Genomic DNA, 144,179 nt, shown 5'->3' with positions numbered 1-144,179 from the left:
CGTGGAGTCTCCACAATTCATACATGACCTCATGTTCTATCTACATTATTATTATGTTCTACAAGTCAGTTTTTAGTAAAAAATGGAAAAGTGCTGTGGTCATTAAGGGGTTAATATCCCATCCACCACTAAATCCTGAATCAGGCTTTAGTTTAACACACAGTTTACATACGTTTGTATTACATATTACCAGTTTGCATAAAACTTTGCAGATCATGAACAAAATAGGATTTTTTAATATATTAGTAAGACGTGCACCCTGAAATTGCCACAGATGGCACATTAGCTGTATGGGTGAATAAATGGGCGGCATTCATTAAAATGATATTCATCCCTATTGTATGTCCCTCATTTTTGGACGGGGCACAAATTTACATATGTATAGGTATTTACAATGTGACATCTCATATAGCTAATGAGATCTGTTCAAATGTTGCAGTACTGTTACTTTGTAGGGAACTAATATTTATTATTCCAGCCTTGGGGTATCGGCATAATTTGCAGTCACCTGTGGCTTTATTATTAGGGTAAGAGATATCCTCTGCTATGACAGAGATAGCAAAATGAATGAGATTCAAGTGATTTAAAATATTCCTATAAATAGAAACTGCATTATTAGTATTGTAAATATCCAACAGCAATGTATTTTAGATTTTATTACTTTTTCTTGTAAAACTGAATTAAGCATCTTCTGATTGTTCTAGCACACAGTATAAAGCTACAAGCCGTATATCATTCATCTATGTGATCAGTTTAGATGCTGTATTGGAAAACTGACAGAGCATACAATTTTGAAAAAGTTTCTACTTTACTTCTATTATCAAATTTGCTTTGTTGAGGAGATACCTAGGTAGGCATCTGAAGCACTACATGTGCTGCCATCTAGTGCTCTTGCACATGGATAACATTATTATAAAAATGCTGCCATACAGTGCTTCAGAAATGGGCAGGCTCCTAAGCATACATCCCTGTTTTTCAACAAAAGACACCAAGAGAACGAAGAAAATAAATAATAGTAGTAAATAAGAAAGTTGTTTCTCTATCTGAATCATGAAAAACTATTTTAGGTTTCATATCTCTTGAAGTTGCTTGACATTGGGGTGTGGGTAAAAGCCGGATCCTCCTGGATCTTGCCGTATCCTACCGGATCCATGTCAAATTTAGACAGATATACACAAATGTAAGTGTTTTCCACACAAACACATCCAGACACTTCTAGATGCACCAATTTTTTACACAAAAACATCTGGGTCCTTTCAGAACCAACACTTTTTTTACAGAAAAAGTCGGAAATTGCCGGATCCATGTCTAATTTAGACAGATACACACAAATGTAAGTGTTTTCTGCACAAACATACTTCGGAATCCAACAATATTTTAAACAAAACCATCTGGGTCCTTCCAGAACCAATTCTTATTAATAGAAAAACAGCTGGATCCTGCCGTATCCTTGTCTAATTTGGACAGATACTACCATTTACCGTAAAGAAACATCTACTAATATACTATTACATAATTCCAGTGCACAACCACCATGTACCTTGAAGGCCATTCCATATGGGGAATTTTTACGCTTACGACGCAACTGTTCCAGCAGAGAAATATATCTGACAGAAAGTAATTCCCTAATGCAGAGACTAATAACTAGAGGGTACAGTAGGAAATCTGTCAAAAGAGCGAAATATAAAGCCCTCCACATCAAAAGAGACCAATTACTAGTTGCCAAAGATAAAACCTTGAATGAATTATACCCGAAATTAAGAACATACAATCCAACAATGTCACAAGTGATCAAAATCCTCAATGATCACTGGAGAATATTGCAGAATGATCCAAATTTGAATTCTGCAATAGGCAATATAATCTCTATAGGGTATAGGAGACCTACCAGTCTAAATGATAGACTAGTAACTAGTCATTTTGTAAGATCTGTCAAGAAAAAGGACCCTGACCCAGGGATGTATCCTTGTAGCACTTGTTCAGCATGCAAGTATGTTTTGAAAACCAAAACCATTACTGACAGAACAGGCAAGAATTATACTCTGACATCCCACTTTTTATGTAAGACTATAGGAGTTGTATATGCACTTTTCTGTTCATGTAAAAGGATTTACGTTGGGATGACCACACGTGAAGTAAGGGTACGTATCCTTGAACATGCCGACAACATAAAAAATGCCACGAGAGATGAAGCTAGAGGCAAAACACTAAATTCTGTTGCGAAACATTTTCAGCAACATCACAATAGTATGACAACAGGTTTACAATATACAGTTATCCAGAAAGTCTCCTTGGGGATGAGAGGTGGAAATTTAGAAAAGGCAATGCTCAAAATGGAGTGTAAATGGATTTATTTATTAAACGGTATGAATGATTTTAATAATTTCTTTGTATACTTATAACTCACTTACACAGTGTAGAATATGCTATCTTTTTTATTCATATTATTATGATTTCATCACTTTTTTTTTTCTTTTTTTTTTTTTAATCAGGCAGTCTTCTGATTATGGAAATATATTAATCTCACTGTTCACTTGTAATTTCTCACATTTAGTATATTTCATCATGTGTATTTTGCACCATAATCATTTTTATATTTACTTATTTTTGTTGTATTTAAAAAATTAATTCCACTTCTTATACTTTCTTGTTTGCTTCACACACATCACTCTTTCACTTGCATATACGATCCATACTGTTATCTGATACCCCGGATATTATTAACAGACATTCCATTGGGCCTACAGTCAGCCACTTCCTATTGTTATATCCTCTGACCGTTTTCATTATATATGCAAATCATGATATGCGGCTCAATCTCTTATTTTCAATAGCTGCATTTGACTATGCTGGAATAATAATTCTTGGATATGCACTTTTTCTTAAAATAAATCTGTTACCTCGGTGCAATATTTTTACTTATTGTAACATATAATAACGCCTCTTTAAATATATACATGCATTTAAGATTGTCTAACAAATGTTATGATAACGGCTCTACTGTAATTATCAGCATGCAGATTGTGTGCCTTTAATTTAATTTGAACGTGGAGTCTCCACAATTCATACATGACCTCATGTTCTATCTACATTATTATTATGTTCTACAAGTCAGTTTTTAGTAATGATTCTGCCATTGATCTTAACTTGGAGTACCACTATCATTCACTCTATGATTAGGTATGGTACAGATGAATGGTACTTATATATTTGCAATAACTTTGGATGTATCTTTGAGCCCCTATGGACTCAATAACCATTAGGATTAAATCCAGTGTGTTAATTTATATGCGACATACAAACTATTCTGTACGATCTTCATGTACATCGATTACCAAGTATACTTATGTTTCTTCCATTTTGACATACTTACTATATGGGGTTGACATATATCTATTACCATGTATACTTACATTTCATTATACAATCATAATATCCTTTATGTCTGCGAATAGTCAAAGTCTAAATTTATCGTTGCAACATAGTATATAATTGTTACCAAGTTACAGATTTATAAACAGAAGGTAAACCTGGTCATCCTATCATACACTGATACGCTCTTCAACGATACTGATGCTAACATATGCATCACGATCTATCAAATCTATCAAACTGAGTATGATAGATTGGAGACAATAATACAGGAACAAAACAAAACTTTAAAATTTTTTGAAAACAGTGCAAATTTTGAAAATATATATAAAACTTACCAGAAAGAATTAGATAAATACGAAGAAGAACTGAAAAATACTAAAATAGGAAAATTAAATCAAGACATACAAGATTTCTCTAATAAAAAAGTATACAGATGGAGACAGAGAGGCTTTTATAAAAATCCGAATAAAAACCCTAAGGTCAACATAGTCCAAAGTGACATTTCTGACACTGATGGAGATGAGATAGAATCAGCCAATGAAGAAACTCCAAGTACTTCTACCGCTATCCCCAGCACAAGAATGAACACTAGGAACAAAAGGAAACAGAATTTTTTAGAACAAGGAGAAGGGGGAGACCAATCAGAAGGGGAGGGAGGGATAAACGAAAGACAGGCACGATATCACAGCCACAAACCTTCAGGACACAAGAACTGGAGAGAACCCAGGAGACCCCCGAGAGCACAGAGCCCCTTCTCGAACATGGGGCCGAAACAATGAGAGTAATAAATCTATCTGAACTATCATTAAACAAAGAACATGTTCCCATCTTATCAAAAGGTCTATCTTTCTGTCCATCACAAGACATCAACAAATTTGAAATAATCAAAGACATACAGTTATACTTAAGAAAAATAGCATTGAAGAAACACTTCAATAATGCATCCCCCACTGGAAGGATGGAGTGCAGAAGAACTCAATAGTCTAAAAGATCTGGAAGACTTACTGGATGACAACATTATTCCAACACAGCAAAAATGGAGAGACAAAGTAAAGAATAAATCTACTTATGTACCTAAAAGTATTTATTCGTCTCAAATACAAGTATTCAACAACTTGGTATGTCAAGAAATCACAGATCTAAAACTCCATCCCAAAATGCAAAATCTATCATGTAAAGAAAGAAGGGCACTCAGAGAAATCCAAACCTGGGAAAACGTGGTAATTCGCAACTCCGACAAAGGAGGTAACATCGTACTCTGGCCATTGGACATGTATTTAGGAGAAGTCAATAAACAACTAAACGACAAAAAATGTTATTCCAAATTGCTATTCAATCCTATCAATGGATACCATCAAATTTACAATCATATGATCAGCAGAGCACATAAAGATGCAATCATATCTGAAAAAGAGAAAATATTTCTGAGTGTACCCAAACCTAAAGTGGCTACACTATATTTGATTCCAAAAGTGCATAAAAACCTGGTGAACCCTCCAGGAAGACCGATACTGTCTGGAATAGATTGTCTCACAGAAAAGGCCAGCCAATATGTCGACTATAGACTGAGAGCTTTTGTATACGAACTGCCTTCATATGTACAGGATACTATGGAGGTTTTACAAAAATTGGACAACATATATATTGAAAAAGATACATGGCTGGTGACAACGGATATGGAGGCGCTCTATACCTCCATAGATCATGACAAGGGAGTACAGGCAGTAAAGTACTTCCTGGAGCAAAAGTCTGAAGAAGATGAAAACCATAATCAATTTATCATCAACTTATTAAAATTTGTCTTGCAATACAACTTCTTTACATTTAATAATGAATTTTACTTACAAACTCGAGGAACGGCAATGGGGACGGCATGCGCCCCCACCTACGCCAATTTATTCATGGGGTGGTGGGAGGCAGAGCATGTATTCACTGAAAACAATTTGAAATATACAGACAATATACCCCTTTGGCTAAGATTTATTGATAACATCCTGTTCATATGGGAAGGATCTCATGAGATATTACAGGAATTCTTAAACATACTAAACAAAAATTACTTAAACATAGACTTAAACAAGAAAACAATGACTTCTTTTACTCCAGGTTCATTCAAATGTGGTACCTGCTCCATGTGTCAATACATTAAAAAAACAAATACAATCACAGATATATTTCGGATATACTCACCATATTAACAAATATATCAGTTGTAACACACCAGGGGTGATTTATGTATTGCAATGTACGTGTCAGCTTTATTATGTGGGTATGACGACCCACAAGATAAGAGTCACATTAATAGAACACTTAAGAAATATAAAAAACGCCAGGAAAGATACAGCTGACGGCAAGACGATAACAAGCATAGCTTCCCACTTTTTACAAAAGCACAATTCTAACCCCAAAGGTCTACAATGTTGGGGGATAGAGATAATAAAAATGGGTATCAGAGGGGGAGACTTGGAAAAATCTCTCCTAAAAGCTGAAAGCAAGTGGATATATTTGCTGAATACAGTATATCCCAAGGTATTAATGAAAATAACAACTTTTTTGTGTTCCTATAAAAGACCGGAAACCACTATATAGTGGAAGTACAAATAATTGTAGAATTTAATTATGAACCTATAATATTGAATCATACAATACAGAAGGAATTTACATTGTTATAAATTACAGCATGTAAATACATACTAACAATAGCATAATGAGAATAAATCAAAACAGGAATAAAAAAGTCACCCAAATTAATATAAGATATTAAATGACAGATCAGGTTATATATAGGTACAGTAACAATCCAGAAAACAAAAAAGAACGAAGCAGTGAGGTAAACTGGTATGTAACAACAAAAGTCACCAATAAGATGTTAAAAATAACTAGATGCTAGCAAAGTACATCCATCACATCCATACATAAAATTCCACACGTCACATCACTTTAATTTGACCCATAACATAACACTTGTACACAATTTGAATAAAGGAGGAACACTTAAAATTTGTGAAGTTGAATATTTAGATATAAGAATCACACACAATCATAGAGAATACTTAGTCACTACCTGATGAAGTAATATCTATACACAGTTAAATAAGAGGAAACACTAATAAAAACTGTGAAGTTAAATATTATGAAATATACACAATCACAGAGACTGCCCTGTCACTGTATAATGTAAGTACACACTTTAGGCACCAGAAAGAGCACACAGTCAAATTAATACAATCTAGTACTAATCTCACAAGGGCAGCATATTGCACAAAGTACAAATTTATGTATGTTAATTCACTACACATAACCACGAGGACACAATTTGAGGTAATAGGCACCATATCACAAGTAACACAAAGACATAATTTGGAGTAAAAGGCACTACATCACAAGTAACAATCAATACTTAAGTTTGGAAGAGTCAACACACCAATATAACAAATCCATTTGCACAAAAATATGTATGATTTGTTTTATAAGATGTTTGCAGTATAACATTTATATTTCATCTATAAAGAACAAGCATAACTATAATAAATACAGTTAAATCATCACATCATTGATACAAATTCATTTAGACCAAGAGTTATAATCTCATATTAAGTCAAATAACATTAGGGTTTTTTTCATATATAAAAAAGAAATGCAAAACAAACTCAATAATACTCCAAAAATTACCATCTGGCAAATAAAAAGTAACAACAATGTGCAAGAACACAGTGTGATCATAAACAACATATGTTATGTAGCAATATTATTGCAACACACAGAAATGCACAAATATGAACCAAAGTCACTAGAGAGCTAATCATCAAGTAATGAGAGATTTTTTAAGATGCAATAATGTGGTACATATACAATTGAATTTTATAATAATTAGAATATAACTTATAAACTCAAGCATAATTTCATATACAATAAATTAACAACTAAAAGTTCATTAGGCAAATACATATGGAGTCATAGTACACTCTATTCAAGAAACGATGAAAACTCAAAAATTTATTTTACAAAATTATTTTAAAAAATACAATTGGCAAACATAAATCTATACAATTAATAACCATAAAATAACACAATCAATATCAAGACAACTTGACACACAAATGTTCGATAGAAGGTAATATGGTAATAGTGTAACATATAAAATTGATATACAAAATAATTGTCAATCAAAAAATTCTTTATAATAATATCAGAGGCTTATAAGTCCATTTTACTTTTTGACCAATAAACAATTAATTGGTGACACAGACATTATGCTAGTATGTTAATCGATGTAAAACATTAAAATAAATATGTCAATCTGCAATTGTCATAATAGGATACACGTCCACCTTTACATGGCACAAATAAGTGCAGAAATCCATCTTCACGTTTAACACAATGTATGTGTATTTGATCCCAATAGGCCGTTTGAGAAATAGCAGATGGCTATGTAAACCAAGCACAAAGTGGTAGAGACGGGATATCCGGATCACAAAGAGAATAAATATTTTGAACCACGGCGGCCCACCGCCTTTGATAAAGCCTAAACAGGCGAAACGCGTCAGGGGGTTTGTGTGCGACGATGGGGTCCCATTAATTGTTATTTTACCAATCATCTATCATAGCTGTAATGACCAATACTTAAACTTTAATACATATAGATAACCAGTCTTTAGGACAGGGGGTGGTGTTTTCAACTCAGAGAAGCGGCAACATTGTTTCACTTTAACACAGCAGGCGTTGATCGCCAAACAAACACACTGTATACAGGGGTGATTACATTGAGAAACTGTTACGCAGTAGTCATATGTGTGATGGCACAGTAGTTAAACTCAGAGTGTATGAATTTATAAGTAATGTGTGAATGCAAACAAACGTAGTGATCTAGTATGAATGAATAATACGCAGCTAATGCTTTATAACGGGATATGTATATTTCAGTGACGATCAAACAGACTAGAGACCGGCTGCCTGTCAAATCTCTTCACAAAGAGATTTAAAGCATACAATAAATCCATTATCTATAAAGGTTAATATATCTTATAGTTACTATAATAACACACACATGTTTCAACAGTGATTTAATTCACTAGAAATTCATAGCACTTAACGTTTACTATAAAGCGACTTGAAGCCCAGTATTTAAAACTTAATATTTATCAAACTACGACTTGGAGCATATGACATAATACGTTATTTTGCAAATAGTTTCTGTAACTCTATGCAATCACCTTTTGGGAATTTATCTGATATAAAGGAAGATCAGTTATCTGTAATACCTAAGCATTTAGCAATCACTTATCTAGTTTAACTATACTTAACACTTTTAGTTTGCGGCAAAATTATTTATAATTTAGAAGTACACTCTCAGTGTATTGAGTAATACACCGTGCAAATTCATACAATTGAAATAGTATCTTAATTATATTAACAAACGCTATTTAGATGCAGTATTAACCAGCATTTACTATCAGTGGATATCTATACAATATAAAATTGTTGAATGATAGCAATGCTAATACCTGAATAAAGTGCATATTATATAAACATCGATACAAATAATTCACGCCAGTACACAAGAGATTGAACTAAGAAGCATCAGCTTCAAAAAGGAAAAAACCATACACCAAAATAAATATTAAGATACAGAAAATATTTATACCCTAGTGTAAGCATAATATTTCATTACTGTGTTGATACACCAAATACTAGAATACGTAAAATATCCATAACATAGTGATGGTATAATATTCACACTACAGATACTTTTATATTATCACATGCACAATTATGATGCATTTATAATGACAAGTGATAGTTAACAATTGTAGTATTATCCATTTCAGTGTAATACATATTATTCAGCATGTTACAATTCAGTAACATATGGCCCAGTATACTAAACTACTCATACATTTATCTAACGTTCAAAACCAATGAATTCACACTGACACTGATATGCCAGCACAAATTGATAACCAATAATAAGTGTCATTTCACAGCATAATAGCAGCCTATGTAGGCACACAATATAGAATATCATACAATTATTGAACCAGACCTCGCTGAATACGGCGAGCAATACGCTTGCCGTATTCAGCATTGCACCAGCAGCTCACAAGAGCTGCTGGTGCAACGCCGCCCCCTGCAGACTTGCGGCCAAAGGGCTGCCAACAAGGGGTGTCAATCAACCCGATTGTACTCGATCGGGTTGATTTCCGGCGATGTCTGTCTGCCTGCTCAGAGCAGGCGGACAGGTTATGAAGCAGCGGTCTTTGTGACTGCTGCTTCATAACTGCTGTTTCTGGCGAGCCTGCCATTCGGAGCTTGATACATATGCCCCAGTGTATTTATACCCACAATTTATCTGAGAATCACCACCCCTTATAAACAAACTATTGAATATTAAACAGGGAGATCTGACAATAAGTTCACGCTATAAAGGCCAGATTAATAATCAAGAGATCCCACAGTTTATTCATTTCAGCTACGAATGATAGAGTAACTTTAAGTGTTTGTGTTGACCCATCTTTTAAAAAGTTCAATAAAAGCTATATTTTAACCTAAATTCATTTTGCCTCTACTATCAGTCTGGGCAAAGAGTGCTACAACTAGAAATGTGGGATTCATTTCGGATTGATTCGGAAATTCGACCGAATTCGTAAAATTCGGGATTCGGATCGATTAGAATTTCTGAATTAAAATATTGCCGAATCTACCGAATAAATCCGGTAGATTTTGTAGATTCGGATGTCCATGGATTACACTAGTATTGTACAGTATATTAGGTTATATCACTCTGCTATGGGTTACACCTAATATACAGTACATAATACTAGTCTAATACACAGCACATCCCACCTAACACTTACCGAAATTCCGAATTTCCGAATCGAACCAAATCGAACCGAATCGAGACGAATTTATTTGAATCCAAATGAATCCGAAACGAATCCGAAACGAATTGATTCTAATTTTTTCAAATTCAAATGGATCCAAACCGAAATTCGAAAAAATCCGAATTGATCCGAACAGAAGCACATTTTTTCGACATGCACATGTCTAGCTACAACAGCATTTCTTTTCTGGGAACTTTATCCCAACTGTCCATATAGCATCACGAATAGTGTACATCCTAGATTGGCCATTTGTTTTGAATGACTTAGATAAACATATCACTCTTATATAGGTGATACATTTTACTAAATGAGATGAAATGTATAAACTTTAAACAGTAACAGCGAGATCAATTCTCATTTAATTAAAGCATGACATACTGATTATTTTAGACGAATGACACATATATCGATCAGCAAGTATACTTTTGTCACTTCTATTTTGACATATTAATTATACGGAACGGATATACAGTATATATCTATTGTTATGCACACTTACATTTCATTATGTAATTATAATATCTCCTATGTCTGCTTATAATCTATGCCTAAATTTACCGTTGCAACAAAGTATATAATTGTTACCAAAGTTACAGACTCATAGACAAAAGGTAAACATGATCATCCAATAGTATGAGTCCTAAATACTTCACTTAGCACTGATATGTTCTCCAACTACACTGATGCTGATGTAAGTTTCACGAATTGCACACATTCTAATTTGGCTGTTTACTTTGACTGGCATAGATAAGTGGCCAATGATGACTCAATAACCATAGGGCTGTTCCAACCGCAATGTGAGGAGGTAGTAGCGGACACATAAATATTTTGCAACGGCGATCTAGCTTACCAAATGTTGTAAATCCAATTCCTCATTACTCTAATTTTTTCAGCCAAGCAGATAATTATAAAGATAATTATAACAGCCCTCGGATTGTAAGGGCTTAGTTTACATTGCCTATTATCTGCTTGCTGTTGTAATCTAGTTTAATTTACTTACATTACATAATTGTGGGATTTGAATAATTTCTCTCATATTGGTTCAAGTGTTATTAATCCAAACTTAAAGTGAAGGTAAAGTCAAACGTCTTATTACAAATAATTAGAGATATGATGGCAAATAAATGTTTCATTCATCAATTTTTTTAAAAACATAAATTACCTGTGATATCTAATGTTTTTCTCATCTAATCGGCTTTCCCAGGGCCACCACTAGAAATTTTGGGGCCCCTGACTCAACCATTGATCAGGAACCCCCCCCCCCCCCTCCTTTGACATTTGCAATTTTTGACCAAGTGACTAAAACGTATATGCACTTTATTCTTAATTGTCTATTTAAACTTGGAAATGTTGTAAAGGTAGTAACATACACACACACACAGACACACTCATACACTGAAACACACAAACACACTCACACATAAGGATTCACATATAGACACTAGCAGACTCACAAAGAAACACACTCAGACACAGACACCCAGACACTTAGCACTTGTTTACATTGACCTGACAAATAATGAGGTAAACTACAGTTTCTTCTGTTATGTGTGATCAGTCCACGGGTCATCATTACTTCTGGGATATAACTCCTCCCCAACAGGAAATGCAAGAGGATTCACCCAGCAGAGCTGCATATAGCTCCTCCCCTCTACGTCAGTCCCAGTCATTCTCTTGCACCCAACGACTAGATAGGATGTGTGAGAGGACTATGGTGATTATACTTAGTTTTTATGACTTCAATCAAAAGTTTGTTATTTTAAAATAGCACCGGAGCGTGTTATTACTTCTCTGGCAGAGTTTGAGGAAGAATCTGACAGAGATTTTTTACTATGATTTTAACCGGAGTCGTTAAGATCATATTGCTGTTCTCGACCATCTGAGGGAGGTAAAGGCTTCAGATCAGGGGACAGCGGGCAGATGAATCTGCATTGAGGTATGTGGCAGTTTTTATTTTCTGAATGGAATTGATGAGAAAAGCCTGCCATACCATTAAAATGACATGTATGTATACACTTCAGTATTCTGGGGATGGTATTTCACCGGAACTACTGTGTTAAAGGTCACTAATCCTTTTAATAACTATTCTCATGTTAAACGTTTTTGCTGGAATGTAGAATCGTTTACATTGCTGAGGTACTGTGTGAATAAATATTTGGGCATTATTTTCCACTTGGCAGTTTTCTGCTTTAATTGTGACAGTTTCGTTTCTCTTCACTGCTGTGTGGGAGAGGGAGGGGCCGTTTTTGGCGCTCTTTGCTACGCATCAAAAAATTCCAGTCAGCTACTTTTATATTTCCTGCATGATCCGGTTCATCTCTGACAGATCTCAGGGGTCTTCAAACTTCTTTGAAGGGAGGTAAATTCTCTCAGCAGAGCTGTGAGAATTCTTATAGTGACTGTGTATAAAAAACGTTGTTTTGTTTTCTTATGTACAAATTTAATTAGTGTTGTTTTTTTTTACTAATGGGAACAAACCTTTGCTAAAAGTTGTGTTGTTTTAAAGTTTGATGCAATAACTGTTTTTCAGTTCATTATTTCAACTGTCATTTAATCGTTAGTACCTCTTTGAGGCACAGTGCGTTTTTTTGCTAAAAAAAGATTATAACCAAGTTGTAAGTTTTTTTTTGCTAGTGTGTTAAACATGTCTGACTCAGAGGAAGATATCTGTGTCATTTGTTCCAATGCCAAGGTGGAGCCCAATAGAAATTTATGTACTAACTGTATTGATGCTACTTTAAATAAAAGTCAATCTGTACAATGTGAACAAATTTCACCAAACAGCGAGGGGAGAGTTATGCCGACTAACTCGCCTCACGCGACAGTACCTGCATCTCCCGCCCGGGAGGTGCGTGATATTTTGGCGCCTAGTACATCTGGGCGGCCATTACAGATAACATTACAAGATATGGCTACTGTTATGACTGAAGTTTTGTCTAAATTACCTGAACTAAGAGGCAAGCGTGATCACTCTGGGGTGAGAACAGAGTGCGCTGACAATGCTAGGGCCATGTCTGATACTGCGTCACAGCTCGCAGAGCATGAGGACGGAGAGCTTCATTCTGTGGGTGACGGTTCTGATCCAAACAGATTGGACTCAGATATTTCAAATTTTAAATTTAAATTGGAGAACCTCCGTGTACTACTAGGGGAGGTCTTAGCAGCTCTCAACGATTGTAACACTGTTGCAATACCAGAGAAACTGTGTAGGTTGGATAAATACTTTGCGGTACCGGCGAGTACTGACGTTTTTCCTATACCTAAGAGACTAACTGAAATTGTTACTAAGGAGTGGGATAGACCCGGTGTGCCGTTCTCACCCCCTCCAATATTTAGAAAGATGTTTCCAATAGACGCCACAACTCGGGACTTATGGCAAACGGTCCCCAAGGTGGAGGGAGCAGTTTCTACTTTAGCTAAGCGTACCACTATCCCGGTGGAGGATAGCTGTGCTTTCTCAGATCCAATGGATAAAAAATTAGAGGGTTACCTTAAGAAAATGTTTGTTCAACAAGGTTTTATATTACAACCCCTTGCATGTATCGCGCCGATTACGGCTGCGGCAGCATTTTGGATTGAGTCGCTTGAAGAGAACCTTAGTTCCTCTACGCTAGACGACATTACGGACAGGCTTAGAGTCCTTAAACTAGCTAATTCTTTCATTTCGGAGGCCGTAGTACATTTAACCAAACTTACGGCTAAGAACTCAGGATTCGCCATACAGGCACGCAGGGCACTGTGGCTAAAATCCTGGTCAGCTGATGTTACTTCTAAGTCCAAATTACTTAATATACCTTTCAAGGGGCAGTCCTTATTCGGGCCCGGTTTGAAAGAAATTATCGCTGACATTACGGGAGGTAAGGGCCACGCCCTACCTCAAGACAAGGCCAAAGCTAAGGCTAGACAGTCTAATTTTCGTCCCTTTCGGAATTTCAAAACAGGAGCAGCATCAACCTCCACTGCACCAAAACAGGAAGGAGCTGTTGCTCGTTACAGGCAAGGCTGGAAGCCTAACCAGTCCTGGAACAAAAGCAAGCAGGCCAGGAAACCTGCTGCTGCCCCAAAGACAGCATGAACCGAGAGCCCCCGATCCGGGACCGGATCTAGTAGGGGGCAGACTCTCTCTCTTCGCCCAGGCCTGGGCAAGAGATGTTCAGGATCCCTGGGCACTAGAGATCATATCTCAGGGATACCTTCTAGACTTCAAATTATCTCCCCCAAGAGGGAGATTTCATCTGTCAAGGTTGTCAACAAACCAGATAAAGAAAGAAGCGTTTCTACGCTGCGTACAAGATCTGTTAACAATGGGAGTGATCCATCCGGTTCCGTGGTCGGAACAAGGACAAGGGTTATACTCAAACCTGTTTGTGGTTCCCAAAAAAGAGGGAACTTTCAGGCCAATCTTAGATTTAAAGACTCTAAACAAATTCCTAAGAGTTCCATCGTTCAAAATGGAAACTATTCGGACAATCTTACCCATGATCCAAGAGGGTCAGTACATGACCACAGTGGATTTAAAGGATGCTTACCTTCACATACCGATCCACAAAGATCATCACCGGTATCTAAGGTTTGCCTTCTTAGACAGGCACTACCAGTTTGTAGCTCTTCCATTCGGATTGGCTACGGCTCCAAGAATCTTCACAAAGGTTTTGGGTGCCCTTCTAGCGGTACTAAGACCGCGAGGGATTTCGGTAGCTCCGTACCTAGACGACATTCTAATACAAGCTTCAAGCTTTCAAACTGCCAAGTCTCATACAGAGTTAGTTCTGGCATTTCTAAGGTCGCATGGATGGAAAGTGAACGAAAAGAAGAGTTCTCTCTTTCCTCTCACAAGAGTTCCATTCTTGGGGACTCTTATAGATTCTGTAGAAATGAAGATTTACCTGACAGAAGACAGGTTAACAAAACTTCAAAATGCATGCCGCGTCCTTCATTCCATTCAACACCCGTCAGTAGCTCAATGCATGGAGGTGATCGGCTTAATGGTAGCGGCAATGGACATAGTACCTTTTGCACGCCTACACCTCAGACCGCTGCAATTATGCATGCTAAGTCAGTGGAATGGGGATTACTCAGATTTGTCCCCTACTCTGAATCTGAATCAAGAGACCAGAAATTCTCTTCTATGGTGGCTTCATCGGCCACACCTGTCCAGGGGGATGCCATTCAGCAGGCCAGACTGGACAATTGTAACAACAGACGCCAGCCTACTAGGTTGGGGCGCTGTCTGGAATTCTCTGAAGGCTCAGGGACTATGGAATCAGGAGGAGAGTCTCCTTCCAATAAACATTCTGGAATTGAGAGCAGTTCTCAATGCCCTTCTGGCTTGGCCCCAGTTAATAACTCGGGGGTTCATCAGGTTTCAGTCGGACAACATCACGACTGTAGCTTACATCAACCATCAGGAAGGGACAAGAAGCTCCCTAGCAATGATGGAAGTATCAAAGATAATTCGCTGGGCAGAGTCTCACTCTTGCCACCTGTCAGCAATCCACATCCCGGGAGTGGAGAACTGGGAGGCGGATTTCTTGAGTCGCCAGACTCTTCATCCGGGGGAGTGGGAACTTCATCCGGAGGTCTTTGCCCAAATACTTCGACGTTGGGGCAAACCAGAGATAGATCTCATGGCGTCTCGCCAGAACGCCAAACTTCCTCGCTACGGGTCCAGATCCAGGGATCCGGGAGCAGTTCTGATAGATGCTTTGACAGCACCTTGGAACTTCAGGATGGCTTATGTGTTTCCACCCTTCCCGCTGCTTCCTCGATTGATTGCCAAAATCAAACAGGAGAGAGCATCAGTAATTCTAATAGCACCTGCTTGGCCACGCAGGACTTGGTATGCAGATCTAGTGGACATGTCATCCTGTCCGCCTTGGTCTCTACCTCTAAGACAGGACCTTCTGATACAGGGTCCATTCAAACATCAAAATCTAACTTCTCTGAAGCTGACTGCTTGGAAATTGAACGCTTGATTTTATCAAAACGTGGTTTTTCTGAGTCGGTTATTGATACCCTGATTCAGGCTAGGAAGCCTGTTACCAGAAGGATTTACCATAAAATATGGCGGAAATACCTATACTGGTGCGAATCCAAAGGTTACTCCTGGAGTAAGGTTAGGATCGCTAGGATATTGTCTTTTCTACAAGAAGGTTTAGAAAAGGGTTTATCAGCTAGTTCATTAAAGGGACAGATTTCAGCTCTGTCCATCTTGTTACACAGACGTCTGTCAGAAAATCCAGACGTCCAGTCCTTTTGTCAGGCTTTAGCTAGGATCAAGCCTGTGTTTAAAGCTGTTGCTCCACCATGGAGTTTAAACTTAGTTCTTAACGTTTTACAGGGTGTTCCGTTTGAACCCCTTCATTCCATTGATATAAAAATGTTATCTTGGAAAGTTCTGTTTTTAATGGCTATTTCCTCGGCTCGAAGAGTCTCTGAGTTATCAGCCTTACATTGTGATTCCCCTTATCTGATTTTTCACTCAGACAAGGTAGTTCTGCGTACTAAACCTGGGTTCTTACCTAAGGTAGTCACTAACAGGAACATCAATCAAGAGATTGTTGTCCCATCCTTGTGTCCAAATCCTTCTTCAAAGAAGGAACGTCTTTTACACAATCTGGATGTAGTTCGTGCCCTCAAGTTCTACTTGCAGGCAACTAAAGATTTTCGCCAAACTTCTTCCTTGTTTGTCGTTTACTCTGGACAGAGGAGAGGTCAAAAAGCTTCTGCTACCTCTCTCTCTTTTTGGCTTCGTAGCATAATACGTTTAGCCTATGAGACTGCTGGACAGCAGCCTCCTGAAAGAATTACAGCTCACTCCACTAGAGCTGTGGCTTCCACTTGGGCCTTTAAGAATGAGGCCTCTGTTGAACAGATTTGCAAGGCTGCAACTTGGTCTTCGCTTCATACTTTTTCCAAATTTTACAAATTTGACACTTTTGCTTCTTCGGAGGCTATTTTTGGGAGAAAGGTTCTTCAGGCAGTGGTTCCTTCTGTATAATGAGCCTGCCTATCCCTCCCGTCATCCGTGTACTTTTGCTTTGGTATTGGTATCCCAGAAGTAATGATGACCCGTGGACTGATCACACATAACAGAAGAAAACATAATTTATGCTTACCTGATAAATTCCTTTCTTCTGTTGTGTGATCAGTCCACGGCCCGCCCTGTTTTAAGGCAGGTAAATATCTTTTAAATTATACTCCAGTCACCACTTCACCCTTGGTTACTCCTTTCTCGTTGATTCTTGGTCGAATGACTGGGACTGACGTAGAGGGGAGGAGCTATATGCAGCTCTGCTGGGTGAATCCTCTTGCATTTCCTGTTGGGGAGGAGTTATATCCCAGAAGTAATGATGACCCGTGGACTGATCACACAACAGAAGAAAGGAATTTATCAGGTAAGCATAAATTATGTTTTTGTAAAAAAAAGGAGATTTAGAAAACAAAATATGGAGTTCTGATTATCTTTTTGTAAAGGAAGATGACATCTAAATTATGACAACAGCATGCAGTGGCTGAAAGGAAGGGCCCTGAACTGCCAAAACAATAATTTAAAGGTTAAATGGTGGAGTGGTTACTTCCGGAAAGGTCTTGTCCTAAAAAGGAACAGACAATGGACACACACACACAAACTCAAACTTGCACATACACCCAAGGAAACACTGACAGAGACAGCCTAATAAAACACACAAAGACATATACACACATACACACAGACACCCACAGAAAACACACAAAGACATACACACACACACACACACAGACAACCACATGAAAAACACAGAAAGACATACATACACACACCCTCACTGAGACATCCACATAAAACACACAAAGACATACACACACCCTCACAGAGACACCCACAGAAAAAAACAGACGTACATACATACACACAAACACCCTCACAGAAACACCCATAGAAAAAGCTCAAAGACATATGCACACACCCTCACAGACATCCACAGAAAATGCACAAAGACATACACACCCACCCTCACAGAGAGACCCACAGATAAAAAATACATACACATAGAGACACAAACCAAAGCACAAAGACATAAACACATACACCCACAGAAACACTCACAGGAGGAAACATTTATGCACCTTGCACCCCCTAAATCAACAGTGTGTGACATGCATGATAAAAAAAAATGCAGAAATTAAGAGATAACTTTTTAAAGAATCATATTTGTAAATGTGCAAACAAAAATAATTCTGTGAATTCAAAATTGTACATTAATGAGCTGGGTAGATGGCTAGATGAAGAAAAGTACCTTTAAAAGGTTGACATATGTTTGTTTGTTTTTTTCCCATTTTCCCCAACCAAGAGCACCACTTCAAATATAGTGTAAAAATGTTCCCATCTGTCAGCTGTACTTATGTATTTTGAAAATGCTGTACTCTATATGGTCTTGGTGGGACCATAAGCTGTGGTACTCATACCATTAGATCTGGTTAAATGCAGGATTTAGGCTTGTTGGTATGTATTTCAAAACTAAGTCAGCTGTAGTGTAAACTGAACAGTTTAAAGTTAACCTGTCTCATTTCAAACACTGAGCAATCTTAGTCTGAGAGTATAAAATTTTATGCAGATGTAAAAATCTTAGATAAAATGCCTCCTTGCATCTGGAAAGTCCTTGCATAAAGGGGAAGTAAACTGGAATGTAATATATATATATATAATGCATATCTGCCAAAAGGGCATCTATCATTTGTGTATTGAGGAGGAAACATTTCTGCATGGTTTTAAATATAGAATTTCTACAGCCTTGTCAAATAATCATAAATACACTGCTGCTAAAAAAAATGTGTTTTTATGGACCCCTAGCCCCACCATACAACTACTACCACACTGAAGTTTCAATCCAAAATTGCACAAAGAAATAAAAAACATTTGCTAAGTAAGTCCTACCTCCTCTGCAAATGAAAGTGATTTGCCGTCTGACTCAGGCACACACTGTACAAAGTGCCAAGTCTGTCTCACACTGAGCATAGTGGTTTAGTGCACACTAAGAAATCCTCTAAAATGCTAATACTTTACTCCTTGTAAAAACATTTCCCATGCTCAATTAGCACTCTGCTGTAGTACCCACTGGTGGCTGCCAAAATTTAAAAAAAAAAAAAAAAAAAAATTTTTTTTTTAGTTCTTGCCTCATGGGGCCCCCTGGCTCATTGGGCCCCTGACAGGAGTCACCCCTGTCACCCCCTGATGGCGGCCCTGGGCTTTCCGAAAAACAACCCGTACATGTTTTTTTTCTAAATAACTATCACGTGCTTCAGAGATCCAATTGATTTTCTGGCCGTTAGGCGGCCGTCAAATTTCGTCATAAACATTGCGGTTTACATGCGCATGCGTGACAATTTGCAAGCGTGCACGTTCTCGTTTCGCGCATGCGTATTATAAAATTCTCTTTGTTGTCAGATATAGTATTGAATGAATCGCGCAACTCATTCAATACTATGTTGTCAAGTTTTTTCGCATGCGCAGTAGAGCCAAACAATCCGGATTAACGCCTGCGCAAAGATCACTGTCCATAAATGATGCGCATGTGCGGTTAATCCATGCTCGATGTACACGAGTATGCGAAACACGTATAGAGCGGGTGGGACCGCTCTATACGTCAGAGTGTCATAAACCAGGAAATGGAGCGTGGGAGGAGATTATTCAAGGAACGGTAGGAAAAATAAAGTTATAAATAGAACAAAATAGATAATTTTTTATTAAAAAATAACCTAGCGACTGCATTTGGGTTATTAACAGGAACATAAAAACGATTGCTGGTTAAAAAAAACTTTACCTTCACTTTAAGCTAGTTGTATGCATGTTTCTTTTCTCTTTTTTATGACATTTTTTAAATAAAGATTCAAGTGTAAATTAATTTAATTTATTATTTTATAGCACAAAAGTGTCTGGATGTGATTGTGTGAAAAACACATTTGTGTGTATCTGTCTAAATTAGAATTAGACATGGATCTGGCAGGCTGTTTTTCTGTAAAAAAGTGTTGATTCTGAAAGGACCCAGATGTTTTTGTGTAAAAAATTGGTGGATCCAGAAATGTTTGGATGTGTTTGTGTGGAAAACACTTACATTTGTGTGTATCCGTCTATATTAAAAAGGAGTCTCTGCTAGGTAGAGTCAAAGAGGATTCCAAGAAATTATACTTTAAAAATGTACATATTTATTATAACAAAAATTTAAAACAATGATATTGAGCAGTAATCAATTTTAAACCTCTAAATTACATCTGTATACATGGTTTATATCTGGTTACAAAAGTTAATCACAGGAGTGTGCTCGTGATAAAATGAAAAATATATAATCAAATTGTGAAAATATAAATGAAAAAATTGAGTGCAATTACTCCAAAAAAGTGTCTATTATTTAAAAAAGAGTGAGAAAAATCAAAAATGTCAAAAAATATGATTATATATTTTTCATTTTATCACGAGCACACTCTTGTGATTAACTTTTGTAACCAGATATAAACCATGTATACAGATGTAATTTAGAGGTTTAAAATTGATTACTGCTCAATATCATTGTTTTAAATTTTTGTTATAATAAATATGTACATTTTTAAAGTATAATATCTTGGAATCCTCTTTGACTCTACCTAGCAGAGACTCCTTTTTAATATAGACGGATACACACATCCCACCTAACACTTACCGAAATTCCGAATTTCCGAATCGAACCAAATCGAACCGAATCGAGACGAATTTATTTGAATCCAAATGAATCCGAAACGAATCCGAAACGAATTGATTCTAATTTTTTCAAATTCAAATGGATCCAAACCGAAATTCGAAAAAATCCGAATTGATCCGAACAGAAGCACATTTTTTCGACATGCACATGTCTAGCTACAACAGCATTTCTTTTCTGGGAACTTTATCCCAACTGTCCATATAGCATCACGAATAGTGTACATCCTAGATTGGCCATTTGTTTTGAATGACTTAGATAAACATATCACTCTTATATAGGTGATACATTTTACTAAATGAGATGAAATGTATAAACTTTAAACAGTAACAGCGAGATCAATTCTCATTTAATTAAAGCATGACATACTGATTATTTTAGACGAATGACACATATATCGATCAGCAAGTATACTTTTGTCACTTCTATTTTGACATATTAATTATACGGAACGGATATACAGTATATATCTATTGTTATGCACACTTACATTTCATTATGTAATTATAATATCTCCTATGTCTGCTTATAATCTATGCCTAAATTTACCGTTGCAACAAAGTATATAATTGTTACCAAAGTTACAGACTCATAGACAAAAGGTAAACATGATCATCCAATAGTATGAGTCCTAAATACTTCACTTAGCACTGATATGTTCTCCAACTACACTGATGCTGATGTAAGTTTCACGAATTGCACACATTCTAATTTGGCTGTTTACTTTGACTGGCATAGATAAGTGGCCAATGATGACTCAATAACCATAGGGCTGTTCCAACCGCAATGTGAGGAGGTAGTAGCGGACACATAAATATTTTGCAACGGCGATCTAGCTTACCAAATGTTGTAAATCCAATTCCTCATTACTCTAATTTTTTCAGCCAAGCAGATAATTATAAAGATAATTATAACAGCCCTCGGATTGTAAGGGCTTAGTTTACATTGCCTATTATCTGCTTGCTGTTGTAATCTAGTTTAATTTACTTACATTACATAATTGTGGGATTTGAATAATTTCTCTCATATTGGTTCAAGTGTTATTAATCCAAACTTAAAGTGAAGGTAAAGTCAAACGTCTTATTACAAATAATTAGAGATATGATGGCAAATAAATGTTTCATTCATCAATTTTTTTAAAAACATAAATTACCTGTGATATCTAATGTTTTTCTCATCTAATCGGCTTTCCCAGGGCCACCACTAGAAATTTTGGGGCCCCTGACTCAACCATTGATCAGGAACCCCCCCCCCCCCCCTCCTTTGACATTTGCAATTTTTGACCAAGTGACTAAAACGTATATGCACTTTATTCTTAATTGTCTATTTAAACTTGGAAATGTTGTAAAGGTAGTAACATACACACACACACAGACACACTCATACACTGAAACACACAAACACACTCACACATAAGGATTCACATATAGACACTAGCAGACTCACAAAGAAACACACTCAGACACAGACACCCAGACACTTAGCACTTGTTTACATTGACCTGACAAATAATGAGGTAAACTACAGTTTTGTAAAAAAAAAGGAGATTTAGAAAACAAAATATGGAGTTCTGATTATCTTTTTGTAAAGGAAGATGACATCTAAATTATGACAACAGCATGCAGTGGCTGAAAGGAAGGGCCCTGAACTGCCAAAACAATAATTTAAAGGTTAAATGGTGGAGTGGTTACTTCCGGAAAGGTCTTGTCCTAAAAAGGAACAGACAATGGACACACACACACAAACTCAAACTTGCACATACACCCAAGGAAACACTGACAGAGACAGCCTAATAAAACACACAAAGACATATACACACATACACACAGACACCCACAGAAAACACACAAAGACATACACACACACACACACACAGACAACCACATGAAAAACACAGAAAGACATACATACACACACCCTCACTGAGACATCCACATAAAACACACAAAGACATACACACACCCTCACAGAGACACCCACAGAAAAAAACAGACGTACATACATACACACAAACACCCTCACAGAAACACCCATAGAAAAAGCTCAAAGACATATGCACACACCCTCACAGACATCCACAGAAAATGCACAAAGACATACACACCCACCCTCACAGAGAGACCCACAGATAAAAAATACATACACATAGAGACACAAACCAAAGCACAAAGACATAAACACATACACCCACAGAAACACTCACAGGAGGAAACATTTATGCACCTTGCACCCCCTAAATCAACAGTGTGTGACATGCATGATAAAAAAAAATGCAGAAATTAAGAGATAACTTTTTAAAGAATCATATTTGTAAATGTGCAAACAAAAATAATTCTGTGAATTCAAAATTGTACATTAATGAGCTGGGTAGATGGCTAGATGAAGAAAAGTACCTTTAAAAGGTTGACATATGTTTGTTTGTTTTTTTCCCATTTTCCCCAACCAAGAGCACCACTTCAAATATAGTGTAAAAATGTTCCCATCTGTCAGCTGTACTTATGTATTTTGAAAATGCTGTACTCTATATGGTCTTGGTGGGACCATAAGCTGTGGTACTCATACCATTAGATCTGGTTAAATGCAGGATTTAGGCTTGTTGGTATGTATTTCAAAACTAAGTCAGCTGTAGTGTAAACTGAACAGTTTAAAGTTAACCTGTCTCATTTCAAACACTGAGCAATCTTAGTCTGAGAGTATAAAATTTTATGCAGATGTAAAAATCTTAGATAAAATGCCTCCTTGCATCTGGAAAGTCCTTGCATAAAGGGGAAGTAAACTGGAATGTAATATATATATATATAATGCATATCTGCCAAAAGGGCATCTATCATTTGTGTATTGAGGAGGAAACATTTCTGCATGGTTTTAAATATAGAATTTCTACAGCCTTGTCAAATAATCATAAATACACTGCTGCTAAAAAAAATGTGTTTTTATGGACCCCTAGCCCCACCATACAACTACTACCACACTGAAGTTTCAATCCAAAATTGCACAAAGAAATAAAAAACATTTGCTAAGTAAGTCCTACCTCCTCTGCAAATGAAAGTGATTTGCCGTCTGACTCAGGCACACACTGTACAAAGTGCCAAGTCTGTCTCACACTGAGCATAGTGGTTTAGTGCACACTAAGAAATCCTCTAAAATGCTAATACTTTACTCCTTGTAAAAACATTTCCCATGCTCAATTAGCACTCTGCTGTAGTACCCACTGGTGGCTGCCAAAATTTAAAAAAAAAAAAAAAAAAAATTTTTTTTTTAGTTCTTGCCTCATGGGGCCCCCTGGCTCATTGGGCCCCTGACAGGAGTCACCCCTGTCACCCCCTGATGGCGGCCCTGGGCTTTCCGAAAAACAACCCGTACATGTTTTTTTTCTAAATAACTATCACGTGCTTCAGAGATCCAATTGATTTTCTGGCCGTTAGGCGGCCGTCAAATTTCGTCATAAACATTGCGGTTTACATGCGCATGCGTGACAATTTGCAAGCGTGCACGTTCTCGTTTCGCGCATGCGTATTATAAAATTCTCTTTGTTGTCAGATATAGTATTGAATGAATCGCGCAACTCATTCAATACTATGTTGTCAAGTTTTTTCGCATGCGCAGTAGAGCCAAACAAACCGGATTAACGCCTGCGCAAAGATCACTGTCCATAAATGATGCGCATGTGCGGTTAATCCATGCTCGATGTACACGAGTATGCGAAACACGTATAGAGCGGGTGGGACCGCTCTATACGTCAGAGTGTCATAAACCAGGAAATGGAGCGTGGGAGGAGATTATTCAAGGAACGGTAGGAAAAATAAAGTTATAAATAGAACAAAATAGATAATTTTTTATTAAAAAATAACCTAGCGACTGCATTTGGGTTATTAACAGGAACATAAAAACGATTGCTGGTTAAAAAAAACTTTACCTTCACTTTAAGCTAGTTGTATGCATGTTTCTTTTCTCTTTTTTATGACATTTTTTAAATAAAGATTCAAGTGTAAATTAATTTAATTTATTATTTTATAGCACAAAAGTGTCTGGATGTGATTGTGTGAAAAACACATTTGTGTGTATCTGTCTAAATTAGAATTAGACATGGATCTGGCAGGCTGTTTTTCTGTAAAAAAGTGTTGATTCTGAAAGGACCCAGATGTTTTTGTGTAAAAAATTGGTGGATCCAGAAATGTTTGGATGTGTTTGTGTGGAAAACACTTACATTTGTGTGTATCCGTCTATATTAAAAAGGAGTCTCTGCTAGGTAGAGTCAAAGAGGATTCCAAGAAATTATACTTTAAAAATGTACATATTTATTATAACAAAAATTTAAAACAATGATATTGAGCAGTAATCAATTTTAAACCTCTAAATTACATCTGTATACATGGTTTATATCTGGTTACAAAAGTTAATCACAGGAGTGTGCTCGTGATAAAATGAAAAATATATAATCAAATTGTGAAAATATAAATGAAAAAATTGAGTGCAATTACTCCAAAAAAGTGTCTATTATTTAAAAAAGAGTGAGAAAAATCAAAAATGTCAAAAAATATGATTATATATTTTTCATTTTATCACGAGCACACTCTTGTGATTAACTTTTGTAACCAGATATAAACCATGTATACAGATGTAATTTAGAGGTTTAAAATTGATTACTGCTCAATATCATTGTTTTAAATTTTTGTTATAATAAATATGTACATTTTTAAAGTATAATTTCTTGGAATCCTCTTTGACTCTACCTAGCAGAGACTCCTTTTCGAGGTTTTCTCAGCGCTCCTTCTAGCCTTTATCGTTTGTCAATTTATAAGATCTGGTCAAGAGATCTTGCATATAGGAGCAAAAGTAGTATTACTCATTGGCGCTGGAGACTTATACACGTACAATTCTTACCTATCTTGACCATTCTCCTAAGCTGCCTAGAGTAAACTAGTCAAGAGGATCCCATTACGCATTAATAGAATGCATTGTTAGAGCCTTTTTATCGCCCATATTGTTTTCACAATAATACAAAATTGTAACAGATTTTAATTCTTAGTTGACCTCTTAACTCACTTCTTTTAGCCTACTTTTTAGTAGAAACATACACATTTTTTATACCAATTGATTTTGGTATAAAAGTCTTAAAGACCTAGCAGAATATACTTTTAGTTATATTTTTAAAGACTCATTCGAAATGGATGAATCATCCTACAATACCTCCCTACACACCCCTAAATCTACAATTAGTAATCTAAGGACAGACATTCAATTTGACATAATTCAAGCCCTCAATAAAGACAATAAACAGACTGATGGCCAAGTGGTGGATATAGACGCTACATTTAAAACCTTAGAGAAATTATTGATTTCCGAAACTAAGTACACTGCTGAAATATCTTATCTAAGGAAATGCTTGGAGTTAAATATTATCCCTAGGGGATTAACTGTACAGAAAAATTGTTCATTTAACATTGAACACCAAGTCTTTTCTGATAGGTGGATTACTGCAACCAAAGAAATTTCACACACTTATATGCAAATCATTATAGATTATCGAACCTACCTGTTAAAAGATCTAGATAAAAATATAAAAGAAGAGGAAATAAAGATGGAGCATATTAATGACCTCAATATATTTAAGACCAAACAAGAGCAACTATGCTCTAGAATTAAGAAAATTAAAGACGAGATTATCTCAAAGAAAACTAAGAAAATTCACAGAGACCTCAATATAGCAACACAGAATAGTGCTGAATACGATTTAGACACAAACACCAATAACGAAAAAACAGAGGAAGTTGTGAATATAAACACAGGAACTGAGTGGACAACGGTGGCCTCAAAGAGAAACAATAATAATAATAAACACTCACATAGACAGTGGGTCCATAATGAGAATTACCATCATAATTATAATGATAATCTAAATGATAATGAAAGGTATCTCCCAGAACCAAGGGATAGATATGTTAAAGATCATTATAAATTTAGAAACCATATGAGAGATGGTAATAGGGGACGTCAACAAAGGTGGGATCAGATACAAAACTCATACTATAAATCCCCATCAAATAGACCCCAAACAGGTTATTATTACCAGTATCAAAGTCCTGGGAACCAGTTCAGATATGAACACTAGGGAACTAGATCTCACTGGTATTCAAAAAGAGAAGATTATACTAGAAGTAGGTCCCCAAGACAGTATATGAGGGGAGAGAGATTGAATAACAGATCTCCACCAAGGTGGGATAATAGGTTCCAGACTAGATTTCCATCCTATGAAGGAAAAGGGAACTATACACAGGAATATCATCACAGACAAAACTATAGGAACACATATCCTAGAGTACAGTTTAAAGAGCAAAATGAGAGATTGCACCAACATAATACACATTATATAGGTGCAAGGAATTACTGGGAAGACACCCAAGTACCAACTAGCAACAGGTTTGAATCCCTGAGACATGAGGAGAGTACACATAATTCCACTCCAACAACCCCAAAACAAGCGACCAAAAACACATCTGGTAATATGGAAGTTCAGAATGAAAATCATTTTTTAGGGGAAGGAAATGTGGCCCCAATAGACAGAAACAAACAATCGAAAATGAAAAATTGAACACAGGACATAGAAGAAAGTCCAGTTACAAAAAGAAAAACCACAGGGGTAGAAGAGCAGGATTAAAAATACAACAAAAAAAGGGAAAGGAAGAATCTAAACAAAAGGATCTATTAAAAATCGAGTCCACTGTAACACCGTCCACCAGTAAATCAGACCCTAAATGTAAAGGGATCTACAATTTGAGTAGAGTTAATCTTGATCCTAGAGACATTGAGGTTCTATCTCTAGGTCTATCTTATGCTCCATCCAGAGGCCTCGATAAATTCCAGACATATACCCATGTAAAACAGCTAGTACAAAAACTTACCTTAAAACGTTTTTTCTGTAAAACAGCGTTAGAAAGATCTAACAATCCACCAGGGAGTATCAAAATAATAACACCCAGTCAAGATAGATTGATACACACGACTTTAAAACCAAAATCGACTTTTTTTCCCATCACACATAAAGGGCCCCAGATTGAAACATTTGAGAATATAGTCTGCAATGAGATAAAGAAACTAAATAATACATCTCTCAAAAAATTTAATCATAACTTGAACAAAACACAACTGGAGACTATTACAAATTTGGAGAGAAATAAAAACATTACAATTAAATCAGCTGATAAAGGGGGAGGGATCATAATTTTGGATAAGGAGGACTACGAAAAGGAGTCCAATAGAATCCTAGGTGACTCTGATACATACAAGGTGTTAACAAAAGATCCTACAGAACTTTTTAAAAAAGATTTGGATAGTATGCTCACATCCGCCAAGAGTAAAGGAATATTGAATCAACAAGAATACAGGTATATCAGGACAGATCATCCTAGAATACCTGTATTCTATTATTTGCCCAAAATTCACAAAAGCCAAACAAACCCTCCGGGGAAAGTATGTTAAAGATCTCCCTTCCTATCTTAGGGACTCCACCGAGGTCCTCAATATAATGAATGACCTTGAATGGGGAGAGGATTATATTTTAGCCACATGTGATGTTACTGCCCTATACACAAGCATTCCACACAATTTAGGTATAGAGGCAGTCAACTATTTTTTAGAGAAAGACGATGGAGTAAGTCCTGATCAAAGAGATTTTATTTTAGATAGCATCCACTTCATTTTAACGCATAATTATTTTTACGATGGAGGTAAATTTTATAATCAAATTTGCGGTACAGCCATGGGGACCAGGTTTGCGCCTAGTTATGCAAATCTGTATATGGGTAAATGGGAGAACCTATTTTGGGAATCCTGCCCAGCAGGCGCAGACCTGGTCCTCTTCAAAAGGTATATAGATGAAATTTTAATAGTGTGGAAGGGGACCATTGAAGATTTGGAACACACTATATATGTAATGAATAAAAATACCGCAAATTTAAGATTCACTTACAAATTAAGTAAGAAGAATATCCACTTTTTAGAGAAGAGATTCCATGAAAGGGGGTATGAAGAGAACAGTATAGATAAAACCATAGAGGAAATCGAGAACATAGACAGGAACCCGATGTTACAATACAAACAACAGAAAATACTTGAAGGTAATAAAGGATTGGAAGTACCGTTCATAACCGAGTATAGTGAGAATCGATTCTTAATTGAAAATATTATAAGAAAAAATTGGCACTATCTAAAGGAAGATAACATCATTGGAAAAGACCTGAACGAAACACCCAGGTTTATTTACAGAAAGACAAGAAATTTGAAAAATATTCTTGCACCAAGTGTCCCAAAGTCATTGAATAACAGAACAAACGATATTTTAGGTCAACAACTAAAAGGTTTTTTCCCATGCCATTTATGCAAAGCGTATAAGCATGGTAGAAAAACAAGGACTTTTAAATCTAAAACGACAGGAGAGGTTTTTAACATAAGAGATATGATCAAATGCCAAGATAGTGGCATTATATATCTAGTAGAGTGTGGATGTGGACTACAATATATAGGTCAGACTTCCAGGAAACTTAAAGACAGGATAAGAGAACACCTGCTACAGATTAAATGGAAAAAGGAAGATTTTCCCCTGTATAAACATTTCAAAGAAGTCCACGGCAGTTCCAATAAAACTCTTAGATATATGGGAATAAGTAAAATTAGAAAGAATTGGAGAGGAGGGGATTTCGAAAAGTCACTCTTGAGAGAAGAGTCCAAATGGATTTTTAATTTAGACTGCATATTCCCCAAAGGTTTTAATGGCAACACAGAGATCTTACATTTACTATAAGAATAGCCATAACCTCGTTTTGAATCTCCAATTTATAAGTTTTAAGTTGTACTTTAAATTTTAAATTTTAAATTTATTCTAATTATACAGCTTTTCCCTGTTATTAACACTCTTTTTTACACAAATCAAAGATTTTAGAGATTTTTTAAATTTTAAGAATATAATAAGGACCTCTCTATGGACTAATTACTCCAGTACCGTCTAATAATTGGCAATTTATATTGTCATTTGTCATTTTTTAAATTTTTATTCAAACATCACATGTGGCTAATTGTATGTATAATTTACCTCAGAAAGTGCATTGGAATATAAGGAATTTTAAATATTTTATTTTTTCCACTATCGGTTAATATATTTTATATTTTTTATTTTTGTATATTTATATATATTTTTATATTTCAACTAAATGCAAATGTTTTAGTAAGATGTACCTTTATGCATCACTTTTATATGACATTTTTATATAATGGTTTTAATAGATACATTACACCTATATATAGGGGTTTTAACAGATACATCACAATTTTTATCTGTTAATGTGTATTTTATACATCTGTCAATTGTATCTATATTCTATACATCTGTCAATTGCATCTATAACTTTAGCAAATTGCTTCTAAACTCCTATTTCAGTAACAATATACTCAATAATCAAGAGCACAAATGTGGTTAAGGGTATTTGTGGCTATTTTATGCAAGGTAATTGCACTCCCGATAATAGACTTGAGCCAACATACCGCTATAGGGATGTATCCCCCTAACTGTAACGAAGTGAAAACGAAACTCCGGAAGTGACGTCATACGCAAAACGCCACTTCCGGTTTCGGCACTCAGAGCAGTTTTGACAACAGAGGACTGTTACGAAGTGGAAACGAAACTCCGGAAGTGACGTCATATACAGAACGCCACTTCCGGTTTCGGCACTTAGAGTAAATAGCTTCGACAACAAGCTCCAACAGAGGTTAACAAGTAAAATAAACACAGGAAGTTAGTAACTCAAATCCGGTTTATAAGAACATCCGGATTAGCACACTATTAAGGGACACAAATTCCGGGTCCAAGTGGACCAATGGAATTAGCGCGATTTTGGCGCAAATTTTTTGGCGGTTAATTTTTGGGACAAAATAGCCTATTTAAGACAAGGGTTTATACAGAGCCATACCAGTCTTGAGAAAGATCCAGTAGGATTGAAACGCGTAAACACTGGTATTACGGCTCAGGTCCCTATCTGGTGAGTTTATTACCATTTTTAGCCACTTGTTATAGCATTATTGCACTATATATTTTTATTTTATTTAGGTTAATGAAGATATTTTTCGAATAATGGAACATTAGGAACACTGGGAGCCAATCACTATCAAAACATCCCAATATAGGATATATTTGGACATACACCCCCATTTAGAAGTTTTTTGGATTTCAATACAGGAACTATTCTTAATCTCTACGTATATATAATTTTTGGGAATTTTCACATTTTTTCACAAATACCACCCACAAGGAATTGGACATTAAGATTTCAAAGGTGTACACCTATTTTTTGATATATATTTTTTGACATTTTTTATTTTTCTCACTCTTTTTTAAATAATAGACACTTTTTTGGAGTAATTGCACTCAATTTTTTCATTTATATTTTCACAATTTGATTATATATTTTTCATTTTATCACGAGCACACTCTTGTGATTAACTTTTGTAACCAGATATAAACCATGTATACAGATGTAATTTAGAGGTTTAAAATTGATTACTGCTCAATATCATTGTTTTAAATTTTTGTTATAATAAATATGTACATTTTTAAAGTATAATTTCTTGGAATCCTCTTTGACTCTACCTAGCAGAGACTCCTTTTTGAGGTTTTCTCAGCGCTCCTTCTAGCCTTTATCGTTTGTCAATTTATAAGATCTGGTCAAGAGATCTTGCATATAGGAGCAAAAGTAGTATTACTCATTGGCGCTGGCGACTTATACACTCGTATCTGTCTATATTAGACATGGATCCGGTAGGATCCACATTTTTTTCTGTAAAAAAAGTGTTGGTTCTGAAAGGACCCAGGTGTTTTTGTGAATAAATTTGGTGGATCCAGGAGTGTCTGGCTGTGTTTGTGTGGAAAACATTTACATTTGTGTGTATCTGTCTAAATTAGACATGAAGATTATTAGACATGAGATTATTTTTTAAACGTTCCCTTTGGAATCTGCACTGAAGCAACAATGATCCTTATTGTATGCTTGTACTTACTTTGGATATCCTTTGGTTTGTCATATAAAAGAAACTGCAACTCAAACTATTGAGATTCATATAAAAACATATGCAGTGTCACTGGAAGTAGTAATTACAGTGCATGTGCACACATGCTCCCAAGGTGCAAGAAGCTTGTCACTGCTGATTGGCCAACAGGGGAAAAAAGGGAAAACTATACTGAGAGCTTACATAATAACTATGAACCTGTATCAGAACCAGAGACCATTGCTAAGCCATGTGCAAGAAACTGCACCAATGTGTACAGTATATATACTAATCAGCATAGTATGCGTGATGGATACCCCCGGCTACCCAGACTGGGTAGCTCTACCAAACGGGTCCTGCTTCCTCCCTGCCGACTGAAGCTATGTAGCTGGCAAGTGACCACAGCCTGTAGCCAGAGTGACGTGCGGTGAGGTCAGAGGCTGGTGAGGCGGGATTGGGTATGATAACCCGAGAAACACATATAAATTTACGATAAAATTGGCAGGTTGCAGGTCCAATTTATTGCTATTAATAAATGTGATTCATTCTCTTGTTATCCTTTGTTGAAGGATATGCAGCAATGCACAACTGCGTGCTAACTAAACATATTAGATGAGCCAATGACAAGAGGCATATATGTGCAACCACCAATCATCAGCTGCTCCCAGTAGTGCATTGCTGCTCCTAAGCCTACCATACCTAGGCATGCTTTTCAAAGGATACTAAAAGAAAAAAGCAAATTAGATAACAGAAGTGAAATTTAAAAGTCTTTAATATTGTATGTTCTATCTGAAACATGAAAGAAAAATGTTGTGTTCAATGCTCCTTAAACATTTTAAAACAAATTAACATCCTTTTTACTGCAGCTATTCTCCAGTAGTTAAACTCCACCCACCATTTTCCTTATTTAAAGAAGAAGCCAGATGCTTGCACACTCTCATACAGATGCACATACACTCTCATACAGATAAACACACACTCTCACTCTCATCCAGATGCACACACACACTCTCATACAGATGCACACTCTCATACAGATGCATGCAGTGATGCACACACTCTCATACAGATGCACACTCTCATACCAATGCATGCAGTGATGTACACACTCTCATACAGATGCACACACACACTCATACAGATGCACACACACTTTCACTCTCATACAGATGCACACACACTCTCATACAGATGCACACACACTCTCACTCTCATAGTCATACAGATGCACACAGTGCTCATACAGATGCACACACACTGCTCATACAGATGCACACACACTCTCATACAGATGCACACACAATCTCATACAGATGCACACACACTCTCACTCTCATAGTCATACAGATGCACACACACACTCATACAGATGCACACACACTCTCATAGAGATGCACACACACTCTCACTCTCATACAGATGCACACACACTCTTACTCTCATACAGATGCTCTCACTCTCATACAGATGCACACACACTATCACTCTCATAGTCATACAGATGCAAACACAATCTGATACAGATGCACACACTATCACTCTCATAGTCATACAGATGCACACACAATCTCATACAGATGCACACACACTCTCATAGTCATACAGATGCACACACTGCTCATACAGATACATACACACTCTCATACAGATGCACACACACTCTCACTCTCATAGAGATACACAACACATATACACTCAATGACTGCACATTACACAGAAGCTCTTTAACAATGTATGCTTTGAATTTCGATTAGGAGACAGCTGAATGACAAAAGCACAGATTTATTAAAGTGAAGGTAAATTTTCATCAATGAGCGTCCGGTTTTTAAAAATACTTTTAAAAACAGGGGCACTTTCATTGATGAAAATTTACATTGCACTGGATTTGAAGAAATACTTACCTTTTACTTCTGCAAAACCGGATCGCCGATCTCAGCCTCAGTTCCTCTGTACTGACGTCAGAAATGACAAAACCGGCATCCTCCAATCATGGCTTGCACCCCAAAGCATCCAGCTTGTGATGCCCGGCTGTGATTGGAGGAAGCCAGTTTCGTCATTGCTGTGGTCTACAGCAGGTAGAAGAAGGAGGGGGATCGTCGATCCGGCTTTGCAGGAGTAAAAGGTAAGTATTTCTTCAAATCCAGTGCAATGTTAATTTTCATCAATGAAAGTGCCCCTGTTTTTAAAAGTATTTTTAAAAACAGGGCACTCATTGATGATAATTGACCTTCACTTTAAAGGTGGGAAGCTCCACTAGGACATCCACTAATAAACTGTAATACATTTAGAAATGACCTCTGTCAGATGTGTAAAGAGAGCTAGAAAACGTTTTTCCATTTCAAAACAATTTAATATCTAATATATGGCCAAAGTATTAGAAAATTAAACAGGCAAAAAAATAACTTAAAAGAAAGATAATTGTTTCAGCATTAAAAAAAGAGAAGTCTGTGATGCTCTGTATACAAACATCAAACACACACTGCAGTATTCAATATATTAGTATTTGTACTTTGGATGGTTATACATTAAATTAAAAAAAATAAAACTAACCCTATCCTGTCAATTTAAGCTGTTTACTTGATTGGAATGAATCACTATTATTAAATGGACACTGGACCCAAATTTTTTCTTTCGTGATTCAGATAGAGCATGCGATTTTAAACAACTTTCTAATTTACTCCTATTATCAATTTTTCTTAATTCTCTTGCCTTCTTTATTTGAAAAAGAAGGCATTTAAGCTATTTTTTGGTTCAGAACCATGGAAAGCACTTGTTTATTGGTAGGTGAATTTACCCACCAATCAGCAAGAACAACACAGTGTGTTCACCAAAAATTGGCCGGCATCTAAACTTACATTCTTGCATTTCAAATGAAGATATCAAGAGAATGAAAATAATTTGATAATAGGAGTATATTAGAAAGTTGCTTAGAATTGCATGCTCTATCTGAATCACAATAGAAAAAATTTGGGTTCAGTGTCTTTTTAAGGTTGCATGGCAATATCTATTGCTTGCTGCTGTACAAGAATCAGATTAGCTCAGAGCAGCAGTCTTAGATCGTTTGACTTTAGTGATGTTATGTAAACAGAGGAAATAAGAGCAGGGAAGAGGGGAGACTACAAGGAACAGACCAGCTAGCTATTCAGACTTCTATAGACCTGACAACAAAATATAAGTTACTCACAGAAGCTAACTCCAGCGTTCCCTCAAGCTCCACCGACGTGATTCCTGCAGCAGCACCAGTGTAAAAAGATTCTGCGCACTGCTGACTGCAGTGGGGGAGATCAGGAGGTGATCTCTTGAAATAATAAATGAAGATAATGTTTGTCTACACAACTTATCTATGGCTTAAATCTTGCATCCTTACACTTAGTGACAGGATGATTTGTGAGTGATTTACTAACACTGTTGTTAGGAAAAATCGATTGGCTGACTGTTGTTATTAAATGACTCACAAATCATTCTGTCACTGACACACTGTCTGAGTGTCTGTAGTGTAGTTGTATAATATTTGGGCTCCTCATACTGCTGGGGTTAATGGATGCATGGGGAGTGTGGCAGACAGCAGATTACAGTTGCACCGGACCTGCCCTGAGCAGTGAGCATGCATGGATTGAAGATATCATTGGTTGTAATTCCTCCCTTTCCTCGTAGCACAAAATGACATTTATATTGGATGAAATTTCTCTGACTTCAACATTTATATCTGTAGATTATTTTTCATTCTATGCACTAAACATGCAATGATAAGGGAGAAGCTTAAGTGCTGGAATCACAAAAAAGAAAAAAAAAACTAGCACCACACGACACCAGCTATTGATTTACAGTAACACAGCCTTATTAGGAAGGGAGAGTGTAGTGGCAGACAGGAGCCAGATAAACAATGTGAACTTAGTCAATTAAGTCTTGCAAACTGTGGCAAACATGAGAGTAAGAGACTAGAGTGCTTGTGCTAGATACTAAATACATAATATACAGTCACTTACTGGTATTAGGCTGCCACTTGCTCTGAGCTCCGTCTCACTCACTGACTGACTTGTCACTGACTACCACTAATCTTAATGATGTAACAGCTCCTTCACTTCGCTCTCTCTTCCCGCCCAGTCACCTGGTTCTGAGTGGCTCTTAGATATGAGAGAGAAGAGAGCGGGCTGCTGATTGGCTGAGGGCTCCAGAGGCTCCTAGAGAGAAGCCTCGTTGGGAGCTGTATGGGTCCATGAAAAGATTTAAGCTCCACTGGGTGGCGCAGTCTCTAGCAGCTCAAAGAAAACTACACTAAAGCATCCATATTGCACAATGGGAGAGGAGCTGAACGGCTCACAGCCTCTCCCTGCGCAACATGGATGGAGGATATTGGATGCAGCACAGCCTTAGTTTTTTTGGTATGGTGTTGGAGTCGGCGGGGGTGGGGGGGGCTAGGGGGGATACTTCCTTGGGTACAATTTGTTTTTTTAATAAATATATATACACTTAAAACATTTTTTTTTAAACAGAATTAAAAAAAGTGTAATTCCCACATAGGACAGGGGAGGCATTGCCTCACCTGCCTCCTATGACAGCACGTCAGTGGTAGCCACCCCTGATGCTCGACAACACCAGTACTCAGCGTCCCACCCTGTGGCAGACTCCAGCTACCCAGACTAGGTGGCTCTGCCAGAGTGTCCTTCCTCTGCCTGGAACAGGCTGCTATGTAGCCAAGGAAAGTGATTTCTATGTTGCCCAGGAAAGTGATTCTAGCAGGAGCCCACCTAAATGTCTAGACAGACTAGCATTCAGGTGAAATAAGAACGGATTTTATTGTAAAACATATACATGCAAACAGGTGTATAATATGTATTAATACTTTCCCCTTCTGGTGAACCGCAGCCGTCCAACAGTCTCTCCCAAGGTCTGTGTGAATAGATCAGGTGTGCTAGCTGGAGGCGCTGGTTCAGCTTGTATCAGTCGTTGGTATCTTCCTTTCCTTCCTCGGTTGTATAACTCTAGGTGCAAAATAGTGGTGCTGAAATATCAGACAATACACCATACAAAGGTGAATATCTACTCACAGTGTATATTGCAGGTTACCGGCTCCTTCCCAATATGAAAAGACAATATCACAGATTCAGTAAAAAAGTTTGTCTTTATTTGGCTCAACGCAAAAGCGTTTCAACGGTCCCAGCCGTCTTTCTCAAGAGCAATAAAAGTGCTTTACAAACCAAAGCATACCTTTCCGCTGCACAGGCGGCCTTTAAATACATGTCAGTTACGCTACCTGCTTCCCCATTGGAGGAGAGCAGGTTTACACCCGATTCAAAATTTCAATTGTAAATTTAAAATAAACATCTAAAAAAAAAAACATTAAAAACAATATTAATTATATTAGAAACTATAAGTTTGTTTTAAAATATAAAATTTCTGTAGATCTCATCATTTTTGCGGTTTTGTAGTTCCTACAAAACATCACTATACCAGAAACTGAATTTCATTGGACAACCTATAACATGTGATCTTCACTGACATACCGGACCTGAAAGAGAACTTGAAACAGAAAACTACCTGAAAGGGAACTACAAAACTGCAAAAATGATGATATCTACAGAAATTTTATATTTTAAAACAAACTTATAGTTTCTAATATAATTAATATTGTTTTTTATGTGTTTTTTTAGATGTTTATTTTAAATTTACAATTGAAATTTTGAATCGGGTGTAAACCTGCTCTCCTCCAATGGGGAAGCAGGTAGCGTAACTGACATGTATTTAAAGGCCGCCTGTGCAGCGGAAAGGTATGCTTTGGTTTGTAAAGCACTTTTATTGCTGTTGAGAAAGACAGCTGGGACCGTTGAAACACTTTTGCGCTGAGCCAAATAAAGACAAGCTTTTTTACTGAATCTGTGATATTGTCTTTTCATATTGGGAAGGAGCCGGTAACCTGCAATATACACTGTGAGTAGATATTCACCTTTGTATGGTGTATTGTCTGATATTTCAGCACCACTATTTTTCACCTAGAGTTATACAACCGAGGAAGGAAAGGAAGATACCAACGACTGATACAAGCTGAACCAGCGCCTCCAGCTAGCACACCTGATTGTAAAACATACACTCCTTTTATACACACAGCTCATCTTGATAACACAAAGGACAATCCCACAATTTTCCCGCCATTCCGGCCCCTTCAGACTGACTGGCACCTCCATAGCAGCCACAGTCACACAGAATCCCAGGACACAGGGGTAGTGGTTTTAGGGTGATCCTGAGGGAGCTGTAGCACTTCCAGAGTGTCATTTTAAAGTTCTCTGTCCCCAGATACCACAGTCCAAAACATGATTCGTTACCGGGAACCAGAGTTACAGTCCGTTGAAGTTATGGGGTTAGGGGTGTCCAAAACCCCCAGTTCCCAAAGGAGCTCCCCTCTGATAATTAACTCAGCTCTTGTCCTCCATAGGTGCTACCAATCCCCAAAAGAGCGGAGCTCTGGGGCAAAGGGGTGCTGGAGCGACCAGGGGTAAAGTTAGCGGATGTTCTGCTGTCCTGTGGCCGACCGGGAGTTCCAGGAGCCTGGCCAGCCTGAGAGGGGTTAGGCAGGTGTCCTTTCTGAGGCAGCCAACTGGAGTTCCAGGAGCCCGGCCAGTCTAGGAGGGTTTTCCTGGTCATAAAACAACTCTTCTCTGAACACAAAAACAAGCAAATACAAAGCAAACAAACAGTCTCCAGAGAAGGTGGTTGCTCTGAGGATCCCAAAACCACTGAGAAACAACAGGGGTGAGGTTGTAGGGGGTGGGGGATAGCCTTAGCTGTCTGGTATCTGTGACACTATGCATAAATACAAATGAGCTAATTTTACTGTAACATGGGAAACAGAACTCTTGAGCAAAACAGTATCTGTAGATCACAAAGGAAGAGTTGCAAATTAAATATTAGTCTAACAAATAGCATCATAAAAGATCTCAGACCAAGATCTTGGAGAAACTTGACAAATTAGAGAAAAAAAACAACAATCAGTTAAAAAGTAAAAATGCACAGATAAACAATACCTGAATAAAAATATAACAGGTTGTCAAGGAAAGGAAAAGTTTGTTATCACTTACCAAGTCTCAATGACCAAATTATGCTATTCCTTAGATGGTAGACTCATTATATAAAGTTGTAACATATGCTACGATAGCATCTTACTCAGAACTTTATAACTATTCACTGCTACAAGTTGTCATATCTGAAATATCCTCCTGCAAATATTATAAATTAATATATTTGGAACTCTGCATCTATGTGTTCAGTTAAACAGCTTCCCTGTGATTCTCTAATATATGCATAAACAGTATTTAATGCCATAAACTTGCAATTTGACTATCCCCTGTGCTGCTCTGCTTATTACTCTAAATATATAAGGTAAGAGAACCTCAAGATTAGGGTTTTAAACAGCACTCATTCCTACTTGTGGTATTATAAAAAAATGTATTTTTATTACAAATATAAATTAAAAGAGAAAAAGGTAAACACCTTTTCAAAAAAGTAAGTACCCACTAAGCAGCTGATCACCTTGTCCCCCTGTTTCCTGGCCGATAGCAGCTCCCTCGGCTTCAGGTGACAGGGACAAGGGACAGCTAATTAAAACCAACAAATGTGCACTAAAGTGCTTACAAAGAGCACAAACGCATTTCGGCTGTACTATTCAGCCTTTTTCAATGTGGCAGGACAAACCGAGGCCCGAGTGCCACCCTCTTATATAGCACTCACTACCGGTCCAATAGCCAATCATATGCCTCCCTTAAAAATGCCCTTTAATTCACCAATAGAAGGCTAGGTACTAGGGGCGTGTGGGAAAGACTCGTATACGATAGGTGCAAATACGTCACTCTTGTTAGTAACGATTGGTTATGTATTATTTACATTACAGACTCTGTCTATCTCATGGTTGTTGCCCTAACATTCTAAGAATATATGTGGAGCGGACAAAGTAATAATGTGTCTTATAATGTCAGTGATCACACTTAAAGCTTGTCAGTTGGATCCCCTTATAATCAGATGTGAGTCAATCTTATGAGCGCAAGTATTTATAGGCGCGAGTGTTTACATGATATAATTCTCACAATGCACTCCGTAATATGTGAAATCATTGATTCCCCAACGTCTTCTGATTAAAAGTTGAAATTGTTGACGTAGTTACTCCTGTCATATGCATGGCTGAGCCCTAGGGTAAACTGGCCATAAATAACGATTATTAAGGTTAAACATGTTACACATATATTCCCTATGTAGATTTAAAGTGGTATACGTATCATCTCTGGTATGATAGGCTGACATCCAGCAGATTGAAATGACAATAAAACCACCGTATTCAACACTTGGATAGCAACTTAAACCTTTCACTAATATATGAGATATCAATGGCATGCTCGCTCTTTCATGCATGTCAATAGCCTGTTGATAATTGTTAATCTTGCTATGTGTGTACCCAATCATACATGTTCATATATTGTATTTGTAGTTATCAGTTCAGTAGCAATCATGTATAATCGTTTAATGCTGAATAATGAAAATTATTGTTGAACATTAACGGTACACAGTAAGGTGATACAACAGTTAACTCATTACTATATTATAGGGGGACAGTAGTGATTATATTACTGTGCACTGATGATTTGTTGGGCGAATAGGCATATTGTTATCCAGTTGTTTGTGCGCTAGCAGGCGTTATTCACGTAAGCTATAATTTCTCATATCCTTCTTATTTCATAATACCAAAACCTCATATGTCTAGATTTATAATTGTAAGTAACTGTAGTGAGATCCATTACTATCAAGTTTATCTATAACCAATCATTAAGGCCTAGATTTGGAGTTTGGCGGTAAAAGGGCTGTTAACGCTCCGCGGGCTTTTTTCTGGCCGCACCATAAATTTAACTCTGGTATCGAGAGTTCAAACAAATGCTGCGTTAGGCTCCAAAAAAGGAGCGTAGAGCATTTTTACCGCAAATGCAACTCTCGATACCAGAGTTGCTTACGGACGCGGCCAGCCTCAAAAACGTGCTCGTGCACGATTCTCCCATAGGAAACAATGGGACTGTTTGAGCTGAAAAAAAACCTAACACCTGCAAAAAAGCCGCGTTCAGCTCCTAACGCAGCCCCATTGTTTCCTATGGGGAAACACTTCCTACGTCTGCACCTAACACTCTAACATGTACCCCGAGTCTAAACACCCCTAACCTTACACTTATTAACCCCTAATCTGCCGCCCCCGCTATCGCTGACCCCTGCATATTTTTTTAACCCCTAATCTGCCGCTCCGTAAACCGCCGCAACCTACGTTATCCCTATGTACCCCTAATCTGCTGCCCTAACATCGCCGACCCCTATATTATATTTATTAACCCCTAATCTGCCCCCCTCAACGTCGCCGACACCTGCCTACACTTATTAACCCCTAATCTGCCGAGCAGACCTGAGCGCTACTATAATAAAGTTATTAACCCCTAATCCGCCTCACTAACCCTATCATAAATAGTATTAACCCCTAATCTGCCCTCCCTAACATCGCCGACACCTACCTTCAATTATTAACCCCTAATCTTCCGAGCGGAGCTCACCGCTATTCTAATAAATGTATTAACCCCTAACGCTAAGTCTAACCCTAACACTAACACCCCCCTAAATTAAATATAATTTACATCTAACGAAATTAATTAACTCTTATTAAATAAATGATTCCTATTTAAAGCTAAATACTTACCTGTAAAATAAATCCTAATATAGCTACAATATAAATTATAATTACGGGGGCGGAGTCAGCCGGGTAGGTGAGCGGTCACACATCTTGTGAGCTCCGAACAAACTTTCATCTAATACCGCTCACCTCCCATAAAAGACAGCTTGAAACACCTGAATCTAACTGTTAATCGTACCCTGAACATCTAGCCCTAGATCCAGAGAGATACTGCATGCCTTTCAGGAGCTTGAAGCAAGCTGAGATAGAGAAGAGAAAGAGAAGTGCCGGTGGCCATCTTGTTTATTAGGCGCAGTTAAAATAGCTTCAAAATCTTTATTACAGTACAAAGCTGAATGGACACCACATCCCTCTTGCAGCAGCTCCACAACTCATCTATCTGAGGTACACATGCTGGGCTAAAGGCCCTCTCTACCTGAGTAACATCTACACTAAGTGGCGCTAACATGGAGAGGGCTATTGATTTCTTCAATGAACTCCGGAGACTACTCCAGGATCATCATAGCGCTCTGGAAGTTGAGTTGCACGCAGCGTTTAGCTCTACTGACACGCTAACTGCTACACAGACAACCTTTCCCACAGCTTTCCCTGCAGAATTTGTTGGTGGAGGCACTTGGGGGTCGAGGCCTGCTGAACCCATTCATGGTTTCATACCTACAGCCCAGACATTACGAGAAAAATATATTACCATAGCAGAGGAAAACTGTCTACCCGCTACTACTATTCTCCAAGCAGCAGTAGAAGCTTTACCCCAAACTGTACAGCCGGCCATGTGGCTTCCGACTCAGAGATTGGCACTATATGCAACCCCTTCAGCAGTTGAGCCGGCTGACAGTCCTGCACACCACAAAGAGGTGAGCGTGTCTCCCCTTTCCAGCGTGAGAGATGTTGCGGGGTTGGCGATCTCCAGCATCCATGCGGTGGACCAGTTTGCACGGAGAGAGGAGTGTATGATGATGCCCTACCAGGGGATAGGCCTAGGGTGCAGCTCTCACAGTCACGCAGCTGGACTGCGTAATACAATAGAACTTACCACAGCTCCTCTCCTACTGCGCTCCTTCAGAGGTTTTACTGGCGAGGCCGGTAGCTCCGTTAGTTCTCTTCAAACCTCAGTCTATAGTGGTAGAAACCGGGGAAACTCCCTGCATCAATTTAAAACTGGTGTGGGATAGACAGGTCGGTACTTTCTGGTGTCAGCACACTTTTACATGCTTAATCTGAGTCCATAATAACGTGTATATAGTTAGAGTTTAGAGACCTTGATTTTTCAGATGTCTATTGTCCCTTGAACACCCTCTCTATCCTATGAGTACCCTTTGCAGCCCGCATATCGCTCACATGTATACTTCTGTCAAGAGTGTTAACACAGACTGCTCCCACAACTATAAATTGGGCTCCAGAATTTTTGTATGTGATGCACCTAAACCGTCAACCCTAGGATATGTATGAGCACATATGCGTTGTAACCTGCACTACAGATTTATAACACACCACTTTCCATGGCTTGTATATGTACTACAACCAGTTCATATTTGCACAGCTGTGTTAGAGGTGATCCATTAGATCCATTGGAGCTACGGACCTTCAGTTTTATATGTACATTTTCCATAGACTCCATATCTGTGATAATAGCTTTTATTGCTCCAGTTAACAACTAGAGGATCTGTCCCAGCATGAGGCAGTCTGTGAGCCTATATACAAACATTTTGTTACTGACTCTTTATGTCACATACAGCTCTTGTTGCCAGTTTTTGGAATTGTTATATCTCTGCTGCATGAGTTAACCTGAAGTATTTTCACCCCTGTTATAACTGTTGTGACTGTTTATTGGGGAATGTTTATATTTACTGTGATATGTGAAAATTAATAATACATAATTATGCCTTTGCATTACCCTGTTTCTTTCTTTGCCTAGCTTAGGTCTCATTGCTAATTTTATTATAGGGGGGTCTGGCTGTCAGCGGCCGGGGCAGCGGGACCTCCTCTCGCATGATGTTAGTGGAGTGCTACCTCTCACCTGTAATTTAGACCTTTGAGTTAGGCAACTGTGTATGCACAACATAGGCCTTCATCAGTGTTCCCATTGTATTCATTAATTCTACAACTACCAGCATATGGCTCATATCTGATATATTTTGCTTGCTATGCCTAAAATTTCCACCTCCCCCCCCCCCTATAATGTCCTATTCAAAAGGGAGGGCATGGGATAAATAATGTGATTCTTTTTTTTTTTTTTTTTCAATAGCTCCACATACGTTTGCATGATGTTAAGCCTGTTGTTGGTTTTTAAATTTCTCTTCTTTCAGCTCTTCCCCATTAGTTACTAGTTTATTATTCTTGCCCTAGCATTTTGAGTCAGGCACAGTAACACAATCTTATAATGTTAACTACTAGTCCCTTTAGGATACCCCTATAGTATATACCCACACATTTACTCATGTGGATACTATTGGGATCCTCAGTATCCCAATAGTCAAAACTTGGACTCAGTGCATATTTTAACAACAGTAGGTACACCCAGACACGCTTTCTATAATGTATTTACCCTGAAAATGTATATACCTATACGTGCGCTCAACTGTATGTCGAGATTTTATGCCTAACACCGCGGGGCATAGGGCCCATGCCCCGTGGTTGACCTATTCCCTATTTGTTTTTTTCATGTAACTAGGATTTGGACTGTTGGGGAGTGTTCTGTTTGGCTCTGAATTAAACCCAGCAGATACTATAGCTTGCACTGAAGAGTTACTAGGTCCTATACAGGGCCTTCTGCATTTGCGGAGACCACATCCCTATCTATAGCGCTAGTCTTACCAAGCAGTGGACTAACTAAGCTAATGGCAAAATCTACATTATGACGCACCAGCCAGCGTAATTAAGGTTGTCGTTATTGTTTTCTCGCTTTTTCCTGCCCTATTTGTACAGCCTAGCTGCAGGATCATCAAATCTGTCTATAGTCGGTACCTAATAGTTAAAAATTCAACCTACCTCCGATCCCCCCCCCATAACAATATACCTCCTAATCTAGGAGGTCTAAATACGCGGCTCATCTAACCCATGCCGCAACCTAATTACTGTTTTCAATTAATAATTCCTGTGGTTCTGTACTGTATTGACCTTGGTTATCATATTTAGTGCCGCAGGATTGCTTGAGTTTCTAGTATAATTCTACTTATATATTTTCTCATACTATTTACATAAGCTTATAAAACCAAATGTGATCATTCAAGCTGCTAGTTCTAATCTATGTAAAATAGATAAAAAGAGGTTCCAGTTTTTTTTTCTTTAGATTTATTATTGATGGGAATTTTATCCTTCTGTGTATATGGAAGTCTGCATTTTTGAAATGTAATATGTATGTTTGCTCTCATGATATGTCGTTTCTTATAAGTTGTATTGTTTTCGCACAACCTCAATAAAAATTATAAAAAAAAATAAAAAAAATAAATAAATAAATTATAATTACATAGTAGCTATTTTAGGATTAATATTTATTTTACAGGCAACTTTGTAATTATTTTAACCAGGTACAATAGCTATTAAATAGTTACCTAGTTAAAATAATAACAAAATTACCTGTAAAATAAATCCTAACCTAAGATATAATTAAACCTAACACTACCCTATCAATAAAATAATTAAATAAACTACCTACAATTACCTACAATTAACCTAACACTACACTATCAATAAATTAATTAAACACAATTGCTACAAATAAATACAATTAAATAAACTAGCTAAAGTACAAAAAATAAAAAAGAACTAAGTTACAAAAAATAAAAAAATATTTACAAACATAAGAAAAATATTACAACAATTTTAAACTAATTACACCTACTCTAAGCCCCCTAATAAAATAACAAAGCCCCCCAAAATAAAAAATTCCCTACCCTATTCTAAATTTAAAAAGTTACAAGCTCTTTTACCTTACCAGCCCTGAACAGGGCCCTTTGCGGGGCATGCCCCAAGAATTTCAGCTCTTTTGCCTGTAAAAGAATAAATACAATACCCCCCCCCCCCCAACATTACAACCCACCACCCAGATACCCCTAATCTAACCCAAACCCCCCTTAAATAAACCTAACACTAAGCCCCTGAAGATCTTCCTACCTTGTCTTCACCATACCAGGTTCACCGATCCGTCCTGGCTCCAACATCTTCATCCAACCCAAGCGGGAGTTGGCGATCCATCATCCGGTGCTGAAGAGGTCCAGAAGAGGCTCCAAAGTCTTCCTCCTATCCGGCAAGAAGAGGACATCCGGACCGGCAAACATCTTCTCCAAGCGGCATCTTCGATCTTCTTCCATCCGGTGCGGAGCGGGTCCATCTTGAAGCAGGCGACGCGGATCCATCCTTTTCTTCCGTTGTCTCCCGACTAATGACGGTTCCTTTAAGGGACGTCATCCAAGATGGCGTCCCTCGAATTCCGATTGGCTGATAGGATTCTATCAGCCAATCGGAATTAAGGTAGGAATTTTCTGATTGGCTGATGGAATCAGCCAATCAGAATCAAGTTCAATCCGATTGGCTGATCCAATCAGCCAATCAGATTGAGCTCGCATTCTATTGGCTGTTCCGATCAGCCAATAGAATGCGAGCTCAATCTGATTGGCTGATTGGATCAGCCAATCGGATTGAACTTGATTCTGATTGGCTGATTCCATCAGCCAATCAGAAAATTCCTACCTTAATTCCGATTGGCTGATAGAATCCTATCAGCCAATCGGAATTCGAGGGACGCCATCTTGGATGACGTCCCTTAAAGGAACCGTCATTAGTCGGGAGACAACGGAAGAAGAGGATGGATCCGCGTCGCCTGCTTCAAGATGGACCCGCTCCGCACCGGATGGAAGAAGATCGAAGATGCCGCTTGGAGAAGATGTTTGCCGGTCCGGATGTCCTCTTCTTGCCGGATAGGAGGAAGACTTTGGAGCCTCTTCTGGACCTCTTCAGCACCGGATGATGGATCGCCAACCCCCGCTTGGGTTGGATGAAGATGTTGGAGCCAGGACGGATCGGTGAACCTGGTATGGTGAAGACAAGGTAGGAAGATCTTCAGGGGCTTAGTGTTAGGTTTATTTAAGGGGGGTTTGGGTTAGATTAGGGGTATGTGGGTGGTGGGTTGTAATGTTGGGGGGGGGGTATTGTATTTATTCTTTTACAGGCAAAAGAGCTGAAATTCTTGGGGCATGCCCCGCAAAGGGCCCTGTTCAGGGCTGGTAAGGTAAAAGAGCTTGTAACTTTTTTAATTTAGAATAGGGTAGGGAATTTTTTATTTTGGGGGGCTTTGTTATTTTATTAGGGGGCTTAGAGTAGGTGTAATTAGTTTAAAATTGTTGTAATATTTTTCTTATGTTTGTAAATATTTTTTTATTTTTTGTAACTTAGTTCTTTTTTATTTTTTGTACTTTAGCAAGTTTATTTAATTGTATTTATTTGTAGGAATTGTATTTAATTAATTTATTGATAGTGTAGTGTTAGGTTAATTGTAGGTAATTGTAGGTAGTTTATTTAATTAATTTATTGATAGTGTAGTGTTAGGTTAATTGTAGGTAATTGTAGGTAGTTTATTTAATTATTTTATTGATAGGGTAGTGTTAGGTTTAATTATATCTTAGGTTAGGATTTATTTTACAGGTAAATTTGTTATTATTTTAACTAGGTAACTATTAAATAGTTCTTAACTATTTAATAGCTATTGTACCTAGTTAAAATAAATACCAAGTTGCCTGTAAAATAAATATTAATCCTAAAATAGCTATAATATAATTATAATTTATATTGTAGCTATATTAGGATTTATTTTACAGGTAAGTATTTATCTTTAAATAGGAATAATTTATTTAATAAGAGTTAATTTATTTCGTTAGATGTAAATTATATTTAAGTTAGGGGGGTGTTAGTGTTAGGGTTAGACTTAGCTTTAGGGGTTAATCAATTTATTAGAATAGCGGTGAGCTCCGGTCGTCAGATTAGGGGTTAATAATTGAAGTTAGGTGTCGGCGATGTTAGGGAGGGCAGATTAGGGGGTTAATACTATTTATTATAGGGTTAGTGAGGCGGGTTAGGGGTTAATAACTTTATTATAGTAGCGCTCAGGTCCGCTCGGCAGATTAGGGGTTAATAAGTGTAGGCAGGTGTCGGCGACGTTGAGGGGGGCAGATTAGGGGTTAATAAATATAATATAGGGGTCGGCGGTGTTAGGGGTAGCAGATTAGGGGTACATAGGGATAACGTAGGTGGCGGCGCTTTGCGGTCGGAAGATTAGGGGTTAATTATTTTAAGTAGCTGGCGGCGACGTTGTGGGGGGCAGGTTAGGGGTTAATAAATGTAATACAGGGGTCGGCGGGGTTAGGGGCAGCAGATTAGGGGTACATAAGTATAACGTAGGTGGCGGTCGGCAGATTAGGGGTTAAAAATTTTAATCGAGTGGCGGCGATGTGGGGGGAGCTTGGTTTAGGGGTACATAGGTAGTTTATGGGTGTTAGTGTACTTTAGGGTACAGTAGTTAAGAGCTTTATGAACCGGCGTTAGCCAGAAAGCTCTTAACTCCTGCTATTTTCAGGCGGCTGGAATTTTGTCGTTAGAGCTCTAACGCTCACTTCAGAAACGACTCTAAATACCGGCGTTAGAAAGATCCCATTGAAAAGATAGGATACGCAAATGGCGTAGGGGGATCTGCGGTATGGAAAAGTCACGGCTGAAAAGTGAGCGTTAGACCCTTTAATCACTGACTCCAAATACCAGAGGGCGGCCAAAACCAGCGTTAGGAGCCTCTAACGCTGGTTTTGACGGCTACCGCCGAACTCCAAATCTAGGCCTATGTCTGTTCAGTTTTAATTAAAGTTTTATATAAGTATATCGATATCTAAGTATCAGGTTATAAAGCAATGGAGTGTCACTAGACTGTAAGGGGGAGGAATTGATATATTTATTTTGCAAAAACCACTTATACAGAGATCAATAGCCTAAGGATTAATATGCACTGAAAGGTTACCCTGTTCTTAGTTGACCCTAACATTAGTGTTTTGGTAAAGAGTGTATATTTCTTATGATAACGAGTCATTGGGGATGGACATAAAGGTAGTTATAAAAAGTGCTATGGGCAGCATTTAGACATCATATTTCATTTTATATATCTTCTACTAGAGTTATTCTTAGTCATATGGTAATAATAACCTTATGATTATAAAATATGAACTCTCATAGTGGGATTATACTTGAATATAACTCTGAATTATTTACATTTGTTTTTGTTCAAAATGGTAGAATACAAAATTAAATAGATTACAGAATACAGATACTACAGATTGTTAATCGTATATTTTCATAGAAATACCCAGTAATTGTTAGCTTCATTCATTCCGTGTGGCATGACTGTATTTAATTTAAATATCCAGCCTGTTTCCTTTTGTAGCAGAATGTTTTCAGTGTTTCCACCTCTAATACCTGGTTTTACTCTTTCCAGGCCCCAGCATTTGAAAGATGTAGTCTTACCTGCATGATGTTGCAGGAAATGTCTAGCTACACTTGTAATTTGTTTACCTTCTTTCTGATCTTTCTGGGCATTGCGTATATTACTGAGGCGTTCTGTGACTCTGGTGCTCAATTTACGAGTTGTCATGCCTGTGTAGATCAAATTACATGAGCATGACAAACAGTATATGACATTATCACTCTGACAGTCAATATGAGTTTTAATTTTCCATTTTTTGGAAAATCTGTCAGTGATAAAATCTTTTTTGATCATAAATTGACAGGTTTTGCAATGGCCACATGGGGTAGAGCCTTGATGGATTGGTTTCTCATTCCTATTTCTATCAAAGTGGCTGTTCGGGAGATTGTCCATTAAGTTCCTGGCACATCTAAACGTAAACGACGGTTTATCTGGTAGTAACATTTTTAACCGTTCATCACTTTATATGCCAGTATTTTTTAACAATAGATATATATTTGTCCAAAGCACTGTGTCTTTCAAATTACTTTATTCTCTGTACATTACAGGTATACAAACAGTGATGTTTCGAGTTTTGCCACTTTTACGCATAAGTAAGAGTGGCAACACTCGAAACATCGCTGTTTGTATACCTGTAATGTACAGAGAATAAAGTAATTTGAAAGACACAGTGCTGTGGACAAATATATATCTATCATTGGAATTGGGGGGACTTGGCAGGACCCTGTCTTCACGTGCACTATACTCCCGAGTTGCTGTACTAACCATTGTGTATATTGCCAGTGTTTTTTAACAATTGAACTCACTTTGTCACTTTGATTACTATAAGTAGATATAAATCTAATAGTATTTGGTTCTGATACACATTTTTTATTGTTAGGTTTGAGAAGATCTGACCTATTTTTAGCTAGCGCTTTCTGATAAGCTTTCGCTAGTAATTTCCTAGAGTAGCCTCGTTGGAGGAGTCTTTCTCTCAGTTCTAATGCTGATTTTTTAAAAGAATTTATGTCTGTGCAATTTCTCCTTATTCTAAGATATTCACTGTATGGGAGACTGGTGATTGTAGACGGATGATGATTGCTCTGTGCATGTAAAATATTATTTGTAGCGGTGGCTTTTCTATATTTTTCCGTCACTAGTTCGTCATTATTCTTAGATATGGTCAGGTCCAAAAATTGAACTTTATCATAACTAACGTTATATGTTAGATATAATCCAAAGGGATTGGTGTTGAGTAGTTGGATGAATTCATTCAATAGTTCAATGGGACCCTCCCATATGAGGAGAATGTCATCCATATACCTGGACCAGTGGGAGATACATTGGATATATTGGTTCATGTTGTCATTGAACACAATGGTCGGAAGAGATGATTGTGTTCAATGACAACATGAACCAATATATCCAATGTCATATACTGTTTGTCATACTCATGTTATTTGATCTACACAGGCATGACAACTCGTTAATTGAGCACCAGAGTCACAGAACGCCTCAGTAATATACTCAATGCCCAGAAAGATCAGAAAGAAGGTAAACAAATTACAAGTGTAGCTAGACATTTCCTGCAACATCATGCAGGTAAGACTACATCTTTCAAATGCTGGGGCCTGGAAAGAGTAAAACCAAGTATTAGAGGTGGAAACACTGAAAACATTCTGCTACAAAAGGAAATAGGCTGGATATTTAAATTAAATACAGTCATGCCACACGGAATAAATGAAGCTAACAATTACTGGGTATTTCTATGAAAATATACGATTAACAATCTGTAGTATCTGTATTCTGTAATCTATTTAATTTTGTATTCTACCATTTTGAACAAAAACAAATGTAAATAATTCAGAGTTATATTTAAGTATAATCCCACTATGAGAGTTCATCTTTTATAATCATAAGGTTATTATTACCATATGACTAAGAATAACTCTAGTAGAAGATATATAAAATGAAATATGATGTCTAAATGCTGCCCATAGCACTTTTTATAACTACCTTTATGTCCATCCCCAATGACTCGTTATCATCGGATAGGTATTGCATTTATATTGATATCTTTTAACTAAATATAATACACTAAGTTACACTGCTTATCTTCCAAAAAACGATGCATATGTATTATCATACTAAGGCATTAAAGAAAGGAAAACATTTTCTTTTGATATTTACCTATACAGATTAATGATGATTACATAGACTTCATCTTTAAATGTAACTTAGGTTTCAATTCAATTGTGGAATGTGGAATTTTGTATATATACTTATTGTATTCTACAAATAAAGTGTCAACCAACATATAAGTGCAACTAAAATAAGACTCATATTTGATACTCATGGATTAAAGACATGGCTCACACCTATAATTGTCATCATCATATTTAACTTTGATTTAATAAGTTAAATCCACAATGATAGGCTAAGAAATATACACTCTTTACCAAAACACTAATGTTATGGTCAACTAAGAACAGGGTAACCTTTCTGTACATATTAATCCTTAGGCTATCGATCTCTGTATAAGTGGTTTTGCTTTTGCACTTGCAAAATAAATATATCAATTCCTCCTCCTTAAAGTCTATTGACACTCCATTGCCTTATAACCTGATACTTAGATATTGATATACTTATATAAAACCTTAATTAAAACTGAACAGACTTAATGATTGGTTATAGATAAACTTGATAGTAATGGATCTCACTACAGTTACTTACAATTATAAATCTAGACATATGAGGTTTTGGTATTATGAAATAAGAAGGATATGAGAAATTATAGCTTACGTGAATAACGCCTGCTAGCGCACAAACAACTGGATAACAATATGCCTATTCACCCAACAAATCATCAGTGCACAGTAATATAATCACTACTGTCCCCCTATAATATAGTAATGAGTTAACTGTTGTATCACCTTACTGTGTACCGTTAATGTTCAACAATAATTGTCATTATTCATCATTAAACGATTATACATGATTGCTACTGAACTGATAACTACAAATACAATTTATGAACATGTATGATTGGGTACACACATAGCAAGATTAACAATTATCAACAGGCTATTGACATGCATGAAACAGCGAGCATGCCATTGATATCTCATATAACAATAGTGAAAGGTTTAAGTTGCTATCCAAGTTTAGAATACGGTGGTTTTATTGTCGTTTCAAACTGCTGGATGTCAGTCTATCATACCAGAGATGATACGTATACCACTTTAAATCTACATAGGGAATATATGTGTAACATGTTTAACCTTAATAATCGTTATTTACGGCCAGTTTACCCTATGGCTGAGCCATGCATATTGTGGAAAACAGCACCAACAGATATGTGGCTTGTGGGGCACGGAACCCAGGATCTGCCTTATCCTGCAAGTACTCCAAGTAGCAAAAAAAAGATTTGTTCCAGCCACCAATAGTTAAAAAACCTTTATTTCTTCATATGGGGTCTTTTGACAAACATACAACGTTTCAGACCTGCTATAGGTCCTTAGTCATGACTAAGGACCTATAGCAGGTCTGAAACGTTGTATGTTTGTCAAAAGACCCCATATGAAGAAATAAAGGTTTTTTAACTATTGGTGGCTGGAACAAATCTTTTTTTTTGCTACTTTGAGCCATGCATATGACAGGAGTAACTACGTCAACAATTTCAACTTTTAATCAGAAGACATTGGGGAATCAATGATTTCACATATTACGGAGTGCATTGTGAGAATTATATCATGTAAACACTCGCGCCTATAAATACTTGCGCTCATAAGATTGACTCACATCTGATTATAAGGGGATCCAACTTACAAGCTTTAAGTGTGATCACGGACATTATAAGACACATTATTACTTTGTCCGCTCTACATATATTCTTGTAATGTTAGGGAAACAACCATGAGATAGACAGAGTCTGTAATGTAAATAATACATAACCAATTGTTACTAACAAGAGTGACGTATTTACACCTATCAGATACGAGTCTTTCCCACACGCCCCTAGTACCTAGCCTTCTATTGGTAAATTAAAGGGCGTTTTGAAGGGAGGCATATGATTGGCTATTGGACCGGTAGTAAGTGCTATATAAGAGGGTGGCACCCGGGCCTCGGTTTGTCCTGCGACATTGAAAAAGGCTGAATAGTACAGCCGAAACGCGTTTGTGCTCTTTGGAAGCACTTTAGTGCATATTTGTTGGTTTTAATTAGCTGTCTCTTGTCCCTGTCACCTGAAGCCGAGGGAGCTGCTATCGGCCAGGAAACAGGGGGACAAGGTGATCAGATGCTTAGTGGGTACTTACTTTTTTGAAAAGGTGTTTACCTTTTTCTCTTTTAACTTATATTTGTAATAAAAATTATTTTTTTTATAATACCACAAGTAGGAATGAGTGCTGTTTAAAACCCTAATCTTGAGGTTCTCTTACCTTATATATTTTGTGTCTATATTGTAGGGTTAGCACCAGACTTATCATCCATTTATTCCACTATTTATACTGTACCTAGTGCCAGTTCTCGCTTCTGTTTATATTATATATAATTACGAAGCTGCTTATTACTCTGTCATACAGACCTAAATAATATTATGTACTGTGAACCTGCAGCAATTTTTTGCATCTATGATACACAATCTTCTACTGGAACATGACAGATGACAAAAAGCTTATGCCTAAAAAAAGGACCCCACAGTGGTAGAGGACGTTCCGACTCGGGAAAAAAAAAATACAAGCTATCTCAGACCAAGCTATCCCTAAAGGAAAAACAGAAGAGTATGCGCTACTCCTCATGTTCGTGATTTCTATTTTGGTGAAACTGATTCTGAATCTGACTATGAAAATGAAGAGAATGTATCCATAGATTCAGCAGAAAAAATCAGATCTTTAAAGATTTAAAGAGATAGAACCACTTTTCTAGAATTTCATCTACTCCTCTTGTCCGTGATTTCCATTTTGGTGAAACTGATTCTGAGTCTGACTATGTAACTGAAGAGAATGTATTCATAGATTCAGCAGAGAAAATTCAGATCTTTAAAGATTTAAAGAGACAGGACTTCTGTTCCAGAGTACCATCTACTACTCCTGTCTGTGATTCCCATCCTGGTGATACTGAATCTGAATATGTAAATGAGAAGGATGACTTCACAGATCCAGCTGAACTGGCACTAGTCTGGCATGAGCGCAACTTTAATTCACCACAAAATCAGATAAAACCTCAACCTATTGGCTATAATGACATCCTGGGATGCTATATTTACAATATAGATGCTGCAGACAGCTCCCATTGTGAAACTTCTCATGGAAATACTGATCTTCCTATTTCTGATATTCCCAGAGCCTCTGTAGATTGGACAGATTCAGAGCTGGAAGAAGAGACATCTGGTTTACAGGCTGCTGTTTGGAGAAATGGTCCCCTCAAGAACTATGCTGATTTTTATCTCAAAATGATGCCTTCAGTGATGAAGAGGATTTCTGTTCTCAAACTGATATAAGGTACTCTAGGCCACAGTGGAACCACCCTAAGAAGCCTCATATTGGGAAGAAATCTCAGTTATCTAAGCTCTCTAAAAAAAAGAAAAATAAGATCTTTCTGCCTACAGAAACTCAGAAGTGCAAAGAGGAACCTCAGCCTGAATCTCCTGTTTCAGTTTCTGTTGTGCCAGATCCTCTCTTGCCTTATGATTATGATACTCTCCACACCAAGCTGGATGATGTCTCAAGTCACTATCAGTCTGTTTTTGAAGCACTTAATGGTTTCTCTTCTCAAACTCTACAATTACAAACACTGTTTTCAACTGCTGATTCCTTACATCCCTCTCATGCTGCCTCAATGTCTGTAAACCCTGTCCTAGAAGCAAAAGATCATTTTGTTCCATATATACAACCTTTCAGTTTTCCAGAGGTAGTCCCTGGAGAATTTAGCCCTGAAGTTCAAACTCAAATAAGTATGCCTGCTGAACCCCAGAAAATTTTTCAGTCGGAATCTTGTGCCACAATTCCTCCGCATCTTCCTGAGAGTGGCGTATTTCAGTACACTCCACCTTCTCAAAGTTCTTCTGTTACTGCATCTAAGAAAATGTTTTCCTTGGGAGATACTTCTCATTAACCTACATTTTCTACTACATCTGTTCCCTGTACAGTAATTCTTGATACTGAACCCTGTGAGGATATTATTGAACCTAGTTCCGAAGTGGACATTCTTGACCCTGAAACATGTACTAAAGTTTTTCAACAAGATTCCCCAGTGGCCATTCCTGTCCCTGTTTCCCATGATGATACTACTAAACCTGGCATCAAGGTGGACTCTCCTGTTTTTTACCCTGGTATGGGTATTCCTTTGTTTAACCCGGAAACCTCACTCTGAAGCTTTTTAGTACCAATAAAGAAATTAAGGGCCTTAAGAGTGATGGTAAAGGGTACCTTGTTTATCTAAATACTGCTCTTACAACTGTTAGTATACTTCTCTTTAAAGCTTTCTACTAGTAACCAAACTATAAAGGATCTTAAGAGTGGTGGCTAGGGACCTGTACTTAATAAGTGATATTTTGATATGCTGACTATTATATTCATAGGGAAGTAACAGGTGTCATAGACCCATTTTTAGGGTACTGGTATCTGAACATTCCTAAATTTTGTAACTAGTAAATTATGATATTTATTGTTTGTTAGTAAGTCAGTATTATTATTATTTTTTTTCTTCTTTTTTTTTTTTTGGTATAGTCTTGGAAAATGTGAAATGCTAATAGGGATCTGAAAGATGAAATAGCAACTCCATTTGTAATAATATATTTTGCTATCTGAAAGAAGAGTTAATTCACTTAATAGTATATAGGAATAGAAAGAGTTAACTTATAATCTGCTAAGGAGGTTATGTTATACTGTTGGTGGCCTGATGTTAAAATCTAACTTGTGTATAAGTCAAATGTACTGTTTGCAGATATCTCTTGTTTAACTGCCTGTGAGCTGTAATTGCTGCTTTTACTAATCAATAATATTTAAGTATTAGTTGTACTTGATATTGGTACACGAAGACACTCTCTACAGGGAGTGCAGAATTATTAGGCAAATGAGTATTTTGACCACATCATCCTCTTTATGCATGTTGTCTTACTCCAAGCTGTATAGGCTCGAAAGCCTACTACCAATTAAGCATATTAGGTGATGTGCATCTCTGTAATGAGAAGGGGTGTGGTCTAATGACATCAACACCCTATATCAGGTGTGCATAATTATTAGGCAACTTCCTTTCCTTTGGCAAAATGGGTCAAAAGAAGGACTTGACAGGCTCAGAAAAGTCAAAAATAGTGAGATATCTTGCAGAGGGATGCAGCACTCTTAAAATTGCAAAGCTTCTGAAGCGTGATCATCGAACAATCAAGCGTTTCATTCAAAATAGTCAACAGGGTCGCAAGAAGCGTGTGGAAAAACCAAGGCGCAAAATAACTGCCCATGAACTGAGAAAAGTCAAGCGTGCCGCTGCCAAGATACCACTTGCCACCAGTTTGGCCATATTTCAGAGCTGCAACATCACTGGAGTGCCCAAAAGCACAAGGTGTGCAATACTCAGAGACATGGCCAAGGTAAGAAAGGCTGAAAGACGACCACCACTGAACAAGACACACAAGCTGAAACGGCAAGAATGGGCCAAGAAATATCTCAAGACTGATTTTTCTAAGGTTTTATGGACTGATGAAATGAGAGTGAGTCTTGATGGGCCAGATGGTTGGGCCCGTGGCTGGATTGGTAAAGGGCAGAGAGCTCCAGTCTGACTCAGACGCCAGCAAGGTGGAGGTAAAGTACTGGTTTGGGCTGGTATCATCAAAGATGAGCTTGTGGGGCCTTTTCGGGTTGAGGATGGAGTCAAGCTCAACTCCCAGTCCTACTGCCAGTTTCTGGAAGACACCTTCTTCAAGCAGTGGTACAGGAAGAAGTCTGCATCCTTCAAGAAAAACATGATTTTCATGCAGGACAATGCTCCATCACACGCGTCCAAGTACTCCACAGCGTGGCTGGCAAGAAAGGGTATAAAAGAAGAAAATCTAATGACATGGCCTCCATGTTCACCTGATCTGAACCCCATTGAGAACCTGTGGTCCATCATCAAATGTGAGATTTACAAGTAGGGAAAACAGTACACCTCTCTGAACAGTGTCTGGGAGGCTGTGGTTGCTGTGGCATGCAATGTTGATGGTGAACAGATCAAAACACTGACAGAATCCATTTTGAGTGTCCTTGCAAAGAAAGGTGGCTATATTGGTCACTGATTTGTTTTTGTTTTGTTTTTGAATGTCAGAAATGTATATTTGTGAATGTTGAGATGTTATATTGGCTTCACTGGTAAAAATAAATAATTGAAATGGGTATATATTTGTTTTTTGTTAAGTTGCCTAATAATTATGCACAGTAATAGTCACCTGCACACACAGATATCCCCCTAAAATAGCTATAACTAAAAACAAACTAAAAACTACTTCCAAAACTATTCAGCTTTGATATTAATGAGTTTTTTGGGTTCATTAAGAACATGGTTGTTGTTCAATAATAAAATTAATCCTCAAAAATACAACTTGCCTAATAATTCTGCACTCCCTGTATAGATACCTTTTTTTAGATATTATTAATTTTTATTTTATTATTATTATTGTTTGGTTTGTTTAACCTTGTAAATTAGTATATTATACACTCATATCTCCTATAGGCACATAATAATTTGTATATTTGTGGAGAATTTGGAATTCCTAACAGGGATCTTGAGGATAAAGTAGTGATTCTATTGCAATAATAGAGCTGTTATATGAAAGAATAGATAATTCACCTAATAGTATATAGGAATAGAAAGAGTTAACTTACAAAACTGCTAAAGAGGTTATGCTAAACTGTTGGTGGTCTGATATTAAAAACTAACCTGTGCAGAAATGTGAGATTTACAAGTAGGGAAAACAGTACACCTCTCTGAACAGTGTCTGGGAGGCTGTGGTTGCTGTGGCATGCAATGTTGATGGTGAACAGATCAAAACACTGACAGAATCCATTTTGAGTGTCCTTGCAAAGAAAGGTGGCTATATTGGTCACTGATTTGTTTTTGTTTTGTTTTTGAATGTCAGAAATGTATATTTGTGAATGTTGAGATGTTATATTGGCTTCACTGGTAAAAATAAATAATTGAAATGGGTATATATTTGTTTTTTGTTAAGTTGCCTAATAATTATGCACAGTAATAGTCACCTGCACACACAGATATCCCCCTAAAATAGCTATAACTAAAAACAAACTAAAAACTACTTCCAAAACTATTCAGCTTTGATATTAATGAGTTTTTTGGGTTCATTAAGAACATGGTTGTTGTTCAATAATAAAATTAATCCTCAAAAATACAACTTGCCTAATAATTCTGCACTCCCTGTATAGATACCTTTTTTTAGATATTATTAATTTTTATTTTATTATTATTATTGTTTGGTTTGTTTAACCTTGTAAATTAGTATATTATACACTCATATCTCCTATAGGCACATAATAATTTGTATATTTGTGGAGTATTTGGAATTCCTAACAGGGATCTTGAGGATAAAGTAGTGATTCTATTGCAATAATAGAGCTGTTATCTGAAAGAATAGATAATTCACCTAATAGTATATAGGAATAGAAAGAGTTAACTTACAAAACTGCTAAAGAGGTTATGCTAAACTGTTGGTGGTCTGATATTAAAAACTAACCTGTGCAGAAGTTAAATGTACTGTCTGCATATATCCCTTGCTTAACTGTCTGCAAACTTTAAGTGTCGTTTCCATTAATTTAATAATAGTTACTTAAGTTTTACTTGATATTGGTATACGAAGATACTCTTTATAGATTGCTTCTATAGATATTTTTTCTGTTCTTTTTTGATTGTTTGGATTTGTCTAATCACTTATTTTAGCACATTACACACCTATATTTCTCACAGGCACATCATTTGTATCTTGACACTTTATTAATGATTTTTAATTTTTTTTCAACTTGTGAACAGCAATATAATAAGAATAATTGCTGCTCCAGGGTTAAACATATTTAACTCACATATATACTCTATCTAAATTATTTGCACTATTAAACACTGGGGCCTAGATTTGGAGTTCGGCGGTAGCCGTCAAAACCAGCGTTAGAGGCTCCTAACGCTGGTTTTGGCCGCCCGCTGGTATTTGGAGTCAGTGATTAAAGGGTCTAACGCTCACTTTTCAGCCGCGACTTTTCCATACCGCAGATCCCCTTACGCCATTTGCGTATCCTATCTTTTCAATGGGATCTTCCTAACGCCGGTATTTAGAGTCGTTTCTGAAGTGAGCGTTAGAGCTCTAACGACAAAACTCCAGCCGCAGGAAAAAAGCAGGAGTTAAGAGCTTTCTGGGCTAACGCCGGTTCATAAAGCTCTTAACTACTGTACCCTAAAGTACACTAACACCCATAAACTACCTATGTACCCCTAAACCGAAGTCCCCCCACATCGCCGACACTCGATTTAAATTTTTAACCCCTAATCTGCCGACCGCCACCTACGTTATACTTATGTACCCCTAATCTGCTGCCCCTAACCCCGCCGACCCCTGTATTACATTTATTAACCCCTAACCTGCCCCCCACAACGTCGCCGCCAGCTACTTAAAATAATTAACCCCTAATCTTCCGACCGCAAAGCGCCGCCACCTACGTTATCCTTATGTACCCCTAATCTGCTACCCCTAACACCGCCGACCCCTATATTATATTTATTAACCCCTAATCTGCCCCCCTCAACGTCGCCGACACCTGCCTACACTTATTAACCCCTAATCTGCCGAGCGGACCTGAGCGCTACTATAATAAAGTTATTAACCCCTAACCCGCCTCACTAACCCTATCATAAATAGTATTAACCCCTAATCTGCCCTCCCTAACATCGCCGACACCTAACTTCAATTATTAACCCCTAATCTGACGACCGGAGCTCACCGCTATTCTAATAAATTGATTAACCCCTAAAGCTAAGTCTAACCCTAACACTAACACCCCCCTAACTTAAATATAATTTAAATCTAACGAAATAAATTAACTCTTATTAAATAAATGATTCCTATTTAAAGCTAAATACTTACCTGTAATATAAATCCTAATATAGCTACAATATAAATTATAATTATATTATAGCTATTTTAGGATTAATATTTATTTTACAGGCAACTTGGTATTTATTTTAACCAGGTACAATAGCTATTAAATAGTTAAGAACTATTTAATAGCTACCTAGTTAAAATAATAACAAATTTACCTGTAAAATAAATCCTAACCTAAGATATAATTAAACCTAACACTACCCTATCAATAAATTAATTAAATAAACTACCTACAATTACCTACAATTAACCTAACACTACACTATCAATAAATTAATTAAATAAACTACCTACAATTACCTACAATTAACCTAACACTACACTATCAATAAATTAATTAAACACAATTGCTACAAATAAATACAATTAAATAAACTAACTAAAGTACAAAAAATAAAAAGAACTAAGTTACAAAAAATAATAAAATATTTACAAACATAAGAAAAATATTACAACAATTTTAAACTAATTACACCTACTCTAAGCCCCCTAATAAAATAACAAAGCCCCCCAAAATAAAAAATTCCCTACCCTATTCTAAATTAAAAAAGTTACAAGCTCTTTTACCTTACCAGCCCTGAACAGTGCCCTTTGCGGGGCATGCCCCAAGAATTTCAGCTCTTTTGCCTGTAAAAAAAAACATACCATACCCCCCCCCAACATTACAACCCACCACCCACATACCCCTAATCTAACCCAAACCCCCCTTAAATAAACCTAACACTAAGCCCCTGAAGATCTTCCTACCTTGTCTTCACCATACCAGGTTCACCGATCCGTCCTGGCTCCAACATCTTCATCCAACCCAAGCGGGGGTTGGCGATCCATCATCCGGTGCTGAAGAGGTCCAGAAGAGGCTCCAAAGTCTTCCTCCTATCCGGCAAGAAGAGGACATCCGGACCGGCAAACATCTTCTCCAAGCGGCATCTTCAATCTTCTTCCATCCGGTGCGGAGCGGGTCCATCTTGAAGCAGGCGACGCGGATCCATCCTCTTCTTCCGTTGTCTCCCGACGAATGACGGTTCCTTTAAGGGACGTCATCCAAGATGGCGTCCCTCGAATTCCGATTGGCTGATAGGATTCTATTGGCTGATCGGAACAGCCAATAGAATGCGAGCTCAATCTGATTGGCTGATTGGATCAGCCAATCGGATTGAACTTGATTCTGATTGGCTGATTCCATCAGCCAATCAGAAAATTCCTACCTTAATTCCGATTGGCTGATAGAATCCTATCAGCCAATCGGAATTCGAGGGACGCCATCTTGGATGACGTCCCTTAAAGGAACCGTCATTCGTCAGGAGACAACGGAAGAAGAGGATGGATCCGCGTCGCCTGCTTCAAGATGGACCCGCTCCGCACCGGATGGAAGAAGATTGAAGATGCCGCTTGGAGAAGATGTTTGCCGGTCCGGATGTCCTCTTCTTGCCGGATAGGAGGAAGACTTTGGAGCCTCTTCTGGACCTCTTCAGCACCGGATGATGGATCGCCAACCCCCGCTTGGGTTGGATGAAGATGTTGGAGCCAGGACGGATCGGTGAACCTGGTATGGTGAAGACAAGGTAGGAAGATCTTCAGGGGCTTAGTGTTAGGTTTATTTAAGGGGGGTTTGGGTTAGATTAGGGGTATGTGGGTGGTGGGTTGTAATGTTGGGGGGGGGTATGGTATGTTTTTTTTTACAGGCAAAAGAGCTGAAATTCTTGGGGCATGCCCCGCAAAGGGCCCTGTTCAGGGCTGGTAAGGTAAAAGAGCTTGTAACTTTTTTAATTTAGAATAGGGTAGGGAATTTTTTATTTTGGGGGGCTTTGTTATTTTATTAGGGGGCTTAGAGTAGGTGTAATTAGTTTAAAATTGTTGTAATATTTTTCTTATGTTTGTAAATATTTTATTATTTTTTGTAACTTAGTTCTTTTTTATTTTTTGTACTTTAGTTAGTTTATTTAATTGTATTTATTTGTAGCAATTGTGTTTAATTAATTTATTGATAGTGTAGTGTTAGGTTAATTGTAGGTAATTGTAGGTAGTTTATTTAATTAATTTATTGATAGTGTAGTGTTAGGTTAATTGTAGGTAATTGTAGGTAGTTTATTTAATTAATTTATTGATAGGGTAGTGTTAGGTTTAATTATATCTTAGGTTAGGATTTATTTTACAGGTAAATTTGTTATTATTTTAACTAGGTAGCTATTAAATAGTTCTTAACTATTTAATAGCTATTGTACCTGGTTAAAATAAATACCAAGTTGCCTGTAAAATAAATATTAATCCTAAAATAGCTATAATATAATTATAATTTATATTGTAGCTATATTAGGATTTATTTTACAGGTAAGTATTTAGCTTTAAATAGGAATCATTTATTTAATAAGAGTTAATTTATTTCGTTAGATTTAAATTATATTTAACTTAGGGGGGGTGTTAGTGTTAGGGTTAGACTTAGCTTTAGGGGTTAATACATTTATTATAGTAGCGGTGAGGTCCGCTCGGCAGATTAGGGGTTAATAATTGAAGGTAGGTGTCGGCAATGTTAGGGAGGGCAGATTAGGGGTTAATACTATTTATGATAGGGTTAGTGAGGCGGGTTAGGGGTTAATAACTTTATTATAGTAGCGCTCAGGTCCGCTCGGCAGATTAGGGGTTAATAAGTGTAGGCAGGTGTCGGCGACGTTGAGGGGGCAGATTAGGGGTTAATAAATATAATATAGGGGTCGGCGATGTTAGGGCAGCAGATTAGGGGTACATAGGGATAACGTAGGTTGCGGCGGTTTACGGAGCGGCAGATTAGGGGTTAAAAAAAATATGCAGGTGTCAGCGATAGCGGGGGCGGCAGATTAGGGGTTAATAAGTGTAAGGTTAGGGGTGTTTAGACTCGGGGTACATGTTAGAGTGTTAGGTGCAGACGTAGGAAGTGTTTCCCCATAGGAAACAATGGGGCTGCGTTAGGAGCTGAACGCTGCTTTTTTGCAGGTGTTAGGTTTTTTTCCAGCTCAAACAGCCCCATTGTTTTCTATGGGGGAATCGTGCACGAGCACGTTTTTGAGGCCGGCCGCGTCCGTAAGCAACTCTGGTATCGAGAGTTGCATTTGCGGTAAAAATGCTCTACGCTCCTTTTTTGGAGCCTAACGCAGCATTTGTTTAAACTCTCGATACCAGAGTTAAATTTATGGTTTGGCCAGAAAAAAACCCGCGGAGCGTTAACAGCCCTTCTACCGCCGAACTCCAAATCTAGGCCTGAGTATCACAGTTCAGGATACACAGGGACTATACACATATATATACATTTTAGTACTTGGCGGTATATGGATAGATATATGCTCAATAAGAGCTCATCCCCAAAGATGCCTCCTAAGCACAAGGAAAAAAAAGGGAACAGCAAGAATCCCTATTCTAGTATAGATGTACCCACAGATAGAGGAATTGTTAATCCCACAAATATTAACATGACAGAATTTGCAGCCGAAGTTGCAAAAATCCTGACCCCCCAATTTAAGTCTATCACATTGGAAAACAAACAAGAGATATCTAATCTAACAATAGAAGTTAGACAGTTTGCCACGAGATTACAGAGTATCTGATCTAGAAGATCAACATAATTCATATGAACCCTTGTTAGCATCGCATAGTAAATCACTTGCGATATTACAAGCAAAAATTGAGGATCTTGAAGATCGCTCAAGACATAATAACTTAAAAATTATAGGGTTACCAGAATCAGCGGAATTCCAAGATTTGATGACCTTTGTAACTACTACTCTGCTTCAGGCACTACAGATACCATTGCCAGATATCCCTTTTCAGGTAGAGCGGGTTCACAGAATCGGATACCGTAAAGAGAGCCATGAGAATGTGAAGCCAAGACCTGCTATATTTAAATTCATTAACTTCCAAGACAAATTGCTATATCTTAAATATTATAGGAAACTGAAGTCCTTTTTATTGGGTACACATAAGCTATTATTTTTCCAAGATTTCTCAGCAGAAACTTTAAACAAAAGAAGGGAAATGTCTCCTTATTATGGTCGGTTATTGAACGCTAATTTCAACATAAAATTGATCTTTCCTGCTAAATTGAAAGTACTGAAAGAAGGCAGTTCTTACACGTTAAATAATCCTCTGGAAGCTGAAGCATTTTGTAGAGAAGTGGGTGCAGGTTAGAACTGTATTTGGAGTCAAGTTTATATGTGCACCTAAGTAGGTATGGGATGGAAATTAGTTCATTGTTGTCTTCTGTGGTTTTTTTTCTCCTCCTTTCCTTTCCTGGCGCTGCTGCTCCTACATTATCTGCAATCTTACTCTATCCATCTGTACCATGTATTACTTCAGGTATATTTAAATTAGGCTGATGGAATCGAGTCTTAACCTAATTTCATGGAACTTAGGTGGGATAACCTCCCCAATTAAAAGGAAATCAATAATTAAATACCTTGGGAAACTGAAGCCCGATGTTGTTCTACTTCAAGAATTACATCTTAAAGCCTCAGAAATTGTTAAACTTAAAACTAATTGGGTAAGTGAGGTTATCGCCACCACACAAGATAATAGGAAAAGGGGTGTAGCGATTCTATTGAACAAAAAAGTAGTATACCAAATTGTAAATAAAGAATTGGATCCTGACGGACGATTTCTAATTATAGAAATAATCATTAACAAGGTTAAATACATATTATGTAATATTTATGGCCCTAATCAAATCGACCGTGAATTTTGGGTTAATTTGGCAGTGAAATTACATAGATACATAGGTCTAAATTTAATAATAGCTGGAGACTTTAATATATTAGCTGATCCTAGCCTAGATAACTCAAATAAAAAAGATGTCAAATCTAGAGACAGGAAAGTGCGAATTTTTCAAATATTTTGTTCACAATTAGGGCTTATTGATATCTGGCGGGTTCAGAACCCCGATCTGCGTTTATATACATGTATGTCGAAAGCACAACAATCGCTATCTAGAATTGATTATTTCTGTATCTCTGAATCCCTTCTGAAGTGGAAGTGGGAGGCTAAAATCGAGGATATTGTAATATCTGATCATGCTGCCATATCATTGAGCTGTAGGTCAGGTATGAATGGTAATGTTAACAACAATATATATTTACCGAAACACTTAAGTAATAATACTAATTTTCAAAATTGGCTGGGTAATAAATGGCTGGAATTCTATAATCATAATGCAAATTATCTTGGGAAAATAGAAGTGTTTTGGGAGACGGCCAAAGCAGTCATTCGCGGTGAGATAAAATCTTATATGATTCTGCAGAAGAAAAAATGTAGTCGTATTGAAGTTCAGTTAGCCAATCAAGTTAAAAACGATTATAGAGCCTATATAGATAATCCCATTAAAACTAGGTGGGATATATATGTGAAGGCGCTCGAGACATTAATTTAAAACAGAAAAGTACTCAAGAAGTGCTTAGATTGAAAGCTCTTTATGGTGGATTTACCGGAAGTTCTGCTAAATATCTCACCAGAATTAATAAGCCCAGTTCTAGGAATGCTATTCCGGCTATTAAAGAGGGTACAAAAAGATTTACTAATCAGCTAGATATTGAAAAAGTACAGGCCTATCTCGGTCCTCAATACCGATTATAAGTTATTAGCTGCTATTTTAGCTAACCGTCTAAAACCACATATAGGGGACATAATATATGAAAATCAATCAGGGTTCATGCCAGGCCGGAATCCGGCTAGGAACACGAGGAAACTCTTAGTACTGTTAGAATATCTGTGGATCAAGTATAAGGACCCCAGTTTTTTTTTATTATCCGACAAAGTTATTCTAACAGTGGATGCCGAGAAGGCTTTTGATCGGATAAGTTGGGACATTTCCACAACTGTATCCACTCTATTTATAGTAGGCCTGCATCAGCTATTATTATTAATAATACTATTTCCCAACGTTTCATATTACAAAGAGGGACCCGTCAAGGGTGCCCTCTTTCTCCTTTATTATTTAACATTTGTTTAGAACCCTTAGCTATACTGCTCCATCAGGAACTAGAGGGTATCTTAGTGGCAGAAAAGAAATTGTTCTTGCTATTATATGCAGATGACCTCCTATTATTCCTGTCTAATCTTCAAGATATGTTGCCAGAATTGCAGAATATAATCGGACAGTTTGGAGTAATCTCGGGCTATAAGATCAATATACTTAAATCTGAACTGATGTGGTTACATAGAAGTTCGACAGCTAAAATTAGGCATCCATTTTTGGAAGTTCCCCAAATTAAGTATCTGGGGCTTAGGTTATCTAAAAATCCTGATGATTGGTATAGTTTGAACCTGTAAGAGAAAACTGGAGGATTGGGTTTCTTTATCCATCTCTTTATCAGCGTGAGTTGTTTTAATTAAGACCATCCTTTTTCCTAAGTTATTTTATATTTTTCAAAACATACCTCTTCCTATTCATAAGGCAGATGTACAGAAATACAATAAAGCCTGTTCCAGATTCTTATGGCAGGGAACTAAACCTCGGATAGCGATACATCAGCTCATGAATTCGAAAATGTCTGCTGGCCTAGCACTCCCGAATATACAAATGTATAATTTAGTTGCTTTGGCAAGATTTGCCATAGACTGGATAACAGAGAAAGAACAAATTACGTCAATCACCTGGGAATCCAAACTTGTTGCCCCATTTTGTTTAAAGGTGATATTACATTGCCCATTAACATCTCTTCCCTCAAGCATTTTTTTTGCCAGTATGTTTAAGAATGTTATAATAGCTTGGAAGAAACTGTGTGTGGAATTAAGTTACTCTCCATATATTTCACAGTATCTACCTATTTGTGGTAACCCCAATTTTGCTCCGGGGCTTTCAAATACGATTTTTGAAATATGGGCTTCTAAAGGTTTAAATTGTATTTATCAAATACGGGGGATTATGGGTCATCCTATAATGTATGCAGAATTGGCTAATAAATTTGGTCTCTCTCCACGTGAATTCTACGCTTACCTTCAGGTGAGGCACTTTCTATATGAACTGATACAAAAGCATGGTTCAGATTGAACACTGGGCGAACTGCATAATAGAATATCTAGCTATGCAGCTGGTGTATATGCAATTTCTCCATTATATTTATTATTAAACCAAAAAACATCCTGTATGCAGATCAATGATATTGTGGCAAAATGGTAAAACAAATTCCTGATATTAGTGATCAGATTATAATTGACAGTTTTAAAATAACTGCAGAATCATGGGTGCCAACATCATGAGTTATCTTACACCAGGAATTCTATCAAAATGGTATAAAACATTGCTTCCCTGCCCTAGATGTAGGTCATTATAGGCGGACTTATTGCATTGTTTCTGGGAATGCCCAAAAATTTTCCAGTTTTGGCAAAAAATTATATATTGGATGAATAATGTCTTGCATTTAGACTATTATTCCAAACCATGCGAGATATTCTTTTTAGCGAAATTTCATGGAATCGCGAAAAATTTTAAGCTTCTAAATACTATTATATTAATTGGCCAGAACCTTATTCTTAAAAGGTGGAAAGCGAGGGCGTCTCTTAAAATTTCGCATTTTAAAAATGCGTTGATTACACAATTTACGGTAGAACAGTTAAATTTGACATATCCTCAGGAGGAGTATTTACCTTCATTTTTCAGGAAATGGGAAGTTTTCAGTTTGTCATTACCAATTTTTATCTAAAAAAAATTGATTAAACCGTTACTGGTTGTTTCCCCCAATGCTGGTCAGAGGGGAGTGAAGATAACCCTTGAAGAGATAAGGGAGACAAAAGGGAAAGGAAAGGATGGAGTGCCTCCCCCCTTTTTTTTTTTCCTCTCCTAGTTTGTGTTTTTTTCTTGTTTGGTCTTGTCTTCTGGTGTTTTCTATTGTTACATGTTTTGTTTGTTTGCAGTATGTTTTAATAAATAAACCTTACATTGCCCCCATAGACGACTACCTGAAAAAATTAAAACATTAGTCAGTATTTTTAATACTGTTAAAGCATGGCAGCAACTTTGTTCCTGGTTAAAGATCAATTTTCATGTATCTAGCTTCCTTCCTATTAGAGGTAATCCAGAGTTTCAGTCAGGATTTCAATACACAATATACAATAGCTGGGCTAGTAAGGGCCTAACTTCGATAGTACAATTATTAGACGATGGATTTGAGGTGCGCACGTTCGAGAACATCGCCATACAGTATAATCTTTCGAACAAATCTTTCTATGCATATTTACAGATCCGCCACTTTATACAGGAAAAGCTGCAGATGGAGCCATGGCCAGGGAAATATGATAGAGTTGGAGACTATATTAACTCATATAGCCAGGGGAAGCATTCAATCTCGCTATTATACAAAATATTGCTTGCAAAACAAGGCCAGCTAATCATGGAACAATGTTCAGCACACTGGGCTAGACATTTTGACGAAATTAATGATGAAACAATTAGTAAAAGCATCAAATGGGTGAATGATGCGCCCCTTCCCTTCTCCTGGAAGGAATCTCACTTAAAACTTCTCAACAACTCATATATTTCACCCAAAAGACATGCGCGCTGGTCATCAGAACAGCAAGGACAGTGTTATAAATGTAAATCCCCCCTAGCAAATTTATTTCACTGTTTCTGGTACTGCCCAAAAATAAATCAGTTTTGGCGCAAAGTAAATTATTGGTTAAACAAGAGTATACAGGAGCCCTTTTCATTTGATTTAAAAAATGTTTTTCTTATGGTACCAGACTCGGTATCCCATAACCTAAGTAACACCATCACCTTAATAGTTAGGAATCTAATACTGAAAAATTGGAAAAATAATAAAACCCCTCCTTTTATTTTATTCCTCCAAGCGGTCAAAGCACAGATTACGTTTGAGCAATATAATGTTTCCAGTACAAGCGAGAAGCAAATACAACGATTCTTTAACAAATGGTTGAAAGTAATACAGACCTATCCGCTCCCTACTCAATACATACTTACCAAAGCATTTCAGAGATCTGTATATTTTGAAGGCTTAATTCTACGCAATATATTCCCTGTATCATGGTACTAACAATCTCTTGTATAGGATGAGGGGGACAGGGGGAGGGGGATGATGGAGTAGAGAATTCCCAATATTTCCTTTTTTTTTTTTTTTTTTTCTCTCGCTTTTTTCTTTTTGCTTCTTTCTTTTTCTTTCTTTCTTTTTCCTCCTTCTATCTGCATTGTAAGATTTATTTATGAGAAAAGAATGTCAGCAAGATATTGAGAATGTGCAAATATACAGATGTATGTTATTTTTGTCAAGATATGTATAATTATTTCCATTTGTTGTTTATATCTGCTTCAAGCATGTATTGTGTTTTTTGGCTGACTTGAAAATAAATGATTTAAAAAAAAAAAAAAAAAAACCCCAACAATATGAACGCAGAAGAAGTAATTGTTGCCATGTTAATCTAGCGACATAATGTATTTCAGTATTAGGACATTTCTACTGGATAAGTACACTTTGTTAGGTTATTATCAACATGTATTGACGGTCATTATTTTTTATTTTTAAATATTTTTATTGAGGATTAAAGAAACATACAGGAGTTCTGACATGCAATAATACAAACAAACAAATATTATGTTCCATAGCAATGGAATGACATATGAGCAGATAGGTGTATACATGCACAATCAGATGGAATACAAAAACATAGACGAAATATCTAAATAGTATATGCGTAAGAAGATAAAACAAAAACTATCCAATACTAATCCTCGTTTTTTTGTGTTTTGTTTTTCCCCGTGACAAAAGTGAGGCCACTTTTGGACCTCCAACACATCTATTATAAGAAAATAACAGGGGGGTTAATAATATAAGGTCCTTTATAGACCTTTAAAATAGCATTGTAACATATTAATCAATACCATGCTCTATACTTCTAGATCTCTAAAATATTCAGGTCTCTTTTGGACCTTCCAAACTTTATTAAAATACAGCATATATATTCAGCTTGTATAGTAATAGTAGTATTAGTTGTCTTCCATATAGGGTCAAAATATAATAATCCAGCTATAGGGGAGACCCTATCATAGTATAACACACATATATATATGGAGGGGACTATAAGTGTAACAAATTTAGAGATATAATTTAGGATACTTGAAAGGGTGTAGCATATAGCAGTTATATTAGTCTGCATTTAATAATGAATGTACCAACTGATATACAATTGACAAGATTTAAATTCACAGCGCACTGTAAATATAGACACCTATGAAGCTGATCAAGTGAGCCCTTAGTATAAAACCATTAAACTGTGCTAACAGACATAGAGGCTTGTGATCCCAGCCTACTTAAAAAAACATAAACATAGAAAAAAAAAGAAACACGAGCACTGTTGAAATTTCACCCTAAATAGGATCTAGCTTATATGTGAGATATTCATATTTTTCATTCTATATAGTATCCCACATAACTATAGGCAAATATATAGTCTAAATAGCAGGAAATAAATGTTAGCTTCTTCTCTTAGGCTACGTTCTATATAAATACATATATATGGAGAAATCTTTCAGAGATCTTGATCTTCTAATAATAAAGCAAAAGTTACTATCTTACTGAATCACAGACTTGAAAAAGTAAACTCATAGATAAATTCTCATTGGTTAACAGAAATTTGTAAGCTAGTTACACACTGAAAGTAATATGGTGCAGAATTTTAGGTAATTAGTGTGGGGAGCATATAATAAGAACAAGTATCTACACATCCATACATTATGGCATAGGAATATTTAATTGCAGACGCTAATTCTTAACCCATAGTGCTCCTAAAGTATTGTGGTATACTGTCTCAGGTTATAAGTATAGGGATCATATAATGTCAACATGATAATAAATAACTGCATCTCCATAGGTTGTGGAAAGAACAAAGTAGCCTTAGGTATGAATTATCACTAGACATCTGGCATAATTGCCATCATTAGGATAAGGCTAGGCTATATAGATATGTCCCAAGATTATAATCATATTTGGCAGTTCTGATAAAGTAGTTATGTCTTAGATCATTTCCAAATCATACGTACTGCTGATGATCCTGTACTGGGAGTAACTTATCCTATACCAGTCTTGCAGCAATGTGGGACAGAACCAGGGACTAACGCACCTTTTGCTGACTCTGCCACTCAGAAACTTGGGGTCTATGGTGTATATCGCTGCTCTCACCATATTCCCACTATCATTATCTGGACACTGCGACTCAGGGAAAGTCTGCCAGTCCTTGTCGACCGCTTTTTTATAAATTGGCAAATTTTTATGAGGCTGCGATGTGTCCTGACTAGAGCTCCAGAAAAGGGATACATGTCCAGCTGACACGCCGATCCCACACATGGAAGCCGGTCCGGGTAGTGAACCTCTATCGGTCAACACGGGTGTAGAGGTAAGTTCAGTGGTCTGATCTCCAAATTTATGGAGCATCTCAAAAGCACCGCCTGCCACATTGGGTGTTATCTCGCCCGGTCTCTGCGGCGTGTCGCCGGCACTTTGGCTGCAATTGTCTGAGACCTTATGTTCCCGTAGCATGATCCGGGATGAAGTGAAAGCCTCCCGTATCTCCCATAAAAGACTGCATTGGCAGCTATCCAGCATATGTAGTAGGCTATTTAGTAAGGTAGCGTTCCTTATCTCCATGGTTGGAGGCAGCATGGCTCTCAGGGTAATACTTTCCTGATAGGTATCCATCACATCCATATAATAGGACCGGGTACAGTAGCCCTAATAGATTATAAGTGTAGCCCAAGGGCTTGTAGTAACTGTCGTATCTATGTATGAAGCGTATCTGTGCACGTAGTGATCCAGAGGTCTGGGAGGAGAATATAACCGGTAGCCTTAGCCGCGCTGTGCACTGGTTGCAAGTCTATAAAGGCCTAGCTCACAAAAAAATGTACGCAGCTCACTTGGAGAACATAGATCAGGGTGTCCGTAGTCCACTCCTGGACTTTTGATATACTAGATAGATAGTCTTAGCTACCCAGCAAAACAATCCTTGGTAAATATCTCTTCTTAGATGAAAGTAGAAAGCAAAGTTTATAAATATAAGCAGGAGCTTCTCTAAAACACGTCCTGCCGCTGCAAGCATAGGCTCCGCCCCCCCGACGGTCATTATTTTTTAATGTAAATTATGCCTTTGTAATGATATGTTTTTTAGCCCTTGCAGGCTAAACATTTTTGTACTATTTTGCTATATAGATGTATTGTTGATCATAAATAAAAGATTTAAAAAAAAAAGAAGTGAGTATGGTTCTTGGCTCTAAAGTGGGTCTTGTAAATTTTTAGTTTGTGAACCCTGAACAAAGCCTTGCCCTCTGCTCAGAAGTGAGTATGGTTCCTGGCTCTAAAGTGGATTCTTTTTCTTTTTCTATAGTTGAACCTGATCCCAGTACAAGTAACTCAGCAACTGTCCCAAATTTGGACACTCATGTTTCTAACCCTAATGAGGGCATACCTGTCTTCAAGCCTTTTGTCCATGAACAAAGCCTCGACTTGGCACACCTGTCCTCATTTCTTCTGTCCTCGAACCTTTCCCTGGTGTGGGCATTCCTGAACCATGCCCTGGAGTGGGCATTACTGTACCTGATCCTACTGAGGATATTCCTGAACCTTGTCCTGGTGTGGGCATTCCTGAACCTTGCCCTGGCGTGGGCATTCCTTTACCTGATCCTACTGAGGATATTCTTGAACCTTGCCTTGGCATAGGCATTCCTTTACCTGATCCTACTGAGGATATTCCTGAACCTTGCCCAGATGTGGGTATTCCTGAACCTTGCCCTGGTGTGGGCATTCCTTTACCTGATCTTAGTGAGGACATTCCTGAACCTGGCCCCATAATAGGTATTCCTATACCTGATCCTAGTGAGGACACTCTTGATTCTGACTCCAGTGAGGACACATTAGATATTGAACCAGAAGATAACAAGAACTGGTCAAATTGTGCACTCTACACGTCTATCTCCTACTTTGAAGAAAGCCCTGTTAGTGGCTATAGCTTTTTCTTTTGGAGTATATCTAATCCTCAGCCAAGAGGTTAATCCTGAGGGTACTCAAATCTTTGATCCAAAAGTAAATAATCTGGTTTACAATCCAGAATGCTGCATCTCTATTTCTGAAGTTGAGGAAAGCCTATTCATATGTCTAGGACTAGGTGCCTTTTCATTGGCTGTGTATATGGTTATCTGTCATGAAGTACATTCGCCTATCAACCCTCAGGATTATTTCGTGGTTGAAGGCTCATTGTATGTTACGTTCAAGCATTCTCATGATGACTACAAGAAAGATGACTTCAAGTTTTGCTCTCATCATTTTCAAGATCTTTTGATACCTGAAATCCATGGCCTTCACATTGTCATTTTGCTGTTTCAAGAGATCTCCAACCCTCCTTTCTTGATTTCGGATTGGACTCACTACCTCCTTGCAGCTACTACTGGCTCTCAATGTCATTGTTGTCCTTTTGGATTGCATTGGGCGCCCGGAGGTCACCTTTAAGGAGGGGGTTCTGTAACATATGCCTGCCTGATATCACTGTCCCTTTAAGACTGCCTTCCATGCTACTGACAATCATACTATTTGGGGAGTATCTGCATTCAACTTACCTGCCTAATTAATTAATCATTCATGCACCTGATTCCTTCAGACTCTTTTTAAATCATATCAGGCCTAATGTGCATTGCATGAGCTTTGAAGCTTTGTTCCAGAGCAACAGAGGACTGTGACTGTCCCAGTATGGATTTTCCCAGCATAATCAAACTACAGCCTTTTTTCCTTTTAAGTTAAGCAAATTATCATCTAATCGCAAGTATTCCATATAATTCCATTTTGTTTCCTGGACACTGCTACTTAACAAACTCTGAACTTATTCTAAATTTCAAGTATGCATTTGGTTATAATCACTCTCTAATTGCTACAACAGCATCATACTCAGAACTTTATTAACTTTTCACTGCTACAAGTTGTCATAGCTGAAATATCCTCCTGCAAAAGGAAATGTATGCTTACCTGATAAATTTATTTCTTTTACGATATGACGAGTCCACGGATTTCATCCTTACTTATGGGATATCGCCTCCTGGTCAGCAGGAGGAGGCAAAGAGCACCACAGCAGAGCTGTATATATAGCTCCTCCCTTCCCTCCCACTCCAGTCATTCGACCGAATTTAGGAAGAGAAAGGAAAAGCCAAGGTGCAGAGGTGACTGAAGTTTAACAAAAATAAAGACCTGTCTCAGAAATTGACAGGGTGGGCCATGGACTCGTCATATCGTAAAAGAAATAAATTTATCAGGTAAGCATAAATTTCCTTTTCTTTTACAAGATATGACGAGTCCACGGATTTCATCCTTACTTATGGGATACAATACCAAAGCAGTAGGACACAGATGAAAGGGAGGGACAAGACAGGAACCTAAATGGAAGGCACCACTGCTTGAAGAACCTTTCTTCCAAAAACAGCTTCGGACGAGGCAAAAGTATCAAATTTGGAAAATTTGGAAAAAGTGTGAAGAGACGGCCAAGTTGCAGTCTTGCAAATCTGTTCAACAGAAGCATCATTTTTAAATGCCCATGAGGAAGCCACCGCTCTAGTAGAATGGGCCATAATTCGTTCAGGAGGCTGCTGTCCACACGAATGATACTCCTCAGCCAAAGAGAAAGAGAGGTAGCCGTAGCTTTCTGACCCCTACGTTTCCCATCAAACACAACAAATAATGAAGATGTTTGAGGAAAATCCTTAGTTGCCTGCAAGTAGAACTTCAAGGCACGGACTACGTCCAAATTTTGTAACAGATGCTCCTTCTTAGAAGAAGGGTTAGGACACAAGGAAGGAACAATAATTTCCTGATTAATATTCTTGTTAGAAACAACCTTAAGAAGAAAACCAGGTTTGGTACGTAACACCACCTTATCAGCATGGAAAATAAGATAAGGAGAATCACATTGTAATGCCAAAAGCTCAGAAACTCTGCAAGCAGAAGAAATATCAACCAAAAATAAAACTTTCCAAGATAACTTAATATCTAAGGAATGCATAGGTTCAAACGGAACCCCTTGAAGAACATTAAGAACTAAATTCAAACTCCAAGGAGGAGCAATTGGTTTAAACACAGGCCTGATCCTAGTCAAAGCCTGACAAAGAGATTGAACATCTGGAACATCTGCCAGGCGTTTGTGTAGCAAAATAGTCAAAGCAGAAATCTGTCCCTTTAAGGAACTTGCTGACAACCCTTTCTCCAATCCTTCTTGGAGAAAAGATAAAATCCTAGGATTCCTAACCCTACTCCATGAGTATCCCTTGGATTTGCACCAATAAAGATATTTACGCCATATCTTATGGTAAATTTTTCTAGTAACAGGTTTGCTTGCCTGAATCAAGGTATCAATGACCGATTCAGAGAACTCTCGCTTAGATAAAATCAAGCGTTCAATCTCCAAGCAGTCATCTGCAGAGAAATTAGTTTCAGATGATGGAAGGGTCCCTGAATGAGAAGGTCCTGCCTCAATGGAAGCTTCCACGGTGGCAGAGAGGACATGTCCACCAGATCGGCATGCCAAGTCCTGCGAGGCCACACAGGAGCGATTAGAATTACCGAAGCCCTCACCTGTTTGATCCATGCAATCACCCAGGGAAGGAGAGCAAACGGTGGAAACACATAGGCTAGGTTGAACGACCAACGCACTGCCAAGGCATCTATTAGTTCGGCCTGAGGATCCCTGGATCCTGATCCGTATCTTAGGAGCTTGGCATTCTGACGAGATGCCATCAGATCCAATTCCGGTCTGCTCCACCTGAGAATCAGGGTGGCAAAGACCTCCAGATGGAGTTCCCATTCCCCCGGATGAAACGTCTGTCTGCTCAAAAAATCCGCTTCCCAGTTGTCCACTCCTGGGATGTAAATTGCTGACAGATAACAAGAGTGAGCCTCCGCCCACCGAATTATCTTGGATACTTCTGTCATCGCTAAGGAACTCCTCGTTCCTCCCTGATTATTGATGTAAGCCACAGACGTGATGTTGTCCGACTGAAACTGGATGAATTTGGCCGAAGCCAACTGAGGCCAAGCCTGAAGCGCATTGAATATCGCTCTCAATTCCAGAATATTGATTGGAAGCAGAGACTCCGACCAAGTCCACACACCCTGAGCCTTCAGGGAATTCCAGACTGCACCCCATCCTAGTAGACTGGCATCGGTTGTCACTATCACCCATGAGGGTCTGCGGAAGCACGTCCCTTGGGACAGATGATCCTGCGACAACCACCAAAGAAGAGAGGCTCTAATTTGCATTATCTCCATTCCACTGCCTGAGCATGCTCAGTTGTAGAGGTCAAAGATGAAAATGAGCAAATAGAACAATGTCTATTGCCGCCACCATCAATCCAATTACCTCCATGCACTGAGCCACTGATGGCCGAGGATTGGACTGAAAGGTTCGGCATGTATTTAGAATCTTTAACTTTCTGACTTCCGTCAAGAAGATTTTCATGGATATAGAATCTATTAGAGTTCCCAGGAAAGGAACCCTTGCCTGTGGAATTAATGAACTCTTCTCTAGATTCACGTTCCACCCGTGAGTCCTTAGAAAGGATAGAACTATCTTGGTATGAGACTTTGTCAGTTGATAAGATGATGCCTGAATCAGAATATCATCCAGATAAGGTGCCACTGCAATGCCCAGCGGTCTGAGAACCACCAGCAGAGACCCTAGAACCTTCGTGAAGATCCTGGGTGCAGTGGCCAGCCAGAAGGGTAGAGCCACGAACTGAAAATGTTTGTCAAGAAAAGCAAATCTTAGGAACTGGTGATGATCTTTGTGGATAGGAATGTGAAGGTATGCATCCTTTAAATCCACGGTAGTCATATATTGACCCTCCTGGATCAATGGAAGAATTGTCTGAATAGTCTCCATCTTGAAGGATGGGACTCTGAGAAACTTGTTTTGACTCTTGAGATCTAAAATGGGTCAGAACGTTCCCTCTTTTTTGGGAACCATGAACAGATTTGAGTAAAACCCCTGTCCCTGTTCCTGTATTGGAACGGGACAAATTACTCCCATAGTGGAGAGGTCTTTTACACAACGTAAGAATGCCTCTCTTTTTTTCTGGTCTACAGACAATCGTGAAATAAGGAACCTTCCCCTTGGGAAGGAATTTTTGAACTCCAGCTGATACCCTTGAGACACGATTTCCAGTGTCCAGGGATCCTGAACGTCTCTTATCCAAGCCTGGATAAAGAGAGGAAGTCTGCCCCTTACTAGATCTGGTCCCGGATCAGGGGCCGCCCCTTCATGCTGTCTTGGGAGCAGCAGCGGGCTTCTTGGGTTGTTTACCCTTGGTTGGGTCTCCAGACGGACTTGGCTTGTGCAAAATTCCCTTCCTGTTTAACGGAAGATGAAGATGGGACCCCCTTGAAATTTTGAAAGGAACGAAAAATTACTCTGTCTGCCCCTCTGCTTGTTTTATCCTAAGGTAGGAGGTGACCCTTACCTCCCGTAATGTCAGAAATTATCTCTTTCAAGTCAGGCCCAAATCGGGTCTTTCCCTTGAAAGGAATAGCCAAAAGCTTGGATTTAGAGGACACATCCACAGACTAAGATTTTAACCATAAGGCTCTGCATGCTAAAATGGAAAATCCTGCATTCTTAGCCGCCAATTTGGTGATCTGGAACGCAGCATCCGTAACAAAAGAATTTGCCAGCTTAAGGGCCTTTATTCTATCCAGAATTTCCTCTAAAGAAGTATCAGTCTTAAGGGACTCTTCTAAGGCATCAAACCAAAGTCAGCCACAGTTGTGACTGGTACAATGCAGGCCGTCGGTTGTAATAGAAACCCTTGATGAATAAATAGCTTTTTTAGAAGACCCTCCAACTTTTTGTCCATAGGGTCTTTAAAAGCACAACTGTCCTCAATAGGGATAGTCGTACGCTTAGCCAGGGTAGATATAGCTCCCTCCACCTTTGGGACCGTTTGCCAAGAATCCCGAACGGTGTCAGCTATAGGGTACATTTTCTTAAAGGTAGGGGAAGGTGAGAACGGAATAACTTTTCCCATTCCCGTGTAATAATTTCCAAAATTTTCTTAGGAACCGGAAAAACATCAGAATAAGGAGCGACCTCTAGATATTTGTACCTCTAACACAATTTCTCTGGTGGTACCACAATAGAGTCACAGTCATCCAGAGTCAGCAAAACCTCCCGCAACAACAGATGGAGGTGTTCAAGCTTAAATCTGAAGGACATTATGTCCGAATCTGTCTGGGGCAATGTGCTTCCTGAATCAGACAATTCCCCTTCAGATAGAGTCTCCCTACCTCCCACTTCAGAGCCCTGGGATTGTACATCGGAGATTGCCATCAAAGAGTCAGAAGCCATCTGGACCACCTGGTCCTCTCTTCTACTGCGTTTGCCTTGCAACACTGGCAACTTAGACAAAACTTCTGTAAGAGTGGATGACATAACTGCCACCATATCCTGTAGAGTAAATGAGGTGGACGCAGTTGATGGCGACTGAGCGGGTGTTAAAGGCTGTGACGCTTGGGGAGAAATTTGCGACATTCCCTGAGTCTCAACAAGCTGAGAAGCATCCTTAGATATGCTATCCTTAAAGAAAATCTGATCTTTAAACTGTAAAGCCCTCTCAGTACATGAGGGACAAAATGTAAGAGGGGGTTCCACATTGGCAGCTAAACACATAGAACACGTATGTTCCAGTAGGTCAGCCATGATAAAAAGAAAAAACAAAAAAACAAAGTGCAATATATAAAATGAAATAACAAAATATGTGCTGTACCTTTTAAAATTTAAACCGATATAAATTTTACTGCAACAAATAGAAATAGAAATTGTTATAACAAAAACTATTCACAATGGTTAGTCTATAATAGCCCTTGTGCTATGACTAAAAATAACCCCTGCACCAAACCACAGCTCTGCTGTGGCGCCTACCTCACAACCAACAAAAGAGGCCCTCTGAGAACTGCTGCCTAAGTCTGATTGCGAACTGAAACCAAGCGGACATAGGAAACACAGGAGCTCCCTCCGTGACTGTTGGAAGCTGGAATAGCAAGTGCGCGGCTAAGCGCGCAAACGTAAGCTCCGCCCTTGGTGAGCTGTACAAGAAACCCCATAGAAAACACAGCATGGGAAATATCAATGTTGGGTAGACCTGACTTGCAATATAAACCAATGTGTCCCCTCAAAAAACTGTTGTCACAATAATAAATGCAACTAACGTAGTAGTAAGAACCTTTTTGTCCATAGGGTCTTAGTCCCAAAAAGTCCCCAGCGTCAGCCTGCAGATAAAATGTCACCGTTACTGACCCCTTAATGAAATCGGGTCATATATGCACACCAACCCACTGTAATACACATAGGTAGTATAAGAGGGGAAACAGCTAGGCAAAAAAGACTTCTTGCAAATTAATTACCCCTTTTGTGTTGCAGCAATTAACATCCAGTCTGTTCTGAGATACACTGTCTTCCCAGAAACAAAAAGACTGTACATACCGCAGTGCTGATCACATCATGAACCTATCCCACACGAAGAAGAGGTCTCTTGTCATCACCTCCTGTAGTTCTGTGGGGACAAATAGGGCCTTATGTAATATCTGATAAGACTATCAGCAGGGCAGCACCAGCATGGGGAGTGAAGCGAGAATGTAGAATCTCCTCAGTTCCCATTGTTAAATCACCTGAGAAAAATAGTACTCACTGGCACCATTTAAAAACAATAAACTCTTGATTGAAGAATCTAAACTAACACCTCACTTTACCTCTTCCTACACTAACAGGCAAAGAGAATGACTGGAGTGGGAGGGAAGGGAGGAGCTATATATACAGCTCTGCTGTGGTGCTCTTTGCCTCCTCCTGCTGACCAGGAGGCGATATCCCATAAGTAAGGATGAAATCCGTGGACTCGTCATATCTTGTAAAATAAATATTATATATTAATATATTCAGAACTCTGCATCTATGTGTTCAGTTAAACAGCTTTCCTGTGATTCTCCAATATATGCACAAACAGTATTTAATACCTTAAACTTGCAATTTGACTATCACATGTGCTGCTCTGCTTATAACTCTATATAGCCCTAAATAATATCATGTACTGTGAACCTGCAGCAACTCTTTGCATCTATGATACACAATCTTCTACCAGTTTACTCTGAAGCCTGAACATCTTACATTGTTATATTTTTCACGAATCATGCAGCTACTCCTATTAACTATAAGTCACAGTATCAATGTATGTTTCCATTGAAGCCAGATATTGTATACATATGTTTTACTCTCCATGAATTCTACAATATCTTTTTGCAACTATGAATCACAGAATATCATCTATCCACGTCCAGGATACTCTTCCATGGGTCAGGGGTTGGTGTCTCCAATTCCCTACCACTGCCCAGAGGGTCTGTGTCCTGAGCGTATATACACCGGAACATGACAAAAGTCACCAATTTAGCCCACTCCAATTCTACAACTCAGTGAGGATGCTCTTCTGATGCCAGGACAGAAGGCAGAGTAAGTAGTGAATCCATATCACTGACTAGTACTAGTGTCCCAAAAAAGCACAATAACAGTTGACTGATCTGGTTAGAATAAAAATCTCCATCTGTTGACCCTTCCTGGGTTAAACCAAGTTAGGGTAAGTCCATCTTGTGGGGAGTGCACAAATTTTCTTTTAGTATGTTTTACTTAAAGAATAATGTCATTATCTGGGTAAACACTTTCCTCTGTGTTTTTAATTCTCTGCATCGGATTGGTTCCTTTCTGCTGTTGAGCTGTGTAAGACATAGCCAAGATTATAATCTTCTTATTTTTTATTTTCCTTCCAATATAACAGCCAATGAAAAGTTACCATCACGGGTGGATTTCTTCAAAGGAGGCACATCTTGGGGGGTGGTTATCAAGCCGTCTACTTTTCTTCCTTCGCCGGCCCAATACGCCCGCCTAAGCTCGCCTACCTTCACCGCCGCGGACCTTGAATACGTTCGCCTAAGTTATCAAATAAAGCTGTAAAAAAGCCGCGGGGCGATGAGCAGCGGACTGTGAGAGTTATCACTCATCCGATCTTGCTGCTCTTCGGCTGTTTGACAGCTTTATTGCTAGCCTGTCACTAAGCACTCACACTAAACTACACTGTTCTATCCCTATACCGGCGCCCCCGGAGCCTCCCGCAACTCAATAAAGTTACTAACCCCTAATCCACCGCTCCTAGACCCTGCTGCAACTCTTATAAATGTATTAACCCCTAAACCGCCGCTCCTAGACCCTGCCGCAACTCTGATAAATGTATTAACCCCTAAACCACCACTCCCGGACACCGCTGCCACCTACAGTATACCTAGTAACCCCTATCCTGCCCCCCCTATACCGTTGCCCTCTATAATAAAGTTATTAACCCCTATCCTGCTGATCCCGCACCTTGCCGCAACTAAATAAATAGTTTAACCCCTAAACCGGCGCTCCCTGAACCCGCCGCAACCTATATTAAACCTATTAACCCCTATCCTGCTCCCCCTACACCGCCGCCACCTATAATAAATTTATTAACCCCTATCCTGCCCCCCACTACACCGCCGCCACTGTAATAAAATTATTAACCCCTAAACCTAAGTCTAACACTAACCCTAACGCCCCCCTAACTTAAATATTAATTAAATAAATCTAAATAATATTTCTATTATTAACTAAATTAATCCTATTTAAAACTAAATACTTACCTTTAAAATAAACCCTAATATAGCTACAATATAAATAATAATTATATTCTAGCTATCTTAGGATTTATTTTTATTTTACAGGCAACTTTCAATTTATTTTAACTAGGTACAATAGCTATTAAATAGTTATTAACTATTTAATAGCTTACCTAGCTAAAATAAACTGAAATTTACCTGTAAAATAAATCCTAACCTAAGTTATAATTACACCTAACACTACACTATACTTTAATAAATTATTCCTATTTAAAACTAAATACTTACCTGTAAAATAAACCCTAATATAGCTACAATATAAATAATAATTATATTGTAGCTATCTTAGGATTTATTTTTATTTTACAGGTAACTTTCAATTTATTTTAACTAGGTACAATAGCTATTAAATAGTTATTAACTATTTAATAGCTTACCTAGCTAAAATAAACTGAAATTTACCTGTAAAATAAATCCTAACCTAAGTTACAATTAAACCTAATACTACACTATCATTAAATTAATTAAATAAACTACCTACAAATAACTACAATTAAATACAATTACATAAACTAACTAAAGTACAAAAAATAAAAAAGCTAAGTTACAAAAAATAAAAAAATAAGTTACAAACATTTTTCAAATATTACAACAATTTTAAGCTACTTACACCTAATCTAAGCCCCCTAATAAAATAACAAACCCCCCCAAAATAAAAAAATGCCCTACCCTATTCTAAATTAAATAAAGTTCAAAGCTCTTTTACCTTACCAGCCCTTAAAAGGGCCATTTGTGGGGGCATGCCCCAAAAAGTTCAGCTCTTTTGCCTGTAAAAGAAAAATACAACCCCCCCCAACATTAAAACCCACCACCCACATACCCCTAATCTAACCCAAACCCCCCTTACAAAAACCTAACATTAATCCCCTGAAGATCATCCTACCTTGAGTCGTCTTCACTCAGCCGAGCAGCGATGGAACCGAAGTGGACATCCGGAGCGGAAGAAGTTAATCCTCCAAGCGGCGCTGAAGAAATCTTCCATCCGATGAAGTCATCATCCAGGCGGCGCTGAAGAAGTCTTCGATCTGGGCGATGTCATCTTCCAAGCCGGGTCTTGAATCTTCCTCCCGCCGACGCGGAACCTCCTTCTTCACCGACGGACTACGACGAATGAAGGCTCCTTTAAGGGACGTCATCCAAGATGGCGTCCCCTCAATTCCGATTGGCTGATAGGATTCTATCAGCCAATCGGAATTAAGGTAGGAAAAATCTGATTGGCTGATGGAATCAGCCAATCAGATTGAGCTTGCATTCTATTGGCTGTTCCGATCAGGTTTAGGGGTTAATAATTTTATTACAGTGACGGCGGCGTAGTGGGGGGCAGGATAGGGGTTAATAAATTTATTATAGGTGGCGACGGTGTAGGGGGGGCAGGATAGGGGTTAATAAATTTATTATAGGTGGCGACGGTGTAGGGGGGGCAGGATAGGGGTTAATAAATTTATTATAGGTGGCGACGGTGTAGGGGGGGCAGGATAGGGGTTAATAAATTTATTATAGGTGGCGACGGTGTAGGGGGGGCAGGATAGGGGTTAATAAATTTATTATAGGTGGCGACGGTGTAGGGGGGGCAGGATAGGGGTTAATACATTTAATATAGGTTGCGGCGGGTTCAGGGAGCGGCGGTTTAGGGGTTAATACATTTATTATAGTTGCGGTGGGCTCCGGGAGCGGCGGTTTAGGGGTTAATATGTATAGAGTAGCTTGCGGTGGGCTCCGGGAGTGGCGGTTTAGGGGGTAATAACTTTATTTAGTTGCGGCGGTGTAGGGGGGGGCAGATTAATGGTGTTTAGACTCGGGGTACATGTTAGGGTGTTAGGTGCAGACAGCTCCCATAGAAATCAATGGGATGTCTGTCAGCAGCGAACTTGTACTTTCGCTATAGTCAGACTCCCATTGATTCCTATGGGATCCGCCACCTCCAGGGGTGGCGGTTTGAAAACCAGGTACGCTGGGCCGTAAAAGTGCCGAACGTACCAACTAGTCATTTGATAACTAGCAAAAGTAGTGAGAATGTGCCGCACTTGTGTGCGGAACATCTGTAGTGACGTAAGAATCGATCTGTGTCGGACTAAGTCCGGCGGATCGAAGCTTACGTCACAAAATTCTACTTTTGCGGGTCTTGAGCCTTTGATAACTAAGGCGAATCAGCCTCGCCACAAATACGCGGCGGAATTCCAGCGTATTTGAGGTTGACGGCTTGATAACTACCCCCCCCCCTTGTCTTACACTCGCTAATTGGCTGCTGAAACCAGGACACAAACAGTCCCTGCTGTGACCAAGATAAATACCTTGTCTGCTGTAATAAGGATGCAGGCTGCTTAGTTGCTGGAGATCAGGATACATGCTGCTGATTGGTAGACTAGAAACAATGACTGCTGACAACTGGAAACCAGGAATACAGGCTGCTTATAGTTGGAAACCAGGAACATAAGCTGCTGATGGCTGAAGACCAAGAACACAGGATGGCAGTAGCTGGAGACCAGGAACATTGAATTATTACAGCTCGAGGCCGGGAATAATGACTGCTGATGGCTGGAGACCAGCAACTCAAACTGCAGACTGAAGGAGATGAGAAACATAGGGACAGAAGAAGCTCAGGAGCTGAAAGAATGTAAGAATTCTAGTATCAGCTTAAAGGGACAGTCTAGGCCAAAATAAACTTTCATGATTCAGATAGAGCATGTCATTTTAAACAATTTTCCAATTTACTTTTATCACCAATTTTGCTTTGTTCTCTTGGTATTCTTAGTTGAATGCTTAACCTAGGAGGTTCATATGCTAATTTCTTAGACCTTGAAGCCCATCTCTTTCAGATTGCATTTTAACAGTTTTTCACCACTAGAGGGTGTTAGTTCATGTGTTTCATATAGATAACACTGTGCTCGTGCACGAGAAGTTATCTGGGACACTGATTGGCTAGACTGCAAGTCTGTCAAAAGAACTGAAAAAAGGGGCAGTTTGCAGAGGCTTAGATACAAGATAATCACAGAGGTTAAAAGTATATTACTATAACTGTGTTGGTTATGCAAAACTGGGAAATGGGTAATAAAGAGATTATCTATCTTTTAAAACAATAACAATTCTGGTGTAGACTGTCCCTTTAATTGCATCTCAACTATAAGTTTTAAGTGGTTACTTGCAAACTCCTAAGAACTGAGGAAGATAGCAGGACAGCAGAGAGTGGCTGGTGCTAATGAAGGAATGAAAGCTTGGAATACTTGTGGCCGCTGTCATGACAAAGGTATCTCTAGCAGCTGCTTTTTTTGCTAATTGTGTGGCTCTCCTCCACAAGTAAGGCTTGTTAGCTTTGACCCTGTGCAGATGAACTATGACAAATCAACAAAAGAGTTGCTTTATTTAAAGTAGATTCAGTATTCTGAACATATGTTAGCTCAATAAAGAATTCTGCAATTAAATTGAAAAGCTTATTTGGAGAGACTTGGTATATGAGACTTCAAGTAAGAGGCCTATTAAAATACCAAGTGCACTTGTATTGCATCTATGTTCATACTTAGAAACATTTCTCATGTGTGTGTGTGTGTGTATATATATATATACAGTATATGTAGACAGAGTATTATAAATGGTATAAATGGTATGTATTTGGACCCAGAAATGTGCACAGTCTCTATCAGTAAGTGGGATAATCTATAGGTCCAGAGAAAGTTATTAATTGTTTTGAACAATGTGTTTCTCTTTGTGCATTTGGATTACCTGGGTGGATTATTCAGAAGAAGAGGGAGTGATGATTCTTCATCCCACCAGCAGGCAGAGTGTGAGAATCCAATCAAATGTTTGTACTGCGTTTAAGCCAGTATAATCATTGCGATTAACAGAACCTCAGATGTGTTATGTGTATGAGAACGGAATTTTCTCCAAATTCCAATTGGTTAAGTAATTAACTCATCCGGGTTTGAAGAGGTAGGATCAATGTCGCAATAAGGTGAAAGAGTCCTGTGGTTATGGAGGTTGTTAGTGGGGATTGCTTGTTGTGTCATGTAATAAGAGAACATTAAATTATTATTGGTTGTGATGAGGGTATTGCAATAGGAGGGAGACCCTTGTAGTAGGTGGGAGGGGTGCCTAAGTTATAGAGTTGATCACTGCTATGGGGAGTCAGGGTATAATGTAGTGGGTGCAAAGAAGGCTCTGGGGCCAATTTATCAAGGGCCAAATGGCCCCTGATGCCCCTGTTTCCATGCGAGCCTTCCGCTTGCTCTGAGGCTGCGGACATCAATCCGCCAGATCCTTTACGATCGGGTTGATTGACACCCCCTGCTAGCGGCGGCATTGCATAAGCAGTTCACTAGAACTGCTTGTGCAATGTTAAATGCCGATAGCGTATGCTGTCGGCATTCAGCGATGTCTGACAGACATGATACACTACAGCGTATCATGTCCATCAGACATTGATAATTCGGAAACTATGTTTAGTTTAGAGCATTTTTGCAGTGTGGAAAATCCCAGAAGATGAGAGTTTCTTAGTTTGATATAGGTTGATGATACTTTAAATGCAATATCAAATGTAAATGTTACCCCTAAAATGTTTGCAATACTTTGTAATTGAAATACCTTCTGTTGTCATGCTGAGAACGGATTCTGCAGGCATAGAATTAAATTAGAAAGGTATTCTGAGAAATACCACTTGCATATATTAACCACTAAAGTTATTTGTGACTTTATTTCCTGTCAATTTCAAAGGGAAGTGTACTATAAATATATATTGTTATTAGAGTAATGATACTCTCTGCACTCATTAAGCATTACATCTTTTTACAAATCTTGTATCTTCTTGCAGCTAGAACTTCATGACTTCTAGAAATATTTGTAACCTACCTATACATAATCAGGCATTGTTTACAATACGTATCTCTTATTGCTTTGCACATTTCAGAACATTTTGAAACCAGTATCAGTATCTTCTCAACCACATTTAGACTTCATAACACAAATGTTTTTTTTATGTTGTGGTTACCATTCAATTTTGTAACTTTGTACAACTTTATAAGCTAATTGGTAAATGCTATAATATCTTGGGAATCCAGTTATTTTTTGATAGTTCACAAGGATTGTTTTCCACAACCACAGTTTCAAACAACATAGTAAAAGTGAATAAACAACTGGATAAACTCTATAAAATAATTTCACCTTGGAGGGTCACAAGTCAAAATAAAACTTTCATTATTCTGTTAGTACACAATTTTAAATATTCCAATTCACTTCTGTTATCTAAATGTGCACAATCTTTTTATTTTATTGTACACTTTCTGAGGCAATGTCAGATTAAAAATGTTGAGGTTTGAGAATGTTTCTTTACCTACTAATGTTGTGAGTAACCACTTAAGTTTGAAAAAAGGTTGGTTTAAGAAACAAGAGCATTTTCATGCCAGCACTAATCATAGTGTTGAAACATTTGTTAAGTTAGTTTTGTATGATGTTAATAATTTGAAAAGTAAGTTACAAAAAAAGAAATCTACTAATAAATACAAACACATATTGCAATTATTTGCAAATTCCTCATGACAATATTTGTAATGAATCTGAACTTAAGGGTAAACATTTAATGATTAACTTTTCTAAAAGTGACTCTTTGACACTTAAAGGGAGATTAAACCCATTTTTTTTTTCTTTCATGATTCAGAGAGAATACCATTTTAAACAACTATCTAAATCACTTCTATTATCTAATTTGCTTCATTCTCTTGATATTCTTTCTTGAAAAGCATATCTAGATAGGCTCAGTAGCTTCTGATTGGTGGCTGCACATAGATGCCACATGTGATTGGCTCACCCGTGTGCATTGCTATTTCTTTAACTAAGGATATCTAAAGAATGAAGCAAATTAAATAATAGAAGTAAATTGGAATGTTGTTTTAAATTGTATTCTCTGTCTGAATTATGAAAGAAAAAATTTGGGTTTGATGTCCCTTTAACACACCTAAATCTAGGGAGGATATCATTCTCAAGAAGGCTGACAAGGGCAGGGCTACTGTCATTTTGAATAGAAATTACTAAATTAAGGAAATCAGAAGCCAGTTAAGTAATGATCAGGTCTATACTAAACTTTTATGTAACCCTACTTTTTCCATCCAGAAAGAGTTAAAGAGAATTTTACTTAATGCACAGAAACATGGCATAATTGGTATCGATTTAGTAAAATTTGTAAATATTAAATTCCCTCGCACTCCGGTTTTATACACGTTACCAAAGGTGCATAAAAACCTGTCAGAACCCCCAGGCCGCCCCATTGTGTCTTCACAATTGGGGCTATTTCCTCTAATGTTTCTATTTATTTAGATAAGATACTCAGACCATATGTAGAAAAATCTAGTTCTTTTTTAAGGCATACCAGTGACTTTTTGTTGAAAATAGAGGCATTCGATTTGAATACCATCAAATTTACTTTATTCAGTTTGGACGTGGAAAGTTTGTACACTTTCTCACCCATGTTAGTGGTATTGGTGCTGTTAAATCAGTGCTGAATGCTTATAAGGATTATTCTAACGTCCAAATTGAGTTCTTTATATCATTGTTGGAATTTTTCTTTTCAAGGATGATTATTTCTTGCAAATCCAGGGAACTGCTATGGGTTCCAATGTCGCCCCCAACTATGCAAATTTGCTAAAGAATATGTTCGAGGAGAAGTTTGTTTTCTCCAACTTAAATTTCATTCGGTATGGCGCCTGTTGGTGGCGCTATATAGATGATGTTTTTGGAATTTGGCCGGGCGACGTTGGAACCCTGGTAAAATTTGTTAATGACCTCAATAGTTCTACCAGCCATTTGAAGCTTAAACTCTAGTAATGTCACAAACCTAAAAATTTAGGTTCGCGAACAGCGAATGCGAACTTCCCCAAAAGTTCGCAAACCGGCGAACTGGGGCGAACCCCCATTGATTTCAATGGGCAGGCGAATTTGAAAACCCACATGGACTCTTTCTGGCCACAATAGTGATGGAAAAGTTGTTTCAAGGGGACTAACACCTGGACTGTGGCGTGCCGGAGTGGGATCCATGGCAAAACTCCCATGGAAAATTACATAGTTGATGCAGAGTCTGGTTTTAAGCCATAAAGGGCATAAATCACCTAACATTCCTAAATTGTTTGGAATAACATGCTTTAAAACATCAGGTATGATGTTGTATCGATCAGGTAGTGTCACCCCAGTGTCACTGGGGTGACACTGTGCCCTGGCAGGCAGGCCCTGAAACGCACACGTGTGAAGGAAACTGACTGCTATTATTTAACACAGTCAAAAAAGTGTTTTGTTTTTTTAAATCTACACTACTGTTACACCAGATATGAGTTGCACTGGGGTGACACTGTGCCCTGGCAGGCAGGCCCTGAAACGCACATGTGTGAAGGAAACTGACTGCTATTATTTAACACAGTCAAAAAAGTGTTGATTTTTTTAAATCTACACTACTGTTACACCAGATATGAGTTGCACTGGGGTGACACTGTGCCCTGGCAGGCAGGCCCTGAAACGCACACGTGTGAAGGAAACTGACTGCCATTATTTAACACAGTCAAAAAAGTTTTTTTTTTTTTTAAATCTACACTACTGTTACACCAGATATGAGTTGCACTGGGGTGACACTGTGCCCTGGCAGGCAGGCCCTGAAACGCACACGTGTGAAGGAAACTGACTGCTATTATTTAACACAGTCAAAAAAGTGTTGTTCTTTTTAAATCTACACTACTGTTGCACAAGATATGAGTTGCACTTGGGTGACATTGTGCCCTGGCAGGCAGGCCCTGAAACGCACACGTGTGAAGGAAACTGACTGCTATTATTTAACACAGTCAAAAAAGTGTTGTTTTTTTTTAAATGTACACTACTGTTACACCAGCTATGAGTTGCACTGGGGTGACACTGTGCCCTGGCAGGCAGGCCCTGAAACGCACACGTGTGAAGGAAACTGACTGCTATTATTTAACACAGCCAAAAAAGTGTTGTTTTTTTTTAAATCTACACTACTGTTACACCAGATATGAGTTGCACTGGGGTGACACTGTGCCCTGGCAGGCAGGCCCTGAAACGCACACGTGTGAAGGAAACTGACTGCTATTATTTAACACAGTCAAAAAAGTGTTTTGTTTTTTTAAATCTACACTACTGTTACACCAGATATGAGTTGCACTGGGGTGACACTGTGCCCTGGCAGGCAGGCCCTGAAACGCACTCGTGTGAAGGAAACTGACTGCCATTATTTAACACAGTCAAAAAAGTGTTTTTTTTTTTAAATCTACACTACTGTTACACCAGATATGAGTTGCACTGGGGTGACACTGTGCCCTGGCAGGCCCTGAAATGCACACGTGTGAAGGAAACTGACTGCTATTATTTAACACAGTCAAAAAAGTGTTTTTTTTTTTAAATCTACACTACTGTTACACCAAATATAAGTTGCACTGGGGTGACACTGTGCCCTGGCAGGCAGGCCCTGAAACGCACACGTGTGAAGGAAACTGACTGCTATTATTTAACACAGTCAAAAGAGTGTTGCTTTTTTTAAATCTACACTACTGTTACACCAGATATGAGTGACACTGGGGTGACACTGTGCCCCGTCAGGCAGGCCCTGAAACACAAGTGTGAAGGAAACTGACTGCTATTATTTAACACAGTCAAAAAAGTGTTTTGTTTTTTTAAATCTACACTATTGTTACACCAGATATGAGTTGCACTGGGGTGACACTGTGCCCTGGCAGGCAGGCCCTGAAACGCACACGTGTGAAGGAAACTGACTGCCATTATTTAACACAGTCAAAAAAGTGTTTTTTTTTTAAATCTACACTACTGTTACACCAGATATGAGTTGCACTGGGGTGACACTGTGCCCTGGCAGGCAGGCCCTGAAACGCACACGTGTGAAGGAAACTGACTGCTATTATTTAACACAGTCAAAAAAGTGTTGTTTTTTTTTTTTAAATCTACACTACTGTTACACCAGATATGAGTTGCACTGGGGTGACACTGTGCCCTGGTAGGCCCTGAAACGCACACGTGTGAAGGAAACTGACTGCTATTATTTAACACAGTCAAAAAAGTGTTTTTTTTTTTAAATCTACACTACTGTTACACCAAATATAAGTTGCACTGGGGTGACACTGTGCCCTGGCAGGCAGGCCCTGAAACGCACACGTGTGAAGGAAACTGACTGCTATTATTTAACACAGTCAAAAGAGTGTTGCTTTTTTTAAATCTACACTACTGTTACACCAGATATGAGTGACACTGGGGTGACACTGTGCCCCGTCAGGCAGGCCCTGAAACACACGTGTGAAGGAAACTGACTGCTATTATTTAACACAGTAAAAAAAGTGGTTTTTTTTTTTTAAATCCACACTACTGTTACACCAGATATGAGTTGCACTGGGGTGACACTGTGCCCTGGCAGGCAGGCCCTGAAACGCACACGTGTGAAGGAAACTGACTGCTATTATTTAACACAGTCAAAAAAGTGGGGTTTTTTTATTTTTTAAATCTACACTACTGTTACACCAGATATGAGTTGCACTGGGGTGACACTGTGCCCTGGCAGGCAGGCACTGAAACGCACATGTGTGAAGGAAACTGACTGCTATTATTTGACACAGTCAAAAAAGTGTTTTTCTTTTTTTAAATCTACACTACTGTTACACCAGATATGAGTTGCACTGGGGTGACACTGTGCCCTGGCAGGCAGGTTCTGAAACACACACGTGTGAAGGAAACTGACTGCTATTATTTAACACAGTCAAAAAAGTGTTGTTTTTTTTTTAAATCTACACTACTGTTACACCAGATATGAGTGGTGGCACTGGGCAAGTGGGCACAGTATACGCTGTGAGCCTGACACACACACTGGCAGGCAGGCAACTGCAATTAGATTACACAGAAAAAACAAAAAAGCAGACTGATGTTCTAGCCCTAAAAAGGGCTTTTTGGGGTGCTGTCCTTACAGCAGAGATCAGATGAGTCCTTCAGGACTGTAGTGGACACTGAATACACTAGCCTAGCTATCAATTTCCCTATTAAATCAGCAGCAGCTACACTGTCCCTCCTCTCACTAAGAATGCAGCTTCCAAATGAATCTAAAATGGATGCTGTCCAGGAGGTAGGAGGGTCTGGGAGGGAGTGTCTGCTGCTGATTGGCTGGAATGTGTCGTCTGACTGTGAGGTACAGGGTCAAAGTATTACTCAATGATGACGAATAGGGGGCGGATCGAACATCGCATATGCATGTTCGCCGCAAACTATTCGCAACATCACTATTAAACTCACTTATAGTGAAAAAGAGGTAATATTTTTGGATACTAGGGTCATTAACTCAGGTGGATCTTTAATGATTGATTTGTTTAGAAAACCTACTGATCGTAATAGCATTCTACACTTTAATAGTGCTCATCCCGTGTCCTTACTAAAGGCTCTACCAAGAAGTCAACTAATGAGAGTCCGCATAATAGTCACAGATAAAATATTATTTGATTTGAGACTCAGTGAAATGAGAGACCGGTTTGTAGAATTCGGTTATACACATTGTACGGTTGAGAAAGAGATGGAGATGGTAGCTTCAGTCCCTAGAGAATCATTGTTATCCCCTAAAGTAAGAACTCACGGATGGTTTTTGTGTCTGAGTTTAAATCTCAAAGTTATGCTATTCAAAATATCATAAAAAGGCATTGGCCTTTACTTGCCAAATGCAATCCTGACATTCCTGAATTTGTTGAGGCTCCTATGCCAGCATTTAAAAGGGGCTTTAATTTACATCAAAAATTAATTAGGGCTGATACCCTTGCTTGGGGTGTTCGTGCTGTGGCACTGTAATTAAAGGATTGGTATTTCATAATCCTAGTTCCAGTAAAAAGTATAAAATGAATGTTTTTTTTACTTGCCTATCTAAATATGTTATCTACCTTGTCAAATGCCCTTGTGGTGGAGCTATGTAGGAGAGACTACCCGTTGTATTAGGGACCATATCATTGAACATAAAAGTTCAATTAGAACTAATAACAAATTAGCCCCTTTAGCCTGCCACTTCAATTTGATTGGTCATGCTGTTAATCAGCTCAGATTTCAAATCATAGATTTTATTCCTAGACCCAGACGAGGAGGCAATAGAGAGCTTTTACTTCAACAAAAAGAATGTTTTTGGATATATGAGTTGGGTACTTTAGGACCATATGGTCTAAATAAAGATTGGGATCTATCTGTATTTTTATGATCCTAATAAATCTGATAATTTAGATAATAATTTTTGGTAACCCATTCTATCATTCATATGCTGCCCCTTTTGAATAATACATGGCATTTTTTCAGATTGATATATGGCCCTCTTTATAATATAGCTTTATAATATAGGTTGATAATTTCTTTGCTGCTAGATTTTTAATTAAGTATATTATGGTTATATTTATTTTGATTTCTATTGTTACTTATTTTTTTTGTAATTTCTTATTTAGTATCAGTTTCTAGCATTGTGGTCCTATGTTGTGATTCATGATATATTGCCAAGCATAAATTTGGTCAATAAACAGTTACATTTGTAAATATCCCTCTATTGCCCCCTGGTGGCTGAGGGGTATATAAGGATACTTTGTACCACAATTTTTACTGCATGATTAAGGGAAGGAGTTCCTGAAACGTTGCATTTTCTTAACTTTATGTGCTGAATAAACTTGCTATATTTCACGTTTGCTGCCACTCTATTATTTGGATTTGTCACTTTCTGAGGCACCAGCACCTACTGAGCATGTGCAAGATTCACAGAATATTTTGTGATTGGCTGATGGCTGTCACACGATGCAGTGGGAGGGAAAATAGAACTAACTTTCAAAATATGTCAGAAAGAAATCTACTACTCGTTTGAAACTCAAACTAAGTGCTTTTGCATTTTTTTTATTATGCATTTACTGATTAAGGTATTCTACTGTGTTTAGTGATACTTTAACTTTTTTTTGTGTGCCATTTAAATGTTTTTATAAAACATAATTCGCATTAGGATATTGAATGTTACTATTAAAACATCATAGGTAAATATCTGAATATTTTTACTTTCCAGTGCTACACTGTGAAATGAGTAAGGTAAGTCTACCATACTTTCAGTGCTTATTATAAAATGGCTAATAACCCAGCAAATATTTAGTCTGTTAAAGGGACACTCAATCAAAATTAAACTCTCATTATTCAGATAGAGCATGCAATTTTAAACAACTTTCCAATTTACTTCCATTAACTAAATGTGCACAGTCTTTTTATATTTACACTTTTTGAGTCACCAGCTCTTACTGAGCATGTGCAAGAATAAGTGTGTATGCATTTGTGAATGGCTGATTGCTGTCACATGGTACGTGTATGCATTTGTGATTGGCTGATGGCTGTCACATGGTACAGGGGGAGTGGAAAAAGACATAACTTTTAAAATGGTCAGAAAAAAAATCTACTACTCATTTGAAGTTCAGACTAAGTGCTATCACATTGTCTTGTTATCTTGTATTTGTTGATTATGCATATCTACAGTGTTGATTGGTCCTTTAAATCAGTTTCCCACAACCACACAGGGTCAAAAGAAATCAATAGTGAATTCTTAGATGTTTATCAGTAGTTATATAGTAAATGTAAATGACTTAGTCAAATGTGTGACATTCCTCCACAAACTCAATTTCTTAACTCATAGATGCTCAAATACACACTATTTAACCTGTGTTTACTTTTGAAAATAAACTGGATGTTTTTAAAGTTATTACATAAGGCCATGTAATCAGACAGCCTAACTTACATTGCGGGAAGAAATAGTTAAATAACTAACACATCTATTTAATGACTTTCTCATTGATAAATATATGCCAGATACCCTTAGATTAGTGCACATCATAGGAAAAGGGAGATGAGGAATCAATGTCAATTAAATTATAGAGGCTGTTATTTATAGACAGGTAGGTAACGAGTTGTGCGTTCGTGTTTGAACGCTGAAAGAATTGTCATTTCAACATTAAAATAGCAACACAGCCATTACAAGTCTTGTCAGTATAGCCGTATCGCAAGTCTTTTAGCCTTTAACGCAACGTCAGTCCCGCACTCGTAAAAATTACATTTTTCATAGGATTCCCATTGCGCTGCCATTACGAGTTTTGCGGTGAGTATAAAAAGCTTGCGTTAAACCCTATAAAGACAAGTTCCGTACCGCCATCTCAGAGCAGTAGTTATGAGTTTTATACAAAACTGTTACATAAAACTCATAACTAAAATGTTACAGTACACTAACGCCCATAAATTGCCTATTAATCCCTAAACCGAGGCCCTCCCGCATCGCAAATACTATATTAAAGTTATTAATCGTCTGCTCCCGACATCGCTGCCACTAATAAAATGTATTAACACCTATTCTGTCGCTCCCCAACATCGTCACCACTATAATAAAGTTATTAACCCAGAAACGGCCACCCTCCAGCATCGCAAACACTATTTAAATATTATTAACCCCTAATCTGCCGTCTGCCCACATCACCCCCACTATACTAAAGTTATTAACCCATATTCCGCCGCTCCCTGACACCGCAGCCACTATAATAAATCTATTAACCCCTAAACAGCAAGACCCCCACAATGAAATATACTGAATTAAACTATTAACCCCTAAACCGAAAGCCCCCCACATTGCAATTAACTAATTTAAACTAGTTACCCCTAAACCTAACGCCCCCCTAACTTTATATTAAAATTACAATTTCCCTATCTTAAATTAAATTAAAACTTACCTGTCAAATTAAAAAAACTAAGTTTAAACTAACAATTAAACTAATATAACTATTAAACTAAAATTAAACTAACTACCAATTAAAGAAAACTAAAATACACATTAAAAAAATCCTAACACTACAATAAAATTACAAAAATTACAAAAATTAAAAAATACTAAATTACAAAAAATAACAAACGAAATTATCAAAAATAAAAAAGAATTACACCTAATCTAATAGCCCTTTAAAAAAAACAAAAAAAACCCTAGCCTACAATAAACTACCAATAGCCCTTAAAGGGGTCTTTTGTAGGGCATTGCCCTAAGTTAAACAGCTCTTTTACACAAAGGGGCATATTTATGAAAGGCCTGTCGGACATGATCCGACATTGTGGATCATGTCCGACAGACCTCGCTGAATGTGGACAGCAATACGCTCTCCGCATTCAGCATTGCACCAGCAGCTCTTGTGAACTGCTGGTGCAACGCCGCCCACTGCAGATTTGCGGCCAGGGGGGTGTCAATTGTGGCGATGTCTGTCCGCCTCCTCAGAGCAGGCAGACAGGTTATGGAGTAGCTGTCTTTAGACTGCTGCTCCATAACTTGTGTTTCTGGCGAGTCTGAAGGCTCGCAGAAATATGGAGCTTGATAGATATGCCCCTAAGACCTCCCAACAGCAAAACTCACCACCCAATCAACCCCCCAAAATAATAAACCTAACTCTAACAAAAACTTAAGCTACTCATTGCCCTGAAAAGGGCATTTGTATGGGCATTGCCCTTAAAAGAGCATTCAGCTCTTTTGCTTGCCCTGAAAAGGGCATTCAGCTCTTTTAAGAAAAGCCCAAACCCTAAACTAAAAAAAAAAAACACCCAAAAAAGTTTTAAAAATCCTAACACTAACCCCCGAAGATCCACTTACAGTTCCTGAAGTCCGGACATCCAGGCGGCTCCATCTTCATCCATCGCAGGACCGGCATCTTGTTCATCCCTGTGGAGGGGGAGTGGTCTATGCGCGGAGGTCCAGGCGAAGGTCCAAGGCGGAGGTCCAGACGGAGGTCCATCGATCCGATGTGGAGGTCTTCTTCATGCGATCGTCTGCCGCACACTGAGGATTGAAATGCAAGGTACCCCATTTATACTGGGGGTACCATTGCATTCCTTTTGGCTGAAAATTTTGAATCAGCCAATAGGAATTAGGGCTGCTAAAACAGCCAATAGGATTAAAGCAGCTCTCATTCTATTGGCTGATTCGAATCAGTCAATAGAATGAGAGCTGCTTAAATCCTATTGGCTGATTTGATGAGCCAACAGGATTTTAGCAGCCATAATTCCTATTGTCTGATTCAATGTTTTCAGCCAATAAAAGGGGTACCTTGCATTTCAATCCTCAGTGTTGCGGCGGACAATTGCATGAAGAGGACCTCCACGTCGGATCGATGGACCTCCGCCGGGACCTCCGCCTCCTTGCATCACCGCTCCACCTCCGCAGGGATGTAGAAGATGCCAGTCCCGCGATGGATGAAGATGGAGCCGTCTGGATGAAGATGGAGCTGCCGGGCTGAAGATCATTCAAGCGGGACTTCAACAAATGTGAGTACCTAAAGAGGGGTTAGTGTTTTTTTTAAGGTTTTTTGGGGTGTTTTTTTTTTAGATTTGGGTGGGCACTTTTCAGGGCAATGCCCATACACATGCCCTTTTCAGGGCAATGGGTACATTAGGTTTTTTTTAGGTAGTTTTTTTTTTTATTTTGTGAGTTTGGGGGTTTGTAATGTTAGTGGGTCTTTGTATTTTGTTTTAGAAAAAGAGCTATTATCTTTAGGGCAATGCCCTACAAAGGGCCCTTTTAGGGCCTACAAAAGGCCCTTTTAAGGGCCATTGGTAGTTTATAATAGATTAAGGTTTTTTATTTTGTGGTGTTTTTTTTTTTTTTAAACAGGGTATTAGAATAGGAATTATTTTTATTGTTTTGGATAATTTTGTTTGTTATTTTTTGTAATTTTAGTGTTTTTTATTTTTTGTAATGGTAGGTTTTTTATTTTGCAATGTTAGGTTTTAGTGTAAGGCAGCTTAGGTTTTATTTCACAGGTAACTTTGTATGTATTTTAACTAGGTAGTTAGTAAATAGTTAATAACTATTTACTAACTAGTCTACCTAGTTAAAATAAATACAAAGTTACCTGTGAAATACAAATAAAACCTAAGCTAGCTAGAATATAACTATTAGTTATATTGTAGCTAGCTTAGGTTTTATTTCACAGGTATTTAGTTTTATTTAGTTAATAATTGTAACTTTAATTTAGTTCTATTTTAATTATGTTAAAGTTATGGGGTGTTAGGTTTAGGGTTAGGGTTACGGTTAGGTTTTGGGTTAGGTTTAGGGTTAGGTTTAGGGGTTAATAGTTTAATTTAGGTTGTTGCGATGTGGGGGGCTGGTGGTTTAGGGGTTAATAGGTTTATTTAGTGGTAGTGATGTGGGAGGCCAGAGGTTTAGGGGTTAATAGCTTTATTTAGTGACGGCGATGTCAGGGAGCAGCGGAATAGGGGTTAAGAGATTTATTATAGTGTGGGCGATGTTGGGGTGCGAGGGAATAGGGGTTAATAACTTTAGTATAGTGGCGGCGATATTGGGAGCGGCAGATTAGGGGTTAATAGATTTATTTTGGTGGCGGCGATGTCGGGAGCGGCAGATTAGGGGTTAATTACTTTATGTAGGTGGCGGCGATGTTGGGGGCGGCAGATTAGGGGTGTTTAGACTAGGGGTTTATGTTAGGGTGTTAGGTTTAAACGTTACTTTTTTTCCCCATAGACATCAATGGGGCTGCGTTACAAAGCTTTTCATTTCGCGATCGCAGGTTTTAGGTTTTTTTCTAACACTCTTTCCTCATTGATGTCTATGGCGAAAGCGTGCACAACCACGTCAAAGCAGCGCTTGTATTTTGTGTGGTATGTAGCTCAACTCAACCATATCGCACAGCACAAGACGTCTGTTTGTAAACTTGTAATGGCAGCGCTATGGAGGGTGAAATAACTCAACTTTTGGTGCGTCCAATAAAAACCCTCTAACGCGCATAACTTTTAATCTACCTGTAATATAATTATAGCTTATATCTTTAACACTGGTTTAAAGATATACTTTTTTTATTCCACTATTCTTTACATATAACAATGGAGTTGATTCCAATCGTGTTTAATGGCTGATTTATTTGTCTCACTATATGCTTATCTTAATCATTACAATGTAATCAGTAACATTATTTCTGTATTAGAAAAATATTGGATTGCAAAAAGGAAAAATCACCCATATGATACATGGACAGCATTGACTTTGTCAATCACAATCTATCTGACCACAAGTTATAAAAAAAATATCAACAATAAAATGGATACATCAAATTCAAAAGGCAAAGACACTTGACACATGCTCAACACTCACAAATCAACTGACAACGCACATTGGATAATTGATAATGATAATGGCCACTGATCTACACATGCTAAGACCCAAAAAACAAGGGCACTGCCAATGCCAACATCAGTAACGGCCCTTTTTGATGATAATGATGATGAAATCACACCAAATATAAAATGATACCAAATACGTCATCATCATCATCCATTAAAGTGTAAAACATAAAAAAATAGCTACAATATATTAACACATTAAAAAACGATACATATATCAATACCAATGTATACCTATCATTTAAATTTAAATTAAAAATATTTTTATTAAAGAAACACCTCTCTTGGATTCCATTATCCACAATAAAAGTAAACTCTCACTGATAGTGAGCATTGGAGAATATGCAAAGAGAGAGAAGAATGTCAGAATAGGAGATAATGCTGGACCAGCAGAATGAGAATGAGTGGTTAGTTGGTGAGAGTGGCTGACCAGTAGAGTGCATGTGGATAAAGTTGGCCATGCAATTATGCATTGGAAGCCTGTCCAGTTGGGTAGAGAGTCAGGGAAGCCTGGAACTCAAAAGAGAATGGGAGCCCCTAAACACCAAAGAGGTAGACTCAGGGTCCCTAGAATAGTATGTCAGAATTAGCTCTGGTTTGAGATGCAAATTGGTAGATATTTTCATTCATATCCTGTCTCAATAGAGCAGACATGTGCTGTAAAGCATGTAAACAACACCTGTCTAGCTGATCATTAGATAATTTGCCATGTAGGCCCTTAGAAACATACGCCTAGATTTAGAGTTTTGTTGGTAAAACCCGCGTAGCTAACGCTGCTTTTTTTCCCAGTGCACCCTTCAAACGACGCTGGTATTTAGAGTTGTCTGAGTGGCTGTGTTAGGCTCAGAAAAGGGTGCGTTGAGCCTAATTTAGCTTCACTTCAACCCTCTAAGTCTGCACCTAACACCCTAACATGAACCCCGAGTCTAAACACCCCCAACCTTACACTTATTAACCCCTAATCTGAAGCCCCTGCTATCGCTGACACCTGCATTATATTATTAACCCCTAATCTGCCGCTCCGGACACCGCCGCCACCTACATTATCCCTATGAACCCCTAATCTGCTGCCCCTAACATCGCTGACCCCTATATTATATTTATTAACCCCTAATCTGCCCCCCCTAACGTCGCTGCTACCTAACTACACTTATTAACCCCTAATCTGCTGACCAGACCTCGCCGCCACTATAATAAATGTATTAACCCCTAAACCGCCGCATTCCCGCCTCGCAAACACTATAATAAATAGTATTAACCCTTAATCTGCCCTCCCTAACATCGCCGCCACCTACCTACAATTATTAACCCCTAATCTCCCGCCTGCAACGTCGCCGCTACTATAATAAAGTTATTAACCCCTAAACCTAACTCTAACCCTAACCCTAACACCCCCTAACATAAATATAATTTAAATTAAACGAAATAATATTCCTAAAATAAAATAAATTAATCCTATTTAAAACTAAATACTTACCTATAAAATAAACCCTCAGTCTCAAAGTGACTCAAGCACCAGTAGTGTAGATTAGGTGTGCAAAGCTGGAGGAGCCACTGCTCAAAGACTCCCATATAGTAAATAAAAAGAAAATCCAGCAGCACCACAAAGGTTATCTTTCAAAGTTTTATTAGTACCTGGAGGTAAAAAGCTTTTTACCTCCAGGTACTAATAAAACTTTGAAAGATAACCTTGTGGTGCTGCTGGATTTTCTTTTTATTTATAAAATAAACCCTAATATAGCTACAATATTAATAATAATTACATTGTATCTATTTTAGGATTTATATTTATTTTACAGGCAACTTTGTATTTATTTTAACTAGGTACAATAGCTATTAAATAGTTATTAACTATGTAATAGCTACCTAGTTAAAATAATTGCAAAATGACATGTAAAATAAATCCTAACCTAAATTACAATTAAACCTAACACTACACTATCATTAAATGAATTAAATGAATTAAATAAATTACCTACAATTAGCTAAACTAAAATACAATTAAATAAACTAATCTATAATACAAAAAAACCAAACACTAAATTACAAAAAATAAAAAAATATTACAAGAATTTTAATCTAATTACACTTAATCTAAGCCCCCTAATAAAATAAAAAAGCCCCCCAAAATAACAAAATTCCCTACCCTATTCTAAATTACAAAAGTAATCAGCTCTATTACCAGCCCTTAAAAGGGCTTTTTGCGGGGCATTGCCCCAAAGTAATCAGCTCTTTTACCTGTAAAAGAAAATACAATACCCCCCCCAACATTACAACCCACCACCCACATACCCCTATTCTAACCCACCCAAACCCCCCTTAAAAAAAACCTATCGCTAACCCCCCTGAAGATCTCCTTACCTTGAGCCGTCTTCACTCAGCTGAGCCGGAGTCTTCATCCAATCCAGGCGATGTGGTCCTCCATCCGGTAGAAGTCTTGATCCAAGCGGCAAAGAAGAGGTCTTCCATCCGGGCGATGTCTTCTTCCAATTGGCATCTTCTATCTTCTGTCTTCCGGATCCATCTTCATCCCACCGACGCGGAACATCCTCCTTCCCCGACGGACTAACAACGAATGAAGGTTCCTTTAAGGGACGTCATCCAAGATGGCGTCACTTGAATTCCGATTGGCTGATAGTATTCCACCCAGCCAGTATTTTACTGGTACGTCCGGTATTTTCTAGGTTCAGGTCAATGTAGAATATGAAGAATAAATATAAGAAAAAAGGCCCAATCATGGTGAAACTTCTAAGTGTGATGGAACCTAATATATGACTGTTTAACATCAGTCCTAGCAGCTTTAGTTCCTAAGTTATTCTGTATATGTATTTATGCTAATTTATTCTAATGAGCACAGCCAGTGTTTTCTTAAAAGAAAGGTGGCAACCCTACTCAACACTAATATTATATGTAGCAGGGTTTTTAGTGAGCTGGTGAGAATGTTACAGATGGAGTGGATGGAATATCCTCTGGAGCTAGAAACATTTCAAAGAAAGTGGTAGTACCATCCCCAGAAACTTCTTGCCAGTCTAGGAGCAGAGAATGTGGGTAGTACCATCCTCAGAAACATCTTGCCAGTCTGCGAGCAGAGAATGTGAATGTACCATTCTCAGAAACATTTTGCCAGTCTACCAGCAGAGAATGTGGAAGTACCATCCTTAGAAACATCTTGCCAGTCTGCAAGCAGATAATGTAGGTGTACCAAACTCCGAAACATCTTGCCAGTCTACCAGCAGAGACTGTGGAAGTACCATCCTTAGAAACCTCTTGCCAGTCTGCAAGCAGATAATGTAGGTGTACCACACTCAGAAACATCTTGCCAGTCTACCAGCAGAGAATGTGAATGTACCATCCCAAGAAACATCTTGCCAGTTTGCAAGCAGAGAATGTGGATGCACCATCCTAAAAAACATCTTGCCAGTCTAGGAGCAGAGAATGTGGGTAGTACCATCCTCAGAAACATCTTGCCAGTCTGCGAGCAGAGAATTCGGAAGTACCATTCTCAGAAAACATCTTGCCAGTCTACAAGCAGAGAATATGGAAGTACCATCCCAAGAAACATATTGACAGTTTGCATGCAGAGAATGTGGATGTACCATCCCAAGAAACATCTTGCCAGTTTGCAAGCAGAGAATGTGGATGTACCATTCCAAGAAACATCTTGCCAGTTTGCAAGCAGAGAATGTGGATGTACCATCCCAAGAAACATCTTGCCAGTCTGCAAGCAGAGAATGTAGGTGTACCATCCCAAGAAATATTTTGCCAGTTTGCAAGCAGAGAACGTGGGTGTACCATCCCAAGAATCATCTTGCCAGTCTGAGAGCAGAGAATGTGAGTGTACCATGCCCAGAAACATCTTGCCAGTCTGCGAGCAGAAAATTACCTCAATTGGCAGATATGAGGCACCGTGTCTGGTGTGTACTGTCCCTGATATATTGTGTTGGTGGGGCTTTTTATCCATGAGGAATAGTTACATCTGCAAGAGAGGAAACAGGAAAAAGGTAAGTGATTGCATAATGACCTGAGTGCCCAGTGTGTTTTCGAACATGTGAGGGTGCGTGTGCTACAATGGACTGCAATGCATTCCACAGCACAGTGTTACAGCCCTGTGTAGCATGCAAAGTGCACATGTCCCTGAGTCAGTGTAGGTGTCTGAAGCTAAGTAGCATAAATGGCCATTTGCTTGCAAACTGTATCCAGAACAGCTGGGGCTGTGACTTTTGACAGATGTATAGAGATGCATCTGCCTGACAAATTGTTGCTTTGGAGTCATCTTCAATGTCAGTAATGTGTTGTTGCAAACTCTGTGTAACATTTAGTGAATTAGGGCTTTACTTCTCTAGAGTATTTGAACATACTCTCCAGATGGAGGGAGAAACTGCTTCCCGGGAGAGGAGGTCCTTAGCTGGATAGAGACTCCTGCAATACCTGGAAGCCATAATCCTATTTCATAATTTCCAATAGTATGATTAGGAAAGCTTGAACACTCTGTGAGAATAAGAGGGCTGTCATGTTTAAGGACACGTAGAGCACAATGTAGTTAGATGTCCTTTTACATGTCTTCTTTGCAGAAACGCAACAGTAACAGGAAACAGAAGGGAAACAAAAATATCAAATGTAGACTATGGGCAATCCATTTGTGCTCAACTCATCAGAAGAACACATCAATTGCACTGTTGCTGATGAGGAAACAAAGTAAAATACTGCCAGTCTGGGTCCTGTTGCAACTGCAACACAGACATCACCATTGAAAATGTAACTTGGAAAGGTATGTTACACTGGAAGACTGATCAGAGCCCCCTCTCGAGGACATAACAGTCATCAGAATGCTTGCCGTGGCAGTGCATTTCTTTCATTTTAGTTTAAAGTTTTCAGATGAGCTCTGATACCTGCACCAAGCTTAGCTGGCTCAAACATACTGCATCATATTAGATGAGCTCACACTAAAGATTAGTTACAGATGAGAAAACTGCATTTCATAAAGCAGTAAATGCAAATGTAGTTATATTAACGGCTAACCTGGGTTACCCATGGGGTGGTAGTCAGAGGAGGTCTTATATGCTTAGGATCTACTTAAGGCTCCACCTCTCTGATAAACTGAGGCTGGGGGAGCAAGTTTGTTTCTTAGAGACAAATAAAATGAAATTCAAGTGATAAGCAGTGAATTTAAAGCCATGTTCTGCACTGACACTAGTACAACAACCTATCATGGTTGCCAGTGCCACACATGAAGTTTGGATTTAATTTAGGGAACCCTTAAGAAGGTTTCTTTGGGCTGCTTAGGCTGAAATGAAGTGGGGAACAGGTTGCAGTGATTGTGTGCAATGTGGATGGATATTATTGTGGGTGTATTGATTTATTGCTCATAGCCATATTGGAGATTAAGGGGTGAATAAGTTAGTATGGGGTATTATTTTGAGGGGTCTGGGAAATATGAATTAATTATTTTGGTGGCGTTAATTAACAAAGCAAAATATTGTAATTATAACAATCGAGAGTTAAGGGTTAATGAATTAAAATGTAATACAGCAGTGTGAGGACAATGTTATTGGTTGCTATCTATTTTAATATCTCTTTCATTTATTTCTCTCCAAATTTTAGTATTTAACAGACCATGCACTTATGAATGTGCTGATAAAAAATGAAGAAGTATCTATCCATACAAACCATGTGTCAAGTTTGGACTGAAATATAGTAAGCCAGCTCAATATTATTTATAGTTAAAAAATGGTGCAGTCTAAAGGCAACTGAAAAACACTTAAAAAGTTCTTCAAACATTGAATATGAGGTTTTGTATTTGAAACTGCTTACTGAATTAAGAAAGCACATTCAATTTGATGATCAGCAGGATTTTTAGCTCTCTCATGTCTACAACTTCCTCATTGTAATTTTAGCCATGTGAATATTCACTTAGCAAAGTTTATATTGTGCAGTATAAACATAAGTAGACAAAATACTGCATACTTTATAGTGACCACCAGGTCTTCTAACATTAATAAAAAATGAATTCCCAAATGGCAATAAAGTGCTAGATGACTGTAACTGCCCCACACTCACCATGAATGCTATTACAAATGTATTTAACTTTATTGAATTAACTCCTATGTTTAATGTATTTCTTCAATTCATGCGTTTAACATTTTATTCTATTTTAGTTTTAATCATTTAGACAAGCTGTGTGTAACAGGGAATTACTTTTTTCCCTATGTTTTCAAATTCAGTCATTCCAATCCATTTGAAAACCCAGGAATCATGCTGTTTTCCAGGGGCTTCCCACTACATATGCCTAAAGGGGCATTAAAGGAACATGGAACCCAAACTTTGTGGACAGATTTTTTATAGGAGACGAGGACTCTATGCATGCTCATTCCAGTTCCAAGTTCACACCAAAATGGAAACAGGCATTAACAAACAATAGAAATAAATTATGTTTAAAATAATTCTTGTGAAAGTTGCAAAGCAACCATATAGCGAAAGAAAAACAGTGCACAGTCTATCCATGCTAACAACATAAAAGATGCATTTAGATGGGTTAGCAGTAGTTAGCAGTGGTGCAGGTGGAAATGTATTATAATAGTTAACTATGAAAGCCACAACTAAATCTCCTGTAAAAACACAATTTTAATAACACTAGTACTGCTAGTGACAATCACAACAGTGCAAATGAGATTTACTTTATTATTATTATTATTATCAGTTATTTATAGAGCGCCAACAGTTCCACAGTGCTATAAACATAGGCAGAATACAAAAAAACATTTATAGGGATCAAATGGGTAGAGGACCCTGCCAAGAGTCGCACTGTTGTAGTCAGCTCTAAAGAAGGTGATCTACAAACAGCTGTGCTCTTAGACTTACACGCAATGGGGGTTCAAGGGGATAGCAATGGAGGAGAGGAACTGGTATAAAGAAAGGTTAGTGTAGGTTGTTTGCATCCCTCAACAGTAGAGTCTTTAGGGATCACTTGAAGCTTTCAAAACTAAGGGAGAGTCTTGTGGAGTGAGGCATAGAGTTCCACAAGATGGGAGCCAGTCTGAAGAAGTCCTGTAAATGGGAGTGTGAGGAGGTAACAAGAGAGGAGGAGAGTAGGAGGTCATGAACAGAGTGAAGGGGATGGGAGGGAGAGTATCTGGAAACAAGGTCTGAGATATAGGGGGGAGCAGTGTAATTGAGGGCTTTGTATGTCAGAGTGAGAATTTTGTGTTTAATCCTGGAGGCAAGAGGAAGCCAGTGAAGGGATTGGCAGAGAGGTGCAGCAGATGAAGAGCGACGTGTAAGGAAGATGAGCCTGGCAGAGGCATTCATTATGGATTGTAAAGGAGCTAGGTGGTAGCTTGGCAGACCAGAGAGGACAGAGTTGCAGTAATTGAGGTGGGAAAAGATGAGAGAGTGGATTAAAATCTTAGTTGTGTCTTGTGTAAGGAAATGTCTAATTTTAGAGATGTTTTTAAGGTGGAAGCGGCAGGATTTAGCCAAGGACTGAATGTGAGGAGTGAAAGAGAGATCTGAGTCAAGTGTGACCCCAAAACATCAGGAATGTGGGGTAATAATGGAGTTGTCGACAGTTACAGAGAGATTGGGGGTGGAGATTTTGGAAGAAGGGGGGGGGGAATAAGGAGGTCAGTTTTTAAAAAATTTAGCTTGAGGTAGTGAGAGGACATCCAGGAAGAGATGTGAGAAACACAGTTAGTGACACGGGTTAGACAGTTAGTGACACAGGTTAGCAAGGAAGGAGCTAGGTCTGGTGCAGAGAAGTAGATAGGTGTTGTCCGCATACAAATGATATTGGAACCCGTGGGACTTTTTTAGGGAACCTAATGATAACGTGTAGATGGAGAAGAGAAGGGGACCGAGGACAGAGCCTTGCTGTACCCCAACAGAAAGTGGTAAAGGGGCAGAGGAGGCCCCAGAGAAGGCTACACTAAAGGTACAGTTTGACAGGTAGGAGGAGAACCACAAGCTGTACATGATATCACATAGTCATCACATCTACATAGTTGTCCCATGTGTAAATGTGTACATTGTTGACTGTATACAGCCTCTCCAAAAGTGAAGAATGGAGATTTAATGAAATGATACCATATATATTAACACACCTCTTAAATGTCTCCAGTGATCATTTCAGAGTGTTTAACATATGAGGAAGCAAATAGACTGTTTGGAAATAGCAGTGAAATAGTCTAACAGATGTTGGAAAAGCCCTTCTGAGGATTTACTAAGTACCTAGAGGTGCCGAATTCGATTAGCCAAAAATAGTATTGAGCCAAAAATGTATTGTTATTGCCAAGCTCTTTTTGGCTCTATAGGGAAAATAGGACTTTTTTCGAGGATCTGAAAACCCATATGTGAGTGCAAGAATCAGCCAAAAATGCGCTATTGTGAACTTGCTGAATCAAAAAGTAGACTTTTCGACCCAAAAAAGAGCAGAAAATGACGCTCCTGATTGATTGTGATCGAGGCCTAAGTTTGATAAGAGTAGTGGACTCTTTTAAAAAAGGTTGTTTTATAAGTTTAATTTTACAGCATTAGAGCTAAAATTGTGCATATGAACAGAAAGAGGAGGGCCCTGCCGCTTACTGGAAAAAGACAACCTAGATGTGGTATGAAAGAAGAAGATGCTGTTCCAATTACTTTATGAAGACTTCAGATATATAACTGATATTAATGGTTACGTAAAAAAAAAAATCCTTTGAACACATTAGGTAGTTCTTGGCATGATCAAATCAAGTAGTCAACTTTTATTTTATAATGGTCACATATATTATGCTTGAAGCTCTGTAATAACAGACACACACAGAAGTGAATAACTATAAGAAACAGGGTTATTTTCATTAGGTTAGTACAAGTATTTTCATAGATCTTTACATGGGAGCTGAAAAACACTATATTGCCATAAGGATGTAGTCTCCTGACCATCACACTTATATGAGCTTGTTGGACATCCCATTCCAAAACCGTGGGCATTAATACAGAGTTGCCTCCCCTTTGAGGCTATAATATAGCGCCACTCTTCTGGGAAAGTTTTCCACAAATTTTTGACTGCGTCTGTGAGATTTGTGCCCATTTAGCCAAAAGAGCATTTGAGAGGTCAGGCACTTTTGTTGGACCAGAAGTTCTTGCTCGCAATCAGTGTTCATATTCATACCAAAAATGTTCAGTGGGGTTGAGGTCAGGGCTATGTGCAGGCCATTTGAGGTCCTCCATAGCAAACTCGTCAAACCATGTCTTCATGGACCTCACTTTGTGCAAATGGGCACAGTCATGCTGGAATAGGAAAGGGCCTTCCCCAAACTGTTGCCACAAAATTTGAAGCACCAGTTGTCTAAAATGTATTTTTGTCCTGTAAGAATACAGGAAACTAAGGGACCTAACCCAAATGCAGAAAAACAGCCCCAGACCATTATACCTCCTCCATCAAATGTTACAGTAGGCAGTATTCATTCAAATAGGTAGTATTCCCTTGGCATTTGCCACACCAGATTCTTCCACCAGACTGGCAGATAGTGAAGCGTGATTTGTCATTCCAGAGAACGTGTTAGTGCATGCTGATATGGGGCTTGTGTACAGCTGCTCAGCAATAGAATCACATTTCATTAAGCTCCCGATGCAGTTCTTGTGCTGAAATTGCTTCCATAGGGAGTTTGGAATTCTGTAGTGAATGATGCAAAAGATGATTGTTATGAGCTACGAGCTTTTGTACTCTATGGCCGCATGGTGTATGTTTGTGGGGGTTTACCGGTTTGTGGCTTGGCTGTTGTTGCTCCAAATAATAAAAATAGCACTTACAGTTGACTGGGGCAAATGCAGTAGGGCAGACATTTTATGAGCTGACTTGTGGTAAAAGTGGCATCCTATGACATTTCTACGCTTCAAGTCACTCTTCATTGTGACCAATTGAGGGCCAGATTACGAGTGAGATTACGAGTGGTGCGCTAACAGTTGCTTGCAAGCAATATCGGTTTTATCATGACTGCTAGTGTGCGTTGGAAGGAGCGCTCTTATTATAAGTTGAAAGTAAATGTGAATGTGTGAGTGCAATTGCAACTTACGCTAGAATGATTACTGCAACCTCAGAGCTCTGGTTAACTGTTATGAAACAAAAAAGTGTCACAAAACACATAAAAATACATTTAAAAGTACAGTTACACTCATAATAACATTATATGATACAATTTTAATTTCACAAAAATAAGTAGGGTTTTCACCTATGCCATGTTTTCCTTGACACTTATGAGTTACACATGCTACATGGTATGTAGGGATAGTGGCGTCGCTACAGGGGGGCAAGGGGGGGGGGGCATTTGCCCCCCCCCTGGCACATGTCTTGACCCCCCCCCGTTTGCCCCCCGCCACCCAGGCTGCAGTACAGCTGATTTATTTATTTTTTAAAAATGTTTTAACTACGATTGGGCCCTCCACCAAGTGGTCATCACGTGACCACAATTGCACCCGATACCGGCACAGCCGCACAGTCAGTCAGTGCAGTTGGCGCATGTGACTACTTGTGCTTACTACAGTGAACTGGTCTGACTCAGTGCGGGCAGCGGGGCATGCGGGTGCCGGGTGGTGTCGGGGAACAATGGTCTCGAGGACTTGAAGCCAGGAGTTTTAGGGCGAGTTGTAAATATGATTTAAATATGCTGAATTGGAAATATGTGTAGGGTATAATGCTGCTCTCTACTCTTCGTCTTCACTTAATCCCCCTTTCACAGATTCAAACCAGACAGAGCAGGGCTCTGTAATCCCCAAAGTGCAGCAGCATTTTTCTCAAGTCTGCAGGTCACACAGGGACTGCTTTGCTACCAAGTTGATTTTTTTTTCTCGCATGTGTGTGTCCACAAAACTTATCGATAGTGACGTAACATGTGGATCGATATAGCCTGGGCTGGGAGAGAGGAAGGGGGCATGCAATTCAATTAGCATGTGTGGCTGGAGATGCTGTGTGTGTGATAATAAAGTCTCCCCTCCGAGTTGTGCTGCCTGGTGGTATAGACTGTATGCAGGGAACAAAGTGGTATAGGGGCAGAGAAGGGTGTATGGCCAATGATGAGTACATGCAAGGATCACAGTGCATTTGGGTAGAAAGGGCTATAGGCATATAAGGTAGTATAGAGATGCAAAGAGCTTATTAGCATTAGAGCAAGGAGGGGTATGGGCAGGGAAGGTGGGATAGACTACAGACAGGGAGCACAGAGGATTTGGGTAGATGTGGGTATAAAAGGTGGTGTAGAATGTATGAAGGGAGAACAGAGGTATTTGGCAGGGAGGGGTTATGATCAGGGAAAGAAATAGACTGCATGCAGTGATAGCAGGGCATTTAAGCAGGGAAAGTGGTATGGCTAAGGAAGGTGGTGTAGTGTGCAAAAACAAGGTATTTAATTAACCAAAGTGGGGACATTGCCAGGAAAGAATATGGACTGCAAGCAGGAAGCACAGGGACATTATAGGTAAAATATAGGTAGTACAGGTAAATTGAAGGGAGTTGTTTTATATTCAGTGATGTATTCAAGGTGCTATGTATTACATGGTTAAAGTGGTGCATATTTAAATGTGCAAAGTTTGTTATCTGCACTCCTGTATGTATTTTTGCAGCTTCCTATTAATGTAATCAGCACTACAGAATACATTAACACTTTACTAAGTAATGAATAATGATAGCTGTAATTAATGTTTATTGGTTGTGTACAGGAGGTGTAAACGTATGTAGTTGGTATGAAATGTATGATGCATGTAAATAGAAAATTGCAGATAGTGATGTATATGTTTTTGCTCAAGTTTGTGTATTGATTATAAGTAAAGAAGTATGTGTTGGATGATCTCTATATGATGTATATGGAAGAGTAGCGAAGTAGGTATAGGGTTTTTATAGTGGGTTTATACTGTATATGGCATGCAATGTGTATTATATGTGTAGGGGGCAGGGGGATATATATGGCAAAGAGAACTAGTGTTCGGATTTGGCTTGAAGAAAAGGTGGCAACCCTACACGAGGCAGCCGCCTAATTATTAGTGCCCCCCCCAGTTTTGACTGTTCTATCTTATGTGCCCCCCCCCTATATTTTGTTCCTAGAGTCGCCACTGTGTAGGGAGGAACATGAATAGTGCTGTCTAGAATCACTATTCGTGTGCTGTCCAGGGGTGCAATTCATGTTCCCCTCTGCACACCCTGTGACATGTATAACTCATAAGTGTCCAGGAAAACATTGCCAAGGTGGCAACTATAGCTCAAAGATATATGGTTTAAGGTGTTAGAAAAAAAAGGTCTGCAAAGGGATTTAACATAGAGAAACATACATATACACGTCTAAATATGTATACCGGTTTGACTATATATACAGTATATACATATATATATATATATATATATATATATATATATGTGTGTGTGTGTGGGTTTGTACATATGTATTTATGTACTCCCAGACATATACTGTATACACATATAAACAATTTAGATACATATGTACATACTTGTATACAAGTGCATTAGAGCCCTTTGCAGTCAAGTAGATGAAAACATCTTAAAGCATATTTATGCAATATTCATTTTTAATAAAGTATTATACTGTGCATTTACTGTAAATATTTCACATTCTAATGTTCTGCACATATATACAGTATCTGTATATATGTATAGATATATATTTTACAAAATAAACATCAGATATGTATATATATATATATATAAATATGTATTTATAATATATAGAACATATTGTATGTGAAAAAACATTGGAATGTCAGATATTATGATTAGGATTACGCGTAAGTAAGGGTGTTTCTTCACTTATTGAAGTGTAATGGCAGAATAAATTAATGCGGTCGGGAAATTCTAACTTCAGATTTCTGCGTGTTTCGGATTATTGTGTGAGCAAAACCTTTTTACTTTCAACATGTGTGCTACTCGACATATACAAAAAGCTTAGTTCTAGTTAACACACAAGCAGAAGTGATAAATAGCGTTCCACTTGTAATCTAGCTCTGCTATGTGTTGGATTTTATGTACCTGGATTTGGGTGCAGCTAAAACATACTTTGGCCATGTAGTGTAAATTTCAAGCTCTTGAGTCTTATACATCCTATAAAATTTTACACGCATAGCATTTATCAGTTGCTCAAAAGCATGAAAAATGTAATTCAACAGGTCCAAGTTTTAGAAATAGATTAAAAAATGAATGCTTTTGAAAACCACAAGACAATTTTAATTGTTGTAGGATTGACAAATGACTCAGAATGGGTTTGAATTTTAAAAAACTCCACTCAATCAGCTTGGAAAGGCCATTTAAGTAGACTGAATTTCAGACACATTTGAAATGAGTACCCCTTTTTTAGTGTTTTTGAACTAGTTATATATTTTAATTTTATTCTTATGTAAGAAAACCAAAAGAGAATTCTATATACAGGGCAAAGTGGACTGCTAAGAGTATGTGAGCCTTAACTGAGGGACTTCATGGAAATGTATCTTCGGACTTTGCTATTTATTACATTATACATGCATCATAAATCATTCCTGTGTTTTATAAACTGATTAGTTTTTAAGTATGGCTAAGAGATAATATTCACAGACCTTATGACTTGCAAATTTGGTATATGGGTAAACATACACATTCATACATAAGAGATTATCCCTAACCTGTAGGTTATTGCTCCATATCTTTACATTCTACTAGCCCTAATATAACCTAATTCAAATTAGTCACAAAGAATCATTTTTGGGCCAAACAATTGCAATACACATACATATATATATACACTTCGTAAAGAGTAAATCCACACTCGCTGGATTTTCAAAAGTAAATAGTAATTATTTTAGTGTGGTGTTTCGGAACATGTTCTTCAAACAGCATCAGCAGTGAAAAACAAACATATAAACCATAGAAACCCCTCCCCCAATGTGCAAAACCCCAAAATGTTGCTAGGCAACATCAAGGAAATTTACAAAACCATGTGAAAAGAAAAAGTAACAAAGCAACAACATTGTCCCTAGTTGCTTGAAGTTAAAATAAATAAACTATCACAATAAAACCTGTGAAACATGGGGTAATAAGAAATATGTAAAATGAGTTTGGTAGATACATATCACTGTAGAAGCAAGATATATATGTAAAAAAATGTATCTTCACTTCGGTAAGTGTAATGTGGTTTAACAGTGAGAAATATCTTGTTATTTGAGCGATATCTACCCCTACCCACAATGTGAGCGGTATGATGACGTCATCCAGCATAAATAAAAAGTAAAACATGCTTGCACTACTGGTTATACAGTGCCATGGTATATATTTATACAATGAAAAACCTTCGCTATGATACGTTCGTGGCTCAATACTGTTAGTAGTAACATATGACTCATAGCAGATATATTTCTCCATGCTGCAACAACATAACAATGAAAGCTTTAACACTAAATATGTTTACTAAGTATTTTCTTATACCTCCACTTGATAACTTATATAACTCCCATTGACCCCTTCGCCCCTACTAACCCCCCTCAAATATAGAACTAGACATGGCTGACGTTTTACCGGTGTTGAAAAACGGTCATGTTTTTGCATTGGTCTTATTGGTTTGCAAGGTTGCCACATGTTAGATGTGGCGAGGATGGATTTGGATTACAATAGGTTAATCTTACACATATAAAGAAGCATTTCCCTTAAACAGTAAACAAATAGATTCATTAAAAAACACTTCACTGTAACCTTAAGAGGGGATGAATAGGCAATTGTATTAGTCAGTTTTGGATGACCTGCCAGTTTCCATCCCGAAAAGAGGTACTTAACACACAAAAAGGGCTTTTTGGGAACATTTCTGTTGATGGCTGTGGGATACATGTATTGTGATTACTTGGAAAATGTAAACCAATTAGGCCAGATAGCAAAAAACATTCCGGCATATAGCCAATAGATTGTAATTGAACTCATTATTTCCAACCTACTTTCAGGAAGTTGTGAATTCATGAACTAGAAACACACAGATATACAAATTTGATTTTCCCTATTCCTGTAAATGACAAATATAAAAAATACACACTATTTGCCAAAAACAGTGACTAAAATAAACAAAAATGGATTAAGTTATGCATAGCAACCCTACACTTACAAATTAAAGGGACATGAAACCCAAAATGTTTCTTTCATGATTCAGAAAGAGAATAAAATTGCAAACAACTTTCCAATTTACTTCTATTATCTAATTTGCTTTATCCCATTGGTATCTTTTTTTTTTAAGAAGCAGCAATGCATTACTGGGAGCTAACTGAACACATCCAGTGAGCCAATAAATTAGGCGTATAGGTTCAGCCCCCAATCAGCAGCTACCTGAGCCTACCTATGTATCAAGTATACCAAGAGAACAAATCAAAATAAATAATAAAAGTTAATTGGAAAGTTGTTTAAGAAAAAAATGGGTTTCATGTCCTTTTAAGTTAAAGTCTAAAGGAACTCCAAACTAGACTGGTGCATCATTTTTCTACTGTTCTGATTTTCATGCAATATGGAATAAGGTTTACTCAATGTTTTAAGCAAATGGGACATCTACCTAATACGTTGTTCATTATTCCAACTCCAAACAATGCTTACAGATGTTAAGATAAAGTTCATCCTTTTTTACAAGACTATCACTTTTCACACAGCATAAACATATCAAATTCTTAAGACCATAGACACATTATAGAAAAGCATTTAAAGAGCTCTTCATTAACTATTACCTCATAAGCCATGCCCATTGTATAGGTTAACTATTTCCCCCTAATGCAGGTTATTACTAAACTTAGAAATTATATAGCTGCACATTCACATCCTTATTTCAGCCTCCCCCTCCCTGGGTCTGTCATAACTCAAAAAAAACAGTGAATGGTACACTCAGATAGAGTGCTCAATAAAATCCGATGTCTAATAAAAAAATAAATATGTTTTACATTCATGAAAAACTTACTTTTGCATTCTAACTTAGGCATTTTCTTTTCTAACCGCTACTGGTTATAATGATCGCACCGGTAGCCCTGACACTTATATATTTTTTTTTATTGGATGTTTTCCATTAGCCAATTAAATGTATCTTGAAAAAGTAAACAAAAAACAAAAAAAAAAACAATCTTCTGCGCAAGCGTTCATAGCATCATACTGAACATTAAGCATTAGTTAAAAGCATGTGCATTCTGCATTATTGAAGACACTGACTGCCCACAGTGCCTTGTGAATATATAGAATAAGGAAGTTGAATGGGGGCGGAGTGTGTCAATGATGGTGTATATTAGAAAAGTAAGTGGATTTATAAATAATGACCGATTTATATTTAAAAAAATATATATAGCGACCAAAAGCTGGCATAGTATGTAAATTAATTTTGTAAGTATTTGGATTGGATAACATGTACCATCACCCTTTAAGTTCCAACAGTTGTTTGCTATTGTGCCCACCTCACAGGTCTTTCTACTTGCTCAATACCTTGAAATCCTTAATGCAGCAATGATTCAGTGATTGACATTCTTGACAATTACTTGCAATAACTGCATTGCCCTTGGGATTTTCTGCATCCCTTTAGATACTCTAAGGTCCTTTTAAGGGATTACAATTCGTACACCCTACATATTGTTTCTTACAGGACAAAAAAGTATAGGAATCAATACTATGGGGAATATTTATCAAGCTCCGTATGCAGCTTGATGCCCCTTGTTTCCGGCGAGCCTTTAAACCGCTGCTCCATAACTTGTTCGCCTGCTCTGAGGCCGTGGACAGAAATCAACTCGGTCAAATACAATCGGGTTGATTGTCTCCCCCTGCTAGATTGGCCGCAAATCTGCAGGGGGCAGCATTGCACCAGCAGTTCACAAGAACTGCTGGTGCAATGATAAATGCTGACAGCGTATGCTGTCGGCATTTATCGATGTGCGATGGACATGATACGCTACTTCGTATCATGTCCGTTCACACATTGATAAATATGCCCCTATATATTCTCTTTGTATCACCATAGACCTAAAATTAAAACACAGCAAGGCAAACCCACAGCTTTTACACTCTCTGCTATATACTTAGCGTGCGTAAAGGGACACCAAACCCAAACATTTTCTTTCATGATTCAAGTAGAGAATACAATTTTAAACAACATTCCAATTTACTTCTATTATCTAGTTTGCTTCATTATTTAGATATCCTTTGTTGAAGAAATAGCAATGCACATGGGTGAGCCAATCATATGAGGCATCTATGTACAGCAACCAATCAGCAGCTACTGAGCATATCTAGATATGCTTTTCAGCACAGTATATCAAGAGAATAAAGCAAATTAGATAATAGAAGTAAATTAGAAAGTTGTTTAAAATTGCATTCTCTTTCTACATAAAAGAAAAAAAAATTGGGTTTCATGTCCCTTTAAGCATGCTTTTCAATCTTGGGCTTCCAACATAGAAAAGCATGATATATCTTGTAATGTCCTTGACCTCTTTTTGAGGCAATTTCACAACACACAGAAATAATTTCTCCAAGTTTTTCATCCACTTATGATATAGTTAGGGATTATCTAACAATATTACACATTTTCCAAAGGTTTGCAAATATTCTGTAACTAAAAAAAATAACCATATGCTATTTGTATTTTGTTTTATTATTATGTATCAATACTTGTCTGGGTATATTTTATCTTCAATATTTTTGTTCTTTTAAAACTATATAGTCATAAACTCAGCCTGTATCTCATATTCCAATTTATTTTTATTTTTAATCCTAATTACTTCTCATAAATCTTAAAGTGATATGAAACACAAAAACTCTTTGTGATTCAGACAGAGTATATTATTTTACAAAAAAAAGTTTCCAATTCACTTCTATTATAAAATTTGCTTCCTGATATTCTGTGCTGAAGAGATACTTAGATAGTCATCTAGAGCACTACATGGCAGGAAACAGTGCTGCCATCTAGTGCTCTTTAAAATGGATAACATTCTTGCAAAACTGCTGCAATATAGTGATCCATAAATGAGCTGGCTCCTAAGCATACATCCCTGCTTTTCAACAGGATATACAAATAAAAATTGATAATAGAAGTAAATGGAAATGTTTAAAATTGCATTTTGTAGCTGAATCATGAAAGAAAAGTTTTGGGTTTTATATCCCTTTAACTATTGTATTTGCTTATAAAATATAATACCACATTTTAATCCCTTCGCTACCAGATATTTTAGAGAAAAAGTTGGCAAAAAAAATAGTTTTTAGCATTTTTGCTATCACTCCATTAAAACAGAAATAGAGTTGTTTTTTTTATTTATGTATCAAAACTATTTGTTTTTAGTAGATAACCCAAGTTATTGATTTAGGTCCATTTTTCTATATTTCCTGCCACCGTCTTTTTCCCTAAATACGTCCATAATAAGAAAATTAACTTTTTAAAAAACTTTGGGCTCCCCACTAAAATTATTTACATAGCGCTTGTGCAGTCATAACACAAATGGTTGTAAAAGCTTCTCTGGGATCCCCTTTTTACAGAAATAGCAGACATGCATGGCTTTGCCATTGCTTTTTGGTAATAAGAAGGCCGCTATCTGCCGCTGTGCACCACGCTTTTAATATTACCGGCAGTGAAGGGGTTAATTAGTTAGCTAGTAAGGGTAATATTATTGTAGTGTAGGTATTACCCTCCCACCTGACACCTCTCACCAAATTAATCCCTACCTTAGCCCTCCCAAACAGCTCTCTTCCCTCCTTCAACCCCCGTTGGTCACCACCATCTTATGTACTGGAAGAAGGTCTGCCAGTATGCAGTTTTAGGGCTTTTTTGTTTTGTTTATTTTTTTGTACTGTAGGCATCCCTCCTCAACACTCCCTGATCCCTCGCAAACATCTTTCTAACCCTCCCCCTCCCATGTTAGGTACTGGCAGCACCAAACTAATCCCTACCTGATCCCTCCCAAACAGCTCTCTTCCCTCCTTCAACCCCCGTTGGTCACCACCATCTTATGTACTGGAAGAAGGTCTCCAGTATGCAGTTTTAGGGCTTTTTTGTTTTGTTTATTTTTTTGTACTGTAGGCATCCCTCCTCAACACTCCCTGATCCATCGCAAACATCTTTCTAACCCTCCCCCTCCCATGTTAGGTACTGGCAGCTTACTGCCAGTTCCCACTTTATATAAATTTTATTATTTTTTTTAAATGTATTTATTAATTAAAAAAAAGGTTTTCTGTATTGTAGAGATCCCCTTCACCCCCGCTCCAAGTGGTCATCCATAGGGACCCCTTCTCCATTGTCATAGGGGTGGCTAGGAGATCTATTACATAAATATTGCAAATATAATGGACACCTATTGTTAACCACTAAAAATAATTACTACCTTAATTAATCTAAATGGCTGTAAGTGTAGAATATTCACATTTCTGTTTTTTTATGGAAAAGTAGTGTTACTAAATAGAACGAGAGCCATCTCAGAAACCTTGCAAACAAAAGGAGGGACAAACTGAGGGTGCACTACGGGCGTGACTAGGATTTTTCATCATAAAGAACTCTTCTGCCCCTGTGAAGTATCTTGTCTCACCTTTCTGTTTTATAGAGAATGTATTTTTCCCATTTTAATTAGTTTTTTTATGATATTGACATTTTTTGTTTGCTTGTTTTTTAATTATGGTATAATTCACACAGGAGCTTGTTCTATGAAATGAGAAATGCAGAGGTATTAGATGAATGCAGCCCCACTAATTATATTGAATAATACAGATACTAGCTTCACAAACAGGTTTTATTGAAATGACACCATAGTCTTGGTCAGTTTAATTTGAAAAAACAAATGTTATCACACACTCATACGTATCCTAATAACTTGCAAGTTATCACTGGCATCTCCAGAAATGACATATGAGGTATACTTCCTCAAATACCAGTGTTTTGTAGGCAGTGTCATGATGGAAGGAGCAAGATTGGGTGTGGTGTGGGTGGCCCAAGGGGTACCAGGAATGTCATGCTGTGGGTGAGCAGGGGTGGAATTAGGGGGCCCGGGCAGAGTGGTTGTTGGAAAATTAGCGCTGAAGAGGCTGCTGAAGTCCACCTCTGCTGCTGTGAAGATGGGCCCCCTGTGCCAGGAACCAAGATGAAGAAGACCCATCCTCAGATCAAAAGGAGCTGGATTACCCAACTGTGAGTACCACATTTGGGGTTAGTTGATGCTTTTTTTTTTTTTTTATTTGAACTTTTTTTTTCTAGGCTAGATTTTTTTTAGGTAGATTTTGTTATTTTGGGGGAGTGTAACTTCGATTTTTTTTTTTCTAACTGAATTTTTTTTGCGGTTCATTTAGACAGGGGGGAGGGGTTAGGTTAATGTAGTTATAGTTTGCCTAGGGACGTGGAAGTTAAGGCCATAATCTCCTAAACCCCCCTCCCAGGTGATTATTGTTAGTATTAAGTAGGCCTAAATCTCCTAACCACTACCCATACAGGTATGGGGGTTGATTGGGGGATTATTGTTAGTTATTATTTATTAGGAATAACCCCTGTGAAGGGGAGACCCTTGTAACTCACAGAAAGTATCTTCAATGATGTGAAAGACTGTTTCGTGCCGATTGCACTACTTTATTAAATTGCACTGTTTTTAATTGCCCCTAAAGTCCCCACTGCTCCTTCTTAGCCACTACGAACTTACCCTCTCTTCATGGCCTTTCCCGATATCGCCCTCTGTGAGATGAACCGTTTGGGAGACCTCTCTCCTAGGTTCTCAGTGAACCGCCATGATACAGCTTGGAACGTATTCCCACAAGCTAGAAGCCGCAGCGTGCAGCTTGGGCGTCCGCCACACACACTCACTCCGGGGCTCTGAAGGATGACGTCAGATGACGTGGCCGGCTTGTGAGGGGGAGCGTGTGCCAGGATAGCGAAGACGGGGAAAGGGAAAAGTTGCAACTGTACTTCACCTCCTCGTTAGTAGAGACCTCCAGGAATTCGCCAACTGCCTAAGCTCCACTGTTAGGCTCAAAGATACAAAAATAGACAAAATCTGGAGCTGCAGTTTAAAACTTCTGTATATTTATTTAGTCTTGAAAACGGTTACATGTAAAACAAAATGAACATGCCCTTAGGAAACACCGCTTACGCGTTTCGGCTATACGCCGTACTCATAGCTTGCTCATGAGTACGGCGTATAGACGAAACGCGTAAGCTGTGTTTCCTAAGGGCATGTTCATTTTGTTTTACATGTAACCCGTTTTCAAGGACTAAATAAAATATACAGAAGTTTTAAACTGCAGGCTCCGGGATTTTGTCTATTTTTGTATTATTTATTAGGCCTTAATCTCCTAACCACCCTCATACCTGTATGGGGGTTGATTAGGTGATTATTGATGGTTACCATTTATTAGGGCCTTAATCTCCTAACCACCCCCTCATGCCTGTATGAGGGTTGATTAGGTCATTATAGTTATAATTTATTAGGACTTAATCTCCTAACCACACTTCATACCTGTATGGGGGTTGATTAGGTGATTAGGTGTAAGGACATCTTAAGAGGGTGAAATAGTGCATTTAATCTACAATTTTTAAAATACTATGCATTCTTATGTATTATGCATATTATTTTAACTATTCGATATAATTTAACTGTGTATTTTTTTTGTCTTGTTGTGTTTTTTTATTTTAAACATAAATATGTATTTTAAAATGTATATTCACGGTTAAAAAAGGCATTAGTATTACAATTGTTTTATTGTATAACAGGCATGCAGTTATCTATTACTTTAATTATAATGCAAACTGTCTTTTTAAACACAATATCTGTTTAAAAATATATTTTTTATTAATATAATAAATGCCATCAAGCAAGAATATCTACATTTTAATGTTTTATATCCAATACTTAAACTTATATGCATATATACATGACCATCGCATTTTATTTTAAAAAGATTGTAGATATAATGTAGTCGGGCCTTGCATTGATATTTAATATTTAAAATGGTGTGCATGTATATTGTATATTGTTTTAAGTATTGCATATACACTTAAAATGTATTTATATTAGCTTGTTGTGTTTATTAGTGATAACATAGATATTTATGCTAATATATATTTATTTTATAGTAGTCAGTAGCATTCAATTATATTTTTACATAACAGGCATGCAGTTTATGTAGGAACTTAAAATTTTAATTATACTGTCTTTAATATCAAATTATTCTGTAAACACAACAAACAACATTAATTACATTCTAATTTATATGCAAATATAAAAACATTATTCATTCTACAGTCACGGCCAAAAATATTGGCACCCCTGCATTTCTGTCAGATAATGCACCACTTCGCCAGCAAATTGTTGCAATTACAAATGTTTAGGCATTCTCATGTTTATTTCTTTTGTTTGTAATGGTATGACACAAAAAAGTGAAGAGAAAAAGCAAAATCTGACACATTCCACGCAAAACTCCAAAAATGGACTGGACAAAATTATTGGCACCTTCTCAGATATGTAGGAAATAATTGCATTCCAAGTTTGTGATGCTCCTGAAATTTATAATTAAACTCATCTGTATCAATTAACAGGTGCTGACAATATAAAAATCACACTGATTTATGTGTGCCACACTGAGCATGGAGAAGAGAAAGAGCAGCAACAAATTGTCTAAGGATTTGAGAACAAAAATTGTGGAAAAGCATGGACAATCTCAAGATTACAAGTCCATCTCCAGAGATTTTAATGTCCCTGTGTCTACTGTGTGCAATATTGTCGAGAAGTTTACAACCCATGGCACTGTAGCTAATCTCCCTGGACGTGGACGAAAGAGACAAATTGATCAAAAATTTAAACAAAGGATTGCTCAATTGGTGGATTAACCCCTTAATGACAGAGTACATACCAGGTACGTCATAGAAAAAACTTTCCTTAACGACAATTGACGTACCTGGTACGTCCTCTGTTGTCTGAAGTGCTGGAAGCGATCATGATCGCTTCCAGCTGCTTCTAAGGGATTGTAGTGATGTCTCAATATTGAGGCATCACTGCAATCCCCTATTTTACATACCGATGCAGAAAGGGCCACTCTGTGGCCCTCTCTGCATCGGCCATTGATGTTTAAACATTTGTTGGTGGGGGTTAGCAGCTTGTGGCTATAACATCCTTACTTCCTGCTTCCATAAGAGATCTGACAATGTCGGTGGTTGCGGCCGTGGGTGGCGGTTACGGCTGGGGGGGTGGGGCGGCGGGTGCGCACGCATGCAAAATTTGCAGGGAAGCTGGAAAAAATAGAGCGATGTAGAAGCAGGGGGATCTCCATTCCTTAGTAAGGGATCTGGGAGGGGGAGGGATGTAGATCATTTAGGGGGGCCAGCTACACTACAGAAAATAAATATTTAATATAAAAAAGTTAAAAAAAAATATTTTGGGGGGCAAATTGGGTACTGGCAGACAGCTGCCAGTACCCAAGATGACGGCAAATAGGTAGAGAGGGAGGGTTAGAGAGATGTATGGGGGGGATCAGGGAGGTTGTGGGGTAAGGGGGTATCCATCACTGCAGACTGTATGAAAAAAAAATATATATATTTTTATTTCAGTACTGGCAGACTTTCTGCCAGTACTTAAGATGGTGGGGACAATTGTGAGGTGGGGGAGGGAAGAGAGCTGTTTGAGCGGGGTCAGGGGGGGATCCGGGGGTGGGATGTGTCAGGTGGGAGGCTGATCTCTACACTAAAGCTAAAAATTAACCCTACAAGCTACCTAATTAACCCCTTAAACTGCTGGGCATATTACAAGTGTGTGGTGCGCAGCAGCATTTAACAGCCTTATTATTAGCAAAAAGGCAACGCCAAAGCCATATATGTCTGCTATTTCTGAACAAAGGGGATCACAGAGAAGAATTTACAACCATTTGTGCCATAATTGCACAAGCTGTTTGTAAATAATTTCAGTGAGAAACCTAAAATTGTGAAAAATGTAAGGTTTTTTTTATTTGATCGTATTTGGCGGTGATAATGGGTGGCATGAATAATACCAAAATGGGCCTAGATCAATAATTTGGGTTGTCTAACTACACTACACTAAAGCTAAAATTAAACCTAAAAGCTCCCTACAAAGCTCCCTAATTAACCCCTTCACTGCTGGGCATAATACACGTGTGGTGTGCAGCGGCATTTAGCGGCCTTCTAATTACCAAAAAAGCAATGCTAAAGCCATAATAGTCTGCTATTTCATGAACAAAGGGGATTCCAGAGAAGTATTTACAACCATTTATGCCAATAATTGCACAAGTTGTTTGTAAATAAATTCAGCGAGAAACCTAAAGTTTGTGAAAAAATTTGTGAAAAGTCAACAATTTTTTTTATTTGATCACATTTTGGCGGGTGAAATGGTGGCATGAAATATACCAAAATGGGCCTAGATCAATGCTTTGGGATGTCTTCTAAATATAAATATATACATTGTCAAGGGATATTCAGGGATTCCTGAAAGATATCAGTGTTTCCAATGTAACTAGCGGCTAATTTTAATTGAAAAAAAGTGGTTATGAAAATAGCAAAGTGCTACTTGTATTTTTTGCCCTATAACTTGCAAAAAAAGCAAAGAACATGTAAACATTTGGGTATTTCTAAACTCGGGATAAAATTTAGAAACTATTTAAGCTTGGGTGTATTTTGGTGATTGTAGATGTGGTAACAGATTTTGGGAAAATTATAAGATATGATGAAAATAAGGGTATCTTTAGAAAGACCATTTAATGGCTAGAAAAACAGTATATAATATGTGTGGGTACAGGTAAATGAGTTAGAGGAAAATTACAGCTAAACACAAACACTGCAGAATTGTAAAATAGCCATTATCATTAAGGGTAAGAAAAATGGTCCGTCATTAAGGGTTAAGAACCTTGATCAACCTTCCAGACAAATGCAAGTCTGACCTTCAGGCACAGGAGGTACAAAATGTATAAGCTTGCACTATACGTTGCAATCTGAATGAAAAGGGACGTTATGGTAGGAGACCCCAGGAGGACCTCACTGCTGACACAGAAACATAAAAAAAGCCAGATTGGAGGTATTGCCACAACTTACCTGAGGGAGTCAAAATCCTTTTGGGAGAATGTGCTGTGGACAGATGAAACAGATGAAACAAAATTACAACTTTTTGGTAAAGCCCTTCATTCTACTGTTTTCAGAAAAATAAAATTAGACTTTTAAAGAAAAGAATACAGTTTTCCTACAGTCAAACATGGTGGGAGTTCACTGATGTTTTGGGGTTGCTTTGCTGCTTCAGGCACTAAGATGTCTTGACTGTGTGCATGGCATTATGAAATCTGAAGACTACCTGTGGTGCAATATAGGGCCCAGTGTCAGAAAGTTGGGTCTCCGTCAGAGGTCATTGGGTCTTACAGCAGGACAATGAACGAAAGCACACATCAAAAAGCACCCAGGAAATGGTTTAAGACATAGCGCTGGAGAGTATTGAACTGACCAGCAAATTGTCCAGATCTCAATCACCAACTGCTCAAAATAGCAGTTGGGAAAAGGAACCCCTTCCAATCTGAGAGACCTGGAGCAGTTGCGAGAAGAAGAGTGGTCCAAAATTCCAGTAGAGAGGTGTAAAAAACTCATTGATGGTTACAGGAAAGCAATAGATTTCAGTTATTTTTTCCAAGGGGTTTGCTACCAAATATTAAATTGAGGGTGTAAATAATTTTGTCCTGTCCAGTTTTGAAGATTTGCATGGAATGTGTCAGATTTTGATTTTTTTTTCTCCACTTTTTTGTGTCATACCAAATACAAAACAAAAGAATAAGGCATGAGAAATGCCTAAACATTTGTAATTGCAACAATTTTCTGGTGAAGTGGTGCATTATCTGACAGAAATGCAGAGGTGACAATAATTTGTGGCCATGACTACATAAGAATGCATCATTTTAATTATTGAATATAATAGTTTTACGTTATGACAATTTTAGGGGGGTCAATGGTTTAAATTATATGCATAGTCATCTACAATGCATATTGTTTTAAAGCATTGTATGAATCTATAGATTAACGGTATTTAATGATGCTATTTGTATTATTTTAAAAAAAATATTTTCAATTATATATTTATGTTTGAAATAATAGCAAGCAACTATTAAATCTCTTTTTAAGATATCTACAATACATGACAATGCATAATTTGTGAAGGAGATGTGGTAAAACGCCGGCTGAGCCGGGCTCCTGGAATCAGAATTTGAAGGGTCTCCCATTCCTCCAGAAAGGTAGCACCCCAAAAGAGTGTATCCCCTTGGTGCCTCATCAACTTGCCAAAAACATACTAAAAGGGCGACTTGATCCCCCTGCATCCTGCTCGATCTGTATCCCTTTTAAGAAGCGGCAGACTGGTCCAGGAGCCCAGCTAGGCCGGCCTAGGTTTTGCTGGCCCTCCGGTTGTTTTGCCACCGGCATTTTAAGCGCATCTCTTTGACACTTTATTCAACATTGATTATTAGTTTAGTGACATAGCTTCATAGTTATAATGGGGGAGGGTTTATTATTTAGTATAGTTTATTATAGTGAGGTATTTTTTGACAGTAGGCAGTATGTGGGAGCTGGGTTATTCTACGGGAGTGTAACTTAGACATTACGTAAGTGTAGGCGGTATTAGGGACTTAGCTGGGTGTTCCCAGAGGTGTGTAAGTTAGGCGTGAGTAGGTGTAGATGGGTAGGGGGAGTTAGCTGGACTGTGCAGGGGAGTGTAGGTTAGCTCTGACGTAAGTGTAGGTGCTCGGTGGGAGGTAGCAAGGCAGAGCAGAGGGAGTGTAGGTTAGGGCATGACGTAGTTATAGGCATTCAGGGGGAGTTAGCGGGGTGTGATAGAGGGAGTAGCCTGCATTTTGCTTTGGACACATTGACACAAGCTCGATATGTTCGAAAGGAGTGAAGTGCAGGTTGCAAAGAGGGTAGCGGCCATGTCTCACTATCTATCAGCTGTCGAGACTACATCGTCTGAGCAAGTTAGTGTAGCTGTAGTCCCCACTGCAATATTTGAAGTGTGCCTACACTGAAACTATTTTAAGTTGCAGGGAGTGCACTGTATGGACCGTGTAAGCCCACTTCAAATAGGGCCCCCCCCCCTGCCGCAGCAAAATGCTGATGAGCGGCGATGTTGGCAATGCAGGTGGTGACATTGTGCTCACAATGACTTCTATGGGAGAGACATTGCAGCTCGCCGGCATTGCTTGGCCCACCCCCTTATCTTAGAATATCTCGACAGACCGTTGAGGCCGGCAAAGCAGTTTCCCAATGATCTGTCAAATGCTTTGAATATCGGGGCCTAAGTATCATATCCTATAAATGTATTATTTAAACCCAATACAAATATTTAGGTAAAACGTTCGGCATTTAAAAGTTTGGTGAAATGTCCTTAAAAAAGCCTTTAAGTTTAAACGTTTATATCTTGATATATCTATATTATATAGCAATTGTTTTGCCAATTATTGCTGCACTTCTGGCTTTTACTAATTTCTTTATCTTTCCAATAAATTTGTAACAAAGCAATGATTATTTAGTAACAGAGATAATTAAAAATTAAAAAGTTATGATATATTTAGACAATTGTAATTCTTTCATAGACAATTGCTAATCTTCTGCTCTTAGATCTCTACAATATCTACCAGTTCTTTCACAGCATGAGTGTTGCTGAACTACAAGCCCCATAATTCAGCAGGGTGCATACCACTACAGGAAACCAACTGTTAAAGGGACATTCCAGTTGTTAGGGGTAATGTGAACCTGACTGGAGCCATCTTGTTGCTCGCAGCCATCTTGTGATGATTAGCATCCATTTTGTAATGATTAGTACTTTATTATTAATGGGTTATTAGTAGTGAGACTATGTGCTTGTTATTGTACTTTCCTTAGCTGCGTCGGGCCCTCTGTAGAAGTTTCCTGGACTTACGCCCAGAAGAATATATATCAATAAGAATGGTCCAGCGACCTTGTTGTCTTCGCAGATGTTAGCTTTTTATGACTATAGAATATTGTTTATGAGCTAGTAAATTTCCAGAATCACACTGTGTTTAACTCTGTGTAACTATGTAAAATGACGCGGTTCCAAACGTGTCATCCCCTTAACCCAATTATGCTGTTACTGAAGTCTATAAGAAATGCTTGCAACTGTTCAATAAACATGAATAGCTTTGGATCATTGCTGCGTGGTCTGAGTCTATCTAAAGGAATCCTTATCAGATAATCTACATCTGCTTCAGGTGGTACAGCGGCCCAGAGGCTTCGGCCTGACCTGACACTCCCCCCCTGGGAATAACACCTAACAATTCTGGTGTCAGTTTTCTGGGATACGCAGTGGGTGAGTATGAGTGCTTTTACCATGCTTTCCCTCTGTGAATCTGAACCTAAATTTAGTCTGGTAATAGGTGTTGGTAATATATGATAAAGGGTTAAGAGGTTTCCTGCGGTTGAGGCGCAGGTTTTGCGGAGCTTAAAGTCCTGCCAGCAGTTGTGATAACCCCTCCAGCCAGGTTAATAGTCCTGTGCTGGTTTACGACAGGTATTGTAGTCCTGTCTGTGATAAGCGCGCAAGAGATAAGAGTTAGCATGCAATTTGATGGGAGGTTTTAAGTTAAGTTCCCGTGCAAGTTGGCAGTGCTTTGTCACAGTGAGTGAGACTCACATGTGTGTTACAGTTTCCCATATTTCATTCCCATAACAGAGTTTTGTTACCCACCTGAAACTCATGTCTGATGCTTGCTTTGCTTTGTTTATTTGTGTTTTACTGCTATAAAATTGTGCTGTGCTTAGAAAATATTAAGTGGCTATGCATGTTATTATTGTGGCTATTATTTTGTTGAGGAATGGGATCTGCTTATAGATAATGATGCACAGAGAAAATTACATGTATAATGTCTACAAAAGGGTTAATAGTTTCTGCTAAAGACAGAAACATTTCAAAACACTGTCAGTGAGCACTGCTGTGTGGTAAATAGAGAAATCTCTGTGTTAAAAAAATGTAGCAGGCAAAGAAGGGGGGCCGCCACTGAGCGCGCACACAGATCAGAGAACAGAGAAAAAAAAACCTGTTACAGCAGCTCCGTTTGAAATTTTGTATATTGAGATGCATAATGTGTGATGGTCTGTCGGTTCTCACTGTGGTATACGTGTAACAGATTTACTCTAAACCAAAAACAGAATGTATTATTTGAAAATGTTTGTCCCAATCTATGAGAAAATGGCCATTCTGCGTGGATTCTGACTGAAATACATTTGAACTTGGTGAAAAGTTAATCTTGTGGTATTTTTACATGTCTTTGGTACGCTATGAAATAGATGTTTTTCAGAGAAAGGAAAAAAGGGGGAGTGAATCTGGTATGTGAGATGAGAGGGGTTTGTGTGTCTGTATCGTTGTAAAAATGTTTCTTTCTGTTCCTCTGCTGGGAAATCGATGTTGTAATGAGGTATTTTGCAGTCTTATTGTTACAACTTTAAAGTCAACAGCATGTTTTAAGTATGTGGTATTAATGAGCAGTTTTAGTTTTAAGTGATAATTGTTTTTCGGCATATAAATATATGATATTGTTTTTGCAAGTGAAGTAACGGCTTTGAAAGTGCGATGGTGTGTGTGATTTTTGTCTCGCTCTGGTAAATATGAGAGTGTTTCTGGTATGATTAATGGGTTAAGTATGTTGTATTTGTAAGATCTGTGCACGGAGTTAGTGCAAAGATGAAATATAGTTATAGGCTGTAATTGTACTTTTAATCTAAAAGTATTTGGGTCGTTTCCATTGCACGTAAATTAATCTGCAGGTCATGCTACAGTACAGTTTGTGTATAGCTGATGTAAATTGTAATGGGTTGAATCTCGGGATAATCATTATCTTATATTTGTCTGTAAAAATCAGAGTTCAGTGCGTAGACAGAGCACTAGAAAATTATCATTTTATTATTTAAAGGACCAGATCACTCAGGTGAAAGGAGTTCATGAATAGCGATAACACTGTATTAGCAGTTTGCAAAGCATATTTTATTGTGAGAACCTTTCCTTGTATTTATTCTTTTTAAATCTGCCGTTTAGATAGCAGATATTTCTGTGCAGTGTAACTTAATTCTCTCTGTAATGCAAACTGAAGTGATAAGTTGCCTACAATTTTAGTGTAGCGATCTGTGAGACTAGCGAAAAAACAACAACAAAAAAACAAGAAAACAGAGGATGAAAATAAAAATATTAAGGGATACAGGCAAACTGATATAACATCTGAGAATTTAAGGGAATATTTACTGAAAAGACAATGAGGTTTACTGTAAGCCTAACACTAGTATATTTAACTGTGTTAGCAGCTTCAATTAAAGATTATTTTTTAGTTTGGGTAAAATGTCAGTTTAACTAGCCTGCATCCCACTGTGAGTGCGTTTTATGCTTCTTATGCTTGCTTAGGCTATTTAATGAACGTCAGTATACATTTTTATTATACGTAAGGCCAATGGATCATTGGGAATAATTTAAAGGGGAAATTGTATTATTATTCTTTTGCAGAAAGCTTATTTTTGTGTTATATGCGATTGATTATACAGGGAGTGCAGAATTATTAGGCAAGTTGTATTTTTGAGGTTTAATTTTATTATTGAACAACAACCATGTTCTCAATGAACCCAAAAAACTCATTAATATCAAAGCTGAATAGTTTTGGAAATAGTTTTTAGTTTGTTTTTAGTTATAGCTATTTTAGGGGGATATCTGTGTGTGCAGGTGACTATTACTGTGCATAATTATTAGGCAACTTAACAAAAAACAAATATATATCCATTTCAATTATTTATTTTTACCAGTGAAACCAATATAACATCTCAACATTCACAAATATACATTTCTGACATTCAAAAACAAAACAAAAACAAATCAGTGACCAATATAGCCACCTTTCTTTGCAAGGACACTCAAAAGCCTGCCATCCATGGATTCTGTCAGTGTTTTGATCTGTTCACCATCAACATTGCGTGCAGCAGCAACCACAGCCTCCCAGACACTGTTCAGAGAGGTGTACTGTTTTCCCTCCTTGTAAATCTCACATTTGATGATGGACCACAGGTTCTCAATGGGGTTCAGATCAGGTGAACAAGGAGGCCATGTCATTAGATTTTCTTCTTTTATGCTCTTTCTTGCCAGCCACGCTGTGGAGTACTTGGACGCGTGTGATGGAGCATTGTCCTGCATGAAAATCATGTTTTTCTTGAAGGATGCAGACTTCTTCCTGTACCACTGCTTGAAGAAGGTGTCTTCCAGAAAATGGCAGTAGGACTGGGAGTTGAGCTTGACTCCATCCTCAACCCGAAAAGGCCCCACAAGCTCATCTTTGATGATACCAGCCCAAACCAGTACTCCACCTCCACCTTGCTGGCGTCTGAGTCGGACTGGAGCTCTCTGCCCTTTACCAATCCAGCCACGGGCCCATCCATCTGGCCCATCAAGACTCACTCTCATTTCATCAGTCCATAAAACCTTAGAAAAAACAGTCTTGAGATATTTCTTGGCCCAGTCTTGACATTTCAGCTTGTGTGTCTTGTTCAGTGGTGGTCGTCTTTCAGCCTTTCTTACCTTGGCCATGTCTCTGAGTATTGCACACCTTGTGCTTTTGGGCACTCCAGTGATGTTGCAGCTCTGAAATATGGCCAAACTGGTGGCAAGTGGCATCTTGGCAGCTGCACGCTTGACTTTTCTCAGTTCATGGGCAGTTATTTTGCACCTTGGTTTTTCCACACGCTTCTTGCGACCCTGTTGACTATTTTGAATGAAACGCTTGATTGTTCGATGATCACGCTTCAGAAGCTTTGCAATTTTAAGAGTGCTGCATCCCTCTGCAAGATATCTCACTATTTTTTACTTTTCTGAGCCTGTCAAGTCCTTCTTTTGACCCATTTTGCCAAAGGAAAGGAAGTTGCCTAATAATTATGCACACCTGATATAGGGTGTTGATGTCATTAGACCACACCCCTTCTCATTACAGAGATGCAAATCACCTAATATGCTTAATTGGTAGTAGGCTTTCGAGCCTATACAGCTTGGAGTAAGACAACATGCATAAAGAGGATGATGTGGTCAAAATACTCATTTGCCTAATAATTCTGCACTCCCTGTATGTTGCTAGAGAGCTTCAGAATGGTGAATATCAAATTATACACAGAGTTAGATCCAATAATTGTGTTGTTGTTGAAATAATTAGCATTTTTCAGGTTTTAGTGTGAATTTTATTTTTTAAGCAGTAAACAGTGTGTCTACTTTAAGGAAAAATGAAACTTTGAGCTTGCCTTACTATCCTTGAGAAAAATGATAATGATGTTTTGGTTTTCTTTTTATAAAAAAAGTTCTCTCTTGTGTTTGGCTTTGTTGCAGAGAGAAAGATTTGTACTTTACATTTAAAGTGGCAGTACTTGTGTTCTATGTTTTAAAGAATGATAACTATAAATTGCTAACTGCAAGAAACAAGTATTTATATTATATTCTGTCACAAAATCTAACTTAAAACTGATAATTTTATTTCAGGGGCAGTCTGCTGTCAAACTGAATCTCACGGATATTACAGAACTCTTTGGCCTAGATTTGGAGTTTGGCGGTAGATGGGCTGTTAACGCTCCACGGGCTTTTTTCTGGCCGCAGCATAAAATTAACTCTGGTATCGAGAGTTCAAAAAATGCTGCGTTAGGCTCCAAAAAAGGAGCGTAGAGCATTTTTACCGCAAATGCAACTCTCGATACCAGAGTTGCTTACGGACGCGGCCAGCCTCAAAAACGTGCTCGTGCACGATTCCCCATAGGAAACAATGGGGCTGTTTGAGCTGAAAAAAAACCTAACACCTGCAAAAAAGCAGCGTTCAGCTCCTAACGCAGCCCCATTGTTTCCTATGGGGAAACACTTCCTACGTCTGCACCTAACACTCTAACATGTACCCCGAGTCTAAACACCCCTAACCTTACACTTATTAACCCCTAATCTGCCGCCCCCGCTATCGCTGACCCCTGCATATTATTATTAACCCCTAATCTTCCGCTCCGTACACCGCCGCAACCTACGTTATCCCTATGTACCCCTATTCTGCTGCCCCTAACACCGCCGACCCCTATATTATATTTATTAACCCCTAATCTGCCCCCCAACGTCGCCGCCTGCTACACTTATTAACCCCTAATCTGCCGAGCGGACCTGAGCGCTACTATAATAAAGTTATTAACCCCTAATCCCTCACTAACCCTATCATAAATAGTATTAACCCCTAATCTGCCCTCCCTAACATCGCCGACACCTAACTTCAATTATTAACCCCTAATCTGACGACCGGAGCTCATCGCTACTATAATAAATGGATTAACCCCTAAAGCTAAGTCTAACCCTAACACTAACACCCCCCTAACTTAAATATAATTTACATCTAACGAAATTAATTAACTCTTATTAAATAAATTATTCCTATTTAAAGCTAAATACTTACCTGTAAAATAAATCCTAATATAGCTACAATATAAATTATAATTACATTGTAGCTATTTTAGGATTAATATTTATTTTACAGGCAACTTGTAATTATTTTAACCAGGTACAATAGCTATTAAATAGTTAAGAACTATTTAATAGTTACCTAGTTAAAATAATAACAAAATTACCTGTAAAATAAATCCTAACCTAAGTTATAATTAAACCTAACACTACCCTATCAATAAATTAATTAAATAAAATACCTACAATTACCTACAATTAACCTAACACTACACTATCAATAAATAAATTAAATACAATTGCTACAAATAACTACAATTACATAAACTAACTAAAGTACAAAAAATAAAAAAGAACTAAGTTACAAAAAATAAAAAAATATTTACAACATAAGAATCAAATCCAATCAGCCAATCAATTGAGCTGCATTCTATTGGCTGATCGGAACAGCCAATAGAATGCGAGCAATCTGATCTGATTGATTGGATCAGCCAATAGGATTGAACTTGATTCTGATTGGCTGATTCCATCAGCCAATCAGAATATTCCTACCTTAATTCCGATTGGCTGATAGAATCCTATCAGCCAATCGGAATTCGAGGGACGCCATCTTGGATGACGTCCCTTAAAGGAACCGTCATTCGTCGGGAGACAACGGAAGAAGAGGATGGATCCGCGTCGGCTGCTTCAAGATGGACCCGCTCCGCACCGGATGGAAGAAGATCGAAGATGCCGCTTGGAGAAGATGTTTGCCGGTCCGGATGTCCTCTTCTTGCCGGATAGGAGGAAGACTTTGGAGCCTCTTCTGGACCTCTTCAGCACCGGATGCCAGGACGGATCGGTGATACCTGGATGGTGAAGACAAGGTAGGAAGATCTTCAGGGGCTTAGTGTTAGGTTTATTTAAGGGGGGTTTGGGTTAGATTAGGGGTATGTGGGTGGTGGGTTGTAATGTTGGGGGGGGTATTGTATGTTTTTTTTTACAGGCAAAAGAGCTGATTTTCTTGGGGCATGCCCCGCAAAGGGCCCTGTTCAGGGCTGGTAAGGTAAAAGAGCTTTTACATTTATTAATTTAGAATAGGGTAGGGAATTTTTTATTTTGGGGGTCTTTGTTATTTTATTAGGGGGCTTAGAGTAGGTGTAATTAGTTTAAAATTGTTGTAATATTTTTCTTATGTGTATTTTTTTTTTTTTTTTTGTACTTTAGTTAGTTTATGTAATTGTAGTTATTTGTAGCAATTGTATTTAATTTATTTATTGATAGTGTAGTGTTAGGTTAATTATAACTTAGGTTAGGATTTATTTTACAGGTAATTTTGTTATTATTTTAACTAGGTAACTATTAAATAGTTCTTAACTATTTAATAGCTATTGTACCTGGTTAAAATAATTACCAAGTTGCCTGTAAAATAAATATTAATCCTAAAATAGCTACAATGTAATTATAATTTATATTGTAGCTATATTAGGATTTATTTTACAGGTAAGTATTTAGCTTTAAATAGGAATAATTTATTTAATAAGAGTTAATTAATTTCGTTAGATGTAAATTATATTTAAGTTAGGGGGGTGTTAGTGTTAGGGTTAGACTTAGCTTTAGGGGTTAATCCATTTATTATAGTAGCGGTGAGCTCCGGTCGTCAGATTAGGGGTTAATAATTGAAGTTAGGTGTCGGCGATGTTAGGGAGGGCAGATTAGGGGTTAATACTATTTATGATAGGGTTAGTGAGGCGGATTAGGGGTTAATAACTTTATTATAGTAGCGCTCAGGTCCGCTCGGCAGATTAGGGGTTAATAAGTGTAGGCAGGTGTCGGCGACGTTGGGGGGGCAGATTAGGGGTTAATAAATATAATATAGGGGTCGGCGGTGTTAGGGGCAGCAGATTAGGGGTACATAAGGATAACGTAGGTGGCCGCGCTTTGCGGTCGGCAGATTAGGGGTTAATTATTGTAAGTAGCTGGCGGCGATGTTGTGGGGGGCAGGTTAGGGGTTAATAAATATAATATAGGGGTCGGCGGTTTAGGGGCAGCAGATTAGGGGTACATAAGTATAACGTAGGTGGCGGTCGGAAGATTAGGGGTTAAAAAATTTTAATCGAGTGGCGGCGATGTGGGGGGACCTCGGTTTAGGGGTACATAGGTAGTTTATGGGTGTTAGTGTACTTTAGGGTACAGTAGTTAAGAGCTTTATGAACCGGCGTTAGCCCAGAAAGCTCTTAACTCCTGCTATTTTCCGGCGGCTGGAGTTTTGTCGTTAGAGCTCTAACGCTCACTTCAGAAACGACTCTAAATACCGGCGTTAGAAAGATCCCATTGAAAAGATAGGATACGCAATTGACGTAAGGGGATCTGCGGTATGGAAAAGTCGCGGCTGAAAAGTGAGCGTTAGACCCTTTAATCACTGACTCCAAATACCGGCGGTAGCCTAAAACCAGCGTTAGGAGCCTCTAACGCTGGTTTTCACGGCTACCGCCGAACTCTAAATCTAGGCCTTAGTTATTAAAATAACCCCCACTGAGTTCAATAAATAAATTAGATATTATTTTACTAATTGATTTAAGGGACACTTTAACAAATATAAAGTTATTTGGTTACTAACCAGTCTACAACTATAACTGCAATAAGTTTTATTGCTGCTTAATAGCTAAGCAGTGGTCTATAATACGTGTCTACAATAAACACCCCTATTAAGGCAATAGGGGACAGCAAACAAATGATGCACAATTTATCTGATTCTACTGAATTTATATAACTTGCTAATTTATCTGATTATAGTTTTGACATGCCTTGTGTCTAGGGGCCTTCTTCCAGCACACAGTTTTATTTATATGGCTTACATGTATTTTGTCTCTTGGTGTTGAACAGAGATTTAAACAGCCTGTGATAAGAGGCAGCCCTCAAAGGCTTAAAAATTAGCATATGATCCTACCTATGTTTATTTTACACTAAGAATACCAAGAGGAAAAAGCGATTTTGATGATAAAATTACATGGGAAAGTTGGTTACAATTAAAAGTCCTATCGGAATAATGAAAGTTTCATTTATACTAGTATGTCCCTTTAACTGTGGATTTGCATGGTGCATGCGGCAGGAGAACGGTGGCTGTACCATGGTTAACTGATCTTTCCCAAATAAGCGAAATTTTATTTGTAAAAATATGCAACTGACGTTTCTTGAGCGTCTGCAGTGATTGCTTTATTTGTGTGATATCAAAGTCTTGTACATAGTAGACGTTGCAGAGCCAGGGTATAGATGGTTCTTATGGGGATGTTTTTAATTATTTGTAGTGTTTTGCGAGTGTTGCGTTTCAGGGAATGTCAGAATATGTGTTGAATTTTAGGTTACTTGTGGTTGTTTGAAGTTTGTGTCGGCAGCTAATGTTATGGACAGCATATTGAATAGTGAAGTGTATTTGATTTTGCTTGCTATTGAGAATTGTCTCTGCATGAGTGGAGTGCATGATTTGTCGTTTAGTTTCTTGTTATGTTGTGTTTGCGTGTCACATGGGATGTTTCACGCAAACAAGGGGGAAGTATTGATGAGTATCTTTATGTAATGGGGGTGATTGCTTTTAGGAAGTGAACCTAAAACGTTTTGAATCTCCTCTTACAATGTTATTGCCTAACCACCAGCTGTGCCCTACATTTCCCTGTTTTATCCCTATGCAGGATGCACTACGTCCCTAGGATTGTCTAGAGCTTTCCTTTATTGGGGATCTGGCCTTGGACATCATCTACCTTGATGGCCACCCCGGTCGTAGCCTGTATACCCATACCCCACTCCTTTTTCCCTCCCTGGTGGTTTCTATCTCTTCATTGTCTTTCTGTGTTTTGTTTTGCTCTCATATTTCAGATGCCTAAAATGTTTTATTTTTCTATTTGGTTCTTAATACTATATTTGTATTTGCAGGATGAGAGTATGCAGCTGTATCCAGAGATTAAAGACACTAACTGAATTATTTTTGAGTTTCCATATTTAGGTAAAATCTGTACAGACAAAATTCCATAAGTGCACTCTTCAAAAGATTAAAGATGGAATGCAAGTAAAGCTTTAAAGAAAGAAAAGATGAAGATAAAAGACCTTTTGTCAAGCTTGTTTTAACTACCATACTGCAGTAAAAGTTGCTGAACTATCTTTGGATCCATTATTTGCTTTGCATGCTGGTACCAGCCCCAGAACTGGACTCTGGGTAATCCATGACCGTTTCCTCTGATGTGTGTCTTCAGGACATAAAGACTATCCTTCTCTGGACTGTGCCTTGCCGGTTGATATGGAGGACCTGTTATGCTGTTACAGGGTCAACCAATTAAATTAGGGGAGTATTGTTTTTACTCGATTACTTATATTGCTTAACATTATATTCTCTTGTATTTGTTTTATTTTTGTTGATCATATTAGGTATAAGAGATCATATAGTTTTGTCTGCAGAAAAGTATGCTTTATTGGTATTAGTGCACATTGTAGTTTATGTGCTTAACAAAGTAACCCTTTAGATAAATATAACTGTGAACTTCGCAGTATTGTACCCTATTGAATGGCCCACTGAGTATAAAAATATGTTGAAGGAAAATGCTGCAATATATCAGAATATTTTAGATCCTTCACCCTTTAAAACATAAGGAGAACATGTCTCAGCTAGAAGTGTATATTAATTATATAGAGAAATATTTATGTAGGAAATAGCATAATTATAGTTCATGAAGGCAAACGTAATTTTCCCTTTTATTAATTGGTATGGTATCTGCAATTTGAATGTGGTAATTCCAGATGTTTGTTATTTAAAGGAATTATCTTACCATAAAGATGTGTTACCTTTAAAAGATTTTGTAGTTTTAAATGATGTTCTATTTGTATTCTTTCCTCATACAGGAGTGTGAGAGAATTTAGGTTGCATAAAATAATTAGTAAACTAGTAGTGTTTATATCAGATGAGATTGTTGACTATTAGGATCCTGGTTGGAGAATTACAAACATTATAGATGGTAGATGTGTTGAATTAAGCAACACTAGGTTCTTTTATTTTTAGAAGTTCAAAGTGACAATGTAAAGAAATTCATAATAGAGAAAATATTTTTATTGATTGTTTTATTTTTTCATTGTTGCTACAGGGCAGGCCTTAGCATAAGTTTTACCATAACCATTCAGCCCCTTTATGAAGTCTGGCAGGTTTTCAATTGCTTAGTATTCATGAAGTACCATTCAAAAAGTGTATAGAGAAGTTGTAAATTATTCTCTAAAAAAAGTATCAATGTATTTAGTTTGTATTATATATCAACAATGTTTTGTCTGGTTTTAAATGACATAGGATGAAAGTGAAGTTTTATTTGGACATAATTGTGATTGTATTGTGGTGTGTACTCATCTTGTACTGTTTCTGTTTTCTTCCTAGACTCCCTATGACTCGAGTGTCTGCTTGCCATGGGAATCCACTGGGTGCCTTGTCTACCCCATGAACAAACCATCAGATTTCCAGCATCTCCCTGCGGAAGAACACTGGATAAGCACCCCTACTGCAAATGAACTGTAACTGTATTAAAGCAAAGTGTCTGAGGAAGGTGAAGCGCTCTAAAGGGACAAAGACTGTTCTTCAAATGATCAGAGGCCACCTAGAGACAGTTGTGCTGTTACTATGTCATGCTTTACTGTGGAAAAAGAACTGTTGGACATATTGGGGGGGTGCTAGCAATGCAGGTGGAGAAATAAAAGATGCAGCGTTGTTTGGGGGTAGATGGGGGGCTGGTTGGGTCTCTGTGCAGGTAGACCGGTAGTTTTGGGGAGGCTGGACGATAGATGGAAGGTATTGGAGAGGCCGCACCTATATGCAGTGACAAATTGAGCCCTATTAGCCTATAAAAGTATATCACAACATGTGAATATTTTTCTCTTTAGTATTCTCACATAGAGTTCTGTTACCATAATATAAGGCTTTACTAATTTTCTATGCCTGTCTATTTTTATGTTATTCTGTTAGAATAAAAGGATGGTATGTTAGGGGTAATGTGAACCTGACTGGAGCCATCTTGTTGCTCGCAGCCATCTTGTGATGATTAGCATCCATTTTGTAATGATTAGACTTTATTATAATGGGTTATTATGTAGTGAGAACTATGTGCTTGTTATTGTACTTTCCTTAGCTGGTCAGCCTTGTAGAAGTTTCCTGGACTTAGGCCCAGAAGAATATTATATCAATAAGATGGTCCAGCGACCTTGTTGTCTTTGCAGATGTTAGCTTATTATGACTATAGAATATTGTTTATGAGCTAGTAAATTTCCAGAATCACACTGTGTTTCACTCTGTATAGCTGTGTAAAATGATGCGGTCCAAACGTGTCATCCCCTTAACCCTATATGCTGTTACTGAAGTCTATAAGAAACGCTTGCACTGTTCAATAAACATGAATAGCTTTGGATCATTGCTGCGTGGTCTGAGTCTATTCTAAAGGAATCCTTATCAGATAATCTACATCTGCTTCAGGTGGTACAGCGGCCCAGAGGCTTCGGCCTGACCTGACACTCCCCCCCCTGGAAATAACACCTAACACCAGTCAAAAATGTAAATGCACATAGATGAAATAGATCTTGGAATAGAAACATATTTGCAATATAAATGCATTGGTAAAAATACTACTACTACAGGTTATTACTGTTTCAGTGTTAACATTTTTCTCTGCACATGCACGTGAAGCATTATTAGATATTCTCAGTGTGTCAGCATTATAAATACTGCAGCTGCGCAACACGCCAGTAAGGCTGGTTTAACCCTTTCAGTGCTAATGACGGCTCTGAGCCGTCACAGAGTTTCTCACTCTGGTGCTAATGACAGGCATCGCCGGGGCTTCACGTGATGCGTGGTGACGTCACGCGCAATTATGTGATGACGTCAACGCGCAACTTTATTTATACTTAACAATGTTAGGTATAGGAGGAGGGGGCATGCTGCTTAGAAGCCTGTATCTCAGGCATCTAAGCAGCTACAGACCCCCAAGACCCACTGTTGGAAAGGTAATCGCCTAACCTTTCCAACAGTGTAAGTCTTGGGAGTCTGTAACAAAAAAGAAAAAAGTTTAAAAAAAAAATTCAAAAAGAAAATATTAGCACTAGGGTTGCACCGATACCATTTTTTTAAGACCGAGTACAAGTACCGATACTTTTTATAAATACTCACCGATACCAACTACCAATACTTTTTTTTATGTCATGACAGTTTACCAAGCACAATACAGACTAATGATTTAAGATCACTTCTTTATAATTATGAACTGTATCTCAAAAGACATTTTGAAATAATAAAAGTTTTATGTGTTTGTTGTCACAAAGTTCACAGAATATGTTTATAAATTAAAATATTACAATAAAATATATTAATAATAGCAATAAATAACAGCTGCAGCAGCTGGGGCTGGAAAGCTACAATTTAAAGGGGGGGTTACTGGATGCAATTGGGTTGTAGGGTGCCTATATAACTCATCAATCTGACATTTGTACTTGATACAAAGCAATATAATTTAATTCTGAAAAGAATATTGAGGAAGGAGTATTCCAGTAATCCCCTTTGAGAAAAATGGGGCATTTTCATTCTACTGACTCAACAGAAAATAGGGCTGTTCTTCATATTTTTCCAGGGCTGCTTTTTATTCCCAGTCCAGCCCTGGCTAAGGATGTTCCTCAGAGTACAGTATGTTTTGAGCATAATTGTGCAAGATGAGAACTAGCAGTATAACAGGTAATCTAGCAATTGGAATATTTTTTTCAAAAGTTAGTGGCAAATTCTTATTAAGGAACAGAAGCATCTCTGCATGTTCAGCTATAAATCTGTTTCTGCTATCAGTAAGGACGTTTGACGCTAAGCTGAACAGTCTTTCACTTTTCACACTACTGCATGGGTCAGAAAGTTATTTTTGGGCCATTAAATCTTAGTTTATTAACTGCCCAGTACTTTAGGGGTTTGCCTGAATGAGGTACAGTGGTCTCTCCCTGGTTGGCTTCCAGCTGTATAGTATAGCAACTTTTGGAGCACTGCTCTGACGTACAATAATACAAATAACAGCAATTTGTATTGGCAGAACAGGAATATAGGTAGGAATTGGAGGTATCGGTTTATGTATTGGTGCATTTGCACAAGTACAAGTACTCATGCAAATACTTGGTATCGGTATCGGTGCAACCCTAATTAGCACCCAGGTAGGAAATGGCTTAGCAGCCAAAGGGTTAATGCCAGCAATTAACAAATTGAATCATTACCAGATGATACAAGTCCTTTAGGCTCTCTGAGCAAGTGCTGTGTTTAAAATGCTGGTGTACGGAGCATACTTAAATACACTTTTGAAACAGCTAAATCTTTTATTAGAAGCATTTTGACTAATCCATGTATATTTCAAAAATGTTCCTATTCAAAACTGAAATGCATCCACTTGGATTCCAATTTTGGCTGGACTGACCCTTTAAAAACAATCTCAAAAAAGTATTAGGCATACAGTGTCCATTTTAGGACATCCTTGCTCCCTCCTCAAAAACTCCCTCCTTTCTCCTCCCTCCCCCAAAACTCCCTCCTCCATCCTTTAAAACTCCATGCTCGCTCCTGCAAAACTCCCTCCTTTCTCCTCCCTCCCCCAAAACTCCCTCATCTATCCTTTAAAACTCTATGCTACCTCCCTGAAAACTCCATTGTACTTCAGTTATCAGACATCAGGTATCAGGAATCAGGTGTCAGACGTCAGGTGTCAGACGTCAGGTATCAGACGTCAGGAATCAGACGTCAGGAATCAGGAGTCATGTATCAGGAGTCAGGTATCAGGAGTCAGGTATCAGGAGTCATGTATCAGGAGTCAGGTATCAGGAGTCAGGTATCAGGAGTCAGGTATCAGGAGTCAGGTATCAGGAGTCAGCTATCAGGAGACAGGTATCAGGAGTCAGACATCAGGAGTCAGGTATCAGGTGTCAGACATCAGGTCTCAGGTATCAGGTATCCGGACTTAGGTGTCAGGCATCAGGTATCAGACATCAGGTATCCGGACTCAGGTGTCAGACATCAGGTATCAGACATCAGGTGTCAGACATCAGGTGTCAGACATCAGGTATCAGATGTCAGGAATCAGGTGTCAGACATCAGGCATCAGGACTCAGCAGGTGTCAGGAGTCAGACATCAGGTGTCAGACATCAGGAGTCAGACGTCAGGTATCAGACATCAGGTATCAGACATCAGGTATCAGACATCAGGACTCAGGTGTCAGACATCAGGTGTCAGGAGTCAGACATAAGGTATCAGACATCAGGTGTCAGACATTAGGTATCAGACATCAGGTGTCAGACATCAGGTATCAGACGTCAGGTATCAGACGTCAGGTATCAGGTGTCAGACATCAGGCATCAGGACTCAGGTGTCAGACATCAGGTATCAGACATCAGGAGTCAGACATCAGGAGTCAGGTGTCAGACATCAGGTCTCAGGTGTCAGACATCAGGTGTCAGACATCAGGTGTCAGGAGTCAAACATCAGCTGTCAGACATCATATTGAAAAAAAATCTGTTTAGAATGTAATTTTTTTTCATCAGGCAATCATATAATCCTTCAACTATCAATGCCATCCTATTATATTTTTTTGATACAATATTAGCTATCCACAGTCAGAAGCCTATATAGCGCAATCATGCCTTTTTTTATATGTTATATTTGTTATAGTAAAGATTTACGAAAAAAATAAATATATTTTTTAAAAATATACATTTTATCCTGAACAGATATATATCACAACATTTAAAATATATACAAGGATGGCTTTGATATTTCATGGATTGTGTTGTGGGAATTACGAAAAAAAATAATATATATATATAGATTTGTTAAATTGCAAAAATATACATTTTAGCTTGTAGTATATAAACTCCTGAACAGATATATATCACAAAATGTTAAAAATATACAAGGATGGCTTTGATAATTAATGGATTGTGTTGTGCCTGGGCTATGATGTCTGGTGCGCTGGAAAAAAAAGCAGCGTTAGCTACGTGGGTCTTTACCGACAAAACTCTAAATCTAGGACACAGTCTTGATAAATATGCACATTTCAGTACCTTTATTTTATTAAGACTTTTAGTGGTGCAATATTATGTTGTTTTACAGTTATTTGCTTTACACAAGCAATGTTATTACAACCCATGCTAATGCTGCTTTGTTTTAGCTATTTAAGTGGTTTTTGCAATTGTTGATGAAAATAATCATTACATCATCAAGGTCAAATATAACAGAATATTTAAGTTTTTATTTTATAGTAGTGTTAAACAAATACAAATAAATCTGGTAACAGGTTTGTATTACTACTGCAATGAAAATGATTTTAAAGCATGGACATGTTGAACTTTTTCTTTAGCCAAAGACTTACAATATTGTTTTGTCAGTTGATACATACATATTGGTAATCAAGTCTGAACTATAACACATAATTATTATTATTGATAGCTGCAGGACTAGCAATCCACTACTGGGAGATAGATGAACACATCGGCTGAGCCAATGACAAGAGGAATTCATGTGCTGCTACCAATCAGTAGCTAGCGCCCAGTAGTAGATTGCTGGTCCTGAGCCTAGCTAACAATATGTCTCTTAAGAACGACAAGGAAGTTGGTTTCTTATTCAAGCTGTTTCTTATTCGTTAAATTATGTTTCTTATTCACGGAAGTTGGTTTCTTATTCAAATTTTTTTGTCAGACAGTTTTAAATTGACACTAAAATAAAAATATAGGTTTAATTTAAATAATAATATGATTCATATAATGTAGTTACACAGAGGTGAATTCCCTTTATACAACAATTGGATATACAAACTGGAAAAAAGGGCACCAATACAAATATTACTATTTTGAATAAGTAACTGATATTTTCAAAGGGTTAATAACCATTGGGCCACTGATTTCACTATGAATATATACAGGGTAGATCCCCCTCCATGACATGAAATTGTTTTTAGGCTGGCCCAATGGTGTTTTGGGCACAGAGATTGATGCCAACCCTGGCATAGGTGCTGTAATTCTCATTTCTTTCTAATGACAAGGTGAGTCCACGGATCATGAGGAGGAGGCAAAGAGCACCACAGCAGAGCTGTTAAGTATCACTTCCCTTCCCACAACCCCCAGTCATTCTCTTTGCCTACGTTAAAAGCAAGGAGGGGGTAAAGTTTAGGTGTCTGAAATAATATTCTTCCATCAAGATTTTATTATTTTAGAGCAGAGCAAGTTTGTTCTGTTCCTTCCTGGGGTTTAGCCGTAGCCCATGTCAGTCTCTTCAGTAGAGCAGTGGTGGCTTTTAAGCAATTGTAAACTTGTGGGGTATAATCCTCACTGTGCCTCCCAAATAGTTTGTTGCTGCCCTAACTTGAAAGCCTGAGTAAGATTATTCAGTCTTTCTTCTTTTCCACAGGTCCATGTGATGGAGAATACCTCTCAAACCTATATAAGTTTAGGCACTCCTGACAATTTACAAGTTTGGATCAGCAATTACATTTTTATTTATCAAATAACTGAAGGAAACAGTAATATTTCAGTAGTGAAATTAGATTTATTGGATTAACAGAAA

This window comes from Bombina bombina, chromosome 2 (genome assembly GCF_027579735.1).
Source record: "Bombina bombina isolate aBomBom1 chromosome 2, aBomBom1.pri, whole genome shotgun sequence".
NCBI lineage: Eukaryota > Metazoa > Chordata > Amphibia > Anura > Bombinatoridae > Bombina > Bombina bombina.
The sequence above is the reverse complement of the archived record's forward strand: the minus strand, read 5'-3'. Positions refer to the sequence as shown.